The 115,157-nt window shown below is 50.2% G+C and overlaps 7 protein-coding genes and 1 pseudogene across 16 annotated transcripts in view; 2 read left to right on the forward strand and 6 right to left on the reverse strand.

Annotated features, from left to right (window-relative positions):
- The window catches only part of TMEM91 (transmembrane protein 91), a 23,985-nt gene extending 11,494 nt beyond the window's left edge, over positions 1-12,491 (reverse strand). Inside the window, exons 1-2 of one of the 3 annotated variants that reach the window (XM_019632632.1) lie at positions 12,225-12,491; positions 1,276-1,335 (exon numbers count right to left, since the gene is read on the reverse strand). In XM_019632632.1, coding sequence (XP_019488177.1) covers positions 1,276-1,299 — 24 coding nt within the window. In that variant the 5' untranslated portion in view covers positions 1,300-1,335; positions 12,225-12,491. Of the gene's footprint in view, positions 1-1,275; positions 1,338-2,296; positions 2,384-12,224 lie in introns of those variants that run through there. The other 2 variants (XM_019632631.1, XM_019632637.1) reach the window with 2 other exon arrangements.
- Positions 2,225-8,909, forward strand: B9D2 (B9 domain containing 2). Its single transcript, XM_019632638.1, has 4 exons — positions 2,225-2,395; positions 2,869-2,960; positions 5,847-5,972; positions 8,314-8,909. Exons 2-4 carry the CDS (start codon positions 2,873-2,875, stop codon positions 8,625-8,627), a joined length of 528 nt encoding a protein of 175 aa, XP_019488183.1. The 5' UTR covers positions 2,225-2,395; positions 2,869-2,872; the 3' UTR covers positions 8,628-8,909.
- TGFB1 (transforming growth factor beta 1) lies at positions 9,766-23,037 on the forward strand. The gene is made up of 7 exons (XM_019632629.1): positions 9,766-10,753; positions 13,818-13,978; positions 15,132-15,249; positions 16,890-16,967; positions 17,135-17,282; positions 22,095-22,248; positions 22,742-23,037. The coding sequence occupies exons 1-7, from the start codon at positions 10,399-10,401 to the stop codon at positions 22,898-22,900; spliced, it is 1,173 nt and encodes a 390-aa protein (XP_019488174.1). The 5' UTR covers positions 9,766-10,398; the 3' UTR covers positions 22,901-23,037.
- Positions 23,038-28,549: 5,512 nt separating this feature from the next.
- CCDC97 (coiled-coil domain containing 97) lies at positions 28,550-40,340 on the reverse strand. The gene is made up of 5 exons (XM_019632630.1): positions 38,138-40,340; positions 34,891-35,352; positions 32,616-32,894; positions 31,996-32,125; positions 28,550-30,103 (listed from the first exon to the last, which is right to left on the reverse strand). Exons 1-5 carry the CDS (start codon positions 38,181-38,183, stop codon positions 29,983-29,985), a joined length of 1,038 nt encoding a protein of 345 aa, XP_019488175.1. The 5' UTR covers positions 38,184-40,340; the 3' UTR covers positions 28,550-29,982.
- An 82-nt stretch (positions 40,341-40,422) lies between these two features.
- Positions 40,423-73,378, reverse strand: HNRNPUL1 (heterogeneous nuclear ribonucleoprotein U like 1). 6 transcript variants are annotated; one of them, XM_019632628.1, is made up of 15 exons: positions 73,285-73,378; positions 67,801-67,923; positions 65,699-65,852; positions 63,719-63,792; positions 61,879-62,018; positions 60,159-60,258; positions 58,290-58,402; positions 53,573-53,839; positions 52,110-52,232; positions 51,875-52,003; positions 46,137-46,305; positions 45,187-45,471; positions 43,746-44,032; positions 42,221-42,412; positions 40,423-41,632 (listed from the first exon to the last, which is right to left on the reverse strand). In XM_019632628.1, the coding sequence occupies exons 2-15, from the start codon at positions 67,916-67,918 to the stop codon at positions 41,516-41,518; spliced, it is 2,268 nt and encodes a 755-aa protein (XP_019488173.1). In that variant the 5' UTR covers positions 67,919-67,923; positions 73,285-73,378; the 3' UTR covers positions 40,423-41,515. The 6 variants fall into 6 exon arrangements, with proteins under 6 accessions (XP_019488173.1, XP_019488169.1, XP_019488172.1 ...); XM_019632624.1 differs by lacking the exon at positions 73,285-73,378 and adding an exon at positions 71,503-72,116; XM_019632627.1 differs by lacking the exon at positions 73,285-73,378 and adding an exon at positions 71,609-71,955.
- Positions 73,379-74,053: 675 nt separating this feature from the next.
- On the reverse strand, positions 74,054-101,206 carry AXL (AXL receptor tyrosine kinase). 3 transcript variants are annotated; one of them, XM_019632652.1, is made up of 20 exons: positions 100,638-101,204; positions 99,291-99,513; positions 98,861-98,961; positions 98,185-98,361; positions 93,690-93,770; positions 93,438-93,553; positions 90,143-90,353; positions 89,690-89,829; positions 88,879-89,029; positions 88,637-88,663; positions 86,930-87,062; positions 86,545-86,636; positions 84,575-84,670; positions 84,356-84,433; positions 82,777-82,869; positions 82,293-82,414; positions 81,587-81,696; positions 78,241-78,400; positions 77,656-77,792; positions 74,054-75,893 (listed from the first exon to the last, which is right to left on the reverse strand). In XM_019632652.1, the coding sequence occupies exons 1-20, from the start codon at positions 100,699-100,701 to the stop codon at positions 75,542-75,544; spliced, it is 2,664 nt and encodes an 887-aa protein (XP_019488197.1). In that variant the 5' UTR covers positions 100,702-101,204; the 3' UTR covers positions 74,054-75,541. The 3 variants fall into 3 exon arrangements, with proteins under 3 accessions (XP_019488197.1, XP_019488198.1, XP_019488199.1); XM_019632653.1 differs by lacking the exon at positions 88,637-88,663; XM_019632654.1 differs by lacking the exons at positions 84,356-84,433; positions 84,575-84,670 and having other exon boundaries at positions 100,638-101,206.
- A 4,499-nt stretch (positions 101,207-105,705) lies between these two features.
- Positions 105,706-106,139, reverse strand: LOC109376588 (60S ribosomal protein L26-like; annotated as a pseudogene).
- A 7,296-nt stretch (positions 106,140-113,435) lies between these two features.
- Positions 113,436-115,157, reverse strand: part of CYP2S1 (cytochrome P450 family 2 subfamily S member 1) — a 15,308-nt gene continuing 13,586 nt past the window's right edge. The window contains exons 6-7 of the mRNA XM_019632620.1: positions 113,799-113,940; positions 113,436-113,703 (exon numbers count right to left, since the gene is read on the reverse strand). Coding sequence (XP_019488165.1) covers positions 113,522-113,703; positions 113,799-113,940 — 324 coding nt within the window. The 3' untranslated portion in view covers positions 113,436-113,521. The remainder of the gene's footprint in view (positions 113,704-113,798; positions 113,941-115,157) is intronic.

Consider the following 115,157-nt stretch of genomic DNA (forward strand, 5'->3'; position numbering starts at 1 on the left):
AAGAACAAAATGACAGCAACTTGTCTGTTCCCCTTCCCCCAATTCCCCAGCACTGTTCCCATCCCCCCAATTCCCCAATAAAAATCTTAAAAAAAAAATGGTTCAGGTATAAATTTTATGTTATGCATATTTTAACAAAATTTTTTAAAAGTTAAAAAATAAAAAGCAAAAAGTACATAACTATTCAGTGTGCTTCTTGTAAAAATATGTAAAATATTTCATTTCAGTAACAATAAAAACCAGTAATACTAGCAAACATTATAGTGTTTCCTATGTGCCACGCACTGTCCTAAATTTGTATTCGGTATCTATTATTGCTGCATAATAAATTATCCCCTCACACTCAGTGGCTTAAAACAACAATTATTTATCACTGACATAGTTTCTGTAGGTCAGGAATCTGGCGACGGCTTAGCTGGTGGTTCTGGCTCAGGGTGGCTCATGAAGCTACAGTTAGCATGTTGGTCAAGTGCAATCTGAAGATCTGACTGAGCCTGAAATATCTGCTTCCAAGACCGGTCACTCACATGGTGCGGGTTGTTGTCAGGAGGCCTCAGTTCTTCCTCATTTGGGTCTCTTCACTGACTGCTGTACAGTTATCACATCATGCTGGCTGACCTCTCTCAAAGTGAACCATCCAAGAGAGAGATGGAGGAGGATGCCTCAATGCATTTTATGGCCTGGTCTTGGAAGTCACACAACACTTCTGCCACATTCTGTTAGCTAGAAGCAAGTTATGAAGTGCAGCCTATTCTCAAGGGGAGAGGAATTAGGTTCTACCTAATGAAAGAAGGGGTTATCAAAGAATCTGTGGACATATTTTAAAACACTTCATACATTCATTAAATCCTGATAATAGTCCGAGGTGGGTATTATCATTCATTCTCATGTTACAGATGAAGAAAATGAAGCACTGAGAGGCTGAAGTTCACACAGAAGGGGCAGAGCCAAAACTTAAATCCAGGCAGTTGACCTGGGAAGCGCTTTCTTAAATCACTAATATCAGCGTGTAGGGAAGAAACCAATTGAAGAAAAAATATTTAAGGAGCATTGACAGGACTTGATGACAGGTTGGATGTGGGAAGTGACAGCATCTAGTTGACACCCCATAATCCTTTGATTCTGGGAGACATGTATCCAAGAGAGGTAGGCTAGCAGAGAGGTTAAGAACAAAGTTTTGGGACAGAGTCAGATGGAATTATGATCAATTTGGCTTAAAGCAAATGATTTTGCTCCAATTTTTTCATCTTAAATTAAGCTGATAATATTACTTACCTGGCGAGATGTCTGAGGATTCATGGAAATTATGCACGCAAAAAGATCAGTTTCCGGGGGCTGAAACAAAGAAATAACAATACATGTAGATTTCAAGTCTACCTATAGTGAAATGTTATCCCATTGAATAATTTTATATAAATATTATCCTATTGAGATGTTGCCCCATTTTGCTAAAAAGTGAGGGACTAAGGGAGTAAGTTCCCTTTGGACTCCTGGTCTGGGCTGGAGAAATAAGGCACTAAGGTTCAACTCAACTTAGAAAGTGGGAAAGGCACTGCTCAGGAAATCAGAAGAGAGCCTCTGACTCAGTCATTCTCCTTGTGCCCGCTACATGGATGAGAAAACTGAAACCTTAGAGCTGTGCAAAGTCACAAGACAAGTTACTTGGCAGAGCCCAGCCTTCTAGAAGCGGATTTTCTGCAGATAAAGGGGCCTCAGTTCCTCATTTCGACCCCTTCCCCACACCCCTGTCCTTGCTCAGAATCAGCACTAAAGAAGAACCAGGCAGTATTTCTGAGAGGGAAGTTGGATTATCAGTCTCTTGAAGCCTGGGGAGTTTTAAAAAAAAGGAAGGAAAACCCCTCCCCAACTTCTTGAATATCTCTGAATGTGGAAGGATTTTTTTTTCCAGTCATGAGGCAAGATAATGCACTCTTCTGAGGGAGAGTCCCCCTTGGCCCTGACTTAAGTCTCTGGTTGGTGGTCCCCGTTGGTGGGGAGGTTGGAGGGGTATGGGGGATCGATGCCTATTTTGTGAAGAGAGTTATCTGGGAAATACAGTCGACGCTAAAACTTCCTCAGCCACACTCAAGATGGCGACTGCCAGGCCACGCCCCAAATGGCAGACCCGCGTTGTGGAAAGACGCTTTTCCCAAAATGGAGAGAACGTCCATCACATATTAGCCCCGCCTCCAAGGGAAGCTAGGGCCAATAAGCGACCCGCAGGGCGGGTGAAAGGCAAGGAAGGGCGGCAGCTGTTGCCCTAGCAACAACCAGGGAGGCCAAAAGCGGGCGCAACCTCGAAAGGATCGGAGCCTCAGATCTCTCGCTGCCTGGAAGGTCCTGGGAGAGACGCGAACTAGGCCTGGGAAGTCAGCGCTCGCGGAGAGAGAGACAGGTCAGGCCCGTGAACTCCAATACCCGCTGCCATTTTCGCCCCTTCCAACGGTTAGGTGTTCTGAAGTAGGAATAGCGCATGCGTATGCTTAGGGGCGGGGCCTTGGCCGCCCTGCACTTAATATGCATGCGGCTCAGGGAGCTGGGGGGAGCCGACGACCCTAGGAGGCGGAGCTTTTGCGCTTGTGGGCGGGGCCATAGGCCCTTGAGGCGGGGCTTTCCGCTACACTAAGAGGAAGAGGTTATTTTAGGGGCCCGCGGGGTTAGGCGCCAGCTCTTGTGCCCAACCCTCATTTTTTCGAGGCTCTCCTGGAAAGGCAGTTAGGTTCATGGTTTAGAACCCAGCTTCAGTGGTTTGACGAAACTAACTTGGAATCCTAGTACTGCCCCTTATTTGGAGAGCCTCAGTTTTACCATCTGTCAAGTGGAAATAGTGTACATCACAGGGCTGTGATTGTATTTTTCTCCTCTCAGGGCCATGGCTGAGGTGCACGTGATTGGGCAGATCGTGGGGGCCACCGGTTTCTCAGAAAATAGCCTCTTCTGCAAGTGGGGCGTCCACACAGGTATTGCTGGGCCTGGTTTATTTCCCCAGCAGACCCCCAGCCTAGCGGTTCCGCCCTCCTCCCTTGAGCCACTGGCCCAGTCCCTGATTCTTGTCTTAAATCGGCTCTCAGGACTCCTAGCCCTGACCACACTGTACATGTGAGTTTCAGGCTCCCTTCTTACCCCTTCCCACCCCATCTCTGGAGGCTCTGGCTCCCACCTCTGAACACCCCCCCCCCCGAAGGATATGGGCCTATAGGCTAAACCACACATACACAACCCAATCCTCAGAACACTACATGTACAGCCCTAGCCCTAGGGCTAGGACTTCATTCGCTGTCTTAGGGGTGCCCTGAGTCCCTCCTTGCTCTTAATTCTTTGCTTAACAGTCTCCATTTATTGAGTTACTGTACAATGGAAAATTTCCATCCCAGATTTACAGAGAGGCCACCCTCCTGTGTTCATAATTCTCTGAGAGAAGGTAGGAGCCCCATTCTGGCAGTCATCCACGTCCATCCACATGGACCGGGAGGGATCTCGGAGGGCCCAGTTTTCATGCCTCCCCATGTGAGACGGTATAGCCTGGTATCGTGTCATGCTTGGCTAGGACCGCCAGATCTGAACTCAAATACCAACTCCCCCACCTATTAATTTGACTTGACCAATCTTCAGTTTCCTTGTCTGAAAATGAAGCTAATAGCAGCTAAGAGGCAGCATAGCGTTGAGGTTAAAAGCACAGACTGCCTGGGTTCAAAACCAGCGGTTGCTTATTAATTTTGTGACCTTGACGCGTGTCTTTGCCTTGATTTCCCTGACTGTACTTGGAATAATAACAATTACCATCTACCTCATGGGGTGGTTATGAGGACTAAATGAATAACAATGGCACTTAGGAGAGGATTTGGCCTAGTAAGTGCTCAGTAAGTGTCCGCCTGGCTCATGTACAAATTGGATGGGATCCTGTTTGTAAAGTCCTTGATGTGTTGCCCAGCACAGATAAATGCCCATGAAAGGAGTGTGGCTGTTGTCACCATCATCTCTTCTGGCCCTGGGTCCTTTGCAATTCCACTTGTGGCCAGGGTGGTGGTTGAGATTCCCTGGGAAATTGTGGTCCTCCAGCAGAGAGGATCAAGAGGCAGGCTCTGGAGTCAGAACTGGTTTCCATTCTGGGCCTCACCATTCACCTGCTCTGTGACCCTGGGCAGGTGCTTTCCCTCCCCTTTTGGAGCCTCAGCTTCCTCATTTGTAAAGTGAGATATTTGTCCCTCACAGGGGTGTTGGGAAGTATTGTATGTGAAAAGCCTGACTCAAGGCCTGGTACTTTCCTCTCCTGGCCCAAAGGGAGCAACAACTCATAAGGTTTTTGTTATTTCAGGGGGCTGTTGTGGAGGGCATTTAATCCAGCAGAGAGCTTGGGGGGCAGTTGGATAAAGGGTTTGGGCTCTGCAGTCAGACAGAGCTCAGTTTGAGTCCCACTCCACAATGGGACCTTGGTCTGCTGCGGTCCTGCTGTACCTCCAGCATGGGGAACAGTGCTTGGCACACAGCACATGTTCAATAAATGTGCGTAGAAGGAATGGACAACTGACTTGACTTCTCAGAGTCTGTTTCTTTGCCTGTAAAATGGGGATTATACAGAGGGTGCCAAAAAAATGCATACACATTTTAGGAATGTGTATATAACAAAAGATGAATACAAGGCATGTTTGACTTCTGCAACTACAAGAGGTGCTCAAAGTGGTTACCATCAGCATCCAGACACTCCCTGATTACGGCAAACTACTGCTTGAGCAACGTTGACCATCTCTTAAAATGTGTATACATTTTTTTGGCACCCTCAGTATTAGTACCTGCCTCCTGGGTTCACTTATTTGTCCAACAGACATTTATTGAGCACCTTCTGTGTACCAAGATCTGGGTTTAAGGTCCTGGGGATCCAGCAGTGTACAAGCTTCCTGCTCTTCAGGGGCTCACAGAAGGGGAGACAAAATAAACAAGCAGATAAAGAAATGAGTGTAATGATTACAGATAGTGGTGGGTACTAGAAAGAAATGAGACGAGATAATATGATAGGGCCTATTTTAGGATAGAAGGGTGAGGGTGAGGGCACTTGAGCTGATCCCTGAGGGATGAAAAAAAGCCAGACATGGGGACATCCAGGAACAGAGCTTTCTAGGCAGAGGGAACAGCCAGTGCAAAGGCCCCGAGGAGGGAAACAAAAATAGGACCAGCGAAGCTAGAGGGTGGTGAGGGATGGGGAGAGTGATGGGAGATGAGTTCAGGAATGGAGGAGGTACAGGCCAGGCCATGCAGGGCCTCATGGGCTATGGGGATTAAGAGTCCCAGAGGGCGGCTTAAACTAATTCATCACGAAAGTGCTTAGCACAGCATCGGACATTTGGTAAACATTTGGTGCATTTTCGCCATTATCATCACCCTCATTAGGACTGGTATTATTATATGCCTTTCACAGTGTGTTTATGCTTTTTTATGTAGGGCACCCTTGTCTCCATCTTAGTCCTTGGACTAGGCCTCTAAATGTGGGGTAAGAATAATAACAAAATGATATCCAACACTTATCCAGCACTCACTATGCCCCAGGCACTGTTCTAAGTGCTTTGTGTGTATTAGCTCATTCAATCTGCTTACAAAATAACAAGGAATGCATTATTAATACACCCGATGGGGAGACTGAGGCAGGGAAAGGTTAACTTGCTCAAGGGTGCACAGGCAGGAAGTAGTAGTCCCAGGATTTGAACCCAGACATTTGGCCCCAGAGTCTACATTTTGTAACCCCTGCCCCCCAATGCCAGGGAGAAACGGGGTCCTACAGCCACAGTGGCATCCCCTTCCTGATGGCTGCCTCCCACCCCTCCCGGCCTCATCAGTGTTCTCGCTCATTGCAGGGGCAGCATGGAAGCTCCTGTCAGGCATACGGGAGGGCCAAACGCAGGTGGACACCCCCCAAATAGGGGACATGGCCTACTGGTCCCACCCCATCGACCTACACTTCGCCACCAAAGGCCTCCAAGGTGGGTTCCTAGCCTGGGCCCTGGGCCAAGGTGAGGGGAGGGGCGTTAGTACTCCATGCTGCTGAGACTGGGAACACCAAGTTCTGTCCCTGCTCCCCTGCCCTTTGGGTCCCTTTCCTAGCCAGGCCTGGCCCTGGAGAGACTGATCTGAGACTTCCCTGGGCTGGCTGTAGAGTGTGTCAGAGGCCAGAGGTGGAGGGAGAAGGGGGAAGGTGGGAACCAGGGGGAGAAAGGAGGTGGCTGTCAAAGAGACAAACCAAGAGAGTCTTCAGTCAGGAGGAAGCTGGGAGGGGTTATAGAGAGAGGCAGGGCTGGTGGCTGTTCTCAGGCAGGGCTCCTCAGCTGTTCAGAGGGGAAATGAGTGTGCGGGGGAGGAATGGTATCAGAAAATCTTTTCTGATGGAAAATTTGGGTCATTAGGAGTGGATTCCAGGAAATAGCCTAGGTAAATATGCCATATAATTCAACAGTATAAATAGTATTTACTGAGTGCCTGTGGTGGGTGATGCCAGGGAGATGTCAGTGATTGAGAGCCCCCAGCCCTGTCCTCACAGGGTTCACCATCCCATGGGGGAGACAGCTGTCCCCAGAAAGTGGCAGCCCAGAGCGGGCAGGGCTGGGATGGGGGATTGTAGAGGGCTTGTGGGAACCAAGAGGAGGCTCCTGACTGCCAGGGGGTTCAGGGAAGGCTTCCTGGAGGAGGGGATGGTTGAGCTTTGCTGTGAAGGGCCAGGCTAATAAGGCAGAGGGAAGGAAGGAAGAGGTTTCAAGGCAGAGAGCTGTGCGCAGAAGGCACAAAGGGTATAAAGTGAGCCAGGGCATCTGGAGGACGGAGAGAAAGCAGGACTACAGGGGTGAGGTGGTCGGGCACAGGCCATACAGGGCCTTGAATGCCAGGCCGCAGAGCTGAGGCCATCTCCTGACGGTGCTAGGGAGCCACAGCAGGCGACTAAGAAGTCGGATTTTGCCTTTAAAAGATGATGGATTGGAGGGTGAGGCAGGCGACTGTCCCTTCACTCTTCAGACCCCCCCAGACCCTCAGTGTGGGCATAACATCCTTGCCCCTTTTCCTGAACCGCTCCCCATCCCCCTTCTGTTCATCAGGAAGCCCCATTGGCTCTACCTTTGGAATGCATACTAAACCTCACCACTTCTCTTCTTCTCTCCCCTGGCACCCTGATCTGTCCACCCTAAACTGTCACCTGGGCCATCACAGTAGCCTCTTCACTGGTGTTCCCACCCCAAGCTCATAGACTGTCCCTCTGGAAACACCTAAGTCACATTTTTCTTGTGCTAAGAACCCTCTGTGTCCCATCTCTCTCAGGATAAAAGCCAAAGCCTTACCATGATCACAAGGCCCTGCATGATCTGGTGCTGTCCCCTCCTCCCTTCTCCCTCGCTCAGTGGGCTCCTGCCGCACTGGTCCCACCAGGCAGCTCCCATCTCAGGCCCTTTGTACTGGCTGTTGCCTCTGCTGGGAGCCTTGTTCCCTAGATGTCCACATGGCCCATTCCTTCTCTCCTTTAAGCATTTGCTCAAATGTTACCTCAGTGAAGCTTTTCTTGATCCCCCCCCCTTTCTAAAACTGCATCCCCACCCCCACCCTACCCACCTTTATTTTTCTCCAGAGCAGTTATCACCATCTGACATACCCTATAATTTGCTTATTTACTATGTTCGTTGTCTAGGATGTCAGCTACACGTGAGCAAGAAGTTTTGTCTGTTCTGTTCACCAATGTGTCCCCAGCTTCTGAAACAGTGACTAGCTCAGAGGGGCTCAGAAAGGAGGGTGAAATGGGGCTCCATCTCCAACAGCTTTGCCTACCGAGCTGAGGAGCTGAACTATATTCTGAGGACAATGGGAAACCTACGGGAGGGGGAGAAAGATGCTTCCAGATGGCAGGTGGAAGGTGGGTTGGAGCGGGCAAGAGAGAAGGAAGTCCCTGAGCCCAGAGAGGACAGGGTGGGACAGGGGAGGGAAGAAAGGAGGTGTCCAGGACAAGGCCCATGCGGCTCACTCCCCTGGGGACTGGGCCACCCTGGGATGGAGACAGAGAGGGAAGTCAGCAGAGGCTAGATCCAAAGGGCCTTGAATGTTGAGGTTGGACTTTATACTGAGGGCACTGGGGAGCCATGGAAGGGCTTTAAACAGGGGAGGAACAGGGATTCAGAAAGATCCCTTTGGCTGCCATGTGGGGGTGGGAGTCCAGAGAAGAGGCTGGGGAAGAAACCCAGGGGGAAAGGACTACCTGGGGTCTCCAGTGGGGATCAAGGAAGTGGGGCTCCAGAAGCTGGAGACCAGGCTGTCCCCATCCCTTCTTCCCTCCCTCCTGTCCTGCAGGCTGGCCCCGGCTCCATCTCCAGGTTTGGTCCCAGGACAGCTTTGGCCGCTGCCAACTTGCAGGCTATGGCTTTTGCCATGTACCCAGCAGTCCAGGCACCCACCAGCTGGACTGCCCCACGTGGCGGCCCTTGGGCAGCTGGCGGGAGCAGCTGGCACGGGCCTTTGTGGGTGGTGGGCCTCAGCTGCTGCATGGGGACACCATCTACAGTGGGGCTGACCGCTATCGCCTGCACACAGCTGCCGGTGGCACCGTGCACCTCGAGCTGGGTCTACTGCTGCGCCACTTTGACCGCTATGGTGTTGAATGCTGAGGGACCCTGCCTCGCTGGCCCCCATCCCCACCCTGGACACCCAGTGAGTGCAGGATGGCACAGTGGTCAGAAGCGTGGGCTCTGGAAACCGTCAGACCTGCCCCAAGCCAAGGCATGTAAGACTTCTGTCTTGGCTAGCACCTCAAGCCCAGTAGCTGTCCCTCTGGGGCCTAGTTTCCCTATCTGTGAAATGGAGACAGCAAGTGTGTGGGGTGCCAGGGCTTTGGGGGAGAAGAGGCTGCCTTGCATATGGAAATGTTCAATAAAGGAAAGCAGTTCTGACAGGTGTGGGTGCCTTCCTGACCTGTCAAATAGCCTGTGCCCCATCCTCCCACTGATACCCTCCTTCCTCAGACCCCCACCTACTGACAGACCTGCCTCCCCCATACTTTGCCTCAAACTCCTCCCCACTCTGAGTGCCACTCTTATGAACCCCCTCTCCTTGTAACTCCCCTTCCTCTGTGCCCCTCTCCCCACTAGGTCCCACATCAGGCTGACCCTCTCCCCTAGCTCCCCACTCTCCGTTCTGGGTCCCCTCCTCTGATTCCCTGTAAACTGTGTCCCCACCCTCTGACTGAGCCTTCCCCGCCAGGTCTTCATTCTCTCGGTGACCCGCCCCCCCGCCCCCCCACGCAGTCCTCAAAGCCACACGCATCCGGGTCGCCTGCTTTGGTAGCGCTCGGCCGCCAGGAGGCAGCACCCAGTTCGTGGGGCGGGGCCGGGGTGCCCGCCCCCTCCCCCGGGGCTTAAGGGACCCCCCTCAGAGCCCGCCCACGCGAGCTGAGAACGGTGGCCCGGCCCCCCGCATGCCCTCACCCCTGGGGACCACCCCCGCCCCGCGCGCTTCCTGGGTGGGGCCGGGGCGGCTTCAAAACCCCCCGCCGCCCCAGCCGGTCCCCGCCACCGCCGCCGCCCTTGGTGCCCCGGGCCGTCCCACCCCCCTCCTCCCACCGCGGATCCGCCAGACAGCGAGGCCCCCGGCCGGGGGCAGGGGGGACGCCCCCTCCGGGGCACCCCCCCGGCTCGGAGCCATCCACCGGGTCGGCTTCGGCCGGGAGCGGAGGAAGGAGCCGCCGAGAAGCAGCCCGAGGCCCCAGAGTCTGAGACGAGCCGCCGCCGCCGCCCCCGCCGCCGCCACTGCGGGGAGGAGGGGGAGGAGGAGCGGGAGGAGGGACGAGCTGGTAGGGAGAAGAGGAAAAAAAGTTTTGAGACTTTTCCGCTGCCGCTGGGATCCGGAGGCGCGGGGACCGTTTGGCTCGGCGCTGCCCGGCGAGGAGGCAGGACTTGGTGACCGCAAACTGCTCCCCCACCGCCTCCGACGCTTGCTCCCTCCGTGCCTACACGTCGTCCCTCAGGCGCCCCTATTCCGGACCAGCCCTCGGGAACCACAAACCCGACTCCCGCGAAGACTTGACCCCGAGACCTCGGACGCACGCCCCCCTCCTGAGCCTCCGCGCATCCAAGGACACTTCTCCGGGGTCTGGGAGACGGGATCTCTCTCAGACCTGCCTCAGCACCCCTAATCAAGACCACCCACCTCTGGTACCAGATCGCGCCCATCTCGGGTTTTTCCGTGGGATACCGAGAAACGACCCACCAGAGCTTCCCCTCCGTTCTCCGTGAGGGCCTGAACTTCCCCCTTCCCGCAGGGCCTCCTACCTTTCCACGGGAGAAGCCCCCCCGCCCCCAGCCCCTGTAGGGGTGGGGCCTCCCTCTTCCCATCCCAGCCCCGCTTGCGCTCTCGGCAGTGCCGGGGGGCGCCGCCTCCCCCATGCCGCCCTCCGGGCTGCGGCTGCTGCCGCTGCTGCTGCCGCTGCTGTGGCTACTAGTGCTGACGCCCGGCCGGCCGGCCGCCGGACTATCCACCTGCAAGACCATCGACATGGAGCTGGTGAAGCGGAAGCGCATCGAAGCCATCCGCGGCCAAATCCTGTCCAAGCTGCGGCTCGCCAGCCCCCCGAGCCAGGGGGATGTGCCGTCCGGCCCGCTGCCCGAAGCCGTGCTGGCCCTTTACAACAGTACCCGCGACCGGGTGGCGGGAGAGAGCGCCGAGCCGGAGCCGGAGCCGGAGGCGGACTACTACGCCAAGGAGGTCACCCGCGTGTTAACGGTGGAAAATAGCCACAGTGAGCTCGGAGGGGCAGGGGGACCCTTGAGGGGAGCCCCAAGCGGGCGCCGGCGTGCTGGGGGTCAGGGGAAGGAAATTACTAGCGGAGGAAACTGACTGGAGAGGACCCCCGGGGGGCCGCTGGGAACGTGGGAAGGAGTCCCAAAGAGGATAGGGCCGAGCTCCCCACCCCCCAGGTATCTGGTCTTGAAGAAGAGATAGTGAACGAAGTGGACTGCTTCTAGAAGGCGACCGGAACCTGCAGGATCGAGAGGGGGAGTCCCCCAGAGGGAGAGAAGCAATGGGGGAGGGGTAGAAAAGACTTTCGGCTGTTGGGTGCACTAGAGTGTGGGGGTCGTAGGGTAGGGGCTGCAGAGAGGGTGCCCGCTTTGGGAGAAGCGAAGACCCCAGTTCTAAGCAAGGAGAAGCAGTGGGGAAAGCTGACGCAGAGCTCAGGGGTCGTGAGGGGGGAAGATGAAAGGAGGACAGAAACGCTAGGTAAAGCGAAGCCCGGAGGTGCCAGGAAAATGGAGAGTGGACCAGCTTGCAGAAGGCCCCAGGAACACGCGGAATTGAGGGGGTGGGACAGAGAGAGGGGAGGGGAGGGGGTGAGAAATGCGGGGAAGGAAGGGGCGCGAGGTCGTAGGAAGAGGGAAGCTTGCGGGAAAGAAGTGGCGACCCCTGGGGGACCGGGGATGCCCGGGTAGGTGCCCTGAGTACTTCGCAGATGGACGTGCGAGGAGGAAGCCCAGCTGAGGAAAGCGAGCCCCCAGTAAACCTAGAATACCGGGTCGTGGGAAGGGGCTTACAGAAAGGAGAGACAGCGTGGGAAATGTGGACCGGGAGAGGGGCGGAGGAGAGAGAAACGGTGTCCTACTGGGATCCGGGAGCCCCCCACACCGCGGGATGGAAGGGAATGGGCTGAACGAGGAGTCCCGCCGTAGGGGGAGCGGTGGTGGGTGCGACTCTACAAGATTGGGGTGAGGAAGCCCCACGTGGGTGCCACGCGCGGGTGGGGGGAGGAGTTGCGCGTCCGGAAGTGAGGGGGAGAAGGAGGAGGAGGACCCCGCAGTGCTAAAGGCTGAGAATCCGGACCCCAAGGTGCCAGTTCCTCTCCGGGAGGCTGGGGAAACCCCAGCGTCCGGCCGCCCCTCCCGCCCTCGCTCCCTTCCCTTTCCTTCCCGTGCCCTGGGGGGCGGGGATCGCGCGAGGAGCCTGGGGCGAGACGAGGCAGGTCCGGTCCCCGCCCTCGCAGCGCTAGTGCCTCCGGCCCTCTTCACCCCAGCTCCGGGCGGGGCTACCGCTGGGCCAACCCCGTCGGCGCCCACCCGGGTACCCAGGCATCCCAAGTGTCCCAGAGGCTCGGGGCCTCCCTCCTTGAACTTTCCCTCTTGGGCAGTGGCCTTGTGGGGCAGTGTCCCCAGCCCCTTTGTGCGCCCAACTGGGGCACCAGCCAAATGACGCCCATCTCCACCCATGTCTTATCTCACCTTTTTTCCTTCGTAGCTTCACCGTCTTTGTAGAGATTTCTTGAACACTGATACCTTCCTTCCTCTCCTCACAGACTGTCTCCGTCTCGTCCCCGTACCCTCTGCTCTTTCCCCGTGTGCCTCTCTCAGTCTTCCCATCTCTCCCGCATTTCCATTAGTCTCTCTGTCCGTGTGTGGGTCTCCCAGTGTCTGTCTCGCCATCTCTTCCCTCTCTCTTTCTCCTCCACACTTCCCCCCACCTCTCTCTGTCTCGCGTTCTCTCCCTCTCCTCCTCCCCCTCCGCCGATGCCTGCCCCTCCTCTCACTCTTCCTCCCTATCTGTCTCCCCACCCAGCTCTATCCTTCCTCTGGGGGTTGCTGAGTAACCGCTGGGCCAAGATAGGGCTTATTGGGGGGGAGGGGCTGGTCCGGCTAGAGTCGGGAGGAGTAGGGAAAGGGAGCCCACAGAAGGGGTTTTCCTTTTACCTTTCTCATCAGAGCCTGTTTCCCATTTTCGCACCCGCACTGCAGAGGCCTAAAGCAGTTGCCCCAGTTGATCCAGAAGTTCCTGGCCTGTTCCCTCAACCCCAACCCCAAACTTTTCCTGGACTAGTAGACACTCTTCCTAAATTTCTAACCCCCCTAAGCCATTCCTACCTAGAATGCACTTTGCCTTCTCTAACCAGCTGAGGGATGAAACAATTAATAATAATAATAATAACAACAACAACAATAATAAATGTCATATTAGCAGGGAGGTGGCATGGCCCTAGCGGTTGAGATCATAGTCTCTGGGACTACACTTCCTGAGTTTGAATCCCTTTCTGCAGCTTCCTAGCTATGTGACTTTGGGGCAAATTTCTTAATCTCTTCGTGCCTCGGTTTCCCCATCAATAAAACAGGTACAATCATAGTATGTTCCTCATGGGGTTGTTGTGAAGTTTAAATGCAAAGTGCTTTGAATAGCACCTGGCAATCAGTGAGCGGTGCTTTAGCATACACATGAGAGTGACTACTGTGTGCAGACTCCGTGCTGCATGCTTTATCTGCATCATGTCACTTATTTCACACGCTCACCCCGCAGTCGTTCCTTGTTTTACAGGTGAGAATATGGCGCAGAGAGAGGAATTCATTTGCCCAGAGTTACATAGCACTTCCGCTAGGAGAGCCGGGGTTGGAAGGCAGGGAGCTTGATGTGGAAGCCATTTCCCAAAGAATAGCAGGAAACTGAGGCTTCAAGAGGGAATGTGATTTGCCAAGGTCACAGAGGTGGAAGGCAATAGAAACATGGTCTGCTCCAAATGCCCTTGACCGTACACTGCCATGTAACTTGCATTTGAGGCTGCAAGTGCTGGGGAGGCCTGAGGAAGCGGGGGAGTACACCTTTGGTGCCAACCTCTACTGAGTGGACCCTTTCCAGATGAAGTGAGAGAAGGGTGGTTAGGAGGAGGAAACAAATCCAGAGAGGGCAAGCCACTTGCCCAAGGCCACACAGCTAAAAAGTGTCAGGGTTGGATTCCAACCCAGTGCTCTTGGCTCTTAGACTTGGAGTGTGCTGGCTTCCCCACCCCTGCCACACTCCTGACATCTCCCTTCTCCACTCCTTCTGCCTAGAAATCTATGAGACATTCAAGCATAATGAACACAGCATATACATGTTTTTCAACACATCGGAGCTCCAGGAAGCAGTGTCCAAACCCGAGTTGCTCTCCCGGGCAGAGCTGCGTATGCAGAGGCACAAATTGAAAAAGGAGCAGCACGTGGAGCTGTATCAGGTGGGGCACGGGCCAGGTGGGGCAACTGGACAGCAGGTGGCTGCAGGGTCCACACAGGCCATAAAGGATGGAGGAGTACAGATCGTGGACTCATAGGGCTCTTTGAAACCTTCCGACTCCTAGCACCCTAGAACGCTAACTATTTAGAAGGCTGGAATCTTAGCAATTGGACTCTAGAACGCAGGACTCTTGAAAGTTGAAATCTTTAGAAAAGTTGGGGGCTCTCAACCTGCTCTGTCGTATATAGTAGCCACTAGCCACATGTGGCCATTTAAGTTGATTAAAATTAAATAAAAGCAAAAATTTAATTCCTCAGTCTCATTGGCCATATTTCAAGCAGCCATAGTCACATTTGGTTAATGGCTATTTTGGATGCTACGGATAAAGAACATTTCCATTGTCTCAGAGAAGTCTCTTGGATAGCTCTGTTCTAGAAGATTTGGAGCCTTCAGGAAGACTGAGAATGGGACCTCTGGAAAGGCTGGAATCTCTAGAAGATCATGTGACCTAGAATCCATGTTATATGGAACTTGCGACTTGATCTTAGATGTTAGACTGTTACAACAAGGGAACTTTGATGTTAACTTCTTGGAGTCTAGAAAATCCAGCTTTATGCTGCTGGCTCCTGGAATGTTCTGTCTAGCCCGGGAGAGTCATTCCATATGGATGTCAGGAGTCTGCAGCTTCAGGAGTCTGCAGCTTCGAGGCTTGTGACATGAAAGACTCCTGGACTTGTAGAACATTAGGCTTTTAGAACGTCTTAGGCTCATTGACTGCATAATTCTTGGGATGCTGTCAAACCCTGGAGTTATAAATGACTTCTACCATAAGCGCCTAGAAAGTTATAGACTCAGAATTCAGGGTGTCAAATTTGCAGAACTGTATGCTGAGTGAAGCCCAAGATGTCTGCAGGAGAATCTTAGTACTGTGGATTGTCCAAGCCCAAAGGGGGCCAGGCCAAGGCCGAGTGGCCCAGATGCCTTGACCCCTAGCCCAAAGCGCTCTCCTTCCCGTTTCTCGGGGCCCCACAGATGGATGTCTGGGAGGGGACTGTCCAAGGGCCTGTCATGGAGTGAGGTGTGCAGTCAGTGAACATGGGGGCACGTGGCATCAACTACCCACTATCTCTCTCCTATCATTCATCATTCCCCAGAAATCCAACAACAGTTCCTGGCGCTACCTCAGCAACCAGCTGCTGGCCCCCAGCGACACGCCTGAGTGGCTATCCTTTGAGGTCACTGGAATCGTTCGGCAGTGGCTAAGCCACAGAGGTGAGGATTGCTTGTCTTCCCCGCCCCTTTTTTGCGATGGGGTCAACCCCATTATTTGTCCTAGGGCTACCCTGCGTAGCATCCCCCTACCCTATGTTGGTGCCAAACAGCTGAGACCTGGCCCTCCTCCCAGACACTCAAACCTGAATGATTAATGGATTGATTCATTTCCTGAGCACCTGCTCTGGGTTGGGTGATTCTGGGGACACAGCAGTGACCAAAACAGCCCCATCCTTGCCCTCACATTGCTCATGGTTCATTGCTGGGGTGTGGAAAGGGGATGAAAGACCTGTAAACCAAATAGTAATGCCCTAGAATGGGCAGGCCTGGGATGGGAAGCCCAGAGGAGGTGCCTGCCCAGCCTGGGGTCAAGGAAGGCTTCCTGGAAGATGGGACTTTGAAGCTGATGTAGGAGGGATGAATGGGACCGGCCTAGGAAAGAAGGAAGGACAAGACTATTGGAGGCAGAGGGACACGTTGTGCAAAGACCCTGATTCTGGGGAGAGCCTGACACATCTGATCTGTCTGAAGGAAGATGGTGTCTGTCTTGTCCTGGCTGAGTCCACAGTGCCCATATCTCCTTTCCTAATCTCCCTCTTATTCATGCCACTATTCAATAAATGCCAGTAGGTCCCTGCTGTGTGCCTGGCCTTATGCCAGTGGTGCAGGGGACACAGTGGTAATTAAGATGGCTTCTAGGTCCTGTCCTCATGGGGCCCACAGTCCTTTCTAGACACCTAGGAAGTCTTGCCGCAGCCCTAGCAGGAAGTGATGACCATTATGATCAGGGCCTGGATGCGGGAGCCCAGAGAAGACACCCAAACCCATCTGGAGTGGGGGTCTGGGAGCGCTTCCTGGTTGAGGGTGATTCTGTTGAGACTCATGGGATATGTGATGATTTGGCCAGATGAAAGGATGGGGGTTAAGGAGCAGGTGGGAGCTGGGAGGAGTGCCCGGGGCAGCTGGACAAAGGCCTGTTTGGTCATTGCTGAGTCCAGAGCACCTGGTACAGGGTCGAGCACATCGTAGGAACTTAGAAAATCACTCATTCATTCCAGAAGACCTTCTCCCACAGCTGCCTGGGGCAAGAATCTGGGAGTGCACGTGCATCCCAGCCCTGCCTTTTCCCACTTTGGGCAAACCATCTCCTCTCTCTGTGTGCCTGGGCATCCTCATCTGTAAAATGGGAAGCTTTGGTGAGGATTAAAGGAGATAATGCCCACAGAGCATTTAAAACAAGCCTGGAGCCCAGTGTGCAATCTGTAGATGTTTGTTTTTATGACTGTTGGCCAGGCCCTGCAGGGAACAGAAAACAAGGGTCCCTGCCCCCATGCATCCTGCTCAACACTGAGAACAATGAGGGAAATAAATAGCCAAATACAAATGTCCGAGAGGGTCAGTGCTCTGGAGAAAATAAAATGATGTCACAGTGGAGGGCCTCTTGGAGGAGGTGACCTGTGAGCTTAGTGAGGCCTGAAGGCAAAGGAGGAGGAGGCAGCAAGAACCGGAGCTACCGGGTGCAGGGAGGGCAGGCAGAGGAAGTGGAAGGAGGGAGCCCCCTGGGGTTTGCTCCTTCCTCCTCTGCCAGGGCCTGGGCTAGTCACCCCCTCACCCTGGCTCCCATCTCCTTACTCCCACAGGGGAAATGGTGGGCTTTCGCCTCAGTGCCCATTGTTCCTGTGAAAGCAAAGAGAACAAGCTCGAGGTGGAAATCAACGGTGAGGCGCACTGCTCCGTCCCAGTGTCCTGTGCAGTGTGTGTGTGTGCGCGTGTGTGCATGTGTTTGTATGTGTGTCACCCCCTCCCCCTGCCCGTGCCCCCATTCATCCATCTGAGAGGGTGTGTATGTGTCTCTCCCCACCTCCTGACTCCCAAACTAAAACAGGAATCAGTATTGGCCGCCGGGGTGACCTGGCCACCATCCATAGCATAAACCGGCCCTTCCTGCTCCTCATGGCCACCCCACTGGACAGAGCCCTGCAGCTGCAGAGCTCCCGGCACCGCCGAGCCCTGGACACCAACTACTGCTTCAGGTGAAGACTGAGGCCTTCCAGCCTGGAGGCCTGGCTGGTGCTTTACTTGGGCGGGCGTCCCCTTTGGTCTGGGGGGGGGCTCAGGAGATGAGGTTTGAGTTCTGGAATGCTGGGATGTGCGCCCTGGAAGTCCTAGAATGTTGCGATTCGGTTGCTTTTCTTTTGCTGGTGTGTGGGAATCAGAGATTGTTAGAATGTTGAACACCGAGAACGTGGGAACTCAGCATTGGCGGGTTGCCATGCTCGGTTCCTGTGTTGTTGGCAGGTTGGGGTTCTAGAATGTTGGGACTCTAGGGTGCTGGAATTCAGTGTTAATGATTGAAATCTGACAATGTTGGACTCCAGGAGTGTTGGGATCCTAGAATTTGGGATTTCAGAATTGGAAGGTTGCTCGTGTTGGATTCCTATACCCGTTGATTGATGGGAGCCTCCAGTACTGGCAGATTGGAGTCCTCAAAGTTTGGGCTTAGAATGGTGGAATCCTGTGTTTCAATGTTTGAATCTACAAATGGAGTTGGGGAAAGCCAGAATATTGGTATCCTAGAGTGTTGGGGCTCAGGGCTGGAATGTTAGATTCTTGGAAGGCTGGGAGCTTAGAAAGTGGCAGCTTGCACCTCTTGAGTGATGGGCTCAGAGCTGTGGAATGTTGGAATGCCGTATTTGCAATATTGGAATTCAAGAATGCCAAGACCCTGGGCAGTTGGAATGTGGGAGTCCTAGAAAGCTGGAAATGCTGTTGGAGTGTTAGAATCTTGAGATGCAGTCTAAGAAAGTGGAAACGTTGGATTTCTAGAATTTTGAAATTCAGATCAGATCAGAATATTGCAAATGTAGAATGATAACCTGACCGTGTCCCTCCCTTGCTTAATATTTTGGTCGTGCCACTGGGCTTTGTCACATGCTGTTCCCCTGCTGGAAAGTCAGCTTTGCTCCCACGGTCCTTCACCACCGGGTCCTATGCTCAGCCCATCAACCCCAATGAAAGAATGAATGGATTGAGGTGTTGAGTGCCAATAGCTAATTACAAAGTGAGGCAGCTGGCCATGTGAGCCTCCATGGAAAGGGACACAGTATCTCCTAGGAAGTCTTGCCAAAAAATCGAACCTGAAGCTGATCAAGATGGTCAATCCAACTACCAATTTTCTAAAATATTGGGATGGTGGACCCTGTTAAACACCACCACAAGCGTGCAGTCAGCAACACCTAGACCGTGGGAAACCGGACTCGGTTTCTTCAACAAATACAGTGCAAAGGGAAGACATAGACAAAGAGATGGTTCTGTAGATTTTAAAAAGAATTATAAGAGATATACCAACCCGCTACAATGTGTAGACCTTATTTGGATCTTTATTTGTACAGACTCTTTAACGAAAAGATGTTTATGAGACAGTTGGGGAAATGTGGACTCTAGCTAGATACTTGATGATATCAAGGAATTATTGTTAAGTTTTCTTATGTGGTATTGTGGTTATGTTTTAAAATAGCCCTAATTTCTTGGAGATACATATGGAAATAACTGTGGGTGAAATGATATAGGGCAAAGGAAATGGCTCGGGGTACAGATAAATACAGTGAGGTTGGCCGGGACTTGCTGAGTGTTGAAGCTGTGTAATGCAGACATGAGGGTTCAATACGATATTCTCTGCTTTTGTGTATGTTTGAGGCTTTCCATAATAAAAAGTTGATCTTAGCTCAAGCACCATCTCCACTGGGAAGCCTCTCTCACCCCTTCCCCAGCATCCAACGTGGATGTGAGGCCCCTTGGCCTACCCTGGGGCTGCATGTGGGTTTCTTTTACTCATCAGGCCGCTGTTGGGTGCAGATGGACTGGATGGCAGAGGAGCTTTCCAAGAGCTTTGCAAAGGCCCAGACTGTGTGTATCGCAGGATCACCAGGAGGGCTTGTTAAATCTGGCCTGCTGTCTCCCACCCCGACCCCCAGTTTCTGATTCAAGGGGTCTGGGGAGGAGCCCAAGAATTTGCATTCCCTATAAGTTCCCAGGCTATGCTGCTGCTGCTCCTGGGGCCCACACAGAGATGGAGAGCTGCTGAGTTGGATAATAGAAGAATCACAAACTATTCAAATCATAGGCCCTCAGAACCCCAGCCAGAAATGAAAGATTATTCTGGACACTGGTTCTTCCACTTTTGTGAGTCCAGGACCCCCTTGAGAAGCCAAAAGCCAGGAACCTTTTTCCCTAGAAATATGTGCATACATACACACATATGTGCATATGGTTTGGGGGGGCTCAGGACCCTCCCTAAGCCCATACATAGACTTCCTGATGCCTCCTTGGTCCTCAGGTTATTAACATCTTATTTGATCCAATATCCCCCACATCTTTGATGGGGAAACTGAGGCCTCACCAGACTATGGAGGAGGAGCCAGCTTAAGGATTTCAGTTTCCTGACTCCCGTTTCAGGGCCCTGTGGCTCTTGGAAAGGTCTTGTCTTGCTCCAGAAGATCCTGTGTCATCACCGCTTTCCCCTCTGCTTGAGCGGACATGGTCGTGCTGGGCAGATGAGGTCACTGGCTCTTCAGTGACACAGAGTCGTCTGTGAACCTGGCCCCGAGCTCCAACCCCTACAAGCTATATGTAAGCAGGCAACATCCTTCCCTGAGGCTCAGTTTCTTGAGGCTTCAAATGGGAATAATAGTAAGGCCTGCCTTGCAGGGTTTTGAAATTAATTGATGAATTTTCTATTGATTACTGTCTGAATAGGTAAATAAATGCACATGGACCAAACCTAGAAAGGATCTCAGACACCCTCCAGCTCTGACCCCCCCAAGCCCTCTCTGAAGAGGCAGCCACTTTTATTATATTTGTGTCTAACTTCCAGAGAGTCTCTGCACAAAACACTCATACATATCCATACATATTTTTATTTTGCCCAAACAAATGGTAGTCTTATTTTTTTGGGGGGTGGCGGTGGGGTGGGGGTGAGGGAGAAGATGCATTTTCTTTTCATGTTTTTTTCTGATTCTAAAAGTAATACCGTGAAGAATTTGGAAAATACAGAAGGATCATCCGCCATACTTAATATAAATGTCACACAAATATAAATATAAAAGATATTACCCATCATACCACATGTAAAAAGTCACTGTCAACATTTATTATATTTCTTTCCAGTTGCTTTATGCAAAACAGAATTCAGATCACATGGTACTTTGCATAGTGTTTCTTTCACATGTTATGAACTTACAATATAAAGTGTTCTCACTGTCCCTGAGTCAAGTTTTTTAGCCAAGCTCCCTGCCCATCTCGGCCCCAGGGGCCTGCAAATAAAATGCCCCAGGTCCTTGCAGACAAGCAGAAACCTAGGCCCCAGCTCGGGAGGACTGGCCTTTGGATCTGAGCGTGGGACAGAGATCATGAGTCCAGAACAGTAGCGTCTTATACACCACTATTCTGCAACATGCTTTTTAAAAACCTAATATGTTGAGCAATTAATTTATACATCCAGTATTTGCAGAGTGCTTACTGTGTACCAGGCACTGTTGTAGCTATTGGGGCTATATTAGGGGACAAAATGGACAAAAAGTCCTGTCCTCATAGGAAGACAGATAAACAGATCAATCTAATAAATAAAAGAGCAGGTGGCTGTAAGTTCCAAGAAGAAAAATAAATCAGAGGAAAGGGACAGAAAGAGATATTGGGGACTGTTTACTTTTCCTATTCTGATTAAGAAATTTGTTTATTATGGAAAATTTCAAATGTATATACAAGAAACTAGGATAGTATAATGAACTCCCATAAACTCTCGTCCAGCTTCCACAGGTATTAAGATTTTGTCCCATTTCGAATACAGACATTTTCATATTTTATTGAATACTTGCAATGCTGTTGTTACAGAGTGAAATTAACAATCATTTGGATTGATTGGTATTTTGGATAGGATGGTCTAGGAAGGATTCTGAGGAGATGACATTCATTTGTTTGACTGTTTATTGAGCACCTACTGCATGCCAGGCTGTTCTAGGAGTTAAGGCTCCCTGAGTGAAGGACATTTGAACATACATCTAAATGAAGTGAAGAAATGAGCCAGAGTGGATATCTATGGGAATAGCAAGCCAGGCAGAAGGAACCTGTGCAAAGGCAAGTGCAAAGGCCCTGGGGTAGGACTGTTTGAGGAACAATGAGGAAGCTAGTGTGGCTGGAGTAGAGTGAGAGTGGAAAGGGAGTTGAGATTGGCCAGATCCAGTAGTGCCTAGTGGTTCATGGTAAGGACTTCCGGCATTTGCCCAGAGTGCGATGGAGACACGTGCAGTGCAGAGGAGCAACATGACAGTCTCTAGTCTAGCATGTGGCCCCAGAGGGCAGGGATTTCTGTCAATTTTGTTTGTACCAAGTCCCCAATCCCAGCCCAGCAGTAGATCAATGAACATTTGTTGCACATGTAGAACATGTCAGCACGTGTAGAGCTGCACTATGTTTTTTTATGTTCCAGTGTGTGGATGTCCCATGATTTATTTTGCCTTCCCTGTGGATGGTCACCTGGCTTCTTACAGGCTTGTTTTGAGTACTGCATGAGATACTTTTTATTGTGATGCTGTTAGCACAGCGCTTGACTAGAGGAAGTGCTTTATCAGTGTTCACTATTGTCATTACTAAGCCTGTTGTTGCAGTTATCGCAGGGGGTGCAAGAGAGATCAAGATGGAGACCGTGGGGGCGGGGGCAGCCAGGGTGACACACACACACACAGAGACATACACCGGGGGAAGAGAGGCATGGCCCACCTTTGCAGGGGGTGAGGGTGGAGTGGCTTGGCTGGTCGTCCTGACCCGGGTTCCTCCCGCTCTGTCCTCAGCTCCACGGAGAAGAACTGCTGCGTGCGGCAGCTCTACATCGACTTCCGCAAGGACCTGGGCTGGAAGTGGATCCACGAGCCCAAGGGTTACCACGCCAACTTCTGCCTGGGGCCCTGCCCCTACATTTGGAGCCTGGACACGCAATACAGCAAGGTGCGTCTGGTTCCTCCACCCCAACCCGGAGGTAGCAGGGACCGAAGGAGGGGAGGGAGAGAGGTCCAACCAGAGGAAAAGTGGGGAGAAGTAGAGACAGACAGGGAGATTGAGGAGGGGGTGATAAAGAGATGGGAGAGAAGCTAGAGACGGGCCCGAGACACGACGCAGAGGGAGATGGAGATTTGGGAGACCCACGGAGACCGAGCAACTTGCTGGGGAGCGGGGAGGAGGGCTGGGCGGAGGAGAGGCAGAGAGATGGAAGGAGACAGAGAGAAACGGAGAGACAGAATGAAAGGCAGGAGTGCACAGACTGATCTACTCAGAGTTAGGAAGGTGGAAGGAGAAAGATTACGATACAAGCCAAGAGTGGGAAGTGGGGATAGGCAGAGATGGAGACCTAACCCGGTGAGATAAGACGGAGGGAGATGGGGAGCGGCTGGCGGAGTGGGGGCACCCTTTCCGTGACCCCCGGCCCTGACCCCGCCCGCAGGTCCTGGCCCTGTACAACCAGCACAACCCCGGCGCATCGGCGGCGCCGTGCTGCGTGCCGCAGGCTTTGGAGCCTCTGCCCATTGTGTACTACGTGGGCCGCAAGGCCAAGGTGGAGCAGCTGTCCAACATGATCGTGCGCTCCTGCAAGTGCAGCTGAGACCCCGCCTCGCGCCGGCAGGCCCCGCCCTCCGGCAGGCCCGGCCCCGCCCCCCGCCCGCCTTGCCGGGCTGTATTTAAGGACACCGGCCCCTCCCCCCCAGCCCACCCCGGGGCCTATTAAAGGTGGAGAGAGGACTGGGGTTTGTGTGTCGTTGGGCGCCTGACTGAGTCTCCCCGCTGACGTTCTGGGACTCCCACTCCATCTGCTTTCTGACTCTCTCCATCGTTCATTTGCCCCTCCTCAGGCACTTACTGAGCATTTCTTACAATCCATGTGCTCCTGGTGAACACTAGATTTATTTATTGAGCACCTTGAGCCTGTACTAAGTGCCTTAATTCATTTAATCACCATAACAAAACTCTGAGAGACAGGGACTCTCCTAACATCCACTTTAAAGGTGAGGAAATTGAAGCCCAGAGAGGTTAACGGAATAGTTCTTGCCCACCAGGAACCTACTTTCTGGGGAGGAGACAGACATGGTAAGTGGCACAGAAGACAGGAAAGCAGGATGGAGTGAGAGATGGCTTTGGAGAGGAGGGAGAGCTTCTCAGAGGAGGTGGCATTCGGGACTTAAAGGCAGCCTGGCGGAGTGTTCTTGGTAGGAGGACAAAAGAAAAGGACTACAAGTAGGGATGAACTTGGGGTGAGGGAGGGAGGAACAGGGCCAGTGTGGCTGGAAGGGAGGGGTAAGGGGAAGGGTGTTGGGAGCTGAGTCAGATGGTAACACTCACAGGCCAGAGTAATAACAATCCTCCATGCCAGGTATGAATCTACCAGCTCGCTGCATTTGCCCCACAGTCCAGCAGAGCAGGGATTGGCAAACGACAGCCTGCAGGCAAATTCTTAACGCGCTGCCTGTTTTGTGAATAAAGTTTTATTGGAGCACGGCTGTGAATCAGATTGTCTCTGGCTGTTTAGTGCTATAAGGGCAGAGTTGAGTAGAAACTGCAAAATAAAAAATATTTGCTATCTGTCCCTTTGTAGAAAAAGCTTGCTATTTCCTGCGATAGAGACCACTGTACAGATGGGAATACTGAGGCACAGTGAGGTTAAGTCATCGGTTAAGGTCACACAGCTAGCAAGCTGCAGAGCTGGGACTTGAGAACGCAGGCAGTTGGGAGTTCAGGGTCTCTGCACATAATTTCTGCACTTGTACGGCTTCCCAGACCACATCAGACCTGTGGGAACCTGTGAGAACTTGTTCTCTGGGGAAGATGGGAGCCATGACGGGGTTCTGAACAGAGGAGAGGCGTGATTTGACTTAGGTGCTCAGAGGGTCTCTCTGGCTGGGGCTCAAGAGTACACTGAATGGGGGTGGGGTGGGGGACACACAGGTGACTGCAGGGAGACCAGTTGTCCAGGCGAGAGATGGTGGTGCCCTGAGCCACAGCAGGTTTCTCTCTGTGCCTCCTTTCTTCCCATCTGCTGTGGTCTTGCTTGTGAATTCTCTCCTGCTTCCTCTTTCTCGCCTTCTTGGTTTCCCCTCTTCCTCCCAGGTTTCAATTTCCCCCATCCCTCTCCCCTGCCCTTCCCAGGAGCCCTGACCTGTTCTTTTGCCCAGCGGTGCCCTGGGGGAGGATGGTGTGAGTACCCATGTTCCTTTGCCCTTGGGTGGCACTAGGTTTGGATGAGTGGGCCCTGGGGCTCTCCCAGCCCGGCCCAGCCCAGGGTAGCAATGTGGTTACTCCTCCTGCCCCAGGTCTGGGAGCCACAGAAGGCGGGGGTGGGGTGGGGGCAGGAGGAGTTCACTATGCAAGGACTCGCAGCCAGTCACCAGCCTCATGTATGGAGACACTTTTGAAAGGACACAGTGACGTGGACTGTAGTCACTGCAGCCCCATGAGGACTTGGCACATGTGCAACATACATTCACACTTCACACAGAGAGGTTCAGGTATCGACAATGTCCCACAGCCACGCAAACACACTCACCTCTCACAGCCACGGTGGACACACACACTCCTGCAGGACCCCTGGCGGCAGTCAGAGCCCACACTTGCCATCCCATCTCACACACACAATCCAGCCTTGGAGTTTCACTAGGACCTGATACAAGCAGAGACTTCAATAAGGACACAGCAAAACACAATCACACAAATATGTTCTGAAGGGTTGCGGTCGCAACCCCTACACACCAGACAGATTCAGAGACAGTGCCACATAAAGACACACACCTCACAGCATCGGAGCCCCATCAGGAAATGAAACAGAGACTTGGGCAGGGACCCACCGGCAGTTACACAAACATCCTCCATGGGGTCACGGTCACAAACAGGCATACTGCGCATGCACACGACCTGACCCGGCACAGTTCCACCCAGACATACACCACACACGGAGATCTGACACGTCACGGTCACACAGACTGCCAGGTGGTTGTGCCCACTCAGTCTGACATTTCATGTCCCCACAGAGTCAGGCCTGGGGAGTCCCACACAGCCCTGTAGACGGCAGCTGACCCGTCATAGCCAGACACACTGTCACACCCCGGGTCCCAGACGGAGCAGTCCTACACTCTCAGACACACCCCCAGGATCGCGGCCCTTACACGCCCAGCTCGTGCCTGGGCCTCAGGACAAGTCCTGGCTACAACCTGGGGATTCACACTCCACTAGTCTGTCGCCCGAGCTGAGCCCTAGCCACTCCCTTGTGACACCCCGCCCACCTGCCCGCTGCTGCGGAAGGAAATTTGCGGGCTCAGCACCTTCCTGCCCCGTTCGTGCTCCCCCTGCCCTGCCCCCCACATCCACGTCTTTGCGGGTGGCCTGGCCCTGTTGGGACAAGGCAGCTCAAGCGCTCAGCTAACTGCAGGGGTAGGACCAGGAGTAGGGGGCGCCCGGCTCCCCTCCCTGGCCTTTGCAGGCAGCCTCAGCAGGGAGGGAAATCCTGGGGGGAGCCTGGGTTCTGGCTGGAGCCCCAGCTTCCCATCAGGCCCCCAAGGGGCAGGAAGCAGGGCCAGAAGAGGTCTTCCTGCCCCCTGCCCCAGACAGACCTAGGACACGGGTCAGTGGGAGAGAGGGTGGGGGAGAAGAGAGCGCCCCTGCCCCCTAAGTCTCTGGATATCCAGAATGTTGGTGTCTCTTCTGTTTCTAATGTGAGTTTGAATGTATCTGGGACCCCAATGTGTGTGTCTAGCAAGGGGGTGTCTAACACACCAGCTGTGTGCCTGCAGGCTGTGTTGGGTGTCACTGGGGATTTTCAGTGTGCATGTTCCCAACACACATTCAGTCACTACCACGTGCTGGTGAGTGCTGCGTTTCTGGTGTGCGTATCTGCTGTCCACATTGGTGTGCGCTCTGGGCTCTGTGTCCTGACACATGTGACTCGGCAAGCCTGTGTGTACAAGTGGTTCATATACCTGGGGTGTGTTGTCTGAATTTTGTCAACATCTTTGTTGTTGTTCTCCAGGTGTGAGTTGGTGGGTGCATCCTCAGTGTGAGTTTGACTTGAAATGTGGTTGTTTTGTGTGTATGTTTATGGGCCTGTGAGAAAGGTGTTTCCAGGAAGTGTTTTGTGTTTCTTACACGAGCTGTGTTTTCAGTGTGTGTGTGCCAGTTCCCAGTGTTTGTGCTGCTGGTGTTCTGAGCATGTCTGTGTGTACGGGGTGTCTCCAGCAAGCTTGCTGCCTGTCTCCCGCGGTGTGTGTGTGCGCGTGTGTCTGTTCATTTCAGGAACTGGTGTTCTCAGCCTCTGTGGGTGTCTGTGAGCAGGTGGTGTCTGTATTTTGTGTCCCCACATGAGGGCTGGTGACTTCAGTGTGTGAGCAGTTGTGTGGGTTTCTATTTTGCATTGCCTTCAAGGGCGTTCTCAGCGGGGGGGGGGGTTGTGGGCTCATGTTCATGAGCATTTTGTGCTGGTGTTTCCAGGAGAGGGGGGCATCATGCATCCACAGTGAAGCCGCTGGCATCCCGGGCAACGCGCCCGGTGGCCTCCGTGCTGAGTGGAGGCTGCATCTGTGATGCGTCCCCTCGCCGGCTGGTGCCACGCTGGCTCGGGGCTGGCTGTGGCGGGCAGGGCAGGGCAGGGGCTGCGGTGGGCACTGGACCCGCGCCCGGCCCTTGGTATAAATATCCTGGCCTGCCGGCGGCGGTGTTTACTCGGCCCCAGCCCAGGGTGGCGGCAGCCGGCAGGTCCTGGGGGCGGGGGTGACCAGGCCACAGCACAGACACTTCCTTCTGGCCAGACAGGCCGCAACCTCGCTGCCCTTTCCCGCCCCCTCTCTGGGTGGGTGGGGGCGATCCCTCATTCTGGGCTTCCAGGGGCCACCAGTGAACATCTGACCTGGACAGCCCCTCTGGGCTTCCCAGGGTCTGGGAGCCAGAGAAGAGGGGAGAGACCGAGATGGGGCTAGGGGGGCAAGCCAAGACAGCAAGAAGAGGGATAGGAAAAAATGAGGGTGAAGAGGAGCATGACAGACAGCGGGAGGGGAGGCCCTGACAGAGAAAGGCAGGGGGAAACGGGGTTACCAGACAGTAACGGAAGCTCAAACCTGAGATGGAGGGAATGACAGGGAGGGAGGGAGAGGAGAGGAGGCAGAGGCCCTGGAAGAAGCGGGAAGAGAGAAGGGCCTGAGGGGAGACAGTGATGGCCAGAGATGCAGAGACAGAATGACAGGATGAGAAAGGAGGGGCGAGGGTGGGGCCAAAGGAGACAGGACAGTGCAGGTGGGCAGGCAGTGGAGAGGGGGAGTCAGTGTCAGCTCTGGCAGAACACAGGGAGATGTCAGATGTGGGGGGTGGGGACGGCAGCCAGGACCAGGACACACAGGAGACACGGGGGTGGGGACCGGATGTGCACAGAGGGGCTCTCTTCAGACTGGGCCCTCCCTCCCTGACTCATCCTCTCCGCCCACCCTAACCCCAGACCTGGGAGCGAGGGACAGGACACTCGGACACCTCCAGGTTGCAGCAGGCTGTGACCCGGGGGATGTCTCTCTGACTGGCCCCACTTCCGTCTCTCAGCTACAGATGCTCTTCTCCACCATCTGACTAACCCTAATTCTGACCTCAACTGCTGTGTCTCATCATTTTTAAAAATTATATAACAAATTTATGTATGGCAAAGTGTGTCACAAATTTAATGATCAAATGATAGATTGGCGAAAAATGTAGTAAGGCCTGATGCCTGTATTATGAATGAGCACTCACAACCTGAGGCCATAAGCACAGTAAGCTCCGTGAGCCTAGCTGGCTGGCTGGTCTTGGGCCTCTGGAAGGCAGATGATCAATACCGCTAGCACGCTGCACACAGGCTCGACTCAGTGATTCAAGTACTGAGTTCTCCATCATGGTGATTTAGTCACACCTGTGTGGAGGACAGTGCCTGGCACATGGGGAGGGCACCGAAAGTGTTAGCTGCTGTCCTTCTCAACAGCTAACTCTTCTCCAGTCTTCCCATCTGAGCATGTCTGTGGCTTTGTCTGCTCTGGGGGGCCTGATAGCAGACAGGCAGGCTGGTAGAATGGTCTCTAGGACTTGAGGTTCTAGACCAGCATCTCCGCCTCTGATGACCACGCAGCCTGGACTGGGCCTCCCTTGACCTGTCTATGAAAAAGAGCTGAGTCCCGAGTTCACAGGGAGGATTCAGTACAGTGTCAGGCATCTCCACTGGGCCTGGCACAGGATAAAACTGCTCAGAAACCGGAACTTTCCTTTTTTAATAGCCTCATTTAATAGCCTGGATATCCCTTGGCCCCTGTCCAGTTCTCACTTTCTGTGTCTGGCTCTAATTCTGGTTGACCCAGAGGGCAGAGCTGAGGCCTGGGGTCAAGAGCCACGGGCCCAGGCCTCGGGGTCTACCCTCACTCTGGGCCACATGCCCAAGGAAGTGGCTTGGAGGGTCCTTCAGGCTTGCCCGTGGAAGTATGCCACCACTCGGGCGCACAGGACTGAGGCATCCCCAGACCCCAGCTCCCTGGCCGTACCTTTCCCCAGCAGCCGGCCCTTTTCCATGTGTGTCTACCGGGGGAGCGTGAGCTGGGTGTGGGGGCATGGGAAGGCGGGACGCCTGGGTTCCCACAGGCCGGTGGCTGAGTCACTAGGCGGCCATCTGGCTCCCATTAGCCTGGGGCGGCAGGGGGCTCCGTGGGGCGGGCCCTGTGGCTGGCTGGGGGCAGAGACTAGGGGCAGGCTGTGTGTGGGATGACTCAGGACCCATGATAACAGCCTGTGCGTATTTGGGGAGTGTAAACAGGAGAGGGAGAAGGAGGTGGAGGAAATGAAGGAAGGGAAAATTGTGGCTGGGCAGAGGGGGGCCATGGAGCTGGGAGGGGAGAGTCCCCACTGCTTGCACACCTCCCCCCACACGTAAGCTGGCAGGCTGATGATCCCCAGTGCTGCCGCTGCCCGCCCCTCCCAGGCCTGGGTCCTGATGGAGAAGTGACAGCCGCCGCCACCCCTGGGGTCTCCCAACTGCTTGCAGTGAGGCCGCACTACTCAGCAGTCAGATGACATTGAAACCCAGAGATAAAGCCTCAGAGACAGAGACAGCGAGATGGAAATGAGCCAGCAGGAAGAACCACAGGCCCACAAGGCTGAATGAGAGAAGGGAAGGTAACAGAAGCAAGGAGAACTAGAAACAAACAGGACAGGTGGAGGATGACAGAGGCAGGGACCAGGAGGGGAGACAGCTGCTCTGGGGCCCAGGGGTTAGCACTGACAGCTCAAAACTGACCCTGAGTTGACTGGTGTCAACCTGGCTTGCTCTAGCTACGAAGGGCCCCAAGGGCCTTGGTTAAGGGGAAGACATTCACCTTGGGCCCTGTCATGGGGACGCAGACCAAGGCACAGAGGAAAAAGTGAGATGGAGAGAGGAAGAGAGAAGTGGAAAGCAGGAGACAGAAAGGCAGGGAGAAAAAGAGACAGAAGCCCAGAGAGACAGCAAGGAAGAGGGAGGCAGGGTTGCGTGGGTGGGTGGGGGGCAAGCTAACCCCAGACATGGGGAGGGACAGTCTAAGATGGCACCAGACCCCATGAGGCTGGTGGTGTGGGTGGCTGCACTGGGACCCCTGCAAAAAGTCACTGAGCCAGCCTGTGATCAGCTGCTTTGTTTGTGTGGGGGCAGGGCGGGTGGCCGGGCCATCAGTCCCCGTCCAGCTCTGGGCTAGGCGCGTCCTCAGGCTCCTCTTCATCGAAGTACCGCTCCTCCTCGTCTCGGGCCACGATGTCCAGATTGTCAAAGTCGGGGTTGTCGTCCACGGTGCTGCAGGGGGAGGGGGCTGTCAGAGGCGGGCTCTGCCGGGGGCTCCAGCCCCCTTCTCTCTGCTCCTCACCCTTTGGAGGAGCTGGGGACATGGCTGGGGCCCCCTGAGGCCAAAGGCCCTATGGGCCCCATGCTGGCAGCTGTAAGTCCCAGCTGACCCTGGGAGGGGGCTGTTGGGTCTCTTCAGGGCTTCAAACAAAAGGCAACATTTTCCAAATCAGAGATTTTACATAAAAACTTGTTTTTTTTCTGGAAAAACTGGAAGATGTGATGTAACATACAGGCCCACGTTCCCAAGGCAGTGGTTCTCAACTAGGAAGTCTGCCCCCCAGGAGACATTTGGTGATAACTGGAGACATCTGGTTGTCACAACTGGAGGGCGGCTATGGCACCTCGCGGGTGGAGGCCAGGGATGCTGCTCAATATCCCGCTGCAGACAGGACCGCTGCCACACAAGGAACCGTCGACCCTAAGACCAACAGGGCCAAGGCCCAGAAACCCTGTCCTAAGGCGACAAGGGATCCTAAACTGAGGAGCCAGCTCCACTCCCAACCCTCCCCTGGCCCCCATCATGCTCACTTCTGTGCAGGAGGCCCTGTCCAGTCCGCCTGCCCCTCCGATGAGACCTCCTACCCCTCACCCCTCCTGCCAGGAACGCTCTTCCCCGGATATTTATGTCGCTTGCCCCTCACTTCCTGCAGGTCTCTGCTCAAAGGTCACTTGCTCAGTCTTTCCTGGCTACCCCATCCCTTTCCCCATCCCTGACTTCATTTTTCCTCATGGTCCATCACCACTAGATGGTAGATGCTTCCTTGTCTTCCTCGCTACAGTGGGACCCTCTTCAGGGCAGGGAACCCTCTCGTGGCTTTTGTTCCCGGCTTCATTCCTCGAGCTGGGACACAGGTGAGGTACCCTTTGGCCCTGCTGCCCAGCAGCGCCCTCTGGAGAGGAGACCGCCTTCAGTCACCACCACTACCCATTCTACAAGCCAGGCCCCATTTCCTCGTGGGCTGTATGATGGCAGTGGTGCCCTTGAGGGCTCCCGACGGCCTAGGCACCCTGCTCATTGTTCTGTGGGCACTCAAGCTGAGGGCTCGCCCCAGCTAGAAGTGGATCAGCCAGACCTGACTCCAATGCCAGGGGATTCCAGATGGGGCCAGCCATCCTGTCACTGGGTACTGCTTGGTGCAGTGGCAGTCACGATTCCCATTCTGGTGATGTGCCCCAAGGGTCTGCTTGATCACGTGGCATCAGGGCTGGGTTTGAAACCCGGGCCCTCTGCTGCCACATCGGTGTTCAGGACCACAAGGCAAGACTGCCTCAGTTGACAAAACCATCTCTCTTTGATACTTCACTCTCCTGTGTCCCCTCTAATGGCAAAATCCTTTTCAAAGCAGGTGGCCCATGTGTCTCGTCCCTGGGGTTATACTGGAGAAATTAGGCACCAGCACTGCAGGGGCGCCCACCACAAGCCCCTCCCTGCCATGCATTAGCCCTGCCCAGGGATTACTTCCTGTAGCACGAGGTCTGGGGTCCTGGGGGACACTTGGGAGGCCTTGTGGTAGTGGCATCCTGCCAGGCCACCCCCACTTGCCAGAGCAGAAATGTTTCAATGTTTATCAGTATTGAGCTGTCAGCCTTGCTCATTTCCTCCTTATAGATGAGGGGACTGAAGCTCTGAAATGGACAAAGCTAGTCCAGGTCACACACTGATCTTTGGTTGATCTGAAACCCTAAGACTGTCTGACCCTAGGGCCCGTGACCTGGAACTGCTCTGGGCCTTTCTAGCACAATGAAGGGAGGCCCTCCATGGAGGTACCTGGGATCTGGTATGCAGCTGAGGACTATGGGGTGCTGGGCTGGGGGACATGGAGGTGGGGGCATGGGAGCACCTGTAGTCAAAGTCCCCATCCTTGCCATCCAGGAAGCGCTGGTGCATCCGGCTAGTGAACTCTTCCCGCAGGATCAGCCTCTCTTCTGAGTCGGGAACCCAGGCCTCCGAGTCTTTGCCAGGGCTCTGGTCTGTAGGGGGTGACACCCACGGTAGGTGGGGAGTGAGAGGTACACTCAGGCAGGCACTAAACACAGTCCACAGACAGCTGCTTCCTTTGTGCTGGGTGGCACTGGGAACATAGCAGTGACAAAGATGTCCCCGGTCCCTGTCCTCCCGGAGCACACACCAAACCCATGACAATCCAGTGCTCTGGGGGCTGCAGAACACGGTGAGGACTGGACGCCTGAGGGCTGGTGAAGAGAAGGCATTCCGGCAGAGGGAACAGCATGAGCAAAGGCCTGGAGGCAAGGTGCTGTTGGGTGCCTTGGGGGGGTGGGGACCCAGATGCTGGAGAGGTTGGGAAGGGTCAGGGCACACAGGGCACTCGGGCCGGGCAGGGAAGGGACTCGATGTCTGCTCTTGCAGGTGTGGCCCAGCCTGGTGCCATGGAATGGGGAGACACGCAGGCCCAGCGTTGAGGAATCTGGACACTGGGGCCTCCCTGCTGCCGGCCCTCACCTTCCTCATCACTGTCCTCTTCCTCTTCCTCCTCCTCCAGACAGGCCTCCTCCTCCTCCTGCTGCTGGAGCAGCCGCTGCTGCAGCTCCCGCTCCTGGTAGGACTGGAGCAGCAGGTCGGAGAGCGGGCAGGCGGGCGTGCCAGGGGAGCCGGGCTTGGGTGGCTGGTGGGCTGGCGTGCGGGCGCTGAGCTCCTCCTGTGTTAGGTACTGCCCGATGTACTGCTCGTACAGCAGCGGGGCCCGGAACCGCATCTGCTCATCACTGAAGTACTCACCCTCTGCACAGAGGAGACAGGGTGTGCGTGGGGTCAGGGGCCTGTGGGTGAGGCCAGGGGCTGCGTGTAGGGTGAGTGGGTCTGAGCAGACATGTCCGTGTGTATGTGATCATGCTCATAGGAAGACATGAATGCACAAGTGTGCGTGTGTGCACACATTCAAATATGCAGGAAACTATGCACAGATACTTGAGGTCGTGTGGCCACCAGTACTCACACATGCATCTGAGCATGTGTGCATGACCAGGCCTGCATCTGTACGTGTACTCATGTGTCTAAGCATGTGTACACACAGTCAGGCCCATGTACATCCTGGCCCGTGAGGCACTGGCGGCCTGGGGCCTGTGGACCACTGTGCCCGGGCAGGGTTCACAAGCTCCTGTGCATTGGTGTGTATGCATGGCCGCACAAGGACACACATCCTCTCATGTGTCTCAACACACTGCCACGGGTACCTGTGTGTCTGGAGATGGTGTGCAGGACGTTGCAGGTAGGTGTACTATGCAGTCTGTGGGCTGTGTGTGCCTGTCTGTTGAGCCCCATTCTGCTGTTGGTACACACACCTGGAGAGCCCCGCACTGCTGGCACGTGAGTGTACATCTGCGTGGAGCTGGCATGAGTGTGCTCGGGATCAGGTAAGGCAGGGCCTCTGCCCAGGTGTGTTGTTCCCGGTGGTCTTCCAGACCCAAGATCTCACCTCTCCCTAGTGTTGCTCCCTACAGCCACTCCTTGGGTGGGCCTGGCTTCCCCATGCCCCCAAATCCAGGTCCTTCACATCTTTTCTGGATGCCTGTTCCTTCAGGGCAGGCTCTGTCTCTCAGATAACAGTTAAACCAGTTCTGGCCCCTCCCACCAGCTGGTCCTAGCCCCGCCCTCAGAGCCCAGGGCTGGAATGTCTCTGGAATCCTGGCTTCTGGAGCCCCAGTATGCTACTGTCCCTGTCCCACCCTCCATCTTGCCCTCTTACCCACAACTCTGTTTCTGGTGTTTCCCACCAGATTTGTTTTTCTCCTTCCTTCTCTCTGGCTCTGTCACCCCCTCTCTGTGGGTCTCAATTTCTCCCTCTTCTCCTATTTCTCTGTCTCTCCTGCTTTCTCAGTTTCTGTCACCCAACTCCCCTCGTTCATTCTCCCTCCTGTCTTCATTTTGATCCCGTCTGTCGCTGTGTTCCACTCTTTCTGTTTCCCTCTCTCTCTAAGCCCATGCCTTCTCCCTAACTAGAAACTTAACTCACGCTGCTTTAATTGCTCTCATCTTTTTTTTTTTAAATTGGGGAACAGTGTGTTTTTCCAGGACCCATCAGCTCCAAGTCAAGTAGTTGTCTGTAATCTATTGGGTTGTCGGGAAAGTCATGACGTATTTTTTCTATGTTTTTTGTTGCAAAAATGTGTCATGACTTTCCCGACAACCTAACAGTTGTGGAGGGCACATCTCAGTGGCCCATGTGGGGATTGAAACGGCAGCCTTGGTGTTATGAGCACTGCGCTCTAACCACCTGAGCTAACCGGCTGCCCCTGCTCTCATCTTTTAACTGTAGTTCTGGGTGTCTTTGGTCATAAAGACGCTTGTCATTATGTCACACTTAAGAAGGTATCGATGTTTTCCTTTATGCTCTTCCCATATGTGTCTTGTGCAAGAGGGCCTTTGCGGCCCCAGGGTCATAAACACGGTCCCCTAGGTTTCCGGCAGTGCCTGTGTCTGGTGTGAAGGAGGGATCTAGTTTTCCCGAGGGATAACCAGTTATCACAGTGGTGGGTACTGTGTCTTCAGCCCATCGATCTGAAATGGCACTTTTATCATCTCCTAAATTCTGACCTTCCCATTGCCTTTCCCATTCTCTTCCCCTGGGTCCCTGTTTGTCTCTACCTATCTTGCCCTGTCACCTCACATTTCTGTCTCCACTTATCTTCCAGGATCTCTGTGTTTCTGCTCTTGAATTCCTGTTTCCGACCTCCCCTGCCTCATTCATTCCCCCCACCGCCAGCCCATTGCTCCGCACCTTGGATGAGCTCACGCAGGGCAGCGTAGCGCCGGTTACGCAGGCGTGTGTGCAGGGTGCGGGGCCGGGCAGCGCCCTGCCGGGCCACCTCAGCACAGTAGAAGTCTGCACGGTGGTCACCGCGCAAGTGGCCAAAGCAGGCTAGGTGCTCCTCACGGAGGCTGGTGCGAAAGCGCTCCAAGAATACCAGTGGCTTTTCGTGGTACAGCTGGCCCAGGATGGCCACCTTCTCCTGCTCAGTCAGGTCGGGCTCGCCCTGCTGTTGGCTGCATACAGGCAGGCGACTGGCAGCCACGGCACGCAGCATAGCACTCACCGCCTCAGTCTCGTTCTTGGCCCCAGGAGGGTTGTTGTCCAGGGCCCTTGGCACTCTCTCTGCTGCTTCCACCTTGTCCAGGGGTTTGGTTGGGACCGTTGTCCAGTTCAGTTCCCCCCAGTGCCCAGGACTGGGCTCCGTGCAGACTGTGGGGAGAGGGCAGATTTGTTAATCCCACGATGGGAGTGCGGAAGAGGGAGTAGGTGGAGGGGTCTGGATGCTCAATTCCTCAATCACTTCACATTTATTGAGCACCTACTATATTCTGGGCACTGCGCTAGGCCCTAGCACAGTAAGCAAGAAGTTGACATTTTCGTGGGGACACAGACAATTAAAAACAACTACTGAAAACCTATGGTGTGTTAGGAAGCATACAGTGTGTTAGGTAGTTCCAAGAGCTATGCAGGAAAGTACAGAGGGAAGGAGGAGGGAACGAGGGAAGGGGCTGCAATTTCAAGACAGAGGCCTTGCCCAAAAAGTGACATTTCAGTAGAGATCTGGCATGATGAGGGACTGAGCCATAAGATTTCTGGGGGTAAAGAGTTCCAGGCAGAGGGAACAGCCAGTGCAAAGGTCCTGAGGCAGGAGTGTGCTAGGTGTGTTCACTTTACCACATTGGTGAGTGTTTTTACCACCTCCTTTATTGATTCCCTCAAATTTCTACCTTTTCATTTGTTCACAAAACCATTAATACATTGACTCACTTGTTCGCTCACTCATTCATTCATTTTCTCCTACTCATTTACAATTCATCCAACCACTCTTCAGCAACTCTAAATCTATGCAAGGCCCTGAGCCTGGCAATGCTGAAAAGCCACGGGTGGAATCCAATCCAGCTCCTACTTTCGGGGAGCACCCAGCTGATGGGGGAGACAGGCAAGGTCAAAGAAAATACAGGCACTGGAAACAGGAAAGCTGAGTGCTAGGCAAACCTTGGTGACAGCTGCTTCTCAAAAGTGGTGGGAACTGGAGTCAGGCTGCAGCAAGCAAGACAGAAAGTATAGATAACTCCTTTAGGTAGCTTGGCTGGGATAGGGAAGAACAAGGGGGTGATGGTTACAGGTGCATGGGTTTCAGGGAGGGTTTTAATTACTGGCAAGAGAAGACTGAGATGGGTAGGGGCTGTGGAGGAGGGGATAGCAAGGGTGGTGGTTAGAAAGATGCTCGGGAGGCCAAGTAGACAAGCCATGGAGCTGGAGGGCTCAGAGGTAAGGGAGACATCCAGTTAAGATCCAGGGCTCTGACCCGGGGACTTGTCAAACTGAAACAGAGACATGGATGAGGAGCAGGTTTGGAGGAAGATGCTGAGGTCAGTTTGGGACATGGAAGATATGATGGGCACAGGGGACATCCAAGGGGAGGCATCTAAGAGACCACTGGTACATGGGAGTAGAGACTTCTCAGGGGAGAAGTGCAGGACTGGGGACAGAGACAAGAAAAGAACTAAAGGTGAAGGACATGAGGGGTCATGGGGAGGTCAGGGGTATGTGTGTGAGGGATGAGAAGAGATACTTGTGAAAGGCTAAAAAATGGCCCCTCAAAAGATAGTCATGTCTTACTTCCTGGAACTTGCCAATGTCATCTTATATAGCCAACAACAACAAAAGGGTCTTTGTAAATGTGATTAAGTTAAGGACCTCAAGACTGGGAGATTATCTTGCATTATCTGGGTAGGACATAAATACCATCACAAGTATCCTATAAAAGAGAGCCCAAGATTTGACACAGAAGAGATGGCAATGTAAAGATGGACGAAAGCAGAGATTGGAGTGATGTGGCCACAATCCTTGGAATGCCAGGAGCCTCCAGAGGTGGAAGAGGCAAGGACTGGGTTTTTCCCTAGAGCGTCTGAGGGAGCCCTGCAAAGTCCTGCAGACACCTAGATTTCAGCCCAGTAATACTGGTTTCAGACTTCTGGCCTCAAGAATTGTGAGGGAATAAATTTCTGTTGTTTTACGCCACCCAGTTTGTGGTAATTTGCTGCAGCAGCCCTAGGAATGAACAGAGGGGATGAACAGGAGGAGCCCGAGACGAAGAAAATCAGAAAGGGGTGTCACAGAAACCAAAGGAAAACCTTCAAGAAGGATGGAGGGGTCCACAGCATTGAATACTCCAAGTCGTTTAGCAAGAAAAAAACCTGAAAGGAGTGACTCAGTTTAACTACACCGGGAGGTCATTGGAGGCCCTAATCAGAGCAGTTTCTGACAGTAAAAGCCAGGCGGCAGTGGGTGGGAGGTGACAAATATGAGTGACTCTTTGGAGAAAATGGATGGTTTCTGGAGGGCAGCATGGAGTCAAGGAATAGATTTTTTTTTTAGGTTAAAAGATTTTTATTATGGAAAATTTCAAACATGCACAAAAGTAGAGTACAACCCCATGCCCCCAATATATCCAACATCTGGCTTCAACAATGACCGATTCTCCCAACCACACCTGAAGCAGTGGGATGGAATCTTAGGATGAGCAAAACAAAAGCATGTAAGATACTGATGGGAAGACATCAGTATGAATTGAGATTGGAAATGCAAAGGAAAGAAATGGGGAGCACAAAAATGGATTAAGGACCCGGAGGAGGCAGATGGGACTGTGAACTCTGGGCTAAGGGGAGTCAGTTTGACAAAAAGGAGGTAATTTGAGAAGCACAGTTGGCTGGGACAATGGGAGAGGTTTATGTTAACCTTCTCAGGTTAGCCTGGTAAGGAATTGGGTTAGCTTGGGACATGGAAAAGGCTGGCCTGGAACTTGGAAGAAGTTAATTTCGGGGGAGGGGATGGGGTGAAGGAGGTTAATTTTGACAAAGTGGTGAAGGGGACAGGTAAGGCCCAGCACAGGTGTCCTCCTATAGAGTTCTCCTTCGCGTTCACGGGGAATCATTTCCCAGTGACACGGCAGTCCCACCCTCCCGCCGCATCCGCGTGGCCAGGGCCTCACCTTCATCAGGTTCCCTCACCGCCGCCGCGGTCGCCACGGGCTCCATCCAGACTTTCTATGATTTGTTAAACCGCCGTAGCAGGGTTTCTAAACCCGTCTACAGGTTTCTCAGCAGCAACTTCCGGCTGAGCACACTTCCGGGACCCCGTGCTCCGCCGCGCCCAGAACCAAAGTTCCGGGCCGAAGACGGACCTCCCTATGCGCATGCGTGCCTCATCTGGTCCCGCCCTCCGGAGCCAGGAAGGAATAGGGGGCCAGGGTCTGAGGCCCTTCCGCCCGACGCCCATCTGAACTGCTACGAATTTGAAATATCAGGAGGTATCTGAACCATTGTACAACTTGTTCACTGCTGTGACTCCAGAGCCCGGCATGATTGATTTTAGGATGGATGGTTGAATGAGGTACACTCTAGGGACTCAAAGGGTTTGTGCTCTAGTTTAGTCCCGTCTATCCCCTTATTTCTTCAGCACTTCAGAGTATTATTTACTAAGCCTTGCCTCTTTCTTCTGTCTTCATACCCGGTTCCTGGCTCACGATATGGTTGGTGAGGACCTAGAGAATCTGGAGATGTGGAGGGAGAACACCGTGGCCCTGCTTTGCCCCTAGGTGATGGGTAGGAACTCAGGTGTGTTACCAAGAATAGACGACATCAGTGACCACCCTGAGTGCCCAGGGCTCTGATGGACTGAGAGGGCTAAGGGAGCTGCAGCTCCAACCCGGAGGGTCAGGGAAGGCTTTTTTTGGGAGGCGGGGATGCCCAATTCATCCTGACGGGTATGAACTAGGATAAGGGTCTCAGGCAGGGGAATGTGCGAGGCAAAGACCCAGAAGGGCGGGCAGGCATGGATAGTTCTGCTTGCTGCAAGGACTTCAGTGTATGGCCAGGGAATAGAAAGAGTTCTAAGTTGAAGGTCATAATTGGGCTGTAGAGGATTTGAGAACCTCGTACATCTTTATGCAAATTCCATGTATATGTGGATATAATTCATGGCAGTTAGATTGTACAGGGGACTTGTTACTTCCCCAGAACAAACCACGGATCTTAAGTTCAAAGGGGTAGCAGCAAAAGACGAAGCTAGTGAGGTCATCAGGGGCCAGGCATGCGGCTGCCCCCATATGCCGTATTAAGTAGCTTTAACTCCTTTATATTCTGTGGGGATCTGGCAGGTGGTGTTGGGGTAAGGGACTGGAAATAAGGGATCTGGAGGGAAGTGGGCCCATTCGCCACATAGGCAAGGCAGGGACTATATCACCAGGAGAGGCCAGCAGAGGGCGCTGTTGCCCCAACACAGGGACCTGTCCGGAAAGGGACTTCCCAGACTGGAGGCCTTCCTTCCCTGCCCACTCTTCCTGAGCAGGGAGGGTGGCCTCTGGGGTCCCTTTTAGCCCAACTAGCCAACCGTGGCTCCATCTCACACGTATATAGATGTTGCACCTCTGAGCTTAAAGACCGACTGGTCTTCCTCTTTTTTGTAGCCTGTGTCCCCTTCACAAAGCTCCAAAATACTTCCTGTGAGGGAAGGGATGAGACTGAACTGGCCATTCCTGTGCCCCAGCATTGTCCCTCCAAGGGAAGGGAGATGATAGGCTGTGGGGATGCAATCAGAAAAGTCCTTTACCCTAGGCTATTTTCTAAAATGTTCCCTTCTCTAGAAAGCCCTCACCTCACCTCACCACACCACCTCAGGCTCTCACAGCTGAGACTTGGTGCTGTCACCATTTGATGACAGGTATGTTACTTTTGGACTCGGAGCCCTGTGAGGATAGGGTCCAGGACTACCTTGGCCACGCTGTGTCCTCAGTGTTGTCCAGACTGTGTGAGGAACAGAGCAAGTACCTAAACTGTCTAGATAAAGAAGCTCCTGGAATCTCCACTAGACTGTACCCAGGAGCGCAGGCAGGAACCATCCTAAGTCTAGCTCACAGGCAAGACATGAAGTAGATGAAGTCACACCCAGTGATGACCCCCAACAGTCCGGCCCTGGTTTCCATCCCATCAACCCTGTGTCGCCCTCCACCTAGGGACCTGGTTCCATGCTGTCTACTCACAAATCCTCTATTCCTGTAGAGATTTGGGGCTGTGAGTGGACTGGAAAGGTCAGGGACCAGAGAACTTTAAAACTGAACTAGTGGGTTTTAAACTGAGGGCCCCAGGTTTAAGGGGGGCATCCCCAGCACCAAAAACGGGGTCAGGCACACAAATCCCTCAAAAAGTGTTTAATGAATGAGTAAATAATTTCCCCTTGGAAAGGCCCCACCCCAATTAAAGGCCACTGCAGTAACACTTCAGAGTTTTAACCCCGCTTCCTTCCTGCTAGGAGGTGCCATGCCATTTATTGAAAGAAAACAAAATAAAACAGGGAAAACACATTTCTTAATAAGTGCAGTTTGTTAAAATCCTGTTAAAACATATGGGTCAAGGGGAAGTAAAAATAATCAGAGGATCACTGTAGGAAAAACCTTTAGGTCTGGCACCGGGGAGACCTCTGGAGAGGAAGTAGTGGGAGTTCTGAAGGGAAGGAGCCCCCCACCTCCCCTTTTCCCCTCTTGCCCACTTCATCCCACCAGAAACTACCAAGACGCCCGGAATAAAAGGTTTCAAGTTCAATAGTCACACTCTCTCCAAATACAAAAAGCAGTTACAATTCAACTCAACACAGAAGCTTGTGTGCAAAGTTATGGGAAACTGAGACATCGTATAAAAAGTTAGGTTAAAGATGATTCTGTGGTTTTGTTTTTTGTTTTGTTTTGAGGGTGTGGCTCTTCCTTGGTTGCCTGAATTCAGCAAAGAAATGGTTATCCCAATGAAATATCAACAGCTGACCCACAGTAAAAACTGACAAATTCTAAAAATTAAAAAAAAGCATAATTACAAAAAAAAATCTGTCACTGCTTCCTCCCTCCACATGTTGCTTTTTAAACTTTTTTAAAAAAAGTTTTTGATTTTTTTTTTTTTAATCCTGAAAAGTAGACAGTAAAACAGCTCCTGGAAGAATTTACAACCAACTGCATGAGGGTCTGGGAAGCCGAGGGGCTGGAGCAGGGCTGGGATGAGTGGACAGGAAGGGGTCCTCCCCTCAGCCTCACTCTATGACCAAGGGAAAGGGGGAGTCTTTAGTCAAAAAGGAGGAAGGGAAGAGGAGGAAAAGGAGAAGGGGGAGAGAGGAGGTGGGGAAAGAAACAGAAAGTAAAAGGTTATTGTTGCCTGTTTGAATCCAGAGAAAAATGCCCAGCCCTGTGTGGGGGAAGCAGCCCCTCAGAGGGGAGGCAGCCCTGGGATGACCCATTCCCCAGCACCACGGGACCCGGTGGGGGCAGATGAGGGGCCAAGGTGGACGCTGGTGGAGGAAGCCAGCAGGGGCCTCCGGGGCACACTGGCTACTGAGTGCTCGTGCCCCCCTGTGTGTTCCCGGTGTAGCTCCCGTAGTCGTAGTTCCCGTAGTACGGCGGCCACTGGCCCTGGTTCTGATAGTACTGGTTCCACTGCTGGGCATACTGGGGAGAAACCAAGAGCACCAAGTTGACCTTCATCTAGACCCTCATTTGGCTCCTCTCCTCGTCCTATTCTCACCCAGGGTAGAGATGGGTACAGGGACAAGTGCCAACACGGGTCCCCTGACAGAGAAATGAAGGCACCTAGGTTTGACAAATGACTGACCTAATACCACATGGGTTGGCAGTTAGGGAATGAAGCCCAGGTCTCCTGGCTTGCTAACCTAATGCCATTTCAGGTATAGCTAGATACCACATTCAAAATACTAAATCACAGATATGGCAACCTAGAGCCAACCCATCAGAATGGTCACTGGCCATGGTGCTGAAGCAGGACCTGGAGGCCACTGCTACAGCCTTTCTTTGCTGCACTGGGGAGAGGGGCTAGGATACTGGCTGTTTAGCAGCCAGTGCAGAAGTGTTCACCAAATGGAATGGCTCTATCAGATGAACGCCAGTCTGGGGCCAGCAGGATGCCTGTCTTCTCGGGGATAAGCAGGGATTCAAGTCTGGGGATACACATCCACGTGGAGCTCCTGGAAGTCTCTCCATTCCATTGCCCCCAGCCCTCACACCCCTCCCGGCACTTACCTGCTGATACTGGTTATAGCTCGGCTGAGGGTAGGTCTGTGCGGTGGGGGGCGGTGGTGGGGTGTAGGGTGCTGGGGTGTAGCCACCGTAGCTCCCATAGTTGTAGGCAGGTGGAGGTGGCGGTGGAGGTGGTGGGGCTGTATAGCCCTGGCTGTAACCTCCCTGGTTGTAGGGTGGCTGGCTGTAACTCGGCTGGAAAGTGGGGGAAAAAACCAAGGCTCTGTGAAATAGCCAGCTCAGCTGGGATGGAGGAAGAGCCTTCGTAAGTAGTGGGCCCACAAAAGAACTTCCCGGGTGGAGGCTGTCTGAGGGTTGAGGGGTAGGTGGGTCAGCTCTGTGACATGGCAGGACAGGGTAGGATGTAGGGCTGTGTTCTGGACTCGAATCCCAGCTCTGAGATCCTGGGGGAGCAAGGCACACAGCACTTCTTGAAATCTCAGGTGGTTTGTTTTTTGTTTTTTTTCCCGTTCTTCCTGTAAAATGAGAATTACAACAGAACTACCCTTTCGATTGCCCTGTATATTCAATCAGCTGTGTGCAAAAACTATTGGGCACACAGTAAATGGTAGTAGTCATTACAGGAAGAGCTGCTGAGAAAAACAGTAGTGGCAATTTCCTAAGTGCTTCCCACATCCAGGTTGTATCATTAACTCATCTAATCCCCCCACCAGCTCTGTGAGGTAGGTTCTATTAGCCTCATTTTATAGATTAGGAAGATGGGGCTCAGGTAGGTGAAATCACTGGGCTCAAGTCACACAGCTAAAGTGGCAGAGCTGGGACTTGCCCCTAGGTCAGCCTAGTTCTAGAGCCTTAACCATGAAGTTGTAACGCCTTCCCCCAGCCTTCACAACAAAACTTGCATGTGAGTTCTACTAACAATTCTCATCCTTATGAGGAAAATGAGGTCCAGAGAGGTGAGGTTGTCTGACCAAGATCACAAAATCAGGGTGTTACAGGGCTGGGACTTGAATGTGTGCCTGCCCAACTCCTCTTCTAGGAAATATTCTGGTTAGACCAGGACTGGGAACCATTCTTCTGTCTCCTGGCAGCTGTTCCCAGGCCTGGCATGTGGAAGGTGTTCAGGAAACGCTGCACAATAAATGGAGACTGCTCTGGTTGACAGGGGCCTGTGCATTCCAGAGCCGGAGTACTGGCTTTCTGGGAACTAGAACTGAGCCTGGAGCTGCTCAGTTCGGGACAGAGGACAAGTCCTCACCAACCTCAGGGCTTGTCTCCACATCCTGAAGACAAGGGGGTCAGACCCTTCTGGCCTGGGCAAGGGGTAACTTCAGTCAAGTGCTTCTTTGGGCATTCAGTGAGCCAGTGACACAGCCAAGAGAAATGTACTTGCTGGAGGGACCAACGCTTACAGATTGCCCCCTAAGAGTATGGCAGGGACCTGGGGATAGCTAGGGTCCCTCCCTGCCAAAAGCACTGCTCAGGAGAAAGGGGCAGGGCTGGAGGTAGGAGTGGAGACCTGTGGCTGAAGTAGGTGTTGGTGTTTCCGGGCCCTACCCCCTCTCACCTGTGGAGGGCTGTAGCTGCTGACGGCGGGGGTGCTGGTGCTGGCGCTGGCGCCAGGGATGTTGCTGTTCTTGCTATAGCTGCCGGGCCCCGGTGGGTTCCGAGCAGGGCTGTAGCTGGGCGGCGGCGGCGGCTGCTGCGGTGGCGGCTGTGGCGGTGGCGGCTGCTGTGGGGGTGGCTGCTGCTGGGGAGCGCGGCTATAGCTGCCTCGGTTGTTGGAGTTGTTATCCCGGCTGTTGTTACCCCAGCGGTTCTGGTTGTAGCCACCACCTCCACTGCGGTTGAAACCTGCAGTGGAAAAACCAGACAAGAGACCTAACATTCTCAACTTGGGACCCTCAGGAGCTGGGCGGTCTTGGTGACTGCTGTGGCCCCAGCGTGACCAGGCAGAGTAGGAGCTCAGTCATGTGAACAAACAAAGCACCCCCTGTGGGCTTCCCAGACTGCTGTGCGCACTCCCCCATGCATAACACTCGGTCATCACCATCTGCTGACAGGTTTGTCTTGCTCACGGGACTATGAGCCTGGGACCGAGGCTATCTTGGTTTCTACTATGTCCCCAGCATCTTGATAGCTGCTGAACAAATTGGAAGAGATGTTCTGGAAGAGGGGATGCCAAGCACTGGAGACAGAACCTTTCAGGCTTGGTCAAACCAAGAGGCCTTTCCTCAGTCCTTATGCAGTTGTTTCTTGGGCCTGGAAGCCTTTCCCCATTCCAACTCCTACTGGCCCCTGGACCTTGGCTTAGATATCAGTACCTCAGGCGGCCTTTCCTGAGCCCTGCTCCCCGACAGGTTAGCTCAGGTGTCACCCAAGTTCACGGTACCCCTGGGTAAGTAAGCCCACAATAAGTAAGCCCACAATCCTTCTGGACTGTCATTACAGGAATTATCCAGCACAAGACTAAAACACAATAGGGCATGCTTGTTAAGTCAGATCATACACTTTACTGCAAAGACAGCAGAACTTAGTGACTAAGAACTTGGGCTTTGGGTCACTTGATCCCAGCTCTAGATTTAGCTGGGCAAAGTCTGGGTAAATTTACCTCTCTAAGCCCCTTTCTGCATTTGCTTTAAAATCAAAAATCAAAACAGTCCTAACATTTGTCTTGTACCAGTCCTGAGCTGGGACCCAGAACTGGCAGTAAACTCGGTCTGGCCCCTCTTCTCAAGGAGCTTATGGTCAGATGGGGAGAAGATTCACAAAAATGACAGCAATGTGACATACAAATGGGCAAGGGCTTCAGGAGCAGTGCCCAGCGGGAGCAGGGCAGTTGGGATTGGTTCCCTGAGGCCCCAGAGCCTGACTCATCGTGATTCTCTCCCAGAGTTCGGCCCGGGGCTGCTGCTAGGAAACCTTCACCTGCTGACCGAACAAGCAGTCACAAAGCCCAATGCTGACCAGGGAACCAGAAGTGAGGAGAACTGTGCGAGACAACTCACCTCCTCGGTAGCTGCCTCCTCCACCGGTGCCTCCCCCTCGGTTCTGGAAGCCTCCTCGGTTGCCCCCAGGGGGGCCTCGGTTGTCATAGCGTTGGAAACTGCCACCACCACCGCGGCCCCGGAAGCCACCGCCGCCTCGGTTATCAAAGCGCTTTTCAGGGGGTGGCCCAGCTTTGCGGCCTTCCTCATTGTATTGCCTCACCAGCTTATCGGCTTCCTCCCGCTGCAGCTCAATGAACAGCACTTCATCCAGGAAGTCCCCAGCGTCTGGCAACGTGAAGTTAGCTAGGAGGAAGGGAGGGCCCCAGACGGAATAAGGAGAGGGGGTCAATACCCTCTGAGATCTGGTCCCCTCCACCTCCAGGACACTGGCCTGCCAGATGGGAGAAGGCAGAAGGGACTGGAATAGTGACAGAGGTGAGACAGAATCCCAACCTTGGCTTCTCTGACAATGGCCAGTGGCTAACAATGACCTCTTCTGCCTTTCCTGAAAAAGAGGTTAAGCCCCACCAAACCAGTGTTTATAAATGCTCCCTTCAGCCTCACCCCAGGGAGCAGGCCAGGGAGGTGGAATCACCTTATTGTTACAGAGGAGCAAACTGAGGCTTGCTCACCGTCAGCCCACCCAGTCAGTGGGTGCCAGAGGCAGGTGGCCGTGCAGATGTCTAGCATTTGCTCCCACACCTCCTCTCTCTCATCTTGCCCCAGCCCTCTCTAGTCTGAAAACCTTGCCACAAGAAAGTTATGGGCAACTTTTCCACTCACAGCTGCACCAGACAGAGAAGGGACAAAGCAGAAGCAAATAAACAAGATTAAACAAAAACCAAAAGCCAAAAAAACAACAACAACAAAAAAATCAAACAGCCAGGGAGGGAAAAACTGTTTAAGGAGCTTTCTTTTGTTTTAAGGACCCCACTGACAGGTTCCTGTGGGAATCGCTCATCTCCTACCTTTCATTTCCAGGACCGCGTGATCTGGGACATCCTTCCCTTCCTCATCGGTTCGCTTTATTGTTCGATCTTTTAGATCCTCGTCAGTGGGACAAATGACAATAGCTTTGCGCTGGAAGCCTTCAAAAGGTCTCATTTTTCGTCTCTGGGCTGACCCATAAACGTTTGTCTAGGAGTAGGTAACAGAAGAGGCAAGAGATGGTACATTACAGGATGGTTTTCTACTCAGCGGGACATTATGTAGGCCAGGGACTGAGAAAAGGGCACTAGCTCTAAGCAGAGAAACCCAGGAGACCGCTCTTCTTCACTTTTAAGATTCTCGAGTCCACCCTCAGAAAATGAACTGACTTGGGAAAGTGACTGCTGAGTCATGGGACAAGGGATTCTGAATGGCTGGGCTTTGCATTTTAATCCTCTTCTTGGCACTGCGCTTTATTGTGCTTCATGGGTATTATGGTTTTTGTTTTTACAAACTGAAGGCAAGACTCTCCACCAGCAAAAAGTTCACAACTCACTTGACTGCAGTGGGCTGGAACTGAATCCACAATATTGCCGCCGAGGTATGCCAGTACATACGGTAAAAAATCCAGAGTACAAGGTATAAAGTTTAGAGGAAGAATCTCATCTGCCTACTGTCAGTCCTACTTCTCCGTGATAACCTGTATTGAATGTATTTCTAGAAATATGTGTGATTTTTAACATGAACGGATATTACACGTACTCTTCTGAAGACTTTTTTCACTTAACGTTTCTCTAACATCTTTCTGTGCCACTGTTCTCTTTTAATGGCTGTACATTATTTATAGAATGTATGTCATAATTAAGCAGCCCCTTTTGACAGTTGTTTGGATTTTCACCAACACTGGTTCTTTTATTCCCTCGGTCCTTCTCTGAAACATAACTCTTACCCACAAGCTTCTAACCAGGGAGCCTGACAAGGTAACACAGCCCACGCTTTTCATAAGTGCGGTTTTGCTACTTATGTTCTCCTCCCTTCCTCTAGATCAGCGGTTCTCAACCTTCCTAATGCCGTGACCCCTTAATAAAGTTCCTCATGTTGTGGTGACGCCCAATCATAACATTATTTTAGTTGCTACTCTGTAACTGTAATTTTGCTACTGTTATGAATCGTAATGTATCTTTTTGTTTTCCGATGGTGTTAGGTGACCCCTGTGAAAGGGTCGTTCAACCCCCAAAGGGGTCGCGACACACAGGTTGAGAACCACTGTCCTAGAGGGTTTCTATGGGCAGACCTGCCCTGTCAATGTTCTGAGGAGGGGCCAGAGAAGAAAAGCAACACTGCCAAGAAGGCTTGTCCCTGCAGCTTCGCAGGATGGGAAGACTGGACTCATAAAGAGCTGGACTCTGTTCTGGGAAGTGGCTAGGCTCTGAGGGAGGCCTCCTCAGACGCCCTGGAACTGAGGTGCGGAGAACCCTCTTGGCGATGGTTTCCAAGACTGTACCTCCCTCCCCTTACTCCTTGGCTTGGGGAAGGGAAGAAGAGGTCTAAACCACATCAGCAGAGATGTAAATACTTGTCCTTCCTGAAGGAAAGTGAGTTAGCTGCCAGTGGCTGTTGCCACAGCAAACAGTGAGGTCAGAGCCCCAGGGCTGGCCCAGCACTGCTGTGGTCACTGGGGGCTGCTGGTGGCTGTTGCTAAGAGACTAGCACAACAGCTAGATCAGCTTTTCCAGCTGTGTGGGCTCCCTCTGCCTAGCTCTTGCTTCTCCCAGTCCCACCTTGCTTGAAGATGCTGACTCTGAAAACGTCTGAGGCTGTCTGTGGTCCCTGGCCCCCTGGCTGCCCCCCGAATCTAGCAATGTGGGCCAAAGGACACGAATTAGGGTTCTCAGAGAAGCTGTGTGGGTAGCTGTGTGTGTGACAGCCTGGGGGAGTGAGGAACAGAGCAGGCTCCTCACAGCTCAAGTTCTGTGAGAGTCCCATTGTCCCATGTCCACACTTACTTGTCCCCTGTCCATAGCTTAGCAGGGTCAGGCTGACATGAGAGCAACCTGGCTGGATCCCAGAGGAGCAAACTTAAAGCTGGTGATGAAAGAGTTTGTTCTGGGCTCACAGCGAGGTAAACCCAGTGGAAGGAAACACACATGCAGGGAGAGAACTAGCTGGAGTGTCACAATGGAACTGGCTGACGCCCTGGGGATGGTGAGGGTGAAGGAAAGAAACATCCCCTCCTCCAATGCCTGCTAACAAGAGGTGATTGGGCCTTACTCTAGCCCTGGGTTTGTTTCAGGAAAAGGTGTGGCACTTGTCAAAAGGGCTGTGAAGCAGGACTAGAATCTCACATTCTGATGGTTGAGGAGAGGTTGGTGATGTCACATCCAGCACTTACAGTATCACTGGCTCTAGGTTGCTAGAGCCCTAAGGGAGCTCCTAGCCTGTAGCCCTCAACTCTGGGGTGGTTTAGGGCTCTCATGTGGCCCTGCAGAGGCCTTCTCAGAAGCCTCAAGGGCAACTCCACTGCCTCAGGGGGCCAGCTCCTGCTCAGCACTCCGTCTAGAGGCTCCTTGGTAGGCTAGGGACAGGTGGGGCAGCATCTCCTTCCAGAGGCTTTCCACGGGCAACACAGGACCCCAAAAAGCCAGTTGTAGCAATGTGGCCTACTTCCCTTTTCTCCTTTCTCTTCAGTCTTTTGCTAGCCAGGCAAATTTAACTATATCCCTCCCTGTTGAAAACATGACCATGGCTTCCCGCTGCCCTCAGGACAAAACCTTAACTCTTTTTATCATCCTTCATGTCCTGGCCCAGGTATTCCACCTCCAGAAGACTTCCCACCACGGCCCCAAACATTCTAGGCCATGGCCATCTGGGAAGTAGCAGACATTTTCTACCAGTAATTCGACAGTATAACTTTGGATGGGTTTCTTTGCTTTATGGGGCCCCTCAGCTTCCCCTGTGGTCCATTTCCTTTCTTTTTCTCCTTGGACATTCCAGAGATGTAACAGCCATATGATCTGAAGAAGATACTCAGGTCATCACGAAATGCAGGTCAAAATCTCCAAAAAACCTAAGAGCTTGTGCCCAATGAGACACATCCTGGGGTAGGGGCTGGGGCCCTGGTTTCTGTAGGCATTTTCTCCCTCCTTCTGAAGGATGGGCATTTCTGAGGCCAACTTATATAACAGGAGACCCAGATGAGCCAAATTCGGGAAGAACCAGAGAAGGGAAAAGACTGCTCTGGGCTGAGATCTGGGACTGCAAGGACTTTGCCTGGAGTACTGGTCTCTACTCTGGGAGTTCCATCTAGCTTAGGAGACAGCTATGTATCACTGCCAAAGCTGGTGGGGTGGAAAATAAAAGGCCTGCTCTGAATCTTCTGTGTACACACACACACACACGCCATTTAAGCCCGAACAGGTTAAACCATTGGTTTTAGACCTCGTCCCAAGCCTGAGTGATCTATAACTTCAGGCCCTAAGTCAATCCTCTAATCTGTGTTTAACCAGAGGACCCCCCCACCTCACCCCAACTTTCAGGTGCACCTGGTACAACCCTGGGCCCCATCCCCAACCAAACGATCACATGCTGAGAAGGCCAGCAGCACATCTTCACAGAGCTCAGCTGTGCTGTGCCTGGCTAAGGTGCTGGGGCCTGACATCAAGAAGGCCCACTTTGAAATGTGATGTTAAGATGACCTACTCCTAGGAATAATCCTTCTCCACTGGGCCACAGATTTGAAATGGGTTTCACAGCTGATGTGTCAGCAAATAGACAAAAAATGACAGGCAGGGAATACTTTCTGGGGTGTCCAGAAAAGGGATCCTCAGAGTGTTAAAACAACATCACTGCTTCCCTTTCAGGACACTGAGTCCCACTGGAGTCGAGTTGGACTACAATTCCAAATGCCCTGACAAGAATGGGGCAAAGCAAGGCCAGGATTGAAAAACAAAGTCTTCAAAGGGAAGAAGCTGGCTGTGGGCATTCTTGATGGGGCTGAGCTGGGGCAGTAACCCTGGGTGGCTCTTGGACTATCTTGTGCTCAACAGTCCCCTGCCCCCCACACCCAAAATAAATTTATTCTAAACATTTGTACAATTAGTTGTTTTCATCAAAATTTAGTATTATGGGATCATGTTCTGTTTTCTTCACAAATGTGAGTCTTCGAGGCTCAGCCCCATGGCTGTAGCATTGGTCATTGGAAGAAAGTACCTTTTCATGTCCACCATCTACAAAAGCAGAACCCAGAGCAGATCCACATCTCCATCCCCACAGAAGAGGGCCGGGGTGTGGCCTAGCCTTGGCCATCTTTTAGTTTTCCTAGCATGGCTGTTCCATCAGCAAACTACAGATTTCCACTCCCAACACTGAACTGCTTGGTAAGATCATTGAATGTGTCTATTAAGAACTATCACCAGCCAACAGCTTTTTTTCTTTTTGTGTTTAAGAACTAAGTTCTTATTATGTGCTCTTTTCAAATGTTGGATACAAGACATCATTTCTTCAATTGTAAATACTAGAATACCAGTTTATCATGAAAAGATATAACTTAGGACCAGCCAGATGGAAGAGGTGCACAGGGCAAGGTATGTGGAAAGGGGTGCGGAGCTTCCACGCACTCTGAGCGTGCCACTCTCACATCTCCACGTGTTCACAACCCGGAGCTCCTGCTCCATTATTTTGTATAAGATGCCCACTCCCATGCACAGCAACTTGGTCCCCTGGAATTTCCAACCATAGTTTTGTCCAAGTCGATGTCCCTCACCAGTTCCACCCTCATCAGGAGCCCTCTGAACTTCTGGTAACCAAGTATTCAGGGTTACACGTATGGAAGTCACTCCAGAAAGGCTGCCAGGTCAACAGTGCTACTCAGGTTACATACTTGCACACGCACAGGTTTTTAAGAAAGCACAAATGCAAGGCTGAGGGGAACAGATGCTTCTTTACAGAGCCCCAAACACAGGATCTGCTACTTGAGAAAATCTTCAGGACAAATGTCATGAATGACGTCTCACAGGCAATAAACACGAGGAATTCATTACTTGGAGACAGGGATCTTTAACTATGTTTGCGTCATTCATACTTTTAAGAATGCTGAAAGCCACGAATGATCTTCTTATCCTAATGCAAAACTGTCTATTTTTAAAAAAGGATATACTGACACCTTTTACATACAAAATTATGTTTAATTTCAAAGGTTCACAGGTCACCTGATGTGAAGAACCCTACTCTCAATTTAAACACAAGTACACAATATGTGACTTAGATATGTACCTGACAGTCATAAAAACATGCTAAGAGAAGCCTGGATGTATCTATTCTAGAAAGTAATTAACAATAATCTCCAGCGACTATATGCCAGGCCCTGTGTTAGGGACATGGGCACCATTATGACCTCCATTTTACAGACCAGGAGAATAAAATTTGAAGGATGAAGTCAGATGATGCAGCTAGGAAGTAGAAGAGCCAGGATTTAAGCCCAGGTCTGTCTGGCTCAGAATTCCATTCCTTTTCTATTTCACTAAATAGCTCTCACATAATGATGTTCTTTTGGGCTGCTGAGAACCTGAGCTAGGCCTGGACCGTGGCCCCATACCCCACCCAAGACAGGGCTCAGAGAGCTGTGCTAAGAGTCTGGGATTGCGCCATCAGGTATGGCTGAGCCCCTGACCAGCACTGCAGTTCCACAGCATTATGGGGAAATAAAAGGACCAGAAGTGAATACCCAAGCACCCAACAGTTCCCTTCCCTCGCCTGGGGCATGATGGTCACCAGTAAGTACCTGGTCTAGGATATAGTTGCGTTTCTTGCGGGCGGCAATCTGGATGAGGCGGTTGAGGCACTGGGTGGCCTGCTGGATCAGGACATCCCAGCGGCCAGCGTAGTTCCGCTGTCGACGTAGGCCCATCACCTGTGCAAAGGGGGTGGTGAAGGGTGGGTGGTTTTGGTTGTAGGGTAGCACTCAGGGAGTGCTGGCAGTGGGAGGTTGCTAAGGAGAGACCAGGGGCCATCCTTACCCGCATCTTGTCCATGATGGCATTGGTACCCAGGATATTGTACTTCTTGGAGGGGTTGGAGGCTGCATGTTTAATGGCCCACGTGGTCTTACCAGCAGCAGGCAGGCCCACCATCATCAGAATCTACAAGAAAGGGATGGGGAGGGGCACTAAAGCAGCAGCAGCAGGGTGTGGCATGGCTGCCTGACACCACCCTTACTGATGAACATAAGGGGGACTCCGACCTCACAGCAGCCTCTGGAAAATGAAATTAACAGCTTCTGCCTCACAGTGTTGCTGCTGGGATTCAGAGATAAGCTTGTCAGACCCTCAGCAGAGGGCCTGGCATGAGGTGAGCATGAAACCAAGTGTTGTTATCACTAGCATTTACATTTTTGTTTAGCACGATTAAATAAATGGCCTCTAATGGGGAAATGCCCAGAGAGGGGCATGCACTGGGACTGGCTGATGGACTGTAAGCATAAGGACAAGTATTGTATCTAATAAGTACATTTAGAACACCAGGCGTAACCTAAATGTCCAATAAGAGGGGAATGGTTAGTTTGTGAGGCTACTAAACATGAGTTCAAAAAGAGGCATTCATGTGGTGGGATAAAGCACACATAATGTTAAGGGGAAAGGGTAGGATATCAAAATACTTATACCATAAATCTTATTTATAGATGTGTGTGTGTGTGTGTGTGTGTGTGTGTATGAAACAAGCACTTAGCACAGCAAAAAGAACAGGATAAACTCTAAAACTTTAAAAGTAAACTTATTTGTGAATAGTGGAATTTAAAAAAACTTTAATTTTTTTTGTATTTTCTAGAATAAACATAAAATTACTTGTATACCAGGACAACAAAACAAAACATTATTTTGAAAACAAAAATCCCAGGAGCACCTTTCTATTTATAAGATGGGATGCTGCCCAATTCATGAATCATTCAATAAAACCAATTAGATCTTTAACTTAAAAGAAAAAAAAAATCATAGTACAGCCACTATAGCCAAATCATCCCCAAGGCCAGTTGTCATTTTTGTTCTTAGACAGCCTTAGGCGGGAGTGTGGACCTGCACAACCTCCTTGAAGAACGCACTCACCAGGAAGTGCCTTCATATCCTTTTCTGCTGGGAGGAAAGCCTCTTATTTATTCTAAGATTCTGACCTCACTCAAGGAGCAGTCAGGAAGGAGCAGTGTGGCAACCTCCTTTGGAACCTTTCTAAGATTCGGGTCTCTTACCTTAGCCCTTCCCTCTTTGGCCTAAGCCATACCCACAACTCTTACCTTAATCTCACAGAAGCTTTCAGCTCAGTCTAGCTCTGAGGAGCCAGGAGGAACAGGGCCCTTTCTCTAAGGTTACTCATGCAGCAAGGTGGTGCTGCTTTTACCACACGTGGCTGCCAAGTGTCTCCTCTCTACTTTGGCAGTAACATGGCCCAGGAGAGATGGTCACCAATTCAGTCTTCCAGGTCCACTCACCTCACACTCTGCCTTGGTCTTTGGTCCGATAGTGCCCCGGATCCGCTCATTCAGGGGAAGATGCTGGATGAAGGTGAAGCCAGGGAGGACAGAACAGTAGGGCTCTGCCCTCTGCCCGAAGTTGAACTCTACTGCACAATTCTTCACCAGGACATGAGGGTAGAGGGCCTGACCCCCTAAGGCTTCCTTCTGAATTCGGAAAGCAATACCCATCCACTTCCCATTCTTGGTGAAGGAAAGTTCCACGTCATTTCCACATTCGAAGTCCTGGAGAAAAAGCCAAAGGAAGATAACCTCGAGCCAAAGCTTAGCCGAAGGCACTGGGAACCACAAGTTGGAGAGAACAGACGCAGAGAGTAGAACTATAGCCGGCTTTTCAGATTTAGGTATAACCACCCCCACCCCCAATATACAAATACAATGGGCAGCACCAGGGAACAGCTCAGATGTGCAGCCCAAAGCCCTCTTTGCCCAAGACCAAAAGGCTGGTGGATGTGGAGCGTGTAATTTTAGGAAGGGCCAAGTATTTCAGTCTTGTCCTTAGACTGAGACAAAGATTAAGGAAAAGGCGATCCTATCCATTCTCAACCCCAGCCAAGAGCAATCTGTGAAGGTTGTTACAGATGGAAAGAAAGCCACGGCAGGGCCATTTAAGTCAAGTCCAACTCCACAAATGCATTTACTTATTTGTTCAACACTCATGTTCCCGGAGTTCCTGATCTTCCTAGTGCGTATGTCTATGGTGATCTGGACCTGACAGAGCTCAGGGCCTAGTGGGGAGTCAGACAAGGACACCATCTTAATTCAATGAGGAGCACCTACGCAGGAGCAAGATTCTCTGGAGGGAGGGAAGACGGACCCATAAGCCAGGTCCTGAACAACAAATGGAAATGAGCCAAGTTTGGGGTGGGAGGAGGGAGCCCTAAAGAAAAGTGTTGTTTGTGTACAATTCTGGCAGAGTGAGAACATAGGGTCAGACTGGCTGAAGCATAAAGGATGAGGGGAAGTAATTTCAGGTACAGCTGAAGAGCCAGGCAGGGACCATACACACTCATTCAACAACTATTCATTGAGTTCCTACTGAGCAGCTGAAGGTGAGCCGTTAAGATCCTGTTTTGGAAGGCGGGCTGCTTCAGCTCTGCCATTTACTAATGATGTGGCATTGGGCCACACAGTTATTTCGCCCTCAGTTTCCTTATCAAGAAAGGGAGGCCATGATAAAATTCTAAAGTGCACAGGGTTGGTCTGAGGGGTTAGTGCATGTACTCTGCAGTGAGCACACAGTGAATGGGGGCTCTTGCTCCAAGACGCCAGGCACTGTGTTGAGCTGAAGTGTGGGGAGGAGACGTGGCCCCTGCCCTCAGCATGTGAGGGCTTCTCCTGTCACCTCAGGAGTTTGGACTTTGTGTTGATGGCAGAACAGAACCTCTAACTTGTTTTGAATAGGGGAGTGACCTGGTGAAAACTGTGTTTCAGAAAGATCACTTTGGCTGCAGCGTAAAGATTTACAATTAAGGGAGACACAAAATTTGACCAAACGGCAGACTGAAGCCAAGTACAAGGTCGGGTTCCTGATTTAAAGTACAAGATGTGGTATTTTGCCTCTCTTGAATGGGGAGACCACCTTGGGACGTGCCCTTTAAGAAACAGTGAAAACCCCTCCCCCGAGGAGCTTCCTCACCACCCTCCTCAATGATCACAAGACACAGCTCTATATACAGTCCTTTATATCTGTGTCTCTAAGTGCCCACACAGCTCAAGACCACACAGGACAGACACACAAACATTTGCTGACTGAATCCTGCCCCAATCTCTGCATCATGGTCCTTGCCATGTCTTCTCACCAGATCAAGAGTGGTGAGGGTCACCTTTGCTCTAACATGGAAATGAACATCATGGGTGTTAACCTTCCTTGTGGCCACCCACCAGCTTTAATAGAGGAACTTATCACATTGTACAGAAACCAGCACCTTCATCTGATAAATCTACCATGGACAAAGCCATCTGTCCAAGAGGCAAGTGTAGTCTTGTCACTCCTGCCAGCACTCCTGGTGCCAATCTAGGGCCTAAACACCCTAGTCCTTAAGCCTGGCATTAATCAGTGTGTCCTTTATGTAGCCTCACCTCTCATGTCTTGTGTCATCCCCGAGGCTCCATGTATTACTGCTGAAATAAGCTTTACTGTTCTATCTGGAAGGGCGTTTTGTCCTTTTTGTTTTGTGAATGTTAAGAACTGGAGATGTGACAAAAGAGTCCTTCCCTTTAGGTTCCCTCAGGTCACTGATTTTCTTACCTCCTCCAACCTCTCACCCTGAGTCTTTTTAAAAGTCGGCATCCTTTGAACAGAAGAAATTGCACATGGAATCTTAAAAACAGAAGTAGAGGTGCTATGGCTGAAGCAAGAGTCAAGGCCTGGAGTTCCAAACCGTCGGACACTCACAGAGCCTCACGCTCAGATGGGAGTGAGTTTGGGGAACACTGTCACACACTGATGACATGTTAAATTGCTGCAGCCTCTTAAACTGGAGTGCAGTCTTGGTGGTAGCTATCAAAATTTAAAAATACACCGCTGACCAAGAAGTTATGCTTTCAGAAATAAATACAACTATATTTCCACAATGTAAAAATGTGCAAATTGCTCACCCCAGCACTACTAAATGTGCTCCAATGGGGAAGAGGGAGAGACTAAATCACACAGGAGGTCATGTGTGGGGACACAAAAAGATCTCTGAGATATTCTGGTAAGTGGGAAAAAGATAAGCTGTCACTGCAGCATTGACTGTTCCAGCAAATAACTTTCAGGTCTACCAACAGAAAGCTGGCTAAACTAAACCCAGGTAAATTGATACCTGCATCAGAATACCAGGCAGCCACTAAATAAAAAGGTGAGAAACTAACCAAATGCCCACTAATAGAGGGCTGATTATATAAACACGGTCCACACAATGAGCATAGATGATATAAAACAAAGAACTCCTCTAGGCAGATGATATAAAAATATCTCTAAGATACGTAGTTAAGCAAAAAACAGTACAGAATAACATGTATAATAAGCTACTTTCTATGTAAAAGAAGAAAAATAACAATCACCTTTTTTCATTTAGATAAAGAAGTCCTGAGTATCAGTGGGTCCACGTGTAGGGAAGGGTATATGTGAACAACGGGATGGAGGGGGGAAGTCTGAAGACGACTTTACACTGTGTACTTTTTTATATTTCTTGGTGTTTTGGGAAACCATGTGAATTTATTAACTATTCAAAAATATTTTCAATTCAGTTAGGTCTATTATCCGTGCAGACAGGGAGAAATAACCAAGATTTACTGTTAAATGGAAAAAATTCAAGGTTTAGAAGAGTATAAACATGGTTAATTTTTGTTTAAGAAATGTGGTTTTTATTAAAAAGACAATGAGGTCATGAAAGACTAAGGAACTGAGAAACTGTTTCACACTGAAAAGACATGAGAAAAGTGTGATCCTGGATTGGATCCTGAACCAGAAACAAAACTGCTTCAAAGGATATTGTTGAGACAACTGACAAAATTCAAATGTGGACTGAGGAGTAGTAGATAACAGCATTACATCAATGTTAAATTTGATAAGTGTACTGTGGTCAAGATAATAACAGCTTTATTCTTAAGAAATGCATGCTGAAGTATTAAGGAATCAAGACGTGATGTAGGCAACCTACTCTCAAATAGGTCAGATAAAATCATATATATGTTTAAGAAAATGGTAAAGCAAATGTTAGAATCTGAACAAGGATCTATGGGAGTTCTTTGGGATTTTCTTTAAGTTTTAAATTATTTCAAAGTTAAAAAAAAAAAAAGGGATAAAAGAGTACAGATCTGAGTGAGGGAGAGAGAATAAGACCAAGAGGAAGCATCCACCTGGGTAGAAACTCCTTAGCAGGGCCTCATGGCACATTTTACAAACACCTATAACTCCTAGGGGTAACAGTAAGCAGGGATTTACTAAGCACTTACCATGTGCCATGGTAAGTGCTTCTAGTGGATTAACTTAATGACCCACATGAAATTCTGAGGTAGGTGCAAAGATTCTCATTCAGAGTAGACTGAAATATAGGGAGGGTAAGTTGCCCAGAACTGTGAGTGGAAAAGCAGGGACTGGGTCTAAGGAGTCTGGCCCCAGAGCCGACAGCCAGTCCACAGCACTGTTTGTCATCGCTCTGGGACTGAAGTTTGGCAGCAGTCAGGCACCCTCTATCTTGTTCTGTGTTGTACCCACCCCCGCCCTCCTAGAAGGCAGTGCCCTGTAGGAAGCCTGGCTTAGCCAATGCGAGGTGAAGGAAGAGAGAAGTTTAGGTATGAAATGATGTCAAAGTGGGGCAAGAGCCAACACCACTGCCACTGACAGCAGACTGGCTATTCTCCAGCAAAGAAAGATTAAGAAATTCTTGGGTTTGTTTAGAAAATGTCACTCTGGTATCTAGGAATAGAGGAAGGCTGTGCACACATGATGACCCCAAACTTAGTCAGGATGCTGTCTGACAGCTTTGCACGAAAAGACCAGAGGGGACAGAATGGCAGATTTTTGCACAAAATGACAGCAAACATTCCAGTCTGTCAAAGAGAGACAAAGAGGTATGGCGAGAGTGGCTGGATATTGGGTAGACAATGGATAGAGGTATTCTGAAAAAGAAGTCCTGAGAGGATCAACATTTGGTTCTGCCAACTCCCACAGGCTGCCAGCACTCACCGCAAAGCAGCCAATCACATCATTCTCTGCAAACTTGTCTCCGTAGTTTTCAAACCGGCTACTAGTGGACTTCTTCCCAGTGCCTCCATAGCCATAGGAGAAAGGCTCTTCGCCTGATGGAAGAAATAGGCAAAGGCAGGTTAAACCTGCGATGGTCACAACAGCCTTTATGGCTGTCACATACTTCTAAAGAAAAAGTAATTTTCTTTACTAGTTTACTAATCAGATGCTTTTTGAGGGGAAAGGTGAGGAAGGTTCCATTAAAAGGAAGCCCTTCATTATGTAGAACTCCTGAGGGCTTGATGGGTTTAGGTGTTAAGTCTCAGTGTAGAAGCCGAACTGCTCTGCATAGAACGGGAGAATTTGGAAAGAAAGGGAGGAGGGGAAGAGAGGCGCTGGGATAGAGGAAGTTCTGTTGCTGAGATGTAACCCTTCCCCACGACACTCAATATTCGGTCAATTCTACTAATGGCATCAATTTTTGGTGCCAGGGGGTTTTTGGCATCAGTCAGTAAAGGGGCTGGGTTTTGCTTCTGGAAACCATGAGGTCTAGCCCCTAGAAAAAGTATTAGATTTCCTCAGGCTACAGAACTGGCGGCTGAAGCAATCTGAGTGAGATCCCAAGGGCCCTGCGTGGCACTTGGGTTATATAGAGATCCTTGGCCAGGAACCCAAGGAGCATCATGCCAGAAAAACAGGAGCCAACAAGCATGAATTCCAGGCCCATTCTTCTATGAACCAGCTGTGTGACCCTGGACATCTGCTCAACTGTTCTCAGCTTTGTATATGCATCTGTGTCAACTACCCACAACTTACATCTCAAATCTGAGAAAAAGATAAAATGAGATGACACGAGTCTTAAATAAAAAATGCTATGTGCCAAAATGAAAACTGTACACTCCTGACCTAGCATTTCTACTTTTAAGAATCAAACTTAAGTGAACAATTAGACCAATTACAAACAAGGATAGCTTAACTGTTTAGTAACAAAAAATTGCAATCAATTTAAATAATCTACAAAACATTTATAAATAAGTGATACAACTATAAAGTGGAAAATTACGCAGTGGTCAAAATCTATGCTTATTTACCAAAATATGCCCATCATATATTAAGTAGAAAAAAGAAATTAGGTTTCAAAATTGTATGCATAATGTGACCCAGTTTGAGATATACAAAGAACAAAAGAACTGTTCAGAAGACAGTACATGAAAATGTTAACACTGGTTATCTCGCAGGTTTAGGAGGTTTTTAAAATTTTTTCCCCTCTCTGTAAGGCCTGAATTTTTACAAGAGCACACATTTTCATAATCAGAATGCTTACATGACCCAGGCAGAAGGTCTCAGCATTAGACACTGAAATCAGTCACTTGGGGACAGGTCATTGAGGCTTGGGGTCCTGTGAAAATTCAAAACCTCTCACTGGGCAGGACCTGCCTTTCTTTGCTAGCCAGTCCGGCTCCACTCTGGTCTCTGCTTCCCTTTTTACTCTGGGTTAGGTTCTGGGCGGAAAATCCTAGACATAACTAATTGGGCTTGAAAAACTTATTTTTATTTTTGGCATGGTTTGAGGGTAGGAGACAACTGATTAATTTTAAAGAAAGGTTAAATTTTCTAAAGAGCACTTTGGATCCTCTCCTAAAAGACGGACACATTTTTTGTAAAAAGTGGTTCTGTAACTGTGGTGTGTCCAGCTCAATCTTGTTTGCCTGAAGATGGGCAGTGGCATATACCTAATCCCTGGGTCTGTTCTACCTCAGGCTAGTTCTGTTCCTAGTCTGACACTGGGAAAAGAAGGTTAGGAAGTTCAAGAATCCAGGGATAGAGGCTCTCACTCTCCTGTGGCCTCACTGACTGCCCTGTCCTTACCTAGCTGGGTGCTGCAGGAGTCCAGGGACCAACCGATGCGGACGACATGTGGGTCAGGCTCCGTGGATGGAAGGTGCTTCACGGCGATTTCCTCATTGATCTGGGGACAGAGAGCAAGGGGCTCAGAACTGATTCTCTGGAGGCTGGTGGGTTATGAGGCAATACAGGAGGGAAGCGCATAGGCATTTAAAAACAGCCATGGCTTTTGTTGCTGGAGAAAAGGCCTTTAAGCTGCTCTGAAGGGCCTGTTGCACCAAAACCAGGGCCTCCAAAGGGCTCAGGAGAGTGCAGGGCCACAAGGATAAGTATTCCAAAATAGTTATTTTTTAGTTCTAACACCTGCTGCAGGGAAAACAGGAACCCTCATAATATTTTACACAGGATAAATTAATGCAATGTCTTTGGAGGGTGACTTAGCAGTCCCTATTAAAACTGCAAATGTACATGTTATATAACCCAACAATTTAGTGTGGCATTGTTTATATTACCAGGAAAAAAACCAAAAAACAGAAAAAAACATATATAAGGCAGTGGTCACATTACGGCACATCCATGCCACAGCATATGATGCAACAGTTAAAATGAATGAGGCAGGGCTAATGCACTTGCGTGGAAAAAATGCCCAAGATATAGTATTTTGGACAAAGATAAAGTATTTTGGACTACACTAAAGAAGCAGAAAGGATAAAAAGCTCCTTCTGACCTAACCTTTAATTAAGTTAGAGGTTAGACTGCCTAATAACCATCTCTATTTATATTAGTTTGTGCCTTTTGGAAAGTTACCCTATTTCACTGACTTTCAGATGCACATTTTTCACATTTTAGCATCTCCAAAATCAAGATATACCTTTCAATTGATGTGATAAAAAAGCACTGTCAATTTCATCAGCAATGTTTCTCTATGAGTAGCACACAAAACGATGCATAACTTAACAATCAACAGTGTCTTATAGTCAAAAAAGATAACCCTCAGCCTCATATTCTACATCTAAAAAATGGGGATAACAGTTTCTATTTCATGATGGCACTGTAAGGATTAATGGAGATACCTGCGTAAAGAGCTTGACACCATATCTAGTGCATGCAAAGTGTTCTATAAATATTAGCTATCATAAACGTTTTATTATACAAAGGAGGACACACAAGAAATTGTTAATACAAGCTATCTCTGGAGGGTAGAAAGGGGACTGGAAGGACGTAAGCATAACTTTCGCTTTTTTACCCTATACTCTCTGTGCCATCTGAACTTTTGTTAAACACGAGTGCTATTTTCATAAACGTTACTTGACATGAAACTGGAGAGATGATGGTAGAGGGTGGCCTGATGGCAGAATCTTTTCTTGCCCTGCTCTCCCCTTGGCCTCCCTTTAACTGCTGATGCCCGAGCCCATTCCTTCTAACTTTTCTTTCAAACAACTCCTTTTGCCAGTTCTACAAACATGTCACCCCTAGAATGGTTGGTTGTATAATACCTGAGTCAAAGCCCACCAAGGAAAAACCTGCTTGATGACGCAATGTATGGTTGGCCTGCTTTCCTGATACAGAGGATAGCAATGGTATAGTTCTCTTAAGTTCATTATACTTTTTTTGCTTGGGCACAAAGTTTATGCTCAATCAAATCTCTTTTGCAATCATGGCTCTGACCAGGGTGGCTGGTGACAGCCTATTCCAAAGGATGGACCTACTTTCTGTCCCTATCGCCTCTGTTGTTCCCACTCACCTTCATCTCGAAGCACACACGGCCCCTTCTGACTCCATAGCTGGCACGGGCTCCTGACCACAGGTATGCAAAGCCCTCAATTGTGAGCGGGTAGCCACTACTCCGGTCTCGGGCCACCTTGAAGTGGAGGTCGCAGTTATCTGTGGAGGAAAAAGCCTAGAGTTAACTGACTATTTTTAAAGTTTCCAAGAGGGAGACAAGCATAGACAAAGGTAAGTTTCCCAAGAGTGTTAACCAGGAACACACAAGCCCACACACTGTGGTGGCAGGTTCATAAAAAAAAAAACAGCCACACTGCCTAGCCATTCTGCCTTTCAGTAGAAAGGCTCTACAGGTCAGTCGAGTGGCTCAGTTGGTTAAGAAGCTCGCTCAAGAGTGCAAGCTCTGAGCAACAGCGGTTCAATGCCTGGCCTGAGCTGAGCTGCCAACAGGTGACAGGATGGCTCAGCTTAAAAAAAAAAAAAAAAGGAAGACTCTGGACTACTGCAAACTAGTCTGCACAGGATCAAAGCAGCCATTTCACAGAGAAACTGGAGTTCTTCACCTGGCTGGGGTCCAAAAATGGCTGTTGAGGGGGCCCCTAGAAATTACACACAAATGCCTTTTACGGGGATGTACACTTGCTGGGAGAGGATCCATATCTTTACCAGTTTCAAGGGATTTTAGGCTTAAAAAAAAAAAAGGGCTAATCCCTGCTGCCATTCACTTCAACCATCTCCCTGTACTAACTCAGTTAGGGAGCCAGACTCCTGCTGCCACAGGTGCACGAACATCTGACCGTGATCCATACCCACCACAGGCTCCCACTGCCTCTTGTGGGCTTAGGACTCTCCTGCTGAAGCTCAAACTCTTCTCATTCTTCAAGGAGCCAGTCATGCCTCCAAGAGTCTTTCCTGACCATCTCATCTAGCAGGTTCACTCCTTTCTCTAAAGGCTGAGTGCCATGGTCTGTACATTTGGCATTTGATCAGATGCTGCTTCAAAGACCACTGCGACGCAATATTTTAAAAAAATGTTAGCGTTACTCAGAGTACACTTACTGTCTTTTGAGATCTTGTGATAAAAGGGACTGTGTATGGAATGGCTTTATCTCTTCCAAAAAGTATGTAGCTACTGCTCTATAAACATGAGCTATGTAACGAAATACACGAATACACTGCTGTTTACTTTCTGCTCTGTTGAAAAGCACAGTGTTCTCAGACCTAAGTGGGCTTCTGGGTGCATTTAAAAATTCAGATTCACAGGCTCTACCACTTAGATTCTGTCTCAGGAGGTCTAAGCAAGAACAGGACCTCTAGAATTATTCCTCCAAACGTTTAGGTGTGCAGTCGAGGGGAAAGCAATTTATCCAGTGGAAAGAAAACTAAACTGGAGGACAGAGAGCAGGGCGAGCCAGGTTAATGCCTCAGAGGACAAAGTGGCATTGGTTTCACCAGGAACGTGAGCAGCTGATGGAAACTGGGGACCTGGTCATCAAAGAGTTAAGTTTCCCCAGCAGCACTCAGGTTCCCTTCCTGATTAGATGACAACCCCCAGTGTGTGCATGGTGTTCAGGGTTTTCCAAATTGCTCTCATACCCATTCTCCGTCAAGTGTCACTGAAAGTCCTCTGAGATATTTGGGCAGGATTGCTCCTCCCTGAAGAGAAGCTCAGAGAAGTAGAATGACTTGCCCAGGATCCCACAGATAGAGCTAGGAGCAGATCTGCCATCTCCAAACCAGCACCCTATCTGGATTTCAACGCTGGCTCTGGATGGTGCCAGGCATAGATTCTGTGAAGGTCAGGCACAGTTTCCCAATACTGACTGGAAGGCAGAATCAGATAGGCACACAAGACTCACATGTGTCGATGGCAACAAGGGTGTCGTCAAAGTCATCTTCATCTTCTTCAGCAGGAGGCTGAGGAGAGCGGCCCCTGTGTCAAAAATAGGGGTTAAATCACATGAGAACGGTTGAACGAGCACAGAAAAAGGGAATGAAAGTTCTGCTGAAATTTACAAGTGGCCTGCAGACTGCTTCCTGGATTTCAGTTTGTTCCCAGAGGGAAGACCTCTGCAACCCTACATCTTTGCAACGAAAGCAATGATGGTTAACTCCAAGGGTGGAGACAAGGATGAGGGCATGCTCTTCTACAGAGGGCCATTAGAATAATTTAGAGAACTTTTCCAAAGATGGTTCTTCTCTCCACACACCCTCTACATGTTGAGAACTGCCTCCATACTGAAGTCTGTTTTTGATGGGAGGCTGTGGTAGCCCAAAGGTACTGGACCAGGAAGAGGGAGTGTGCAAAAGCTTAGATAAACCTCAGTAATTACAACTAGTCCACATACCAGGCTTCCTAAAACTCCACATTTGAAAGGATAGGGAATGACCCATTTTTTTAGTCTCTTTCTTTCAAAAGTGTCCTAAATTATGAAAAAAATTCGTCTTCCTACCAAAACCCTAAAAAGGGAATGTATTAAAATACTGCTGGTTTGCAACATATAGGAATAAGGGGGGGTGGTAGAAGGATAGGATCTAACGCTCAGGTTCCTGCCGGGGACATCTGGATGATCCTAATCCACTGTGTGCCCAAATCAGGTACCCACGCCCACCTGGCTGCTGGCACATCCTGGGCACCCGGCTTCCCCCTGCCAGCCCAGGGCTAGCACAGAGCCTGATCCAAAGAAGGAGCTCATCACACAGTGCCTCTCTCCTAGGAAGTGTTTCCTGCCAGCCCAGGTCGGAGCAAGCGCTCCTCCTCTGCTTTCCATCGGCAAGTAGCTCTAGGTCTCTGCTCTGTGGCAGGTGGTGGGAGAAACTCAGAAGAGGTGGGTTTCATGTTCTTACTTTAGTCATAGCCCGTGAGACCCAGGCCCTGTCTTAAAGGAGTTACAACTAGAGGATGGACTCCCCCAGGAAATACAATGTGTCAGATGACCAGTCCCGATGAATAGAGGAATGGTCACTCCCACTTTCTGTAATCAGAAAAGGCTTCATAGAGGGGCTAAAGGAGGGAAGGAGGAGGGTTAAGACTGGACCTGGGGTAAAGGGAGGACGAGGACTTGTTAGGAAAGGGAAAAAGCAAATGACCAGGGCAGAGAGGCCACTCCCTCCTGTGAGCTCCTGACACTCACACGCACCCTGACTACTCATCCCACCAGGTGGTGGCTTACTTGTGTATGTGTCTGTCTCCATCCCTATATTGGCAATAACAGAAAGCAAAACCCACTGTTCCAATCATCTCTGTGTCCAGCCCAAGGGTGGGTACCTTGTGAAAGCACTGTGCTGACAGTGAATGAATGAGATGGATGCAGGGGGTGTGTTTGGAAGAAGGGCCAGGAAATAGATCTTTTTTTTTTAATCAAGGGATATTGAGCAGCCATTAAGAATAGGACCCTGGGCTGGCCGAGTGGCCCAGTTGGGAGCTCACTCAAGAGTTTGAGCTCTGAGCAACAGCAGTTCGATTCCTGGCCCGAGCCGAGCAGCTGCTAAGCTGCCAACAGGTGGCAGGATGGCTCAGCTTTGGGGGGTGGGGAGGAGGGAAAGGATACTGCAGGACTGTACGGCAGTGGGGCAAAAGGCTGAAAAGGCAGGCTGGTATCTCACACGTGAAAGGCTAAGGTGTTTGGACTTTAACCTGCAGGTAATGGGAAGGGCCAAAAGTTTTGCAAAGCTGAATCTCCAACAGTAGTGAGTGCAGGAAGGACTCGGGGGAAGAGTGCGAGGGCAGGGAGAGCTCTGCTTTGCCCCTCTTGGTTAGTGCAAAGGTCCCAGCAGGCACTGGGCTACAGACATAGAGACCGACTGGAACAAGGTTGACTACTGCCTCACACACCCACCTCCTATCCTCTCGGTGCTCAAAGTACCCCCGTCCCCGGTTATCTTCATAAGGCCTCTTGCGACTCTGGAATTGCTGTCTTTCTGGCTTGAGTTGAGATGCTTCAGGCGGGAGGAAGCTGGTGGGTGCCTCTTGCTTCATCTCTGTCTTCATTTCTGCTGCCGGGACAAATCCAGACAGTAAAGACATGCGGAAACTTCTCAGCGATCACTTTTCTGGTCCCCTCTACCTCAGGAGACATTGGCAGGATCCTGACTACAGTGATGAAGGGCTGGGCATGGGCAGCTTGCTGAGTTCAATGGAGCCAACTGAGGGAGCCAAGAAGGCTGTACTGGAAAACAGAGTAAGGATAAAGGGAGGCGGGGACAGCCAGCCAGGCACATCAGCACAGGCAGGTAATGGGGTGACAGATGTCAGTCAGATAACTCTCAGGCTTCCTGGGGAGGGAGAGGGGACTTTAGCACCAAATGAGGACAAGCTCTCTAAGGGCCTACCAAAAGGCAGCTACCTTGGACTGCACACAGTGGGAGGGAGCCCTAGAGGCCTAGAGGACTTCTAAGATCCCTTTAAACTGAGATTTCACGAGCCTATAGTTTCCGATTTCTCCTCCCAAAGAATCTCTCCACCTCAGTTCTCACAAAGCTTCTTCAGTCTGACAAAGGGAGAAAGTCAATTCAACAGAGTACTGTGTCCTGCAGCTAACTCCACTGGCTTTAAAAGCTCTACCACAAAGCCCAGAATCACTCCAGAAGGCAGGGTCTGCACTTAAGCCAGCCCATAGGTGTGAGGGCCTCACTGAATCACATCACGAGTAAGAAGTCAGGATGGGCTAATGTGCTGTGGACCACAGGAATGCCCCGGTCTTAGGCAGACTCCAAGAATCAGTGCCTAGCTGAGAATGAACCATGATTCGGCCTACCCTCACTTCTCCCCAGCATCTATACCTGAGGTGTGGATCACTCACATCTACTCATTTCAGCACTCTACCCAAGACCACCTCAGATCACTCCCTAGCTTTGGCATGCAGACCAAATCTCTCAGAGAAGGCTCCTGCTTCTCCAGGACAGGGGTGTAGCTCACCCATCTGAAGAGGGCCTCCTGGTTCCTAGCACAGCACTGGGCTCACAGGAGGCCTTGATAAATGTCTGTTGATAATAGCACCAAAAATACTCTCCTTGGGCCAAATGATCCCATAAGTCTCACAGACTCTGACACAAATCTGCAGTTTAACCTACATTTATTAAAATCCTGAGACACCCATAAGAAATGTCTGGGGATTTCACTTTGTGGATGAACCAGAATGGAATTAGATAGGTTCACTAAGGTACTCGGGACACAACACAGTGAAAGGGGCACAAGACTGGAAATCAGTCCTGGCTCTGTCATTACTCAACAGTGGGACGTTGCTTTTCAAACAGTAGGACACAAATGGTGAGGAATGCAGTGTCCCAGGAGCCAGTTCCCTGGGTTCTAACCCCAGCTCTGCCATTGAACAAGCCACCTTCCCAATCTATAAAATGGGGAGAGAGCTTACATCTGTGTTTCCCAAACTGGCATTACAAAGAACTTTGTTCTGCAAAGACATGTTTACAAGTTTAGGAAATCCTGGGTTTAAACAACATGGCCCAGAATTCTTTTCAATCCAGAACTTCTCAGAGCTTTTAATACTCTGAGCACAGTGACTCTTCCAGAGGTGTCACAGCAGATACTGCATTTTCCAGATGCGACTGGAAAAAGAACCCTTTTCTGAGAACTCCCTCATAATATCTCCTAGAACAATATTCTTCAGAGCATGGGAAATACCAGACTAGAATTAGAAGGTCCTTTCTGGCTTCCACATTCTAAGATTCTAAAAAAGACCCAAGTATTGGCCTCCAGGTCTAAACTCTTCAGGGTGCTGACACAAACAACTGGAAACAGACATTATGAAGACTCCCCTCTCCTGAGTGGGGACTAACTTCTTTCTTTTAAAAGAATCTTGCCAGTGACAAAGCCCAAGAGGAAGATGCAAAGTCTCTCTGATAAAACAGGCTCTAGGCAGAGGGTAAGGGCCACGTATAGATTCTACTTCCCTCAAGAGATGTACCACATGTGCTTTCCTACCTGGGCGATAGGCCTGCTGCTGCTCCACTTCCAGCGGTCTCCTCTCATAGCCTGACTCGTTCTCTTGTTTGATGACCTGGGTCTCATAGAATTGGTTCTGCCTGGTAATATTGTCCATGACATCTTAAAACAAAAAAATGGCCAGTCAGAAGGGTCCTTCTTGGAACTAGAGGTGGCTTTTTCATGCCACACAATACCATCCCACTGGGCACAGTCAGTCTGCTAGAGGCTAAAAGATGTGACAACACCTTCAGATGGAAACCTATCTGGGCAGTCAGCAGCTCTAGCTGCCTGAGGACATGCCTTCTCCCCCTTCAAAAGGTTGGAGATCTATCTGTGACAGGGTTCTACAGAACCCCAATATACAAAACCACCTGAAGCAGCACTGCTCTGGTTGAAACGAGGAGATGGGAGGCTCAGAAAAGGGGTCCAGCTTGACCTGGCCCTCTAAGTCCCCTTTCCAACGTGGCAGCAACTCTACAAATACCTGGGACTCCATGGAACACAGTTAAAAAACCACCAGCCTAGATGTTTTCTGACAAGGTATATAAAGCTTAGGGAGCTGCCTTCAGAGCACAACTTTTAAGACTGCTTAGAGCACAAACCCCCTACTCCACCCTGAGGTTCCCAGCCAAGTCAACAGGTTTTCTTCTTCTTTTTTCTTTTTCTGCCCAGCCCAATTCATATTCCCACCTGCACAGCCAAACCCCTTAAGGATTCTCTTCCACCCTGTAGTAGCTGCGAGGATAAGGGGTAATCATCTCAGCTGAAGGGGAAATGGGGGAGGAAGGGAAGGAATTGTTAAGAAAACAGGAATAACGATCATAGTGGCCTTCAGACTCATTAGGGATAAGTCCTGAAATATTTGGAGTTAGGTGGGAAGGGTTTCGGGAAGGTGTTTTTTGGGTCCAGGAGGAGCTTAGCTGAAGGCAAGAACATTAACTACTTGTGGAGTGTGTACTACATACCAGACCCTGGGATACACCTGAGATAAGTTTGCCCCACTGAAGCCTTCAGTTTATTGAGACAGACCCACATTAAACAAATACTTACACACAAAAAAACTAATTATGATTGTGTTAGGGCTACAAAGAAGTACCAGGAGCTAAGACAGGGACCCAGTGAAGAGATAGGAATGGAGAAAACATTCCTGGGGGTGGGATAATACATGGTAAAAGCTCAAAGGTAGGACGAAAACCAGAGTACCAAGCCTGAATCTTCCTCAAGAACCTTGTAGCCAAACCCAGAAAGAAGTCTGGAAACCTAGGATGAGCAACAAGCAGGTTCTCCACCCCAGGGGCAAGCTCTGCTAGGTGCCTCTAGGGCCCTACTAGCGGCTGTGCTAGGACAGTGACGCAGAACCACAGGGAAGGAGAGACTATTCTGCAACTTGCTAACTGACTGGATCCTTTCTCAGAGGACAAATACACCTGGGCACAAACCAGGCCCAGCCCAAAGGGAGGCAAGTCACAGACCACGTGGTTTGCGACAGGTCTGTTTACTAAAGTTGAAGGAAGGGTTGGAGGGGAACCTGAAGGGGGCTCAAAAGATTTCGTTGTAGGGGGCAGGGGAGAGAGAAAAAAATGGAGTATTTCTTTAATTGGAACACAGGGAGCCCTTTCAAACCACTGTTTCTCCCAGACCCCAAGCATAGTGCTCTTCCCACAAAGCCTCGCATTACTCGGTTCCCAAGAATCTCTCCCATGCCCACAGAGGTAGCCTTGCCCAGAGAACCTGTGATTCTGGGGTCCTTCTCCATTCTCTAAAACATTGACCCCCCAATAATAGGCAGGCCCAGTGCTAAGCCCCCTTACATGTGTGACCTCATTCATAACAATCCAGGAGGGCACTATTATTATCCCTATTTTACACACAAGGAAACCAGGGCTCACAGAGGTGAAGCGACTTGCCCAAGCCGTGGAGCCATATGTGAAACACAGTCTGTCTGAGTCTAGAGCCTGTGTTCTGAAGCACCTAACTCACTTTCCTCTGAGGCATCTCTGGCCACTGGCTCTTCTTTCTAAGAATTCCTGCCAGGGTCTCTCCTGCCTTAGGCCTGCACACTGGGCCACTCCTTCCTTCACAGGTCTCTGCAACAGGAAGTACTCTTCCCAGCACCTGGGTCCTAGACAGTCCCCAGGCCACTCTCTACCCCAAATCTACATTCAACATGTCCCCCTCTAGGAGATCCCATGTCCCATGAACAAGTACCCAGTGCCAACCCCAAATCTTGTCTCTTTCCTGACGTCTTTGTTCTCCTCATTCCCTTAGTCCTAAGGCCCAGAGTACCCTCTTTTCAGAGAAATACCACAAACCTTAGATGCCGGAGGCCTTTCTACTTACTCCTTAACCTCTCTGATCCTCATTCCCCAGTCCTAATAGAAAGCCACCCTTTTCTAACTCCAGATATACTCGCTCCCCATCCCAGGGCCGCCCCTTTTCAAATAACCACAGATCTACCCTACCCCCTCTCATTCTAAGTCATACCTTCTGAGTGATAGAGAGGTTCACTGCTACCTCTTGAGGACCCCCAGTCCCTGGGCACACAAATAACTGCTTTGGGGACCAAGGAAACCTCTCTGCCCCAGAAACACTCCCCCTACTCCACCCAGAGGTTCCCAGCCAAGTCAACAGGTTTTCTTTTTCCTTCCACATCCCACACACTCTCCCCTCCCCCACAAGGCTCCTCTGTTCCCCAGATACTCCAATGACTTCCAACTCCACCAATTTTTTATCTGCCCCACCCCACCTACCCGTCCTTCATACTGTTAACGCAAAACCATTCAGCAGTAGCCTCTGAGCTTTCTATCTCCAGAGTCTTGCCAGCTCTAGAGCTCTAGGTCCCCTGTCCAGTGAAGCACCCTTCTCTCCCCTAGCCAGTCTCCGACGCCAAGACTCCCTCTACCTCCTCTAGAAGCCAACCAGAAGGTCCCCAGATTTCCCAGCATCAAATGCCCAAAATGCCCCCGCCTCAAGGTTGGCCTTCAGCCCTGGATCTCAGAGCCCCTCAGGCCACCTTCAGACAGACGTGAGTCCCCCACAGTCCAATCACATGGTGGTCTCCCATGTTCCCTCAACGATCACTAGCCAAACACGAGAGCACCCAGTCCATCAGACCCTCCCCGACCAGACATCAGCACTTCCATCTCACCAACCCATCCTAGTAGCTAATATGCAACTTCCCGTTACCCCATCAGCAGCAAACTCCAGGATCCTCCATCCTCTAAACTCTCCCAGCCCTGACCACCGGGTCATTCCTTCCCCTGCTCTGAAAACACGGCTCCTAACGCCCAGCTAGCACAGCCCCAAGCCCACCCAGCTCCAAACCCTGGGATCACCATTTCCAAGACCCTCCTCGGCCCCTGAAAAGAAAACCTCTTGTTCTTCCGACTCTTTCGGCTCCAGAAACCACCGCTTCCGGTCTGCGAGCCCTAGGCTCCAGATTCCTCTACAGCCCCCCCGGACTTTCCTCATCTCCGAAACCGGGAGCCCCCACTCCTAGTATCTCCCCTGCACCGAATGCCAGGATCCAACCTCCGGTTGTCCCGAGGCCCTTCTCCTCAGATCCTTTTCAGCGGCGGGCAGCGAGATCCCCCAATCCACAGACTGTGTACCCAACCTTAGGCGCCGGACTCCCGCATCCCACAGCCCTTCCGCGGCCCGGACTCCGGGCTCCCCGGCCCCCGCCCCGCGCACTCTCACAATGTCCGTCCGGCCCCGAGTAGCCGCCAGGCTCCGGGTGCGGCTGCAGCCCGGGCGGCGGTGGCTGCGCGGTCCCCTCCAGCTCGGAGCCCCCCTCGGTCTCGACCTCCTCGTTGTTGTGCCCGGGTCGCCCCGGTTCGTCTTCGGCCTCGAGCTCCCGCTCGTCCTCGGGCTCCTCGGCCTCCAGCGCCGCCTGCAGCCGCTCAGCAAGCTCGGCCTTGAGGCCGCGAGTGTCCAGGCCGCGGCGCTGCAGCTCCTCACGAAGTTCGTTCACCTTCAGACGGCGCACATCCATGGCCCGGGCCCCCGGGGCGGCCCCCGAGCCCGGCCCTGCCTCCCAAGCCTCTGTCCCCCTTAAACCTTTCCTGTCAGGAGGCGAAGGGGGAAAGGGGGGGGCCACGCCAATGGCCGCGGCAGCTCAAAATGGCCGCCGCCACCGCCTCTCTTCCGTGGTTTCATGCGATGCAACATGGGTGTCAATTGGTCACCGTGTGGGTAACCAGAGCGGGCCTGGAGTCTGAGCCAATCAGAGAGTGGCTTTCAAAAGAACGGCAATGGGGCTCAGTAGCTGCTGGGAAGGAAGCGTTGGCCTACGTCGCAGCCGCGGCCCGAGCAGAGGGCGGGAAAAGATGGGAGGCGGGGCGCACGGTGATTGGGTAGAAGTCGTGAGCTCGCTCCTGCGCCCCACGGCCTTTCCTGTGCAGTCCTTTCATCAAACTAGTGCCTCTGTAACACATATCCTAATTGGTCTAGATCTCTCGTCCCTAAAACCAATTAAATGGAGGGTCGGCAGACAGCCCCCACTATTGCCTTTAAGAAACCGGAAAAAGATGAATTCACGAAGGGCCCGCCCCTTGCCGTTAGGGCGGTTTCAAAACAATCTGCCCACCAATCGCAGTTATTGTCTTATCTTACTAAAGCTCGTACAGTTTGCTCGCTTTAAGAAAAGCTAACCAGATTGGTCATTCTTCAGCGGACTGCCTCACAAATTTCGCTATGGAGGGAGGTATACGAAATCGAGATTAAGTAGATAAATTATTCTTAATCTGAAAGAAACTCAGTTGCCTTTATGAAAAGCGACTCTGACTTCAGAGAGTACTGAAGGTTTGAAAACAGAGGCTAGACTAACAACGGGAGAAAAGTTGTAAAGGAAAACGCACCCTCTCCCCTTGATAGTACATCTCACAGGGCGCTTCTTTCCACGAACGTAGCTTCACCGCCTTCTTTCTCTATGGTTGGTATTTTAAGTGGAATGGGCGCTCTGCACGCAACCATAGAGCAGTCCCCCTTGAGGAAGACCTCCAGAAGTTCGCGGGTCTCTACCTCTAATCCTCTAAATTGCTGTTCAATAGATATTGCTGTTTGGCGTCTGTAGTGACAAGTTCAAACACACGGGTTCGTAGTTAAGCCTCATGCTACTAAATACAAACGCTACAGTTTCACAGTATCTAATGCTGCACCACCTGTCGCCTCTAACTCAAAAGACACAAAACTTCTGTAAGGTACACAATCTACATACACAATGCAAACGCCGGCTGCCGACTGAGCCTTACCTTAAACACAAAAAAGCTACACACAACACAGATAAATAAATGACCGTGAGATCAGATCAGAAACATCAATTCAGGGGATAATACACCATACTGCAGTGTAGATGCATCCCCTAAGGTCCGCACAGGCAGGCGGTATCAAATGATAGACACACAAGGCAGTTACACTACAAGCTTACACTACAGCAACCTAGACACACAGGACCCACTCAGAAGCGGGACAGACACTCACGTGGGCCCGGAGGTTCCAGTCCAGACACCCCGCCCCTCGCCCACGTCCGACTTCCTCTCTCCTCCCAGCTTCCCACAATGATTTATTCTTAAAAAGTTTGTGGCCCGGATTGAACTGTTCTCGGTTCTCAAGAACCGCCACCGGGGGGCGTCCGGGCGCTGCCAAGGGCTCTTCCGTCTGCTGCGGGGCACACCCAGGAACATGTGCCCACAATGCGTGTAAAACACAGTGGGCTTGTCTTGGCAGGAGTTCCTTTATGGGACAGTGATTATTGGCAGTGTTCTGTGCCTGTGTTTCTATGTGCATCAGAACGTTTGGGTCTGTGAGTACCTGTTGTACTCTCTATGTCTTTGAGCATTAGTGTCACTTGACTGTGTATCTGCGTTACTCTAGTTTCTTTCTATTCCTGGTGAGTATCTGCATATGTTTGTATCTGTAATTTTGTGTGTTTCTGTTACTGTGTCCGAATTTCAGTGTCTGTACTTGTGACCAGGTGTGCCCGAGTATGTCCATTAATTCATGTGTCTGTTAATTTAGGGGGTGGGTGCCTTTGTGAACCCTGTGTCTATGTGCCTATTCCTTACTAAGGGTTTCAGAGAGTCTGCATTTCCTTGCTTGCATGTCTTTTTGTCTATGCATATGTTCATTTATACCCTCTTTAGTGAGGGGAGAACTCCTAAACCACACCAAACCCTTCTTTTTATGGGAAACTGAGTTGCCAGGGAAAGGGACCACATGACTGCTGAGAGGAGGCAAGAAGAGACAGAAGCATGACTACAAAGTTTAATGTGATCTGAGCCCCTCTGGAGGCACCAGAGTCTACACTCTGTACAGGGGGCATGAGGGACTGGCTCAGGGGGGCAGCATGGCCCAAAAGGCGGAAGATTGTCCCCTGCGGAAAGGAGGCATCCCTAATGCATTGCACAGGCTTGAGGGGGCACACCCCCACATGAGGAGAGGAGGAAGCAGAGGTGGCTAAGAAGGAGAGGGTCACACAGAAGAATACTGCAATATAAAGTTAGAACCTTGGAATTGTACCTTGGAATTCTAGACCTGTAGACCTTCAGAATCTTACAGTTGAATGTTGAAGCTACACTGTCTAGAATCTTAAGATTTAGAACTGTGGATTCTTGGACCTTTACCCCAAATTCCAGCAAGTCAGAATACAGCATAGAACCTAAAGGTGTACAACATTAGAAATGATTAGAACTTTGGTATCTAGTTAGTCACAACTAGCTGTAGAGTTTTATACCTTAGATAGATCTTAGAGGTTCCAGAATCTTGGACCAATAGAATCTAGAGGGCCTTGGAACATGGAACAAAACAACATTGGAATCTTACAGTTTAATAATCTAGAATCTTGAAACATATATCTCGAATCTTAGACACAGAGAATCTAGGTTCTTAGACTAAGTCTTAGTCACATCTTAGAACATTAGGCCTTAGAACCTCCACCTGTAGATTCTTAGAACTTTTTGAATTGCAGATTCTAGAATCATAGACCTTTAAGATCCAGAATCTCTTAACAAGAGCTTTGAGGATCATAAAGCCTTCGAGTCTATAATTGACCATCACTAGAATTTTAGAACTTGAGAAGGTAAAATCTTGAAGACTTGTGATCTAGTCTTACAGCCAGGGCATTTACACTCTTAAGAGGCTTAGAACATCAAATTTTAGATTAGGCCTTAAAAACCTACATGTTTAGAATTGTAGAATTCTAGAATCTAGAATCTTATATCCTAGGGAAAATAAAATCTAGAATCATAATGTCTTAGATCCTAGACCTAGAATCTTAGAACTCTGGAACCTAAAAACTTGTGGGGTTTATCAAGAATCTTAAAACCAGAAAAATCTAGAGCCATCGAATCTCAGAGCTTTGGAATATAGGCCTTAGAACTACCATATCTAGAACCTCAACACTTTTGAATTAGAGACTTTGGAATTTCAGGTTCTTAGAACCAAAGACTCATAGCATCTTTAAAACCTAGAACCTTTGAATCTAGACTCTTTGAACCTTAGAATCCAGAATCTTGGAATGTTAGACCTAGGAAGACCCTTAGGGATTGCAGTCCAACCCCTTCCTTTTACACATTGGGACACTAAGAAAAGGGAAAGGATCTGTGTGGGATGGAAGTGGAATAGATAGGAAGAGAGGGCTGCAGTTGAGGGTAAGGTGTGGAATGGGAAAGTAGTGGGAGTCCCCCAGTGGCAGTGCCTAGCTTGTGTCCTGAGAGGGAGTCCCATGGGGAGGGTTGTTTCAGGCTCCATCCTCCTGCCCTGGGAGTGCTGGGGAGCCCCTGTCAGCAGGCAGGGTGGGGCCAGGGGCTGTAGAAGGACAGAGGACATAGCGTCCAGCAGGATGGACCTCAGCCGCGGTGAGGCAGCTGCAGGAATCCTTAGGATCAGGTTGGGTTGGAGGGTCAGCTCCTCCGGCAGCTCCAAGTGGTTCAGCCTGGCTCCCGCCCTCATCCATGTTGACATAGAGGATTTCGTCAGGTTCCTGAGCAGGGGGCAGGGCCTTCAGCGTGTTCTCCAGATCTTCCCGCAGCTCTGCAAAAGTTGGCCGGTCCTGGGGGTTTAGCTCCCAGCACCGGGACATCAGGGCATACCTAGGACAGGAAAGTGAAGGGTGGGAGATTGAGCAGGGGCTTTGAAGGGGAGCATTCTGGGAGTTTGGGGGAAATTTAGGACACTCACGGGACTGGGGGCATTTTATGGACTGGGGGGAACTATAGCAGTTTGGAGGCATCTCTGGGAATTGGGGGATTCTCAAGAGTTTCTGAGGGATTCCTGGGACACTCAGGAGCTGGAAGAGGTCTTGGGAAACCTCTCTGGGTATGGGTTGATGTTCTAGTGAGGGTTTGCTAGAGCAGAGCTTTTCAGTATTCCCCCCCCCCAAAAGACTCTGGTATCAAAGCCTTACAAGCTGTTGGTTTAAAATATATGCTCAAATTCTTTGACACTTGTCCCTTCAAAAGATGGAGTCTAATTTCCTCCCCGAGTATGGGCTAGACTTAGTAACTCGATTCTGACTCAACCGCTGTGACTGTGTATGTAGCTTCTGAGACTAGCCTGTATAAAAGGCACTGTGGCTTCCTCCTTCTCTTTCTCTTGGAATGCTCACCTGTGGAAGGCCAGTCTCCATGTTGTGAGGAAGCTCAAGCAGCACTATGGTGGGGTCCACATAGCAAGCAACTGAGGCCTCCTGTCACAGCCATGCAAGTAAACTACCTTGAAAGCGATCTAGTCCCAATCTTCAGATGGCTGCAGCCCTACCTTGACTGTAACCTCATTAGAAACCCTGATTCAGAATCACCCTCCTAAGCTGTTATTCAGGAACTATGTGAGGCAATAAATGCTTGTTTTAAGCTACTGGATTTGGGAGTATAGATAACTAACACACCAGCTATGCAGCCTTTGGCAAGCGATTTACCCTCCCTTTTTTTTTTTTTTTCCCCCTAGCCGAGCCATCCTGCCACCTGTTGGCAGCTCAGCGGCAACTCAGCTCGGGCTGGACTCGAACCGCTGTTGCTCAGAGCTCAAACTCTTGAGCGAGCTCTTAACCAACTGAGCCACTTACCCTCTCTTTTGGGCCTCAGTTTCCTCATCTGCAAATAGGAATAATAATGGTGCCAACCTACCTCATATGGCCATGGTAAAGACCAAATGAGTTAATACATGCAAAGCACCTAAAACAGTTCCTTCTGGTAAGTTCTGTAGAAACGTTAGCTGTTATTTTTACTCCCCTCAGCTCTTAGAGCACCCAAGGGGGACCTAGGGAATCTGCAGCCCCTGGCTGCCTCCTCCTGACTCAAGCAACATCTTCTCTTCACCACCCAAGTGCTGGATAAATATTCTGCTATTCTGGGTGCCAAGAGATGACAAAGTTTCACAAGCACTGTCCTGAAGGAGCCTGAGAACATCTCAGAGGAGACCTGAAAGTTTGGAGAAGCTCAACGTAACAACCCGAAGGGTTTTGCAGATGGTCCTGGGTTTTGAAGGGGAAGTGTGGGTGCTCAGGAGTCTGGGATGGGTTAGAATTCTTTAGGAGTGGGAGTCTCAGAGGCAGGGTCCCCAGGTAAGGTTGTGCAGTTGTTTACTGCCCACGGATACCTGGCCAAGGGAGCTGATCCAGCCTGCAGTCCATGTACGAGGCAAAGGAGTAAAGGGTATCTTTTGCTAATTGACATCTTGTGGGCTAGCAGTGGTACTGTAGAGTGATGGTGAGGCGGCCCCCGTGGCCTCCTCAATAGTTTGAGGGATTTTGTTCAGGTTTGAGAGGGTCCTGGATATGTCAGGGCCCTGTGGGGTGCTCAGGACTTTGGAGTGTAATCTGGGATTGGGTGGGGGTGGGGTCCTCAGGGTCCTCACAGTCCATCCAGACAGTCCACAGGCTGCTTCAGGCGGTTCCCCTGGCGCAGGTAGTCGTAAATCTCGCTGTTCTCCACTCCGGGATATGGGGTTTGGCCCCGTGTGGCAATCTCCCACATCGTCACTCCGAAGGACCACTGTTGGAGTGGGGGCAGAGGGGAGAGAATTAGAGGGTCTCTCCTGCACAAAGACACCCCCAACACACAGGTTCATGGGTACACCCACATTTAAGTGCACATGTGTACATAGCTATATTTGTGGGCGCATGGCAGCTATTCACAGAACCTTTTCAGCACAGGTACACACTCAGAGGTAACTTTTGTACACACACAGACATGCTCGCCCATGTGCACATTTACACATACAGTCTCATGTGTCACCCTCTACACTCTGTCCTCACATCCCATGTAGAATCTGCCACCGCACACATGGGCCTGTACATATCCCAGCACGTCCACACCACCGTTCAGTCACCCACCACACGCCTAGACATGGTTAGCGAGGCCCCTGCGCGCCCGGGTGCAGTGTGAGATGATTAGGCCACACCCTCCCGCGGTTCCCCACTCCTGTTAGGGGGACACATACCACATCACTTTTGCTGGTGTAGACACGGTCAGCCAGGCTCTCGATGGCAATCCACTTGACTGGCATCTTGGCGATGCGTCCCTGGCGGTAGTAGTCCCCATTGTAGATCTTCTTGGAGAGCCCAAAGTCCGCCACACACACGGACATGTTCTCGTTCAGCCTGCCCAGATTGGGGAGAGGAAGAGGGTCACGGCTTCGGCCCCCTCCACAGGAAGCCTGCCCTCACTCTCAGACACATCTCCAGCTCCGGCTCCGGCTGTCCCGCTTGGTGGTAGGGATCCGTTTCCCTTCCTTGCCCCAGGTCCGGAGGGAGCTGTGTTACTTCTTGTTTCCTCCATATAATGAGGGCAGGACAAAGGGCTACTGAGGGCTTTCCCAGCTCTGGCTTTTTGCCAGATTCTAAGGTCCTTCCTAGGCTCCTTAGTTTTGATTCTCTGATTGAAAAACAAAACTGTTTTTCTTGAAGTAGACTATATATACAGAAACATGCACAAATCTTCAGGGAGCAGCTCACTGAATTTTCACAAACACACCCATGGACCCGGCACCTGCATCAAGATGTTTCTTGAACACTGTGGGACACCCAACAAGAAAAAGAACAAACTACCGATGCACACACAACATGGACTAACCTAAAAAGCGTCACGCTGAGCAAAAGCAGCTGAACATAAAGGAGTACAAAGTGCGTGATTCCATTTGTATGACGTTTAAGAACAGATGACAGAAGCTGATGCGACAGAAGTCCAGAAGAGTGGTTATCCCTTGTGTCCCCTGAGAAGGGCAATAGTGAGCCGGCCTGGGCCCGGAAATGTTCTTTATGTTGACCCAGTGGTGGTTGTTTACATTTGTCTATAGATATGTAAACATTCATTGAGCTGCACACATAAGATGTGCACACTTTAGTGTATGCAAAATATACATCCATTTTTTTTGGAAAAAGGAAACTCAATTCATTGCAAACAGCTCAATTGTGTATATCAAATTTGTTTTAAGTGTGAAAAAGGAAGAAACACATCACAAGTCCTCCTTTCCTGTAACCTCCATGATCTTTATTTACCACAGGGTAACCATGATCTTTATTTCTAAAAGCATGATTACTTTTGCTTGTTTTTGTGCTTTACAGAAATAGAAGATTCCCTGATTCTTGCGTCTGAGTTTCTGGGATTCAATTTTTTAAAAAATTGATGATTTCTAGCCAGGGTGATGGGCTTGGGCAATGACCAATCATATAAGGCTTTGGAGGCCCCTGATAGGCCAGGATTTAGTCTTTAACTGCTGGGTCCTGGGGAGGTCCAGAGGATCATGGCAGGGGACAGAGAGGGCTGATGCAGGCATCTAGGCTGCTGGCTCTGGAGCACATGGGAGTCTTGGGGTGGTGGCCAGTTACTTACCAGCTTGGTAAGGAAGTCTTTCAATATTTTAACAAAAAAACAATAGAAGCATAACAATTGGTTTCCACTCTGATTTTCAGTGTCATTGTTACATTGGCGGCTTGACTAGAATCGGCCCAAATTACAGAAATAAAGGAATTTCCATTTTGACTGAGTCTATTCAAACCTTTAGATCTACTTGCCCATTATCAGGAAATACAGGGAACAGAGGAAAAAGGCAAATGCCACCGCAAGGAAACAGATACATCTTATATACAGGACATCCTACAAGACAACTGGTCTGGTCTCTTCCAAAAGAATACGCCACTGGGGTGGCCGGTTAGCTCAGTTGGTTAGAGCACATTGCTCATAACACCAAGTTTGTCGGTTCAATCCCCACATGGGCCACTGAGCTGCACCCTCCACAGCTAGATTGAAACAACTACTTGACTTGGAGCTGATGGGTTCTGGAAAAACACACTGTTCCCCAATTTAAAAAAAAAGAAAGAAAAAAAGAACATGCCCTAAAAATACAAGAAGGTGGTTGCGGGGAGACTATTCCAGGTTAATAGAGACCAAGGGGTATAACAATTAAATGCAATATGGGGACCTTGACTAAATTCTGGTTCAGGGAATAAAATATCCCTAAAAAACATGTTGGGGCCGGCCGAGTGGCGCATTGGTTAAGAGTTGGCTTGGGATGCCAGCTCTGAGCAGCAGGGCCCAGGTTTGGATTCCATATGAGGGCTAGTGACGCTGTGCCCTCTACAGCTAAGATGGTGAACAACAGTTCGATCTGGAGCTGGGCTGCCGTGAGTTGCTGGCAACGGCCTAGGCTGCAGTGGGATGGCGATGGGCTGCCATAAGCTACCATGAGTAGCTGGCAGCCAAGCATGAGCCACCAGCAGCTGCCGTGAGCTGCCGTGAGCCGCCGTGAGCGGCTGTCCAATGGCAGGCAAGCAATTGCCTCACCCAGGAAGAACGCAATGATAATACCAACATGGGCCAGTGAAGCGATGTACTCCACAACTAGACTGAAGAACAAAAGGACAGCAACTTGTCTGTTCCCCTCCCCCAATTTCCCAATAAAATCTTAAAAAAAAAAACATTTGGAGGGTAATTGGAGGAATTTGAATATGGATTGAATATTAGGTTATATTACCGAATTACTGTTAATCATTTTCTTAGGTGTGATAACAGAATTATGATTATTTGGGCATAAGTCCTTATTCTTAGGAGATACCTACTAAAGATTTAGGGGTGAAGTGTCACGATCTTGGCAACTTACTTTCAAATTGTTGAGGGGAAAGAGAGAAAGACAAAGAAGGGAGGAGAAATGTGGTAAAACCTCAACAAGGAGGGTATATGGGTGTTAGTTGTACAGTTCTTTCAACTTTTCGGTAGGATTGGAATTTTTGAAAATAAAAAGTTGGGAGAATAAATACATGTTCACAATCCCAAGGGTTGTGAACATTTATACTTCGTTTAGAAGATTCTTTGGTCTCCAACTCCCATTTGTATGAGTCCAACATTGTAATGAGACTAATATTCTAAACCTGTGTTTTCACACACACACACACACACACACACACACACACACACACACACACACCCATCTTCACCATAGCCCAGGTTCTGACATATTTTCTGCTTGCCCTTGGGTGGAGTGGTTTGATCTTCTATTCCAATGTGGCTCCTCCCCAAGGGGAGCCACAGGCAAGACTCAGCATGGAGGCAGACAGAGATAAGACTTAAATGTCACACCCTCATCAGTTGCCTCTGCCCTTTTGCTTACCTCATGCTGCCCACTGAGCCCACCCTCTTGACACTTCTCTCTCCATATCCAAATACTGCTTTAGAATCTCAGTTCAGGGCCATCTCCTCCAGGAAGTCTTCCCCATACCCCTTGCTGACCTCTCTATCCCAGTCCTGAGTTCTGAAGTAAGGGGGCATTCCCTGGAAGGTTCAACACTCACATACAGTTCCTGGCAGCCAGGTCCCGATGTATGAATCTCTTGGTACTCAGATACTCCATGCCACTGGCAATGTCTGCCATGAACTTCACCAGCATCTGAGTGGGCAGGAACTGGGGGGCCAAGGCAGGAGGGAATAGAGGTCAGCAGAGTCCCAGAGATCCATCCCTCCTCCCTTCCTCCTCCCCTTTCTGAGTGTGCCTAGCTCTGCCCTGCAGTGCTTTTCCATGGGACTAATAATTAAACCCAACCCCTTTCCAACAAGGTCCTATATAACCCCTCCTCTCCAATTTGATCTCCTACTGTTCTTGCCCTTGACATGCACTCCAGCCAGGGGCTTCCTTTCTGGTCTTCAAATAACCATGTTTGTTCCCACTTCTGAGCCTTTGCCCATGTTGTTCCCTCTGCCAGGACTGTTTCCTCCCAGACCTCCCTACCTCCTGCCAGGTAGCTCCTCATTCAAGGTCACCGTCTTGTCCATCCAAACTAATTGCCTGGCCGCCTATCATTCATCCTACTTTATTTCCTCACTAGCATTCAGGTTATCTTACTTATTTATTTAACTTGTTTATTGTCTGGTCCTCCCACTGGCAGAGCTCTATGAGAGCAAGTTCTTGGTCACTATGGTTTTCCCAGTGGCTGAGCAGCGCTGGGAAATTAGTAGGTGCTCAGTTAATGCTTGTAGACTAGATGATTAAATGCCTCTCACCACTGGCTGGTCCCCGAGCCGAGAATAGAGAAGGAAGCTGTGTAGGTCTCCATGTTTCATGAAAGGCAAGATGACCACAGGTGCCGGGAAGCCCTCACGTTCGGAACCCTGGAAACAGACACCTGAGCCCCCCAGGCAGCCCTATCACTCCAGTTGGACAGAAGGGGAAGCCAACCCTTCTCCTTGCTCTGTCTTTCCCTCACCATCAAATCTGGGCTCCAAATTGTTGTGGGGGTGGCAAGTACCAAGCTTCAGAGAAGCCATTTCTAGCACTGTTCCCAGCGATGTTTCCCCAGCCCTCCTGGGGACCTCAGCTATTTCTGGGAAAGGTCAGAGGTCACATTCCAAGCTGAGGGAGAGAAGGAGGGGGTAGCTCGCTGACTCTGAGGGAGGGGGGAACAGGGAGCCTGGAGATTTGATCTTTCCAGCGCCAGAGGGAGGGGTTATCACAGTTCTGTAGACCCCCAAATCTGCCCTCCCTCACCGATGAGCCTCATGACATTGGGGTGGTCGAATTCCTTCATGCAGACAGCTTCACTCAGGAAATCCTCCAGTTCAGACCTTGTGCAGATGGCAACTTGGGGGCAAGAGGAAGGTGGGTAAGAAGGAGGGTAGAGGAGAGGTGGGGAGGGAGGACTCCCCCTCCCCCTCCCCTCCTCTCCCTTCTCCTCCTCCTCCTCCTCCTCCTCCTCCATCTTCAAAAGTGATTAATAAGTGCCAGGTGCTGTACTCAGCACTCTACATATATTAACTCATTTAATCCTCTTAGGTGCTAAAGATGTTTTAAAGATGGGGAAACCAAGCCACAAAATGACTAAGGAACCTGCCTGAGGGCACACACAGCTTGCAAGTGGAATAGGCAGAATTCAAAGCCAGGCAGTCTGGGTCCCTGTGCCCTGCTAGGCTGTGTCCCAGCACATTTCCGACAGCCCTGGGGATCCATATGATTATCCCCGTTTTACAGCTCAGAACACTGGCTCATAGAGGCAAAGTGACTTGCTCAAGGCTGCGCAGCTGGGATTCAAACCCAGGTCGAGAACATAGTCTGGTACATAGGAGGTGCTCAATAATGAATGAATGAGTGAGTGATGACTCCATAACCCAAGATTTTAGCCCTTGTGATTCCGAAAGAATCATTCCTCTTTTCTCTCCAGCCTCAGCCTGACCCCCTATGCTTCTTCCCTGAGTGGAAAGGACTTCCTGTCCTGGATTTCCTGTGCTGTGTGACCCTTGACTGGCTCCCACCTTCTCTGATGATGTAAATAATATAGTCACAGTTCACATTAACTGCATGTTCTACGTGTACTATGTGACATCCCCAGCGTTAAGTGCTCTGCCTCACAACACCCTAGGAAGTGGGGACATTATGATCCTTTTTTCCACATGAGGAACGGGAGGCTCAGAGAGGGATAATAACTTGCCTGAGATCACACAACTGATAAATGATGAAGGCAGGTGTACCTCATTCCAGATCTTTCCTGCTCTGCTATGGATCGCAGGGGGCTGGCCCCTGAAAACTACCTTTCCCAGGCTCCCTTTCCTACTGGCTTCCTGTTGGAGTTTGCCAATGGGAAGCACTGATGGGAGATTGGCGGGTGGGCAGGAGGAGGGGAAAAGCCACGGTATTTCCCCCTTTCTATTTCTGCTTCCAGTATTTCCTTGGCAGTGGCTGTGTCTCCTTTGTGTTTCAAACTCCCACAAGGTTACCTCTAACTCTGTGATTCCCAAATCGCTGGCTATGGGCTCTGGTAACACCACTTCCTCCCTCTGCCTTCAGGCCTAGATGTGGCTGCCTCACTGCTTCCAGGTGTTCCTTTAGTTCTTCCTATATCTTTGTAGTAATCTCCCCATGTTAAATTCTTTCTGTTGAAGTATCAGGCATGGACTCTGTTTCCTGTCTGGAAACACTGAGGTTCTGTGGTAGGGCTAACTTGCCGTTAACTTTTCTGTTCTTCTGCCTCCTTAGGGGCATAAGGAAGGGGCTTGGGGCTAGGGGATGGGGTTCCACATGTGTACACAGAGACAGGAGTCCCGCATGTGTGCACATGCATGCATAGACTCACTCTTCATCGTTTTCACAGCCACCTTGAGGATGGAGTCATCTTGGTTGAGCTGGCCCTCCACCACAGCTCCAAACTCCCCTACGGAGGACCAGAGGGAGATGTGGACATCAGGGGAACCCTGATGGGGGAAGGGACTGCATTTCTTATGGTTGGGTGGAGGTGTGGACGTGAAGGACTTCATGGTTCAGGGGGATGTGTGTGTGTGCTGGGGAGACTCACCTTCTCCCAGGGTCTTCCCCAGGGCCACCTTATGCCGGTCTACCATCACATCCCGTAGCTTCTCCTTGAGCTCTTCGCTGATGCCTAAGCTGTTTACTGCATGGGGGGTAGGGGTGAACAGAGCTATAGAGCTGGGCTGACATTCAAGCGACACTTGCCATAGAGTTATACCCATTGTGAAAATATTGAAATACTATTACATTCATTCAATAATAGCTACTGCCCTAAGCACCCTCCTACCTCTGCCCTAGCTCCTCCTCTAGACTCCCTGAACCTTTCCCCAGAGCAGCAGCTAAAGGGTTAGAGCTCGGCACACAATCTTGCACCAGTGAGCATCCTGATTTGTCAACATCCTGCCATACAAGTTGTTAAAAATATTTCTTAACTTTTTCTTGAAGTATAATCTGCACAAATCATAAGTGAGTGGCTCAATGAATTTTCACAAACCCAGTACACCAGTATAATTAGTCCCCAGATCAAGAAGAGACCATTACCTGCCCTCTCAGGGGTGTCCACCTTCCTGACCTCTCTTACCACATTTTAGCCTTCTCTGTTTGGGGATGTTTAAACATAGAATCCCATATTATGTTCTCTTTTGTGCCTGGCTTCTATCACTCAACACGATGTCTATGAGACAATTGTCATATAGTTGTTATGTATTGTAATTTATTCATTTTCATTGCTGTATAGAAACAGCTCTCAAACTTATTGGCCTCAGGACTCCTTTACATTCTTAAAATTATGGAGGACTGTAAAAACTTTTCATTTATGTGGGTTATGTATATCAATATTTTCTGTTTTCAAAACTAAAATGAATAGATTTTTAAAACACAAGAAGACACAAGCTTATGTTCCATCAACCAACAGTGATGACTTCATCATACATTAGGAAGCTTCTGAAAAACTCCATGGAATGGTTTTGAGAGAATGCGAGTGCAAAAGAGCAAAAAGCATCTTGGTATTATTATGAAAATAGTTTTGACCTCATGGACCCCCTGCAAAGGCTTCGGGGACCCCCCAGGGACTGGATCACACTTTGAGAATTGCTGCTGCGTGCTATTCCATTAGATCAGTGTGACCTCCTCATTTCCTTTTCCTTCTCCTTTTAAATAAATGTCTTTCCCAGCCCCTTCCAATATCTCCCTAGGGCCTGGCAGCCTTCTCACTGTGGGCTAAGAAGAGACCTAACGCTGTCCCTTTTCTGGATTTAAATTTACCCAACTGGAAAGATGAAGAAATTTGACTGGGTGGCCTCCTTAGCTGGGACCCTCCATAATTCTAGAGTCCTCTAACAGAAAGCCTATAGTTCTAAGATGCTATGATTTTCAAGATCCTAAAGATCTCTAAAGTACTGAGCCTATAAATTTTTAGGCCAAGATCTAGTCTACCTCTCTAACATTCTATAATTCCAAGAGGCAGTTAAAAAGATGGATTTCAGAGAGAAACTGCCTGGGTTCGAATCCTAGCTCTTCAACTGGCAAGTTGTATGGCTTGAACAAATTACTTAACCACTCTATGCCAGAGTGCCCCTCATCTGTGAAGTGGGGGGTGGATAACGTACTAACTTAAATTAAGTGACATGTGTAGAGCACTTAGAAGAGTGCCTGTCACATAGAAGTTCTAGGATTGGCTGTCATTATCAACATCATAAGCATCTCATCGCCATAATTTTCTTCACTGTCAACATCATCATCTTTATCATCATCGTCATCATCAACATCATCATCATCATCACATTGTTCTAAGATCCTATGGCGCTGAGGTTTTGTCTTCTAAGATTTACTGTGTCTAGAAGTCTATTATTCTAAGGTTCTGTGTGGTTCCACAATTCTGTTGTTCTTAGGGTCTGTGGTTCTAACGCCTTAGCATTCCAAGGCCTTCAGAAACTTTGGGTTCACGCATCTACAGAAGCCTAAATCTCTACACTCAGTATTCCAAAATCAGGGTGGGAGGCTTTGAGGTTTACTTACAGGTGGCTTCAGTGGTCCGGCGACTGTAGGACTTGCGAACACGGTACCTGACCACCAGCTCGCCCCTCTCCACTGTTGGTTCAAACACTTCTCTGGGGGAAATGGGGAGGAGGTGAGGGCAGGGCAGAACCCTGTGGAACACTCTCTTTCCACTAGCAATGAAAGCGAGCACCATCCCAACCCCAAGCCCTGTCTGCCCTCTCCTCCAACGTTTGTTGAACATGCCATGGACTACCTCCTGCCTCCCATTCATCCCCCGGACCCTTGCCCTCACTCCAGTACTTAGAAATCTCTCCTCCTGCACTAGCCTCCTCATGGTCTCCCCATCTTTGGCCTCTCCATCCCAGTCCACATTAGCCTCCCTACCCACGGAGTTCCAACTCACCCGTAACGAGTCTCCTTCTTCCTCCGGTGGACGAGGAACAGGGTCAAGATGAAGACACAGGCAGCAGCCACAACGGCTCCCAGCAGTACATACCACCAGGGCCATGAGAAGGCAGGGGCTGGGGGTTCACTCACTGTCAGGGGCACAGGGGACAGGTCATGGCTGACGCCCTGGTCCAGCTCCTTGGGACCCAAGGGGGTGAGGTTGGAGGGAGGCAGATGTGGACATATTGGATGAGGCCTGTTAAGTGCATTCACATATGTGGGGAGACTGGGCTGAGCTGGGCAGGGCATGCAAAGAATGTGATATGGCCAAGCATTTAAAGTTAGAAGGTGAACCTGGTAGGATGGGTGAGGTGAGTTAAGAGTGGGATGGACTCTTGAGGAGTGTGTGATGAGTGTGGGATGGGAGTGAGAGGCTCATGCAGAATGGGTTATGAGTATGCAAGGAGGGATGGATAACCATAGGATGGATGTGAGAACATCTCAAGTAGTATAGGAGTGTGTGATATATGTGATGATTGTACAAGGAGGGAGAACTTGGGTGTGAAAAAACATGTAAGTAGGGGAGAGAATGCATGCAGTATAGCACGAGGCACGCATGATGAAAATCCAAGGACCGTGAGGCTCCTGGGACAAATGACCAAGGAGTATTTTTGAAGAGTGTGTGATGATATGGAAAGGTTTTCATAAAGCAGAGAATGAGAGTGAAATAAATGTGCAAAGGGGTGTGATGTGAAGAGGAGTGTGTACAGAGTGTCGGTGTGGGAGGAGTTGGGGACATGTAAGTGAGGAGTATTCATGGAGTTTTAGATAACAAAGAGTGAGCAATGATTTGTAAGGATTAATTTTGGTATGAGGAGAGTGTGCAACGAGAATGTAAAAGATGTGGGAAAGGCAGATGAGGAGCAGGAGATGAATGGAAACAGTGTGCAAAAAGGGTGGAGTGGGTGTGTGAGGAATGGAGAACGGATATGTGCTGAGTGTCAGGAGTTTGGTGGGTGTGCGTGCAGAGAGAGTGGGATTGGCTAAGGGCGAGGGAGTAATGTGTAAGGAGTGTTAGGTGAGCATGCAGGGAGAGTTGTAGAGTGTGGAATAGTGTGGACTGAAAGTTTTTCAGTGTTTGCAAATGTGGGATGGATGGTGAGTGTGTAAAAAGTGGGATTTGTGAATGAGAAGAGTGGGCGTGCATTGGGTTTGGGAGGCATGTATGAGGAATAACGGATTATTACGGGATGAACATGAAAGTAGGGTGGGTTAGTGTGGAAAGGGTATGCAAAGAAATGCAGGAAGGCATGTGAGGAATATTTAAGGATAATAGAATGAGTTACAAGAGGTGTGGACTGCAATAGTGCTAGGAGGGTACAATGGGCATAGGAGGAAGGTTTGAGACTTGTTGAGAAATATTTGAGAGGGATGAATGTGAAAGGGATAAATCATCTGTTGTCCGTCCGTCCATCCATCCATCCATCCATCCATCCATCCATCCATCCATCCATCTATCCATCCATCTGCCGTTCACTAAGTATCTATAGGGTGCTGGACTATTGCAGGCACCTCCATCAAGGACCTCACAAACTCAACTAGAGGATTAGAGTGATGAGTTTGAGATACATGAAAGGGATGTTCAGAGAGTATGTGTGTGGTGATGGGGTCCTCACTGGATGTTGAGGGAAGGGAGGGAGGAAGGGGCTGCGAAAGCCCTTACCCAGCTGGTGCACTGGCTGTCTTTGCCCTGTGAGGAGAAGAGACAGAGGGAGGACATGCTCAGGGACCGCAAGTCTGGTGTGACGCGAGTGTGGGAGTGAGGCTCTCAGAAAGGTTCCAGAGAAGGAACAGAGCCTAGGTTGGGGTAACAGTGACAGTTGCAGGGGGCAAGTCGGGGGCATCTGGGAGAGACAAGGTCCTTGTGAGTAGGTTGAAGGGGGCTGAGCGTGACTTTGGAGTTACCTGGGTGCCAGGGCTCCAGGGGCACAGGGAGGCTCCAGGGTCCATCCCCAGAGGCAGTGTAGGCTGCCACACGCACCGTCAGGTTGGGCACAGTCCTGTCCCCCCGCAGCTCCAGGGTCACCTCTTGTTTTAGCCCTATGTCCATTAGTACCTAAGACATTCAGATGTGGCATCAGGGTAGAGCCCCAAGCCTTTAACTCATAAGCCTTCACCCTGACCTCAACTCCCCATATTTTTCAAAGCCCTCTCCTCATCTCCAGGCCCTCCTCCCCTACCTCTTCCTACCCTTCATTCTCATCCCCCCTCCTTTTGTCTCCTCACCCCACCCCTGTGCCCACTAAGACAAGGCTGTCTCATTCACTGCCATGACCTCAAGTCCTAGCACAGTGCGTGGCGCTCAGTACTTTTGTTGAAGAGCCGAGTTCTTATCTTTTCACCCTCTTCTCTCCATCCCCTTCTAATTCCCACCCTCTTTCTCACCCATCTCTCCACTCTTAGGGGGGCTGTTCACTCAGGACCTTGGTGCAAATTAGGCAAAGGCACCCCTTCCGCAAGATGCTATACAACTATCTGCTGCAAAATCGTCATAGTAAGTATACAAGTCTACAGAACCATTTTTTACAATGATTCATAAATAGCCATTCCTTAACCGTCTCCGGGACCCCTTTAACCTCCCCACAATGTGCTCTCCTAGGTAGTGCAATCATGTACTCCCCAACCTGCACAACTGTCCTTGTCTGCCCTGTCATCTTCTCCTCCACACCTCTCTCTTCCCCAGCTCCTCCATCCTGCCCCATCTGGCAGCACTCACCTCGGGGGTGTCCTGGCCTCGATAGGCCAGCCGGTACCCTAACAGGGTGCCCTGCAGGGGTGCCACTGGCTCCTGCCAACGTACGAGGGCTTGGCTCCCATTCTGCATGGCGCTAACATTTGCAGGGGGACCCAGGGGCACTGGAGAATAGGGAAGAGGTGAAGCTGGCACCCCCACCTCTTCCTGACCCCCCTCCCCCATTCCCAGGAAGTGGGGACAGTGTGCAAAGGGCACGTGTGTGGGCAACTCGTGCAGGCCTCCCAAGAGCGGAAGCATAGGGATGAGGTCCAGGAGAGATGCCAGTGGGCTGTGCTAAGGAGTGGGGGACTGGATGGGAAGCAGAGGAGGCCACATGGGGTAAATGGGTGAGAGAAGATGCTGGTAGTGGCCCTGATGCGAGCAACGTTCAGCAGGGCAGAGGGCAACATCTCCCCCCCACCAGCTCCTTCTTACCTCCCTCCGGCGTTTCCACAGGAAGCCAGTGGGTCCAGGATGAGGGGCCCTGGCTACTGGCACACGCCACCCGGATGTGATAAGGGGTGTGAGGACGGAGGCTGCCCAGCCGAAGTTGGTGAGGGGGAACAGATGCTTGCAAGGTGAGAGGCTCCTCTGGGGGGTCTGGCTCTCCCAGCCTGATGCCCACCCCATCATCTGACAGTACGGCCTGGGGAGAGGAAAGGGGCACGAAGAAAATGGCCACACAATTACACGAGGCAGTCACACAATGCTCGATGGTGGTGGTCCTAGTATGATTACACAACTTTGCAAGGATGTGTGTGTGTGTGCCCGTGCATGCGTGTGTGTCTTAGCTTCATGCTAGTGCCACATGGGTACCTGCACTTGCAAAGCAAGGAAACCACCCAGCTGCACGATGTGGCTCTGCCATCACTTGCAATAGCCACCTCTGGCAAGATACTCCCTTTCTGAGCCTCAGTTTCCTCATCTGTAAAATGGGGGTAACAACAATGGGTCCCTACTTCAATTTATCCAATTGACTGAATTGAAGCTTCTAAGCATTTAGAAGAGTGCCTATATGTATTGAGTGTCATTATTAGTATTTTTTTTGTGTGTGTGTGTTTGTATGTGTGTGTGTGTGTGGTTGTCTGGCAACACATGTACAACTCCGCACACCTGCACTACGGCACAGGCTGGCACACCCACCTGGTCCCCAGGAACAGCACAGTCAAGATGGCAGGGCCACAGCTGGAAAATACATCTGTGCAGCATGTAAAATGGCTTGCACATTGCATCAACAGCTAATATTTCTTGAGTGCTAACTATGTACCAAGCATCCCGTTAAGCCCATTCCTGGATGAACTCATTGACTTCTTACCACCAATTTCTTTTTTCATTTCCATTTTACAAATGAGGAAACAGAGAGGTTCAGCCATTTGCCCAAAGTCACACAGCCACCACATGGGGAGACGATACCACCCTAAGGCCTGGGGAAAAGGAGGGCAGATGGTGGGTAACCATGCCTGCTCTCTAACCCACATGACTGATGGGAAGAGGAACCTCTGCTGGGACAAAGGGGACAAGGATGAAGACCGTCAGCCTCCCTATGCTCACTTCCACTTCCACTTCTCTTTTTCCTGGGATGCCTGTGACCCTCCTCCTATTCGAACCTTTCAGCCCAGCTCATGCACAGCAGGAAGTGAGACCTGCAAAGGGAAGAGGGCATACTTCTGCTTTCCTGTGGATGCTGGATGGGTGTGGGGTGGGGGTACACTGACGCCTGACCCCGCATTTGAGGTCTCCCAAATCAGCCCAGCCTTTGGGGTTGAATTGGTTTCATCCTTTTTAGTCACTGGGGAGGGCTTGTCACTTCCCCTCCCTGGGCCTCAGTTTCTTACCTTGAAAATGGGAAGATTAATAGCCACTACTTCCTAGGGTTAAAATGACAAGTGAATGGGGTTGTGTTCAGGGCATGAAATTATATAAGAAAGACAGCTCCTGTTTTTTGTTTTTTTGGTTTTTTTTTAGCTGAGCCATCCTGCTACCTGTTGGCAGCTCAGCGGCTGCTCAGCTCGGGCTGGACTCGAACCGCTGTTGCTCAGAGCTCAAATTCTTGAACGAGCTCTTAACCAACTGAGCCACTCGGCCGGCCCTTATTTCACTTAGCATGACGCCCTCAAGGTCCATCCATGTTGTCATAAGTGGAAGAACTTCTTTTTTATGGCTGAATAANGGCTGCTCAGCTCGGGCTGGACTCGAACCGCTGTTGCTCAGAGCTCAAACTCTTGAGCGAGCTCTTAACCAACTGAGCCACTCAGCCGGCCCCAACTGGACAGCTCCTGTTTAATCAAGCACAGTCTCTAAGGGGGTAAGGAGTACCCTTTGGGTCTGGTGAGCCAATGGTTTGAATCCCACCTCTGCTACTTCCAGGCTGTGACCTTGGTCAAGTTGTTTAACTACTATGAGCCTTAGTTTCTTCATCTTGACACTGGGTGTAAACATAGACTGTACTTCACAAACACACAAGGAGGTGTGCGTAAAGCCTTAACACAAGGCCCAACACACAGTTGACACTCAATAAAAGTTGGCCATTATTAATTATTGTCATCCCCCATCATGGGCACTATCCCACCCTCACTCCAACTTCCAAATAGCAGAGAACTTCAAGCCAGAGCTGGACCACGTATTGCGAGAACTGTGTGTGTTTGCTTTTCTTACTCGAGAGGAGGAGCAACTTAGGTGCAGAAGATTGGGTCTGGCCCATCTCAGCTGTCAGGTAGTTTCAGCAAAAATTACCTTCTCTGTCTGGCCCCGAGCTAGGCAATAATGAGGACTCTGTGGTGACTGAGACAGCTTGGGTCTGCCCTCCCAGGGCTCACATTCCAGTGGGGAGACAGACTCCCCCCCCCCACCCGAGACAATGACAACCCAGCGTGGTCAGGGCTGGGGTGGGAGAAGCACAGGGCTGGGCGTGTCTAGTGGTGACAGAGATGGCTCTGTGCCCTGCGATCTCAGGGTTCCCATTCTATCTGGAGTCAATATCACCAACACTAAAAAACCCCAAAATTATAAAAACTAATAGTTTATTACATGTTTCCTATGTTTCAGATACTATCTTAAGTTTGTAACTTGCATGTATTCACTGAATTCTTATAAGAAGCCTATCAGGTAGGTATTAACATTATGCCCATTTTATAGATAAGAGAACTGAGGCCCAGAGAGGTTAAGTCACCTGCGTAAGCTCATGCGGTTAGCAGCTGGTGGAGCCAGGATTTGAACCTAGGATAGCTGGCTTAACACTCCGTGGGGCGCAACTGATCTCAGATTCATTGCACGCAAAGATGCCGCTATGAAATACGTCTTTACTGTACTAAGTCACAAACACGACTGGTGATAGGTTATAGCAGAGGGGGAAGATATGGAAGCGATGAGTCATGATACTTAACTGTTAGATATTTGAAAATTTGTGTGCAATGAATCTGTGAGATCAGTTGTGCCCCATGGAGCGTTAAACCAAGGCTCTACTGTCTCTTAACACCAACGGAGGGCCGGCCAAGTGGCTCAGTTGGTTAAGAGCTAGCTCAAGAGTTTGAGCTCTGAGCAACAGCAGTTCAAGTCCAGCCCGAGCTGAGCAGCCACTGAGCTGCCAACAGGTAGCAGGATGGCTCAGCTAAAAAAACCCCAAAAAACCCCCAAAAAACACCAATGGCTGGTTTCCCAGAGAGCGGCTGGGAGCTTGTGGGAGTGGGTGGAAAGGGAGCTGAGATTGAGGTGAGCAAAGTCTGAGTCTCACCTGCAGGGTGCAGTGCGTCAGGGGGTAGATGCCGCTCAGACCTGGGGTCCAAGCCACCTCCAGCTCCGTGGGCCGACTGGAAACCAAGTGGAGCTCACGGGGCCGCTGGGGGAGCACTGTGGAGATGATGGGAGGGACTGACTTGGGGGACCTTTACCCAAAGTTCCCCACCCTGCCCTCTCCCCAGCCCTGACCTTTGATCCAAGCCCCACATTCTCTGACACCCAGCTTCCCAGCTCCCCTTCCTGTCACCTGTGACAGTGGCCGTGCGGGATGTGGTGATTCCCTTGGCGTTATGGGCTTCGCAGGAGAAAGAAGACGTCTTGTTCAGGCCTGGGGAGTCAAAGGAGGGAGCGACCCAGTATCAGAGAGGGGAAGGAGGGGTTCCTAGGCCACTCCCTGCCATGCCCTGCATGACAGGGTCAATCCAGCTCACAGGGGCACCTGCTCGGAGGGAGAGTGTGGGAAGGGGAGGTGATGCATTGGGAACACGGGCCTGCATCCCAAACACAAGGACAGACCTGGGGCCTGAGCCCTAACACCCCACCACATAGGCACACATACATGCAGGCACACACATGCACAGATAGAGACCCACATACACATGCGCACACATAGACATGGACTCACACACAGAAACACATACTCATACACACTGGCACACAGGCACACACCTATACACACTTATGCATAGATAGAGACACACATACATACTCATACATACCCACAGACACACTTAGAAACACAGTCACAGACCATGACACACATACTCATACATATACACATAGACACACACAGATACACAATTATACAAAGGCACACACACACAGAAACACATATACACAGAGATATAGAGCACACATACCAATATACAATTACACACATGGACACACACAGAAACACACACTCACACACAGAAACACACTTATCGCTAGACACATGGACACATACACAGACATACACACTCACACAGCTGTACAGACACAGACACGCATAGAGGCACATACACTGAACAGACACTTAAGAAACAGGCCCTCATGGGTGAGTGTAAATACAGTATAGAGGTATTTATTCATTTATAAGCTCGGCTGCTACCAACCCCACACTCCTCACCCACTCGGCCACTCCGTCACTCTACTCGGCTCCAGCCACACGGCCTCCTGGTGATTCTTGAAACCATACATCAAGCATGTGTTTACACTCCTCTTCCCTCTGCTTGGAACGGTCTTTCCACAGACGTCCACATGGTTCACACCCCACTCCTTCACATTTGTTACTCAGATCCCACCTTCTCAGTCACTCAGTCCCTGAACACCTTGTTGAAAATTGGAACCTCCCTCCATATGAGCCTATTTCCTGTTTTACTTTTCCTCTTTGGCTCTTCTCATCACAGTATACTTAACACATGATTTGTGTAGCTTGTTCATCGGCTGTCAACTCCACCAGCATGTCAGCTCCAGGAGGGCAGGGATTTCTGTCTGTCTTATCCCCTGCTGTATCCCTTGGTCCTAAGATGGCCCGGCACGCAGTAGGTGCTCCACAAATGTTTGTTGAATGAGTGAATGAATTTATGTGTATACATTTGTGTACTTATGAGTGTTTCTGGTTGTGTTTGGGGGTGGATTACCTACTTCCCCTCCTCCCTGTGGTGATGGTGGAAACACAGGCAGACAGACAGACAGATAGACACACACACATACACATACAGAGACAAACATAAGAAGCACAGAAACACAGATACACAACACACATAGCTACACAATATATAATACATAGATGCGCGCGCACACACACAGCCTGGGTGACCTGATGAAAGGAGGACCACGTCTTAAGCACGTGTGACTGCAGTTCTGTGCTTGTCTGTATTTCTATGCCGGTGTGTTTGCGGACCGTGAGTGGCTGTGGATGTTGGGTGCTTGCATATGCCTTTGTGCTTGTTCTGCGCGTGTGTGCCTGTGTTCCCACCACCACCGTCTACCCGCAGACACAAAGTTTCCTATTCTTAGTCAGCAGAGGGAGTGGAAGAAGGGAAAGTCGGCAGAGGCCGGAAGGGGGTGGGCAGAGAAGGTCCTCAGCTCCTCTGCCCAGGCGCCAGTTCCCAGCCAAGGTCAGGTGCCCGCCCGCAACCCCCGCTGCCTGGAGGAGGGCTAGGACAGCCCCGGGCAGGCCGACAGCCCGCGGGGGCAGGGAACCTGGATCTTGTCCAGCCACCTGGCACGTGGGGACCCATCAGGGTCACTGCGCGGGAGCGCACAGAGGAGCCTTGGACAGGAGGGGGGTTCTGGAGCCCGGTCCTGTTCCGACCGCAGCATTCCTGCCCCCGCATAAGTGAGTCACTAGGAGCCCCCCTTTCCCGTGCACTTCCAGCTGGCCTTGTAGGGCACGGCACAGGATTCCCCTTCCCAGGCCCCAGCACCTTGAGGGAGAGGGAAAGCAGGGACAAAGGGGTCTGGGACCCCTCCCCTCCAGCAGGCTCTCCCTTCACGACTGGAGCAGATGCGCTTTCCAGATGTACTGTCCGGCTCAGCTCCCCTCTGCTTCTGCTCCTCCCCCCACCCTGTACTTTTTCCGAGGGAATGAGAGGGATGGAAGGAGAGATGGGGCATGTACTGAGTCAGACTGAGGGACAGACACACACAAACGGATGAAATTCCTTGACACAGCTCCCCCCCACCCCCCCTAACACACACGATGAATCACACTTAACACACAGTGATCGTTATTGGCACAAAAGCAGAAAACGCAGCACTTGCTAAGCTACTTGCAGGGCTGATGCTGTTACAAACACGCAGTGACAAATACACACTCAGTGACTTACATGTATACACACAGGGGCTGACATTGACCCATATACACGAAGAGACACAAACATAAACATACAATCAAGTGTGCATACATTGACTACAAACACCTAGCAAGACAATACACACCTAGGCTGCAGCTGACAGACACACAAACCTCCCTGCATATTGAGATGTATGGACAAACAGATACACACCATGACCCGAAGAAGTTAATGTGGACTTGCTCACACACAAACAGCCAAGCCTTCAAAACACAGCTGGACACACTCAGGGTGCTTCAGACACATTCACCAAGATGCCGACTGATACAAAAGCACACGCAGGGCTGCGGCAGACACACAAGCGTGGAGACGCTGCCATGTGCACACAGGTGGCACAGACACACATCTACACACTGGCTGCTAAAAACCCCATGTTCATCCACCAAGAGGCCACTGGTGCCAGGCTGGCACACAGGGAGAGCAGACAGAAGCAGACGGGTGCTGTTACTACCTGCTGTGAATTACACACACACACACACACACACACACACACACACACAGACACACACACACAAACACACACTGGCAGCCCTGAAAAACTTACAGAGACATACTATAAAGACCCAAGCACACAGTGGTACAGATACCCAAGCTGACAGAAACATACCTAACGACACACACACACACACACACACACACACACACACACAAACAAGCCACCACAGAAACTGACCCTGTCTAAGACACACCCTCATACAAAGAGGTTGATGCTAACAGAAGACACTGAGACACACATCGAGAGGGATATGGATACACACACAGATTCCACCCCTCCACACACACACACTAAGACAGCTTCAACACACAGTGGTACCTATGATTCCCCCCCCACCCCAGTTCTCCTTCTTCCTGGGATGGTGTGGGGGAACCAGCCCCCTCGCCCACCCCCACTCCAGGGTCCTACCAGGCTGACTCAGGACCCAAAGCCAGGGGCCTGAGTCACCCTTCTGGGGGCTGGCATGCTCACCACCGCTTCCTTGCACACTCAGGGCCCCTGGAATGCTGGGAATGTGGGCACCTCCCTCCACCCCAGGAGACCCTCAGTCAGAAGTCCCCTCCGCATTCCAAGAAGATGGAGGAACAGGTTGGGGGTGACGGAAGCTGATTCCCTTTGGAGTCCAGCCATCTCCTTCTGATTGACTGAGCCTCCCTCTTCTGTGTCCCTTTCTCTCCTTCCTTAGTGAGGGGGAACCCCCAGCACTTCTCTGACCTCTGTGTGACCCCAAGCTAGGTCCTGCCTCATCTGTGCAGTGTGGAAGGGGATGGCCACCCTGAGGCTGAAGGGGGTGGTTTTCTCCTGTCACTCAGACATTCCTGTCCTGTCTCTTCATCTTGGGTTACCCCTGTGGTCTGTCCCCTCTTGTGTCTCTGGTTTTCTCTCAATGTAACTGTTGTTCTCGGTCTCCCAACTTCTCCCTGCTCTTGCTTCGGGCTCTGTCCCCCCAGTGGGGTCTTTCCGTGACAGAGGTAGACAGGTTGAGGGAGATGGAAGAAGACAGGAGGGCACGTTTGATTCCGGTGCCCTGCTTAGGGTCAAGGGCTGACGAAGGACCATTAGACCCACACACACTTTGGGCCATGGAACAGCTCAGAGGAAACCCAGGACAAAGAATTCTATTCAGAGAGAGGCTGGGGTAAATGGAGAAAGAGCAGAGACACAGAGAAACCGAGAGAGATGAAGAACAAAGACAGAAAGAGATGGAGAAAGCATACAGAGAAAAGTGAGGAGATAACAGGGGCAGAGATGCAGCGACAGACTCAGAGACAAGGAGAGGCACAGGGACAGAGACAGACAGAGGACAGAGGGACATACAGACACACAGAGGCATGAATGGCTCCCTTGCTCCCCACTTCCATCCTACCCAGGCCTCTACACTGACCTGGCCACATCCCCAGACTCACCTGAAACACGCAGTATGTGCTGAGGTCCATGGCCCATGGCCGGAGCCAGGGGGACAGCATCCTGGAGCCAGAGTAAGTCCACGGGCTCTGGGGGTCCCTGTGCCTGGCAGCTCAGGTTAAAGGGGGTGTTGGCGGCCACAGTCCTGTCCTCAGGCTCCTCCAGGAAGTAGGGCAAGCCTGGGTGGGGGTCGGAGGTAGAGGCTGTGATTCCTCTGAGCCCCACAGGTGTCTGTCTCACTGTTAAGCTCTATGTCTGTCCCCTCAAACTTCTGCCCCCAGGACACACGATCCCAATACCTGACTTGCCCCCACCGCTGTTGGACCCCAGGATATCTGATCCCTTCATGTCTGTTTTTCAGAATGTCTGACTTCTAATCCCATTTCACCAATGAGGAAGGGAGGCCCCTGGGGGTGCGGGAGAGGGTTGTCTTGCCTCTGACTTCTTATTTGATTCCAGAATGTTCTACCTCAACCATGGCTGACCCCAGGACATCCAACAACCCCCAAGATGTCTTCTTCCCTGGGACATATAGTCCCATCCAGCCTTGCCCCTCTAACCCCCCAAGATCTCTGACATTCCTAAGCTGAATGTTCCCAGGGGACACGCTGAATCCTCCAGCACCCTCTGGCCTCTCAGGATTCCTGATCTCCCATGACCTCTGAACCCAGGGCTCACCCTCCAGCCCCACAAAGCCAGGCTTGGACACAAAGGTCTTTCCTCCCAGGACCACCGCACACTGGTACCATCCCGTGTCCGAGAGCTGCAGGGATGAGATTCTGACAGGGACAAAGGAGGGACAGAGGGGTTCGGGTTAGAACCGGACACTGGGAGGGGGGGTCATCAAAACTGAAAGAAGGGAATCTAGACTGGAAACTCATGAGAGCTAAGAAGTGGGCACTATTATTAACTCATTTTACAGAAGAAGAAAGCGAAACCCAGGGTTACGTCACATGCTCAAAGCCACACAACTATTGAGTAGCCAAGCTGGGGTTCTAAATCAGGTGGAACTCCTGCAGGTGACTTTTCACCCACCATATGATGGAGATAGGGGCACAGGGGTCAAGAGGGACATAGAGTCATGACTTGTCAGGGAGAGACTGGTCACCTGAGTTGGCTGATCACTTTCCAGTCAACGTCTCCATCTTCGTCCAGGGGCACCTGGATCTGGGTGTTGTCCACCAGCTCTAGGACCTGTCCATCCCGAAGCCAGGTCACCTCAGGGGGCTCCTCGTGAATCAGGAGCTCACACTGAAGGGCCCCCATGAGTCCCCGGGCACCAGTGATGTTCCCTGGGCTCCCTACAAAGGGGTCCACCTCAGCCTGTGAGCCTGCAGGGAGATGGGGAAGAGTCAGCTTAGGAGCCCCCACTTCCCTCCACCTTCTCAGTTCCAGCCCTCCTGGCCTGCCTAAGGATGCCAGGACCCTGCCAGGCCTTTAGGGCCACATAGTTGTAGAATGACCTCAGCGGGGGGGTGGAGGGCGGAGGCTCTGAGGGGAAGATGGGAGCCTTCCCAGGAGACTGGGGTCCGGCCTCCATCCTTGTCCGGCCTCCATCCCTCATCGTTGGGAAGTAGGCCTGGGATCTGGCAGCCTCCCACGCCCCAGGCTGCCTTCAGGGCCAGCCCTTGCCACCCCCACCCGACCCCCCGCCCTCTTTTAGGGTCTCTAGAGACTTGACAAATCAGGCTGGTGAATGGTGGGGGAAGAAAAGGGAGAGAGAGAGAGAGAGAGACACGTGCACTGTGAGTCAGAGACAGAGAAGAACAGAGACCCGGAGAGAGCGGGAATGAGAGCTGAAGAGACACCCCAGAGGGGAAAAAAACGGGGGGAGAGACACACAAAGGGGAACAGACAGAGACACTGAGAGAGACATCTAGAGAATGGGGAGAGATAAAGACAGAGACAGGGAGACAGAGAGAGACAGGAAGGTCCACAGAGATGGCAGAGCTGGAGCCAGAGTAGACACCCCACCCCAGAGATGGAGCAGACGGACAGACAAACAGTGGTGGGGCAGCGACAAGTGTGGGGTGACTGTGCCAGGGTTTTCCTTAGGGCTCTCAAGCCCTCCTCACCCCACTGTCTGACTGAGTGCGCCTTTCTGGAACATTCCTTCCCGAGCAACCCCCATCTCAGACTCTCCCCCCCAGAGCCCCCCATTCAAGTGCAGCCCCCACCCCTGCCCTCAGCTTCTCCTGGGTGTCTGTCTCTCTGTGTGTCCATCTCGTCCCTTCTCCGACCCTCCTAGTTTCTCTTTCTTGTCCCTCTGTCCCGCCAAGAGCCCCTTTCTGTCCCCTGGTCTCTCTGGGTTTGTCTGTGTCTCCGTTTCCCTCTCTGTTGTCTGAAGGAATTTCCCCGAGCCAGTGCAGGACTCACCTGCCGTCCACCCTCCTCCTCTCCCTTCTGCCTCAGCCCCTCCAAGGGTGGCCCTCCCCCGCAAGTGCCCATCACTCACCCTTGGGGGCCACGCACCCCCAGCAGCACAACGCCAACCACAGGGCCGGCGGGACCCTGCCCATCCTCCGGGCACCGCGCTCGCTCGTGGCTTCTCTGCCAAACTTTCCTCAGAAGTTGCTGGGCACACCGTGGGGGAGGGGGCAGGGCCGGGCTGTCCCCGGCCCTCCCCCCAGCTCCAGGCTCCCCGGATTTGGCACTGTCCAACTGGCCAGGCAGGGACGCCTCCCCGGCTCCTCTTGGTGGCTGACTTTCCTGCTCCTCGGCCTCTTCTTTGCCTCCCAGATCTCGCCAAACCTTTTCCACCCCCGCCTGTGGCTCCCCCTGCCTCCGCCCACCGGGCCTGGAGCCCAGGGGACACCTGGACTTTGAGGGGTTAACTTTTAGAGAAGAGGACCAGCCCGGTCTTAAAGGGGCCCTGAAGGGAGGCTGAGGAAGGAAAAGGGCCCTGGTGGCTGCGCCCCTAAGTCTGGGCCAGCTGGGCCAGCGAGGCTGGGAGGCTGTGTGTCTCTCCACCCGGCTCTGGGCGCTGTCCCTCTGGGCTCTCTTGGTGTCCGGTAAACATTCCTCCAGAACTCCACTCCCCTCTCAGCCTGTGTGACGCCCCCCTCCCCGGCCTCCACCCCTAGCCCAGCCCCAGTCAGGCACTCCCCTCACACTCACAGCTCCTCCTCAGACAAGGACACACACACACACACACACACACATATGTCATGGAAGCACAGAGGCTGGGACAGGAGGAGACATGCAGGGGCACGCTGCCGGCCCACGGGACATATTCAGAAGGCAAGCTGGGTCAGGAACTCCACTCCTGGAGAAACCTCAGAAACCAGAACCAGGAGACACCTGCTGAGTGGGCATCCCAGGGGTATCCTCAGGGTACTCCCAGGAAACCAGAGCTTCATGCAATAAAGACCCACATGGGTGCAGAAACGGGACCCCAGCTTGTCTTGTGGACGCAACCCACGGGGGTGCCCAAAGACCCAGGCTGGGAACCCAGCCCTACCAGGAACCGTGTGACCTTGGAAGTGACTGGTCTGCCTGGACCTCAGTTTGTCCATCTGTAAGGTGGGAATAAGAATAGGATCCACTTACCAGACTAGAGGGAGGATGTCCTGGGTTAGTGCACATTCAGTTCTTTGCATATGGTGACTGTGGTGACAACAGCTGACAAGGCACCGTTTATTTTTTTACATTCATGTTTGTCTCTCTGTGCTCTTGCATTGGGGTCTCCCTCTGGTGAGGTTGTGTATCCTGCTCCTTGCAGATCCAGTGCTTGTGTGTTGGTTCTGCTATGTGTCCATTTTCATGCCCCTATGTGTTTTGCACGTGGGGGGTCTCTGTAAGCGTGGATGTCTATGCTGGGGGGTGGGGGGCGGTGGGAACTGGGCACCCATCTCTCTGCTCTTGGCCATTCTGTTTATGTGTTGGTATCACTACAGCTTGTCACAAAGTCCTGTCCTTTCAGCCTTCTGATGTCTCCTCTCCCACCTGCCCCTTCTCTGCTTCACAGAGTCCAGCCCCATCCTTTTCCACTGGCCTCCTGCCCTGGCCTCCTCCATTGCCTCCTTGCCTCCACTCTCACTCTCTCCAACCCATCTTCCATTTAGCCACCAGAGGGATGTTTCTGAAATGCACCTCTGTCTCTGTCCTTCCCCTGCTTGACCTTAGCTTTCCCCACTGTCCCCAGGGTGAGCTCCCAGCTCCCCAGTCTGACACTTTTCACCATTTCAGTGATGGCCTCAGCATCCATCCTGTCACCCAAGCCTGACCCTCAGGGTCCTCTTGGACATCCCCCACCTGGCAGTAAGTTACCTAGTCCCATGAAAGACTCAGCTTTACAAACCTTTCTCCCACCTGGCCCTGCTCTCCTCTTGATGGCCTCACCCTGGTCCAGCCTCATCTTCTCCCCCTGACCCCTGCTCTGACCTCCTCCCTGATCTCCCTGCCTCCACTCTCCCTCCCTCTAACCTGGCAACAAGAGAAATGTGTCTCAATTTCAAATCAAACCCTTTCCCGCCTTTGCCCCAAACCTTTCAAGATAAACCCCAAACTGCTTGCCTCATGTGCCCTCGTATCCGCTTGACCTTTCCTGCCCTGTTCCCAGGCTTCTTTGCCTTGTTCACAAGCCTGGGGCATCCTCCTGCAGCCCTTTATTCCTGACTCCAACACACCCCTCAGCCCCATTTCAACCATCTTCTCTCCATCTTCACCACATCACGGCTTGGCCCTTCCCAGTCTAATGTAGGCCCTGTGTTGTTCACTCCCAATACAAATATCTTTGGCAACACTGCACGGATTGTCAGGACATAGTAGTCCTCCCTTATCCACAGTTTCGTTTTCCACGGTTTCAGTTACCCGCTGTTAACCGTAGCCAGAAAATGTTAAACGAAAATGTTAAATAAATTATTATTCCAGAAATAATTCATAAGATTTAAATTGCGTGCCGTTCTGAGTAGAGTGATGAAATCTCTTGCTGTCCTGAGATGTGAATCATCCCTTTGTCTAGTGTATCCATACTGTATATGCTCCCCAGCCGTTAGTCACTTAATAGCCATCCGTTATCAGATTGGTTATCAGAGAGAGAGAGAGCAAGAGACCATATTCACATAACTTTTATTACAATATATTGTTGTAATTGTTCTATTTTATTATTACTTATTATTAATCTCTTACTGTGCCTAATTTTAAAATTAAACTTTATCATAGGTAAATATGTCTAGGAAAAAGCATTGTATATATAAGGTTCAGTACTATGGACAGTTTCACGCATCTACTGGGGATCTTGGAATGTATCCACTGTGAGTAAGGGGGGAATGTTGTATATTTATTGATGTGACTATGAGTCTCATATCTGTATCCTCTCCCTGGTCTGTGGGCTCTGGAAAGGGAGGAACTGAATCTATCTTGGTCACCACTGCATTCCCACCACCCGGTAAACAGCCTGCCATAAAGGGGCCAAATTATTATTGTAGCATTTTGGGGGTGAAAATATGTGTAAAGGTCTGCCCACTTGTTTGAATAAATTAGGGAGGCACCCTGTGCATTTAGGGCTCAGCAGACCCGGCTGTCATGGTCAATTTGAATCTGTGTTCAGTAGCTCAAGAGCTATTTACTGAGCACCTGCTAAGTACGAGGTCTGACAATTAAGTTTGCGAACTTGCCACCGTGCTCTTACATGGGCAGCACTGTACAAACAGCCCAGTAAGGTTTCATAACCTTGGTATATCAGTGTCTCACAGCTGTGTTCATATCGACATGTGGCGGTGCCTTGCTGAGTGGTGTTCATTATTGTTGTGTGTTTTTGTGTGCTGTCATGAGAATGTCTGAACTTGAATTAGAGCAGTGAACAAACATTAAATTTCTTGTTAAACTTGGCAAGAGTGGAAGTGAAATCAGAGACATGTTAGTCCAAGTTTATGGGGGTAATGCTGTGAAGAAAATACCACTGTACAAATGGATTAAATGTTTTTTGAGGAAAGAGAACGCCTCACGATGAAGAGAGATCAGAGTGGCCAGCAATGAACAGAACGGACGAAAACATTGCAAAAATTTGTCGAATTGTGCATCAAAATTGTCGGCTGACTGTGAGAAGCATAACAGACCAAGTAAACATCGATAGAGAAACAGTTAGGAAAATCTTAACTGAAAATCTTGGCAGAGAAAGGTGTGTGCAAAAATGGCCCCGAAGGAGCTAACTGATGAACAAAAGCAAAGGAGAGTTGAAGTTTGCCAAGACCTTTTGGAGAGGCAGAACGATGTTTTGGGCTGGGTTATCACTGGTGATGAAACATGGGTGTACTAATACGACCCTGAAACAAAGCATCAAAATGCACAACGGAAGTCAGTCAGTTCTCCACAAACAAAAAAGTTCCGTCAGTCCAAATCAAGAGTCAAAACAATGTTGCTAATGTTTTTTGATATCAGAGGGATTATTCATTATGAATTTGTACCAACTAGACAAACAGTTAACCAAGTTTACTGTTTGGAAGTGCTAAAAAAGCTGTGTGAAAAAGTTAGATGAAAACGACCTGAACTTTATGCCAATAATTCATGGCTCTTGCTATCACAACAATGCACCAGCTCACATGGCACTGTCTGTGAGGGAGTTTTTAGCCAGTAAACAAATAACTATATTGGAACACCCTCCCTACTACCTGACCTTGCCCCCAATGACTTCTTTCTTTACCTAAAAATAAAGGAAATATTGAAAGGAAGACATTTTGATGACATTCAGGACATCAAGGGTAATACAACACAGCTGTGATGGCCATTCCAGAAAAAGAGTTCCAAAATGGCTTTGAAGGGTGGACTAGGCACTGGCATCAGTTCAGCTTCCCAAGGGGAGTACTTCGAAAGTGACCATTGTGATATTCAGCAATGAGGGATGTAGCACTTTTTCTAGGATGAGTTTGCAAACTTAATTGTCATACCTCGTATTTGCAATTTACTGTCAAATGCATTTAAAAAAATAAGGTGGATAGAAATGTTCCCTGTGTCATGGGCTAGGGATTCCACAATGAGCAGGACAAAGCTCTGCTCTCACGGAGCTCCTATTCCTAGGGGAAGAGTGACAACAACCAGATAAGCATTTATCAGAATGCAACATGGGCAGCGAAGAAAAACAAAGTAGGGGAGAGAATAGCAAAGGGTAGGAGCATCATTTTAGAGAGGCTGGCCAGGGAAGGCCTCTCTGAGGTTATGATGAAGATCTGAAGTAAATTAGCAAGTGAGTCATGTAGGGAAGGGCATTCCAGGCAGAGAGAACAGACAGTGCAAAGGCCTGGAAGTGGGCTGTGCAGAAATTCAAGGAGAATACCCATGTGGCTGAAAAGAATGGGTGTCAGGGAGGAGATGAGGTCAGGGAGGGCTTTGGCCTGGAGAGAACTTTGGCTATTTTAATTATGACATAACCCACTGCCTTTATTGAGATATAATCAACAAATAAAATTGAACAAACTTAAGGTGTACAACATGATGATTTAATACACACACGCAAATGCGCGCACACACACACACTCGTATTTTCATGTTAACAGTTTTTAATGAAAGCTATATATAAGATTACTTTATTTCTGCATCTTCTCAATTGTTTCTTCCTTATATTTGTCCTTTTCCTTTCCTGCTTGGCGAGATTTGGCTTTCCATTTAAGGATCTTTTTACTGTCTTCATCTAGCTTTGGTCTAGTGATAACTACCTTGCTGGGGTGAATGCCCACATGAACAGTTGTGCCATTAGCCTTCTTCTGCTGCATTTGTTCAATGTAGATGATGTATTTCTTCCCATAACCCTGGACCACTTTGTCAATTTGCTGCCCTTTGTGACATCCTTATATGATTTGAACTTCATCATCCTTTTGAATGGACACAGATTGAATATTGTACTTCTGTCTCAGCTCTTTGGAAAAAGAATACATAATCTTCCTGTGAATGTGGAAAGGTGCACTGAAATACCTATTACCCTTTTGCTTCGGTCAGAAGTCACAAAAGTGTTGAACTTCATTTTGGCCGCTGGCGCTTAAGTGATGGCAGCAGAAGGGAAGAGCTACATATATATATATATTGAAATGATTACCACAATAAAGTTAGTTAACACATCCATCACCTCAAATAGTTACCATTTTTTTTGTGGTGAGAACATTTAAGATTCACTCTGTTAGTAAATTTGAAGTATACACTACAGTATTATTAACTATAATCACCATGTTGTTGTATATTAGATCCTCGAACTTACTCATTCTATAACTGAAAGTTTGTACCCTTGACCAACATCTCCTCATTTTCCCCATCCCCTAGTCTCTGGCAATCACCATTCTGCTCCCTGTTTCTTTTAAACTAATTAATTAAAATTTTTTTAAAAGATTTTTATTGGGGAATTGGGGGGATGGGAACAGTGCTGGGGAATTGGGGGAAGGGGAACAGACAATTTGCTGTCATTTTGTTCTTCAATCTAGTTGTGGAGGACGTTGCTTCACTGGCCCAAGTTGGCACCATCATTATGCTCTTCCCTGGGCAAGGCAGATCAGTCGCCGGCTTCTGGACGGCTGCTCACTGCGGCTGCTGGCTGCTCACGTTGGCTGCTGGCTACACACGGTAGCCCATGGCAACCCACTGCCACAGGGGCTGCAGCCTACTCTGTCGCCAGCGACTCATGGCAGTCCAGCTCCAGGTTGAGCTGTTGTTCAGCATCTTAGCTATAGAGGGCAGTGTCACTGGCCCTCATATGTGGGATCCGAACTGGGGCCTTCTGGCGTCCCAAGCCAGTTCTTAACCATCGCACCACTCGGCCGGCCCCTAATTAATTAATTTTTATTGAGATATAATTGACATAACATTACATTAGTTTCAGGTGTATAATGTAGTAATTCAATATTCATATATACTGCAAAATGATAATCATAATAAGTCTAGTTAACATCCATCACCATACATAGTTACAAAATTTTTATTTCTGATGATGAAAACTTTTAGGATCTACTCTCTTAGCAACTTTCAAATATACAATACAGCATTATTAACTATTGTCACCATGCTGTACATTGCATTTGTCTCTGTTTTTATGAGTACAGGTTTTTTAAGTTCTACATATATGAGTAAGTAAGATCATATAGTATTTGTTTTTCTCTGACTTATTTCACTTAACATTATACCCTCAAGTTCCACCCATATTGTCACAAGTTGTAATATTTCCTTTTTATGGTTGAATAACATTCCATTTTATGCGTTTTACACACACACACACACACACACACACACACACACACAGCTGACCCTCAAACAACACAGGTTTGAACTCTGTGGGTTCACTTATATGCAGATCTTTTTCAATAATACTCTAAATGTATTTTTGCTTCTTTATAACTTTCTTAACATTTTCTTTTCTCTAGTTTACTTTATTGAAAGAATACAGTAGTATATAATACATACAGCATACAAAATATATGTTAATCGACTGTTTATATTAGCAGTAAGGCTTCCAGTCAATAGTAGGCTATTAGTAGTTAAGTTTTGGGGGAGTCAAAAGTTATACATGCACCACAGCATAGTTTTATCCTTATGGCTGTTTTAAAAAATGGCCACTGATTCTTTGACTCTCTTGCCATTAAGGTTTATGTCTTCTCCTCTTGATTCTTGTGATTTTAGAGAAACCTGCTCTATTTTCATAACTGGCCCTCAATCGCCAAGATTTGGACACCTTAGGATAACTTTCCCAGGTGAGGACATCCAACCATGTGGATTAACTAAATTTAAATTGTACCCTCTGGTAGACGGGATATAGTTGGGTCTTGCTTTTATATTTAGTCTGAATCTCTGCCTTTTGATTGAAGTATTTGGTCCATTTGCATTTAATGTGATTATTAATATAGTTGGACTTGTGTCTACCATTTTGCTATTTGTTTCATCTGGTTTTTGTTCCTTAATTCTCTTTTTTTGTCCTTTTTTGGTTTTAATAAAATATTTGATTAAACTTAAAAAAAAGTTATACATGGATTTTCAAATACACGGGGGATTGTAGCCCCTTACCCCACAGTTTTTCAAGGATCAAATGTATATCATATTTTCTTTTGCTTTCTTTTTTTTTTTTTTTTAAAGATTTTATTGGGGTATTGGAGAAGAACAGTGTTGGGGAATTGGGGAAGGGGAACAGCCAAGTTGTCCTTCAGTCTTAGTTGTGGAGGGCGCAGCTAGCTCAGCTCCCAAGTCCAGTCTGCACCCAGCCGCCCGTCGGCAACTTGCAGCCTCTCAGCTCAAGGTGCCATGTTCAGTCTTAGTTGCGGATGGGTGTAGCCCACCATCCCATGCGGGAGTTGAACCGGCAAGCTTGTTGTTAGGAGCACGTGCTCTCACCAGCTGAGCCATCCTGTCACCTGTTGGCAGCTCAGTGGCAGCTCAGCTCGGGCGCATGTGGGAATCGAACTGGTGACCTTGTTGCTCAGAGCTTGCACTCTTAACCAACTGAGCCACTCAGCTGGCCCCGTATCATGTATTCTTTATTCATTTGATGGTGGACACTTAGGTTATTTCTCTGTCTTGGCTATTGTGAATAATGCTGCCATGACCATAGGGTACAGGTATATCTTTGAGATACTGATTTCTTTTCCTTAGGATATGTACTCAGAAGTGGGATTGCTGGGTCATATGGTAATTTTATATTTAATTTTCTGAAGAACTTCCATACTGTTTTTTAGAGTGGCTGGCTGCACCAATTTACATTCCCACCAACAGTGTGCCAGGCTTCCCCACTGGGTGGCTCTGAGCAGACCTGATTTGATTTGATTTTAAAGGGTCCCCTGCTAAGGCCAGTAAGTGGAAAGTTGACAGAAAACTTTCTACCAGAGTGATCAGGACCTAGACGCACTACATGGTACCACTGTTTATTGGTATGTGACGTTCAGGAAGGGATCAGCACCTCCAGTGAGATCTTGCTAGAATGATCCCAAATCGGATCTAATTCCCAGTTCATTGGTTATTCCTGGGAATGGAAGTGATGCCATAAAGGTGCTTCTTCCTCAACATAGGGAGTTAGAATCTGACCCCTACTTGGTTGTCTACTTGGCCATCCATCAAATCCGGGATACAAAAAATTGTACAGGAAAAAGGACCCAGTTTCTTCAAGAAATAAGTGGCACTCAAAAGGTTGGGGAATGGTTGCAGATATAAAAGACCTAAGATGGTTTAAATGAAGGCACCGTGTGGTAAGCCTTGGGTCTTTGTTTGAACGAACCCAATTATAAATTACATTCATGAGACTGTCAGGGCTCCGAGAACACTGACACTGCAGGACTGACTGCTCATTGTGATAGGTGTGAAAATGGGTATCGTGGTTGTGACTTTTAAAAAGCAGTTAAAAAAATTTTTTATTGGGGAGTTGGGGGAGGGGAACAGCGCTGGGGAATCAGGAAAGGGGAACAGACAAGTTGCTATTCCCCTATTCCTCAGACCAGCTGTGGAGGACATCGCTTCACTGGCCTACGTTGGCATTGTGATCATTGTGCTCCTCCCGGGTGAGGCAGATCGGTCGCTGGTCATTGAACAGCTGCTCACCGCGGCTCATGGCAGCTCTCGCCGGCTGCCAGCCACTCATGCTGACTGCCGGCCACTCATGGCAGCCTACGGCAGCCCACTGCAGCAGGGGCTGCAGCCTATGCCGTCGCCAGTGACCCATGGCAGCCCAGCTCCAGGTCAAGCTGCTGTTCACCATATCAGCTGCAGAAAGCGCAGCATCACTGGCCCCCATGTGGGATCCAAACCGGGACCCCGCTGCTCAGAGCTGGCGTCCCAAGCCAACTCCCAACTGATGTGCCACTCAGTGGCTCTTAAAAGCAAATTTTATTTATTTATTTATTTATTTATTTATTTATTTATTTTAGCTGAGCCATCCTGCTACCTGTTGGCAGCTCAGTGGCTGCTCAGCTCGGGCTGGACTCGAACCTTAAAAGCAAATTTTAAAGGGCAAGTTATTGTTTTAAAAAATTAAGAGTCTTTATTGGGGATAATGACATTTGAGGGTATAGATAGTGGTGATGGTTATGCAGTGAATGTATTTAATGCCACTGAATTGTACATTTATGGTTAAAATGATAAATATTGTTATGCATATTTTACCACACACACAAACTACGCAAATTCTAAACACTTTTATTTTGGGGTCCAATAACCCTTTATTGTTTAAACCATTTTGAATTTATATTTTGCTTGCAATTGAAATCATTCGAACTCATGTCACCTTTCATATTGATGCAGTGCAAAGTCCATCCTTCTATAAATAAATGAGTTTGCTGGTATTTCTGACCCCAAATTTCCCTGAATGTGAATTTTGAGTGAAAAGAAAAGCAAGTCATTGCTTAATTTAAGAGGAGAAAACCTTAAACCTCATTCATTCCTTTTCATGTCACACTGTTGAGGTAAGAAAAGCCTAAACCTGTAGAGAAGTTTTGAGAGAGTTTATCTGAGCCAAACTGACAATCTCCAGGAAGCAAAATCTCAATGGATTGAGAAAATACTCCGGAGAACGGAGTTTTGCAGCTTCTTTTATACATCAGAATCAAAGGAGGAGATGGTAAGGAGGGTTATCCATTGGTGGTAGATTAAGGGGGCGGGAGAAATTAGAGGGGAATCTCTGAGATTGGATAAAAAGTAAAATGGAGAGATGCATACTTCTTTTACATTGGTTGAGTACAGAATAGTTAAGAATTAACATTTATAGTACACAGAGATGGTATGTGGGGAACAAGATAACAATGAGGGGCTCTGTGATGTCGAACTCTGGTGCTGGTGCTTGTGCCCAGAGGTCTGGAAAAAGAGATTACTCTGACATTTCAAAGGTATGTTATGTTAAATGCAAAAAGACTGGCTTCTTGAGGCAAAGATTGACTTTTGTCAAGGAAGCTACAGGCCTAGGACAGGACGACCCACCATGACTCTCTTTTAGTTAGGAATTTTTATCTTCAGACCATCCTGTGTGGTTACTTTCAGTCTCAGTTTGTAAGGCCCGCCACACTTGTCAGGTTTAGTATGTGGTTCCTTTTTTTGTCCACAACATCGACGTATAAAAAAACCCAGTAATAATAGCAAACCCAAAGACTTAGCTTGTATTTTGTTCCTATTAAGTCCCAGAATTTTTTTTCTTTTAGTCTTTTAAATGTTACACCCTCCATCAAGGGGTGATTAGCTGAAGAATGGCAAAGTTAGGATCTGATCCTAATCTCATCTTTCAATTCTCTTCTACAATATATCACTGTTCTGGGCTACCTCTATAGAACTTAAGCCAAAAAGAAAGAAAGGAAGGAAAGAGAGAAAGAAAGAAAGAAAGAAAAGGAAAGAAAGGAAGGAAGGAAGGAAGGAAGAAAGGAAGGAAGGAAGGAAAGAAGGAAGGAAGGAAGGAAGGAAGGAAGGGTTACTATCATGGAAAATTAGAAAAAAATACTTTAATGATACATGCATTGCTGAAGTATTCAGGGGCAGATGAACTGATGTTTGCAATTTACTTTGAAATGCCTAACAAAGTAAGCTGGATGGAAAGGTGGATAGAAGTGTGCTAAAGCAAACTGAATTCAGGCAGTGGCACACGGAAGAGGGGGTGGGTTCCTCGTGTAATTCCCCCAATTTTGCTGCATGCTTGAAAATTCTCATAATAAAATATTGTGGTGGGATGTTCTTTACTACTATATTAGAAATGCATATTCAATGATTTTAAAATAATTGTAAGAGTGATGGATGAAATAAAACTAGCAGAAAAGGGGATAAAAAATAGCAGAAAGGTGATTATCAAATGAGGCTGGTGGTGGACATGGGTTCATTGCACTAGTCTCTCTACTTTTGTTTGAAACCTTCCTTAATAGATAATTAACAAATAAAAAGATGCTTCTGGTTTCTTTTCTTAGCGAAGGCAGGAGGAAAAGGGTAGTGGAAGAGGCTGGAGTAGGGTTAGGGTTTGTATTTCGGCATCTGCTTTCAGATTGGGAGAGTTCCCAGGATCCATCAATTTCAGGCTTTCTCTTGCAGAGGCACCCCCACCCCCAGGCCTGCAGTTCTGCCGTTACCTTCTCCCTGCCCCCCATTCCCCTTCCCCACCCTCCCCCATCTGCCTCACCGGAAGTGAGTCCAGGACAGGCCCCCCCTCCCCCACCCTCACATCTGGTACTGATGTCAACAGCCAGGGTGGGCGGGGGCCATGTTTTTCAGCTCCCGCCCAGCCTCGAGGGAGGGGTGGACCCTCCATCTCCACCCGTTACAATGATGGACACTGACACACACACACACACACACACACACACACACACACACACACACACACACACACACACACACACGGCCCTGCCACGGGGCTAGACCAGGGGCCAGAAACAAACTTTTATTGCAAAACAGGGATCATCCCGTCACAAAGACGGCAGACCTGGCCTCTTCCCTGACATAAGGAGTTGAAATCTGGCCCCTACTTGGTTGTTGAGCCCCTTCCACTGAGTCTAATTGGAACTTTGAGTAGGGCTGGTGGGTCAGCGTATGTGTTTTGGGGAGGGCAGAGGGGGCAGGAGAGGCTTTCAACATGGTTACATAAGCTGGATGGTGTGTGGAGGGTTCCTCTGGTCTGAGGGTCCTCGTGTGTCCAAGTTTACTTGGTTCCCAGGCACAATTGCACACTGGGGGTGTATGTTTGTATTTGGGAGAATTTGGGGATCAGGATATTTGGAAAAGGGTGTCCTTGAAGGCAGAAGGTGCAGAGGCAGGCTGTGACTCAGTGGGAGTGGGGTGTCTCAGTGGGAAGACAGTCGGGAGCTAGGACGATGTCACTCGTGGGCTGGCTGTGTGTGGTTTAGTGGTTGGGGGTGCGTGGACAGTGATGGTCATGTGCCTGGACAGGGTGTGGTCATTTGAGGGCTGAGGACAGGGATGGTCTCTCTGGGAGGTGATATGATCCCAAGATCCCAGAGATGGTGGCACTGATAAGTTTGATGAACCAAGAAGGCGTGTGGGCGGTGAACACAGTGGCTGTTTGGGTGGCTTGTGAAGGTGGCAGCTGTACTCCCACATGTGGGTTGTGAGTCCACGCAAGTTGTGTTTGTGTGAGTTGGTAGGTTATCTGAGCATGTGGTTGTGATTCCAACAGACTAAATTTGTGCCTGTAGAAAGCCTGTGTGGCCTTGTGGCCTTCTTGTGTATGGCTGCGTGTCTGACAGCTTCGTGGACCAGTGAGCGTGGCCCTGTGAACAAGTAGGCTGAATACCTGTATGACCAACTCTAGAAAACAACGACAAGTGTGTGAATGTGGCTGCCTGCAGTGTAGACTTGTGGCTCTGGAAACAGCCATGTCCATGTCCAACGCTGAGGCTGCCACCTCCGCAAACCCCTCCTTCATCTGGTCCATACAGTGGGATGGGGTGGAGGTCAGCGGGGCCGGACTTGCAGCTGGAAGGCAGGGGGGATGTTAAAAAGGCCACTGATGGCTGGCTGGAGGCTCAGGGCACCTGGTGGACATGGACTTTCCAGGGAGAAGGCCTGTAGGATGGCGGTGACCAGGAGGAAGAGCTCTGCTCGAGCCAGGCCCTCCCCAAGGCAGACACGCTTACCTAGAGGAAAGAGAGAGATGGGGCTGGGCCAGTCCTCCTCATACCCGGGCTCCAGGGAGGACCAGTGGGTGGGCAGGGACAGGCCCAGGAGGTACCTAAGGAGAAGGGCAGGAATGCTGCCTGTTTTTTGAACCTTCCTTCTGCATCCAGGAATCGACCTGGGTTGAACTCCTCTGGCTGCTTGAAGACCTCTGGGTCATGAAGGACAGAGCCCAAGAGAGGGAAGACCTCAGTGCCCTGAGGAAAAACAATAATAAAACTACAATATCCTCACCGCCCAGGCCTTATGTTCCCGATGCCTGAGCACAAGAGTCTGGAGTGTTGGGGAAACCAGTTCACAAAAGGTAATAGCATCAACATGTACCAAGCTTATTACAGGCCAGGCACTTATTGAGCACTTTATATATATTACCTCATATATAATAGGTACATGTCTTAGACGTACAGACAACAGACACACATAAATTCATTAAATATTTTAACAAGCCAAGGAAGTGGTTACTAATGATCCCCATTTTAAAGATGGGAAAACTGAGTCCCAGAAAGCTTAAGTAACTTGCCTAAGGCAACATTTGACAAGGCAGAGCTCATTATTTTTATATTTTGTTTTTAAACTTTGATGGTACGTTGTGATTCTGTCCCAAGCCACCTGGCTCAGAGTCCCACTTTTTGCCACTCTGGTCTTCCAGAGGTGAAGGCAAGGGTGGGTAGGTGAGGGCTGTCCGTGAAGGCTCCCCCTGCCCAGATTCTGGGAGTGTGGCAGCCCCTTCAGCTGAGATCAGAGTTACCATGTTCCCAGGGCTTTGGTGGAGAGAGGAGAGGGAGAGGGACCTCCATTGCTAGGGACTCTGGCTAACACGGCTCGGAGTTGGAAAGGTGAGGGGGTTCCAGGAAAAGAAAGGCTCATGTTTTTGTTGTTAAAATTAGAGAAAGGCAGATAGCAGTGGTTAAAACATAGGATCTAGGTTCCAATCCTTCTCCGACTGCTTATAGGCTGGTTGAGCTTGGCAAGTTTTTGAACCTTCCAGGGCCTCAGTTTCCTCACCCGTAAATGGGCATGATAATGCGGTAGGATTGCCCTGAAGATTAAATACCCAGCACAGAGCAGGTCCTCAATCACTGAGGCTTATTATCACTGTTGTCACTATCAGTAGCTGTCATTGCTGCTGCGTACACTGAGCCCTCACCCCCCAGCACAGAGACTTGGTGTTTGACAAGCATTATCGCGTAGATTCCTACAATCCCAAGTTGATACCATTATCGCTCCCGATTTAGAAAAGGGGTAGGTGAAGGTTCACAGCGGGAAGTGATTTGCCCAGGGTCCCAATCAGAAAACAGCAGGACTGGATTCTAACTGGCACAGGTTTGATTCTACTACAGTGAAGCTCAAGGAGGGAGCAGCTTGCCTAGAAGGCACCTCCGGTTTCTGGGGAGACAGTGCCCTCTGGTGGTGC

Source organism: Hipposideros armiger, unplaced genomic scaffold (genome assembly GCF_001890085.2).
Source record: "Hipposideros armiger isolate ML-2016 unplaced genomic scaffold, ASM189008v1 scaffold_1155, whole genome shotgun sequence".
In the NCBI taxonomy this organism is placed as follows: domain Eukaryota; kingdom Metazoa; phylum Chordata; class Mammalia; order Chiroptera; family Hipposideridae; genus Hipposideros; species Hipposideros armiger.

Excerpts from the sequence above, each read along its gene's own strand:
- HNRNPUL1 (XM_019632623.1), bottom strand. The coding sequence starts at position 71,797 with ATGGATGTGCGCCGTCTGAAGGTGAACGAACTTCGTGAGGAGCTGCAG. Across the intron at positions 62,019-63,718 it reads CCTTGTTGCCATCGACACAT|ATAACTGCGACCTCCACTTC; the intron begins GTGAGTCTTGTG and ends TTTCCTCCACAG. Across the intron at positions 45,472-46,136 it reads CGCGGTCCTGGAAATGAAAG|CTAACTTCACGTTGCCAGAC; the intron begins GTAGGAGATGAG and ends CCTTCCTCCTAG.
- CCDC97 (XM_019632630.1), bottom strand. The coding sequence starts at position 38,183 with ATGGAGCCCGTGGCGACCGCGGCGGCGGTGAGGGAACCTGATGAAG. Across the intron at positions 35,353-38,137 it reads GGTGAGGGAACCTGATGAAG|TCTGCACGGAGCCCAGTCCT; the intron begins GTGAGGCCCTGG and ends CTCTCCCCACAG. Across the intron at positions 32,126-32,615 it reads AGAGGACAGTGATGAGGAAG|ACCAGAGCCCTGGCAAAGAC; the intron begins GTGAGGGCCGGC and ends CACCCCCTACAG.
- TGFB1 (XM_019632629.1), top strand. The coding sequence starts at position 10,399 with ATGCCGCCCTCCGGGCTGCGGCTGCTGCCGCTGCTGCTGCCGCTGCTG. Across the intron at positions 15,250-16,889 it reads GCAGTGGCTAAGCCACAGAG|GGGAAATGGTGGGCTTTCGC; the intron begins GTGAGGATTGCT and ends TTACTCCCACAG. Across the intron at positions 22,249-22,741 it reads TGGACACGCAATACAGCAAG|GTCCTGGCCCTGTACAACCA; the intron begins GTGCGTCTGGTT and ends CCCCGCCCGCAG.
- AXL (XM_019632652.1), bottom strand. The coding sequence starts at position 100,701 with ATGGGCAGGGTCCCGCCGGCCCTGTGGTTGGCGTTGTGCTGCTGGGGG. Across the intron at positions 98,962-99,290 it reads AAAGTGATCAGCCAACTCAG|AATCTCATCCCTGCAGCTCT; the intron begins GTGACCAGTCTC and ends TGTCCCTGTCAG. Across the intron at positions 90,354-93,437 it reads TGACGCACTGCACCCTGCAG|GCCGTACTGTCAGATGATGG; the intron begins GTGAGACTCAGA and ends TCCTCTCCCCAG.
- B9D2 (XM_019632638.1), top strand. The coding sequence starts at position 2,873 with ATGGCTGAGGTGCACGTGATTGGGCAGATCGTGGGGGCCACCGGTTTC. Across the intron at positions 2,961-5,846 it reads CAAGTGGGGCGTCCACACAG|GGGCAGCATGGAAGCTCCTG; the intron begins GTATTGCTGGGC and ends CGCTCATTGCAG. Across the intron at positions 5,973-8,313 it reads CGCCACCAAAGGCCTCCAAG|GCTGGCCCCGGCTCCATCTC; the intron begins GTGGGTTCCTAG and ends CCTGTCCTGCAG.